This window comes from Uloborus diversus, chromosome 6 (assembly GCF_026930045.1).
Source record: "Uloborus diversus isolate 005 chromosome 6, Udiv.v.3.1, whole genome shotgun sequence".
NCBI classification, from domain to species: Eukaryota; Metazoa; Arthropoda; class Arachnida; order Araneae; family Uloboridae; genus Uloborus; species Uloborus diversus.
The window spans coordinates 108,628,290-108,772,468 of NC_072736.1; the positions used below are offsets into that span (position 1 = coordinate 108,628,290).

Sequence of the window (144,179 nt, forward strand, 5' to 3'; positions counted from 1 at the left end):
ATTACGAAAATACACCATTGAAACAAAAAGCGAGATAGAAACTGTAAGACTCGAAGTGCGGCTGAACACTTACTCAGAAATTGCATTAAAAAAAGAAAGAAAGAACAATGAAATCTTTTCCCAGACATTTAAAAGCTGTTGTTCATACTGCATAATATTCTACTAAATAATAATTTTGTAAAAAGTTAGATTATTTACTAATTTTTTGACATTTTTTAAAAGTGTGCGAAGACTTTTGTGAGATAAAATATCCGGCATTTTTTGGTTTTTGATTTTTAAAAAATTAAGTTTTAATGTTTAAATAAAAATTTTCGTGTCGTTTTGTTAAAAATAGATCATAAATCTTATAATTAAATACCTAGTCCGAAATATTAATTCCAAATAATGCCATAGTGGCCTATTTCATTGAAAGTCGTTGGTGTACGAACACATTTGGGAGTCACTGTGTATTTTACTCTTAATTTAAAGCAACTGCGAAATTTATAGCAACTTCACTTACCTACTCGAGCTACATTTAGATAAACAAATGTCTAACCAATAAATATCTTTTGGAACGCTTCGTCTGAACAAAAACAAAAAATAAATAAATAAATAAATAGAATTATTCCACTGATACATTTTTTATTTATCATTTGCCAAATTAAACTTTCTTTTTTTCAATCAATCTTATTTTCAAACTAATGTAATGGAAATAAATCCTTTTATTCTACGGGATGCATTACCAGTGCTTGAGAAATAATGCTAGGAGAGTGATTGTTTTAGGACAGGAGTATGACAAGTTCCATACAATTTGCCTGTTATGTAGGTCCAGGATTATATTTAAGGTAAAAATTGTTATTTTTCTATTCTAACGTCTTAATTCAACCACACACTCTGAGTAGAGTTAAAATATTTCGTTTATTTAAAACAGAAATATTGTCCAGGAGAATGACAGAGAAAATGTTTCATAACCTATTCTTGAACATCAAAACTTTAATGAGAACAGCAGACAAATCATATTAACAAAATACTCAAGGAATCCAACAAAATGGTGATAATAAACAATTTTATAGAACAGCAGTTTACAAATCCTTTTTTTTTTTTTTTTGTCTATAATAATTGAACTCATTCCTAGGACAGGAGAGTGACACGAAAACCTGGGGACAAAGTATAAAACGATGTGCCTTAATGATTTAAATAATTTAATTTATTTAAAGAATGCTATTTTACACCTTTAAGTATGCTTAATTCTGTACTACAAATTGAATTTGTGGAATGTAGATATAAAATTTTAAAATAATTTAAGTCTATTTGAAAAACGAATGGAGACACGTCAAAAGTGTGACTTTCTGGTTATTCAAAAATTTTTGTAGAATAACTAAATGAGTTATTGTTTTAATAAGAGTAGAATAACATCAGATAAGCTATTTCTAACTATAAAAAAAATGAAAATACTTTCTGGGTTAAACTGTTTTTGTGTTTGGCTACGGGGACATAATATTGTTAGGATTTTGGAGAATCACCTATCAGTTCATCTGTGTGTGTGTGTGTGTTATGATAGCTCATGCATGCTACCTGCCGAATAGCGGAGCGCGTGTATAACTTCCGCAAGCGACAGATTTTAGCCTTTGATATGGGTCGTTGGCAATAGAAATGAATGCAAATCAGGCGAGTTTTAAAACTGGGATGAGGAAATAGCAACAGAAGAGTCATAGCTGTAGCAATCAACTCTAATTTATCATTGCAAGCTTCTCAATGGGAAAATTCTTGAGCCCCATATTAGATTGACAAGAAATACACAAAACCTTTTAAATATAGAAATAAAAAGACAGCGTTTTTCCATGTTCGAAAGTTAAGGAATTGCGTTCAAATTGTTTTTCAAAAAGTAAGCAAACTCATTTTGAGAAGTTTTACTGTGAAAAAAAAAAGTAAATGAAATATTTTTTTTCTTATGACCTTAGACTTGTCCTTTAATAATACAAAATTACGTTAGTTTAATCAATTAATAACGCCAAATTAATTAATTAGTTCAATATTTAATTTTAATAAAATAGGCATTTTTAAAATATTCCAGTTAAAACGTTAATCTGGCTATGACGACACTTTAAGCAGTTTAAATCGGTTATAGTCAAAACTCTCAATCTTGTTTGTCTGTTATGATCTTGGTTAGGGGCGGGGGTACAGTATTCATATATAAATGGAAAAACACATATAGGGGAGTGTGGGGCAAAGTGAAATAGTTAAGATAACTTACATTTTTCGATATGAACAAGCTGGGCATTTTCTCTGAAAATTACGGGACGTAAAGAAAGAACAAAGTATTTCTTAATGCAACTTGCGTTGAAACATTATTTTTAATTTTCGGCACTAATTTGTATCTTCAAAAAAAAGGGGGGGGGGCAATTTTTCCCTCTTTTTTTATGGGGCAAAGTAATAAAATAAAATATTTTTCTAATAAAATATTTTCTATTCAAAATTTAAACATATTTTTAGCAAATGGATGAATAAACAAAATAATGAGTGAGGAAATGAATAGATAGCTAAACGAATATATGAATAAAATAATTGAACCGTTTATTTCAAAAAGCAGTATAGCGACTAACTCTAAAACTTCGAAAAAGCATTTTTACATTCGTATTAAAATTTATCTATAGAGATTTCAATGTTTTAAACTGAAAGGGATACATATTTTGGTATATTTCTTTCAATAAACAGTGTTGTAATCCTCATTGAATAATTTGATTGGTTGATATTAATGTTTTCCTAAAAGCACATTTGGCATTTGACTGGTTTTTGAAATAAATGATTCAATTAATATATAAGAAAAAATAAATTAATGAGTAAAATAGTGACAGAGCAAGAAAATAGCTGAATTATTAAATGAAGGAATGAAAATAAACTAATTAATAAATGAATTTTCAAATGATTTAATAAATGATTGAATAAATAAGCGAAATAAACTATTTAACTTTGCCCCATCCACTTTGCTCCGCATGCACTTAACTAATTGAAAAAAATATTTGAAATAAAAATAAGTTTAATATTAAATAAATAAATGCTGCACCGAATATTAGCGAGTTTCATTTAATGTTTAAATTGTTTAATGGCAAGAACTTTATAATTTTATAGTACCAAAATTAATTTTTGACGAACTGCAAAACATTACGAAATGCGTATCAATTATTAAAAATGGCTTGCATTATCATACGCTTTAATCTTTAGAGATAACTTTTTCTTGACTGTAATAGACTACATAATGGTTGAAATATTACCAGGTAGTGCCATTAAAAACAAATTAAAATTCTATCATTGCACTTTGCCCCGTTATTTCACTTTGCCTCACATTCCCCTACTAGCACTTTACATGTCACTCACATGAACAAAAAGTTAACAATTACAAGTTATTAATTGTTTTCAGCTTAAAAAGTGAAGCGAAAAAAAATTATCACTTTTTTAACTTTCAAAAAAAGTGCAGTTTTTATGAAATTGCATTAGAAACTTTAAAAAGTTACCAAATAGTTGTGTCAAGTTTGCTAAGATCGTAAAAATCTGCAGTAAAACTTCCCTTTCAAAAAAAAAGATGCATAAAATGAAGTATTTTGTATTTATTAAAAAGGTGCAGTTATTTTGAAACATATGCAAACATTTTTTTTCTTTCTGCAATTTTTTCAAAGTTGTTTTTAGCGGGGTTTTTAAGACTGTAAAATTAGAAAGAATTCCGGGGAGGGAGAGGCTCCTTGCACCTCTCCTGCCCGTAACATCGCCAAATTTTGTCTAAAACTCCGTTTTAAGTGCTGCAATTTCGAAAAACTTCCGGGGAACTTCTTCTATTCCTTTTAGTACCTAACATACTTGAATATAACACTTGCGTTTTTAACGTTTTACTTCAGAGAAATGAATGTTGGAGCTCTACCGAACCTCTTCTCCCATTAACTTTATTAAAGTTCATCTAAAATGCATTTTTAAGACCATAAATTTGAAGATTTTCCGGGGGGAGAATCCCCGGAACCTTTCCCTTACCGCTTCCCATCATCGAGTGAATATTATATACTTGAAATAAAATCATACTGCCAATACATAGACTTAGTAGTGATTTTCCTCTTTCACTAAAAAACTGAACCCCATTATCTTTCCCGGTATTTGAGATGCGATTAAAAAAAAATAAGGAACCATCAATTCTGTATACCCATATACTTTTTTGACCTCGCTAACAACCCTGCACATAGGCGTCTAGGGCAAGTTACATAAAAAGGGTTCATAGTTTTTATTTGTCTTTTGCACATTAGCCAACTTGAAGTTTCCGTAATAACAGAAATGTAGTTGTTTCTGTGTATTGTATGAATTTCATATTTTCAAGTTTACTTAGAACATTAAAACTGGAATTTAGGGTTAATCCAATCGAGTTAGGGTTACTATTTCAACTATCAAAATATCACCAAACAGGTAATAACTTCGTTCAAATGTAGAAGCAATTTTCATCCGTCATATCTTGACGGGCGATTTTCTAGTATATAATAGCGCCCACGGTATAACCAATTCCATGGTACACTGTAAAAACAGTTCAGAAACGTTCCTGGAAAATAATGGGCAGCTGAATGTGCCCAATTTCTGTCAGTAACATACAGTGGCTCCCAAAAATGTTCGTACACTTTGAACTTTTTTAGTAAAACCAAACTAACGCAAAACTGAATTCGAATATGAAGTCCAATATTTTTTCACATCATTCCTATGTCATTCTAAATAAAACACTAGTTTTTTCAAAATATTGACGGATCTTCTTTTTGAAATGGAGACAGAGAAATAATACGCCGCAAAAGTCATATCACACTGACCATATGATTAAAATTATCATATGTCGCTTTTTTATTATTTTTGCTTTGTGTTGACCCTTAAAAGTCATTTAGTTTTATTTTTTGTTTGTTTTTTCCTTAATATTGTGCTTATTACTTTAAAATGGCTGGTATTCGTAAAAACCAAAAACACAATTCGAAATTTGAATTTTTTCCTCGCAATAGCGGTAAATTGGTTTGAAATGTCTCTAAATTAGTTAATTTATTCCATTCTATAGTAAAGTGCTTGATAAAATGCTTTAAAGTAAAGAATCGGACCGAAAACAAGGTAAGAAAAGGTCAACCGGCGAAGTTGACAAAGCGTGATCGGAGATTTACAGTTAAAAAATTTATGAAAAATACACATTTGAGTGCTGTAAAAGTTTGTGCAGAGTTAAATGAAAAATTTTACATTTAATTTTCACCTAAAATTTTTCGCCAAGTTCTATGATTAGCTGGATTAAATGGGATCTCTTCCCGCAGAAATTTTCTTGGCCGTGCGAAAAACAGAAAGCTTACGCTTTTCGTCACAAAATCAATGATAAATAAGCTCAAAACGTTTTGGAATTACGTCTTACTTACAGATAAAAATGAATTCAACATTTTTTGGTTAAATTTTAGTGTAATTGTTAATAGAAGAAAAAATTAGGAACTTAATCTTCAGAACTTAGTTGGACCAGTTAGTTAATCAAGACGGTGAAGTATTCTTGTGTGAGGGTGCATATCAGCATCAGGACTTGGTAGTTTGGAATTTTTTGATGAAATAATGAATCATATTGTTCCTTAAAATATTTTGAAAACCAATTTTGAACTATTAGCCAAAAATTTGGTTATTGGAAACAACTTTGTTTTTTTATCAAAATAACGATAAGATGCACACGGGTTTCAATGTTTGCGTCTAGTGCCTGGAAATTGTCCTAAAGTTTAGAAAATACCTGCTCAATCTCCAGATTTGAACTTAATGTAACGTATTTAGGGATATCTGGAGGCTAGATTACAAAAGTACGGCTTTGAAACGAAAATAGAGCCCGAAACAGTAGGACTCGAAGTGTGGTTGTACTCATACTCAGAAATTACGCAAAAAAAAAATAAAGAAAAAAGAATGAAATCTATTCCCACAGACGTTTAAAAGGTGTTGTGGATGTTGAATAATATTCTACTAAATAATAACTTAATAAAAAGTTAGATTATTCAATAATATATAAACATTTTTTTTAACTGTACAAAAACTTTTGTGAGATAAAATTTCCGGCACTTTTTGGTTTTTGATTTTTGAAAAATTAAGGTTTTATATTTTTTTGAAAAATTTTCATGTAGTTTTGTTGAAAATTGATCATAGATCTTATAATTAAATACCTATTCCGAAATATTAATTCTAACTAATGGATAGGGTCTTATTTCATTGAAAGTCGTAGGTTTACGAAGATTTTTGGGAGCCACTGTATCTTGCAAAAACCTGGAACATTTTCCGCTAAAAGTCAGTAACACTCCTGAATTTATTCTTGAAACTTTCTGAAGAATTAAGAAATCGCCCCTGTTAATGGCTGTCGGGTATCAGGAGCCTTCAAGAAAAATTAAGTAGGCTTATTGTAAGTGATTAGAACCTTTCTTATTTACCAAGAAAGCTTCAGAAGCGTTAAAGAAACCTTAACAAAAGCTAGTACAAAATTGCAAGCTAGAACCAAGCATTTCCTTCGCTTGCAATTCTTGCCTCGCAAAGCTAGCCACTGATTTGTTCGCTCTCATTGAAAGCTTATTCAATCTGGTCGAGCCGTACACTGTTAAAACTACAGGTTGCGTTTGGCACCTTTCAGGGGTGAAACGCTTGTTCACCAGCGGTACCCGATAGAGAGCCGAAATTGCACCCTTAGCAAGGGTGAAAAACTGGCTCCCTTCACCCAACGTGCACCGTAGGTGAAAGATGGTACTCAAGGTGAGAAAAATGGCACCTTTATTGCTTCCTATAGAGATGCCCCCCCCCTCCCCGTGTTGTGTGAGATTTTGAATACAATTGTGTTTTATTTATTTTGATTTATATATACGAAGGCATTTGATCACATTTTAACTTTCGAACATAGTTTAGAAGTGTTCATGACTTTAATTTGTCTGTTCGTGCACTAACTTTCTTACATTCACATTTGGACTGCTCAGTAATTAGTATGTTGTTGACAACTTTTACTGCATGATCCGTACTGAAAATGAACAGAGAAGGTATTTATCGATCATTTGCCGGAACAACCAGAAATATTAGGTAACATTAGATTAGAATCATGGGAAAATAAAAGCATTTCATTAACGTTTAAAATTTTAATCGAGCGTAACATATCAATACTTATTATAAGATTCGATATTTGAGTATCCTTATGCGTACAAGATAAATACTAATTTAAAAGCCCTACTTTCCAATGTCAAGTTTTCCGTCAGATTAAAAATAAAAACGAGTAGATAACTACATTCGCTTCATACAATAATGCCTAAGAAAGATACGTTAACCAAAACACGATGTGAAACTCATAAGTCAAACACTGTGTGAGAGAGATTTCTTTTCACGCGGTTTTTTTTCTCCCCTCGCCTTTGCTGCTGTGCTCGTTTCCACTACGTAGTTATTTCATTGAGAAGAAATAAACATTGGTATATAGGCTGCTCACGTCGATGCATTTTTATTCCGGAATTAGCTATTCAGTTATCAGCTGATTTAAACGTTTTTATTTTTAATGTTGTTGTTCAAGATAGTACTGATAGATAGTTTTAGGTAACAGTTTTGCAGGATATAAATAGCAAGATATTAAACATTTAATAAGGTAAACGGAACAATAAGCAGTTGTCAACATACTTTAAACTCTTTAAATATGTTCGAAAGCTCTAAGAGCTACAATATGATCAAATGCCTTTACGTACTTGAGATTTCAAAGATTAATCCATGAAATTTTCAGTTTTGAACTTCATTCAATGTGAAAGTAAATTTCGTTGCAACTTCCTTCGTTCGCCATTTAAGCTGAAGTTGTCGTTGGAGTTGTTGTCAGGGCGCATGCGCAACGAGTCTCTCTCCTCTTGAATGGTCTTTTAGCACTTGAGTTAACGTCGTTCATCTACTGAGGAACCAAAAGCACCTAACGACACTTCCTAGCCTCCGTTGCACCCTGAGGCACCGTTTTTTCACCCTAGGGTGAAATTCTTTACCCCTGTGGCACTTCTGGTTTTAACAGTGTAATCTAACTAAAGCGATACACTTAATAAACACGCTCAGTAAATCTTTAAACTAATAACAAAAAATATTTTTAACAACAGTGAAAATTCTACATTTGTGCATGTTTAATCAATTCTGGAAACGTTTTGACAAAAATACTTGATTTTCTGAGGAAGTGGATGAAAACCTGGGAAATCCAGAAACTTTACACGGAAATAACCAGCAACGTTTCGGAATTTTTTCAGTGTATACCGAGTCGTATTATATAACGGAGCTCTATTTATTTTCGCTGTTTTATCTTAAAATCAAGCTTAACGTGCATATTTACAAGGCTCAATTCAAAAGTCATTTTTTGTGAAAACAATGTTTCTCTCTTAGGTAAAGCAGAGGATTTAATTTCCTCTTATCTAAATATATACTACAATGGACAGAGATCTTAACGACAAGGCGACATCCTTTCCAATGGCTATTATAAGTTGGAGAAAACATTTCAATGCAAGGAAATAAAAACGTAAAACCCCTTATTATGATTTTCAAGTAGAAAATGTCATTCCCCGTTTTTCTTAATCACACCATAACTCAATATTTGAAAGAGAAAAAGAAAATTGGGAACCGCGCTTTTAATAGGTTACTTGGAAAATTATTCCTGCTTTCCCTATTACCGCTTCATTGTGTTTGTCTGCTAACGAAGGTTAGACACATTATTTTCAAGAGACATAACACAGTTTATAATTTTTTTAATTTTATTTTTCCTTCTAATGCTGTTGGTCGAGGACAATTTTTTTTGCATGTGTACACTTTTATTGTTATTGATAGAAACGTCAGACTGTCATGCATCTTTCGTTTTAAACAGATAAAATAAAGTATAAAACAGTGTTTTCCAACCTGGGAGCAATTGTCCCCGAAGAGGCTATTTGGCTCCTCAAGAGGGCGGTGAGTTGCTGAGGGGCGATAGAGGACGATGAGTATTTAAAAGATAAAATAATAATAATACTAAGCCAGCGAATACTGAAATCAAAAACTAACTCCAAACCGTTTTTTAAGAGTACAGATAAGGAATCGCAAGTTGAAAAAGAAACAACAAAAAAAAAAAGTTTAGCTACTCCCTCCTCACACTTCGGTTAAAACTTACGTCATTCTTCGCCAAGTTTATGAATTTCTAAATTTTTTATTTTTTTTCTTTAAATCGTAAGTAATTTTTTTTATCTCTTCAGATTATAATTTAAAACAGAATGTAATTTCATAGAAAATGTTTTGGAAAAATATAAGTCAATGATCTTAGTTTTCTTAGTCTACTTCTCTTCAATACCTATCAGTCCGTTTTCAAAACGTAAAAAAAAAAGAAAAAAGAAACCGTAAAAAAGGGACTTTCATTTGTTTATTTTTTTTTATTTAATTGAACAAGTTTAAGAGTAATTGGATAAATTTGCTTCCTTTTATACATTTTCTCTAGATATTAAAAAAAAGTAACGTCAAAGAAACTGAAAGGATATCTGTGGTGGGTCTGCGTCCACCAACAGCCTTGAAATTTCGTAAAAAATTACCTCGAGCACAGGGGTTTTCACGTGTTTTTTGTTTTTTTCCTTAATTTTTTTAACTTTTCTTTAAATGTATAATTTCGATTTTTTTTTTTTTTTTTGGAAATACTTTTTTAAGCTAAAATTTCCCATAAACTGTCAACTAAAAGGGTGAAAGATTTTCCACACCCCTCAACATTTTAAGTCACACGAAAGAGATTTTGTTCGACATCAGATTGGGATTGCTCCAAAATTTTTAATTAATTAGAACAATAGATATAAGGGTTTCTAATTTAACGAAAGTCCTAGGCTCAACTTAATTCAAGCCCGGAGCTAATAAACAAAACATAATACGAATTTGAAAGCGTATTTTCAAAAGTGCAAAACTAACGTTGTGCAATGCTCATCAGGAGCCGCTTAGCACCTATAGCTGTGCAAGCTGTTACAAGTTAGTTTCGAACCCGGAAAGACTCTTTAAAGCACTTTTTTTTAATATCTCGGTTTGCATATTTCTATCTAGTTCTTTTTGCCTTCAGGTGAGAGCGGGATTGTGTTCTAATGATGAGTTCTTTACTTAAATTATATTTTCTACGGGAGGAAGAGGGGGGTTTTCATATTGCTCGAAACGGAACTCGTAACGCGCTTTTTAATTTGATCCGTTTCTAATAAGATTTCGAAGCTATCTTCGTTGGTGAGCGTCAGTGTTGGTGAGTCAGCTAGCAGGGGGTGAACCACACTCCTTCAAAATAAAATTAGGCATTTATGTTTTCAATGATATCGAAATCGATGTTGACTAGCACCGACTTATGGTTTTTTCAATTAAGAAAGAGAAGGGAAGGGAAATAGGTATCATTCAACCCCTAGATGGGAGCGATGAGCTCTAAAAGGTTAGAAACCACTAATATAACACGAACAGAATCCAGCCATTTCTTTATCAGCACGCTTCTGGGACAGTTCAGATTTTAACTTATGAAGTTGGAAACAAATGTGTTGAGATTCAGAGCGACCATTTCTGCGCTTTCCGATTCGGCACTGACCGATCAAGCACCAGATTTTTACATTCTGAACTTTTTGAGAGTGTCAGTAATATTAATTTTTAAAAAATAGTTGCTTAGGAAAATTGAGGGTATTGGCGCTCTAGAAGTTTGCTAAAAAATATTTTAAATTTGCACTGATGTGGAATATCATGATACGCATCGCTACGATAAATAAAAGGAAAAAAATCTTGAAACATTCTAGAGTAATTGAAGTTCCTGTCTCTTTGAGAAATTATCAGAACAAAGCTGACGAGCCTTTTTGTGCTTCTGTGGTGATAACTTATTTGTAGCAGCCGTTGTATATTATTTCCTCATTGCCTACTTGACCTCTGCTCTGCCGATGTGAAAACACTTTTTAAACTCACTAAAAAGCTTAAATGAATTATTGCAAACCATTGTATGAACCAGGGGTGCCCACAAAGGGGGATTATAGCGCAAGTTGCGCCATCAAAATTTTTGTGGGGGATTTTTTTTTCCATATTTTTTTTTTTCCTTTAGAACATGAAATTTTTGAATTTTGGAAAGAAAAAATATTTAAACTTATTCAACAAGAAATAGATGCATTAATAATACTTTTTTCACGTACTCTTCAGGGCCATCCTCAAAAGGGGGGGTGCTACACCCCCCAGTTTTTCAGAAGTGGGGCTGCCAATTTCATTTTGGCGATGAAAACGAACGAAGAGGAAGGAAAACTCTTCATTGTTTTAAAAAATCAAAATAGTCATTATAAATGAACAATTGAAATAATAGTGACAAAAAGTATTTTTTCTGTAAAATTTGAATAGAAAATGTAATTTTAAAATACAATTTAGGAACATCCATGATTCTCTTTTATTAAGAGTCGCGGAAATGTACGCTTCATTTTTATTAACGCAAAAAAAAAAAAAAAAAAAATAGTACAGTACACTTGTTACTAAGCCGCAGAATAGGTATGTCTGCCTACTCCTCGGAAACTATGGGCTCGGCTCAAATTAAGGTATTGTGCATAGCGTAAAATTAGCATAATGGGAGGGAGGAAAGGCGACAAAACTAACATGGTGCACGCCTTGTCTCTCGGTGGCCATGGTTATACAAGACTATGTTTCGTGGTACTTCAGTTAAAAAAAAAAAAAAAGGACAGCTTCATTAGAACAGCCCACAGGATAGGGTTCGCCGAAACATTCCCATGTGAATATACATATATATATATATATATATATATATATATATATATATATATATATATATATATACATTTCTGTGCTACCCGTGTATGTGAAACTACATACTTTACTATATATATATATATATATATATATATATATATATATATATATATATATATATATATATATATATATATATATATATATATATATATATATATATATATATATATATATATATATATATATATATATATATATATATATATATATATATATATATATATATATATATATATATATATATATATATATATATATATATATATATTTCTTTTTTGATGGAAAATATTGTCCTGAAAATCACTGCTAAGTGAAGAAAAATGTATGGGTCGCCGAAATAAATTTGAAATAGAGAGGAAAAAAAATAGTTAAATGCAAAGAGAGATTCAAAGTATTGTAATGAATACTCACACCAAAAGTTCTAAATTTTTGAATGTAAAAATCGTAAGTAAATCACAGCTTGATCAAGAGATGCAGGTGGCATATTTAAAATAAAATGAAGTGGAATCGAGATCTAAGGCATCGCAGAAAATACCACATCTGTTCGAAATGTTAAAAGTCCTTTTTCCAAGGCCGCAAACGCTTGTACTGCAAGAAAGCAAAAATATTAGGGGTCAAATTGAATGTTTTGTTATGGAAAATCCAAGCAAATAATCGTGTTTGGCAAAGGAAAATTGGAAGAAAATATTACCACAATATGTTTAGCAGTAATAAAAATTGAGAATGAAGATAGGAGGGACGTAGCCAAACTGAAAGGAAAAGTGGGGAACTCCAAACCCTTCTTTTTACGTCCCCAAAGCTGGCCTGGAAGTGAGTTTTTAAAATTTAGGTTTTGAAACAACTCTGGAAAAATGTTCTCAAACCCCACCATTTAGCCTAACGTCATTAAAGATGGCCTACACCTGAGTATTTAGGACTGCAATTTCGAAAAACCATGAGAGTGCTCTCAAAGTAACCTCCGAGAAACGCCCTCTTAATTAATCATTCACCCTTATTCAAGGTCGAATAAATTTCGTCTTTTGGACTTTAATAAAAAATTAAAAAAAACTCCCAGAGATGTCCCGAAACTGTCGTCCTCCAAATATTACCGAAGATCCTCAAAAATTTCATTGTTAAGGCTTCAATTTAGAGAATTTTTCGGGGGAGAGATCTCCAAAACCTTCTACCCCTCTAACAGTATTAATAAATCGTCTACGATTGCTTTAATTGAATTTCAATTTTGAAAATTTGCCAGGGGAGGACTTCGAATTTCTCCACCCATTAACATTAACAAAAATCGTCTAAAATTGTGATTACTACGGGACGAAATTTTTTTCGAGAGAATGCCTCTCTCTCGCCCACATCACCGAAAAATGTCTTAAATCTCGCTTTTAGTGCTTCAATTACGAAACATTTCTGGTCGCGGGTCCCTTAAAAACTCCCCCCCCCCCCCCCCGCTTTCTAGAAGGTTGGCGAAAATTACGTTTTCGGAGCTTTGATTTCAAGAAACTGGCGGTGCACTAAATTTTAACAAAAAAAGTCTACAATTGCATTTTTAAGACTTCAACATTTCGAAAAATTTCGGGGCGGGGGGCGCATCTCTCTTCCTCTTAATATCACCATAGATCGTCTAAAACTGCATTTTTCGAACTACAATTTTCAAATTTTTCCCGGGGCAGAGCCCCAACGTGTCACAATCACAACTAATTCACAATTGGGAATGCGTGCTTAAAGTTTGCATTTGAAAAATTATAGAACGATGACCCCGAGTCTCTTCCTCCCTTAACATCACCATAGAGCGTCTAAAACTGTTTGTTTCAAATAACAGTCTTGAAAATTCCCGAGGGAGAGCCCCCGGGCCCCCTCTTTTGAACATAATTAAATATAACGTACGATTGTGTTGAGAAATTAAATCTGGAAAAATTATCGGGAGAGGCTATCCTGGAACTCCTCTCCCCTCCCCCCCCCAAACTTAAAATGTAGTTTAAAACTGCGTTTTTATGTCTTCAAATTGCGAAATAATGCAAGAAGGTAGCCATGTGACACCCACTAATTCTGACTGAATAGTATCCTTACAATTATTTATATTGCTAGTACTAAGGTCTGACTATCCCTGCTAAACCAGAAGCCAAATCTTCTCTCTCTCTCTGCATATTCGAACATGAGTTTGAAAAAAATTAAGGGGCCGCCAAAAGCACCCCCCCCCCCTAGTTTTTTGAAATAGCGACGGCTCTGGTACTCTTTTCAAAATTTAATGACTTTGTCTCTTTTTCAATGAAAGAAGCATCACAGACGGCATGGAGTTGGATCAGACGATTTGATTTCTTTCCAATATCTTATAAATTTTCTGGGAGTAGCACATTTCTGCATGATGAATACGTGTGACAGTGATGAGAGGGAGGGAGGACAAAAATGTTTAATTGTTTGTAATATTTCTGACCGGTATGCTCTAGTCTTTCATTGATTCATTTGCACCTTGACAATCGATAAGAACTAGTTTCGAAGTTGTGAATTACATATTTTTTATCCAACCAATCGACAATTTATATATTTTCTCCATTAACTAACTCATGCTTATGAAGAATTTTTCATTTCATTTTACTCCCATCTTCTCTACCATTTTTAAACTGATTGTTTCTATTTATCATTAGATGATTTTTATTAAAACTTTCATTGATGTTGGTTTTCGCTGATGGAAGTAGAACAATCTGTTTTTAAGGTGTTTAAATTATTTTTCGTAAATCATATTTACTTTCTTCCATATCTGATATGTATAGAAGGATTCGTTCGTTAAAATTCTCGAGTTCTGATTTTCGATGTTTGCAGAATAGCTGAATCCATTTTTGAGGATTTCTGAAAAATATCTGTGATGGTGTGTGTGATCCATCTTTTTTAGCTATGCGACTTCAATTTTGGAAAACTCCCAGGAGAGCGCCCCCACTGTAACGCCAGAATGACACCCTCTTTATCACCAAAAGTCATCTAAAACCGCGTTTCTAGTAATGCAATTTTGAAAAATTTATAAGAGAAAGCCCCTGATTCCCCCCTCTTTCCTTAACACGATCAAAGACAAGCCCAGAATTGCGTTTTTGGATCATCAATTTCAAAAAATTGCCGGGGGAATGGCAGTTCGGAAATTTAAGAGAAGCGTCCTTCTCCCTCCTCCCCACTCTCATCAACATTATTAAAAAGTCGTCTTAAATTTGGTTTTTAGGGCTTCAATATCGAGAAAATTCCGGGAGAGCTTAAGAAAACTCTTTTTCTTAACGTCACAAAGGTCGGCTACAACTGCGATTTTAGAACTTCAGTTTCAGAAAACTGCTTGTCCCCCAACCATAGATAGCGTTTTTAAGACTTTAATTTTGAAAATTTTAAAGGGGCGAGCCCTAGGATTTCTTTTTCCCTTAAAATTACCACAGTAAGTCTAAAACTGCGTTTTTAGAACTATAATTTGAAAAACAAAGGAAAGCCCTCCTTAACGCAACGGTAGACTATTTACAATTGCGCTTTTAAAGTTTCAACATTGAAAAATTACCTGGAAGAGGTCACCAAACCTTTTATTCCCCTAACATCACCAGAGATCGTGTAAAATTGTGGCTTTAAAATTACAATTTCGAAAATTTTCGGGGGGAGAAACTCCCCGGACTATCTAAGTGACAATAAATTTCCGTTTCACGGTTCATATTGTATACATCTAGTAATGGCCCCATCCCAAGCCAGAAAGTTGTCCCTGTAATTATTCATACGTTTGAAGAAAAAAATAATAATGATAAGGTGTAGCAAAATTCAGGGGTACCCAAAACTTGTTCACTCAAGGTCCACGTTTTAAAATTAGGGAAGGCAAGGCAGATCAACAATCCAACAACATTTCAGTTCAAATGGTATTTGTTAGCGCTACCCCCCCCCCCCCTCTCGTGAATTTCAATGGAAATTATACGCTCTAAAAACTGTTATGTTTAACCCAATTCGAAAGCGAGAAACGTTTGGGGGAAGAATTTGCGCCATTGAGCTTGGGGGGGATGGGCACCCCTGCAGAACATTCAGGTTAATTTAGAGCAATGACTGATTTTTTTTTTTATTATTGAGTAAAGAATTATTTTTAAATTTTTTCTGAGCACTTATAGTTATTATTTTTCTCCAATCAAATAATGAATTTATTGTTGATTGTATTTTTTAAGAATTGCATATTTATTTTCATGGCTTACTTGACGTTTTTTTTTTTTTTTTTCTTTTTTTTTGTTCCTTCATTGTTTGTCAAAAATTCAGTATGATAAAACAGATTAAAAAAAAGCACAAAATATTACATTTTAATTAAAAATACAAGTTTGAAATCTTTTTCGAAACTTGCATTTTTCCCCTAGCTTGTCGCGAACCGCTGCAAAAAAGCATTTTACGGAGATTATTTTTCCTAATATCGACAATTTTAAAGTGATTCAATGGATAACTCTGAAAATATCTCCAATAACGCCGAATTTGAACCAAAAAATTTCAAAAAAAAAAAAAAAATTGCCAAATTTCTCACCAACTTGGCGGTATATCACCAAGCACGACAATACTTGGCAATCAAAAGCTTGGCGATATGTTGCCAAGTATTTACCAAATTATAACATCACTTGAGTTTGCATTAAAATTAATACTGATTTTCCCCAAAAAAGATGTAAAAGACAACTTTTAGAACACCCGAATACAACCAAAAGGGGAGGTGTGAAAATAGATCCCACTAGGAGTCTACATACCAAATTTCAACTTTCCACGGCATTTCATTTTTGAGTTATGCGAGATACGTACGCACATACTGACGTCACGAGCAAACTCGTGGTAATTAACTCGCTATGCACGCACGTGCAGTCTGGCCGAAAAAACAACTCAACATTCCATCGGGGTGAGGAAAATGGAAATAAAGACCGATATTAGAGTTAAATGTTTTTCGTAAATACAATAGTTCCTTAACTATGTAAAAGGCAGTAAAAATGGATGTCATGTTCGAAACCATGACTTAATGACTTAAATGCTTCACGCCTGTGTAATCAATGATTGTCGACTGTTGACATTCTTTAATTAAATAATAAGCAAAAAAAAATAGGTTTTGTACATTTATACCTTTTGAATTTTTTTCAAAATGCACTTATTTCATTGCACCCTTATTTCAAGAACAATGTTTATACGTTTTTGTTTAAATATACACTAATTTTTGAACCATCCCCTCTCCCTCTTTTACATCACTGTGGGGTACTAAATCAGGCTCTTTTAAATGTGTCACTAAATTACAATTAAACAATACAGCAAAACGAACTAGTCCTGTTTTATATTTAATCTGTATTAATCTGGACTATCATAAATCAAGCAGTTTTTAACTAAGTTCAACAATTCTTCCAAAACTTTTGCTAACTGGATTTTTTAGATTTTAATATTGACAATGACCGCTTATTTAGGCTTCGATGATAATAACTTTACATTCAAATCGCATTTATAAAATATGTACCCCCTCCCCCCTCATGAGGAGTATATTGGAAAGGAAAAATTCGCTTGCAATAGTATAAATATTTTCTTAATGTCATGGTCCATCCAGGATGTTTCTATTTAATAGCCCGGAAGAAAGTAATCATGTTTGACGTCGACGTTAACTTACCGCGCTTTCCTTTTTCGAATCCTGCATAACTAGGTTCACGATTAGGGCAGTCATTAAGAGGTCTCTGGCTTGACAGCAACTTTATTTTTTGCTTTTCCTTTCTTGCTTAAAAATCAATATAAGTTTAAATAATTCAAATTACTCATCACTAAGGATGCCCAGAACGTAAATTTTTCGGTGGCCTGAAATTCTCAATCTGCCAAATAGAACTCCAAATTTTGCCGAATTATGATAATTTTGCCGAACCGTTAGACAAAATTCACGGAATAAGGACAATTTTGGGAGGTCACGGTGACCTCTCGTGACTTCCCATCGGGGCAACCCTGCTCATCACCATTAAAACTTGTATTGAGCGTCAGTAAATCGAAGCAGCATTTAGCTTTTATACTCTTACTTCGAGCACTGTTACTACGCTCACTCTTAACGTTTTTTCAGTTCTTGGTAGGAATCTCTTCTAATTAATTTTTTTCTCAATTTAAAGATGAATATATTATTAAAGTTAATGACAAAAGTTGGAATTTGATGCATTCGCTCACACACGATCATACGAAATACTGCAATAGGTTATAAAACGCAATTGGTGTTTGTAAGAGGTTCAAAGTAAGCCCCGCACCTAACCCATGGTACAAAAGGGAGAAGAACTCGCAAAGGGTTGAAGCTATATTCTTCGTTATCTAAATAAAATTGGCACTAGATCGAACTTGATTCGCCAACAATCCGATGGAATCGGAAATAAAGAAAAATCCAAGGTCAATAAATTCATACCCAAATTATGTACTTTTATCGTTTTCCAATTTAAATCCTTTATCTTTAGAAAACCATTAGGGATCATAATGTTTGTAAACATTGCAACGTCTATTATGCTCTTCGAGTTTCAACCTTCAGCCAAAGCTTTGTAATCACCTTTTTCTAATAATAACCTATTAAATATCCTCATTTTTTTCCGAAGGCCTGAGCAATTTCATTGTTTTTCGCTGACGAATTTCCTTCTAAGTCTGAGGAGGTTTTGACATTATATGTATCGAAATCGGAATAGATCTGGCATTCTGCTTTCTTCTATCAGTTCATCACCAAGATTTGGCGACAAATTGTGCTACGGTTCTTGATACATTCGAATAATCAAATTCCATATTTGCATTGACGCTGTGAATTATGGCTGAGACGAAAATGATGAGTCCTGAAGAAGAAAAGGCTGTCAAAGAAGTAAGTTCTTATTTACTTATTTATTTATTTGTTCTTACATCTTAAAGCTTAAAAGCGATTTGTGTACAATAATTATAGATATTGGTGTTATGGGTGATGAAAATAAGAGAAGAATTTGGATTTCTCGAAGTTGTGCTTTATTTTATCCCAATACTACTGATAAGCTACCATACTTTAGTTACCTTTCCCTCAGAACAGCATTTCTTAAGCTTTTTTGACCCACGGACCGGCAATAACTTTTGCACAAAATTCGCGGATCGGTGATATTTCCCCCCCCCCCCTTTTTTTAATTTGTTTTTCCTATTTTTTTTTTCTTTCTTTTGTTCTTCACTTTTTTTTCCCGAAAAAATAAAAAGAAACTTTGCATTTGCTGACCGTTAAAAACAAGAACTTTTTACGGACTGGTGAGGTTTCCCCCCCCCCCCCTTTTTTTTTAACTTTTACTTTAGGTACCGTTAAACACTTGTGAAAATTTTTGCGAACGGCTGAGTGTTTTTTTTTTCCCTTTCTTTACAAACTAATACTAATAAAAATGAATTAATAAATTGATAAATAAAGCCTTACTTGGGTGTTAAAGATCTATTGTAAAAAAAAATATTTTTAAATGTTAAGAATGAGTTATGTATTTATTAGAATGATCAAATATAAAAAATAAGCATTGCTAAAAGGTCATAGAAACCAACAAAAATTAATCACTAACTCACTTAAAAGATGTATAGGATGTTACTTTTTGCTTTTAAACGAACAAAAATTCTTGTGAACCAATCATGTTATTCTGCGGACCACCGCACAATGGGGTGAAAACGCCAAAAAGCTCTTTAAAATGTTTTTAAACCTCTCTTGCTTGTTAGTTTACACAAGCATGTTATTATGGAGTTTTTTCTATTTGTTTGGCCTCGGGGTACAAAGTTCGCAGGTTTACGCAGCTAATTCCTTTTCAGGGTCCTTCTACATTACCATTAATTACTAATTAATATTAATTTCTAAGAGCACATAAAGGGACATTTTTTGCAGAGTGTTTTGAAAAAAAAATAACCTTGAATTCCCAAGTTTTCGGTGCTGATCAAAACAGATTTTCGGTTTGAGAATTCGATTGCTCATTTTTTTCGTCCCACTCTACTATCGTTGGACACAAGAGAAATTAAATATACCTGCCTTTAATAAGAAAAAAAATTATAGATTGCTTAAAAGCAATTTTTGTAAATTACCGCACTCATGGATATTCAACTTTCTAAAGGTTCCCTTCAGCTTTGTAGTGGACGATGGCTCTAAAATTCCAGTTCTGACTGCCTAAGAGGCAGGACTGTGCAAATTTATTAATCCTTAATTGGTTTAATATAGGGGAAAAACCTATTTATAAGCACTTTTTGACATTTTCATCCCACTGTGCACCGGCTCAAAATCGCTGCTTCAGAAAATAAACTTTCTTGCAAGACTTTAATGTTTTGCCCAACGTTCTTGTTTTCATCTCGTCTTTATTTTGTTAACTACGTTTTTCTGTTATTCAAATTTATTTTTCAGCTTAGTCTTTTAACCACTTATTCAGAATTTAATACTTCGTATACTCGTGCTTATTTCGATCAAACTTTTTCAAAATTTTAAAACTTTTGTATGCTTTATCTTCAAATTATTTTGCAGTTTCGTACCTTTTTTTTTTTTTTTCATTCTTTTTACTGCTATAAAACTACCGTTTGGCGCAGTGTAGCCGATATAAAAGCTCTTGCTCCAGAAAACGTATAGAAATAACCGATTATTAATCTTCATTTCTTTGGATGTAAGCTCATCTGTGAACTGCTTTAGTTATCCCTTCATGGAATATTGAGGTGTCTAGAACACGGTTTTTCAACATATGCCACAGAAAAAATCTATGTAGTGAGTGGAAACTTTTTAAAAATAATGGAGCCATTAAGGTCGAAAAAGTGACCAAGGCTGAGCTAGCTCAAATTGATAAGAACTTTTACTCAAGAAAAATTTTGAAATATTCCTCAAGATTTGGACCAAGTCTAAGTACTGTCTAAGAGCAAACAACAAAATAGTGTGCATCTTTAAAAATAAAAACAAACTTCTCAACACAAAGCTCGAAGCATAAAATTTTCTTTAGTAAAATACGCAGTTCCCTTCAAAAAGCCTGATTTTTAACGCATTTTGAAGCATGACATGTGTTTTGAAAACTCAGGTAACAAATTATGCTCGGGAAAGAACTTTTAATTAATGGATATGGGTTGTTCTCACGAAAGTAGTACAAATTATCTCCAACACTTTTGATTTTTTTGAGGGGATGGGGGGGGGCAGATGTCATCTACCTCGAGCAAGGTTATTGACGATTCCAGACTGAGTCCATAGCAAGGACGAAATTGCAGTCTTTGGATGCCATAACCGAGCTGTTGCATGTATGGTGTGTATCGTTGAGAAGAGATAAAATGGAGGGAGTGAGTATTTTTTGACGTGATCTAAAGACCCCAAGTCACGTGATAGATTTTAAAGCAAAGTATTGGCGTATCAACCATTCGTCGTTGTTGAGTCACTTGACTTGGAGTCGTAGCCTCAGCTTTTGCTAAGCCAATGATTAGACTTGTTCCCTCCATTTATATTCCTGCCCTAAGGTTTGTACTATTTTTCTGAGAATGGCTCATCTGAAATTTTAATTTCAAAAATTCTTCTCAGAAGCTAGATTTTTAAGAGAAAAAGTGCTTTGATTAGCCGCGTTTGATTCATAAATAAAGGATATCACTCCCCAACTCCCTTCCGATTTCCAATGTTAGAACGTTGCTCTTGTTTTGCTCTATAATTATTTTAGTTATTTATTTCTATGCATGGCTATCAATGGATGGAAGGTTTGAGTCATTTGATTCAATTTACAAATTATGAAACATAAAACTTACTACAAAAGAAAGAGCCGAAAACGGTTTGTTTATTGATGCAAATGGTTGAAATTATAGGATTAGGTGTTGTAATCTGAAAACAAAATCGACCTTTTTTTTTATCACGTAGAAAAAAGAAGCCATGCCATTAAAAAACATTGCTGAATTACATCCCCACAGATGAATATTGCACTAGTATTTCCAAACGAGCTGATGTGTGCATCGTATGAATTCCCTTTACTCCAATTTTAATGTCATTTTCCCATTATTGGCAATTTTAATGTGATTCAATAGTTTACTCTCTAAATATCACCACCTGTGGCCAAATTAAAACCAGATTTTTTTTAAAAAATCGCCAAATTTGTCGCCAAGTTGGCGACAAAACTTGACGACCAAAAAACTGGCGATATATCGCCAAGTGTCTGCCAAATTATAACATCACTTAAGTTTAAATTGAAATTAACAATGATTTCCCCCCCAAAAAAAGGGCAAAAGACCCCTTTAGAAACACCTGAATGCAACCAAAAGGGGAGGTGCACAACTAGACCCCACTAGGAGTCTACGTACCAAATTTCAACTTTCTAGGACATACCGTTCTTGAGTAATGCGACATACATACGCACATCCGCACACACGGACGTCACGAGAAAAGTCGTTGTAATTAACTCGGGGAATGTCACAATGGATATTTCGGGTGTTTATACGTTCTTAGGCACTTATCCGCGTGTGGTCGGGTCGAAAAAAAAAACTCAACATTAATTTGGGGGTGAGCAAAATGGAAATTAAGGCCGAATTTTGAGTGAAAATTTTTTCGCTAATACAATACTTCCTTTTTTTGTAAAAGGAAGTAAAAATACAATGAGTTAAATATTGTACTGAGTTAGTATTTTAATTATGTGCGGTAACATGGGTAGTTGCATTTAAGATTATGTTCATGACATTGAAATAAAACTTTATACACAATACAAACTTTTTTCCCCTTTTATGATTGAGTTGTGATAAAACCTATGCCAAAACTGCTGGATAAAACATTTCAGGTAAAACACCAGCAGTAGCCAGTGCTTCAATAGTGGCTATTTCAAGTTTACTTTTGTACTTTGAAGAAAGAAATGAACAATAACGATGTGATTTTTTGTTGGTATTTAATAATTTTATTCATCAGTTATTTTAATTTCAAGTAAGTAATGTAAATATTTCGGATGGGAGAATGTAGGATGGTCACTACTAAAATTTTCGGATTTTGGAGTAGCCACTGTTGAATCAAATTTGAGGTTTGAAAAAAAATTGATAAAAATTGAACAAATTGAAATTCGGGCATTTTTAGAAATTGGGAAGATTTAGAAAGCGTTGCGCTATAAAACGCTTATCGAGTTTCAAGAGAGGCAATTAATAATCTAGGAGTACAGTTTAAAAATATACTTCACTGTGGCTACTACTGGCGTTTTACCTTACAAGAAGAAAATTAAAATAAATATGAGGGTCTCTGTTATCAAGAAAATTATTAACTAATCTCTTCAAGTATTTTTACAGTGTCGTGAATAACAGTTATACCTGTGTCATCCAGTTATACTTTTTTTTTAATATAACTTTTAAATACTTTCTTTCCAACTCTTCTGTGACTAAACCAGTGACTTTCAGCACTTGCTCTTTTGTCTTGGTAGATCTTATCCAAGATGTCTCCTTCATTTCGTTTATAAGTACAGTGGAACCTGTGTAAAAGGATCACTTGCGGTGCAGTACTTTAGTGATCAACTTAGACAAGTGGTTAACTTTTAGAGTTGCTATTTATGTTGTAAGATTAATTCTACCTGACACAGCGCCAACTTATAATGGTGGCCAACTTTACAGGTTTTACTGTACTAGGTTTGGATCAATATTTGACTGATATGAGCTATAAAGTTCAAGTGTGGTTCCCTGAAATAAGGATAATGTTAATTGTTTTTCAAAGAAATAATTTTAATTTCAACTTGATTTTAGCATAAAGAAATGGCTATTAACCATTGCTATTTGCACTACTATAACCACTATTTAACTGTCACATTTATTTATATATATATGCTCATTTAATTTCTTAGTTATGTCTAGCAATGTACCCACTTTACCCGAGGCATTATACAAACATTGCATTTGTAGAGTAATTTAAATTTTTCTCTTCTAGCTATTGATATCTGTAGACGACAAAGCTTTAATCTCTCTCAGAAATCAAAAACAATTTTTAAAATGCTGAAAACTAAAAGAAGAAAAAAAGGTTTAACAGCTCCTACAAAGCAGACATTAGAATCAAAATGAACAAATAATTTATACTTCACAACAGTTGTCACTCTTTTTGTCTTTTTTTTTTTTTTTTTTTTTTTTTTTTTGAAAAATGTGATTTATGATCAAAAGGTTTCTTTATTTTACTTCCGTTCTTCTTTTATTACTGCCGAAAAAAAAAGCTGAAATGAAAACTATAAAGAGATTACTCCACCTAATCCTATAAATGTATATATTTAATGAATATAATTAAACGTATATAATTACATATTAACTTTTTTGATTAATAAGTTTTAATATTAATACTTTAATTTCGTCTTGTTTCTTCTTGGTTACGCATTACTTTGTTTAAATGTGCCACCTAATTACGTCCAATTTAATCATGTTATCATTTTAATTCAGTAGCTTGAGCGTCTTGTTATGTCCAACATCACTCCTAAAACTGAACGAGAAGACTTATAAAGTCGATGCAAACTTATTTTCAAGCTCAGACGTGAGTTTTGAAACTTATTTTCAAACACTTATGCTCAATATTGCCCTTGATCTTGCAGTTAAAAGAAAAACTATTGATACAAATTTACTTTCAAGCTCAGACGTGAGTTTTGAAACTTATTTCTAAACACCTATGCTCAATATCTCTCTAACTAACTCTTGATCTTACAGTTAAAAGAGAGACTCCAAGGAACTGTGGATGAAGATTATGGGGATGACCTATTATTCTACAGGTTCTTGAAAGGTGAAATATTTTAGCGTAATAATTTAAGCATTGAAATTGAAACTATGTAGTCCAGTTTTCATACTTTACCATATAATATGTTCTATTGGCTAAATAAAGCAACATTCCATCTTTAAAATACGTTATCTATTTCTTATCAAAACTATCTTATAAACGGTGACTTCAAGTATTTCTCAAAATGTAGTAATGCGGGTTAGCTCCTGAACCATTGATTCAGTAAACGTTAGTATATTAAATGTTTGATTATTGTTTGTAACGTTCTTCTTTCTCAGCCTCTTTCTAAAATAAATTCTAATAACAAGCTGTCCAGTGCTTGTCTCTAAAACATTTTAACAATTTTGCATTGAACGCACATTTAAGAAAAGTCTTATTCATCTTGAATCTTTGCAAATGTATTTTGATCATAAATTTGTTTTCTTTTTCCTACAAAAGTTCAAAGTTTTAAAAATATCTCACTTTTTGTGGGTAAATATCATTATAATATGTTTGTTGTTTATTTATTTTTCTATTTAAGGTTGAAAAAACATTCTTCTAAGTCTTTGTTAAAAATACTATTAAAATTCATTAGAGAACAATTCAGTCTTTAGTCAAATAAGCATTTTCGTTTCTTTTTATTTGTCGAATCACAATGAAGAGTTTAATCTCCTAGTTGTTTATATTAACATTAAAAAATGGAAATGAAATATTGTTGAGTTTAACACTAATCTTTGCTTCTCTTTTTTTTTCTTTTTTTGCACAGTTTGCAATAAGCGGCACTCTGATAATGAATTTTCCTCCTGAAAATGAGCAGGAGGGTCTTTATCTTTTAGTGCACAAGGCTCATTGATAATAAAATACGAGCCTTAGATGATTCTGTTTTTTACGTTATCATTTTTTCCCCTTTTATTTTCAGCGCGGAATGCCAAAGCCACCTTCATTTCTTCCCATTACACAACAATGTGTGGGTAGTCACACAATTTCAAACTAAAGCCAAAAATGTTACCTTCAAAAAATATTTAAAGCATTTTCATCTATTGTCTTTTTAATCATTCACTTTTTTTTCGGGAGGGGCTTTATCTGTGTATTTCTAACCAAGCATGTGTTCTGAAGAACAGATGGGTCTCATTGACACCGATTTTTCTAAAACAAAATTGTCCCCCAAAAAACTGACTTTTGGAGCGTTTTACATTTATAAATTAACTAATTTAATTAACTTTCAAGCAGTTTATCCTATACTGAAAATACACCGCCAGCTCAGTTATTCCATCCGAGGACTGCAGTTTCGTGCTTTTTAGCACTCATCAGCCCAGAATAAGAACCACATGAGCTTGAGGCGAAAAATCTCTTAAGGGAGCCAAGAGAGCCAAACAAACTGGTAGCTAATGCAGAATTAGCAAACCAGATGAGCGACCGCAGCAATGGTGCGGTTCAACTCAAAGATTGATGGCAAAGCTAAGGTATTTTGTAGTTAAGTCACACTTACTACAAAAGTGTGGCTAATTCTGCACAAGCTACCAGTTTGTTTGACTCTCTTGGCTCCCTTAAGAGATTTTTCGCCTCCAGCTCATGTGATTCCTATTCCGGGCTGATGAGTGCTAAAAAGCACGAAACTGCAGTCCTCGTATGGAATAACTGAGCTGGCGGTGTATTTTCAGTATTTCTGCCTTAGCCCTGGCTTTAGGGCGGTGACTTACTACAAAGTTTATCCTATGCCTTTAGAAGCATCTCCCTATATTCACTCATGAATGTGTGATGATAACTCTGTAAAAACTGTATACATCTTTCTCCCCTACGTTAAAAATCTTTGGATCCATCATGTCCCAATCCGCTATTCTGTTCTCTGCTTTACAAATGTTTTTCTCTCATTTTTCAAGAAATTTCCAAGTGTTCAGAACAAAAATTAGTCTTTTAATGGCATCCTAGTGTACAGATTGTGTTCCAAGGCCCCAGTACCCAGGAAAGGAGCTCAAAAGAACTCCAGATCACCACCACTTGATGATTGGCTCACTAGTTTTCAAAGATGGAGTAACACCATCCCTTGAAAGAATAGTGCAGTACTGAAAAGAACTTAAAATAAATTTCCTATTAAATCGAAGTATGTTGAAGTCATGTGTTTGCAGAATCGTTTAAATGTATCGTTTAATCTTAAAGTAAACGGTAAAAGCGTAGCCTACGAGGATGAAACAACCTATCAACAGTGTGGTGAAGCACAGTGGGACAAAGATATTTTTTGGATTTTTTAATTATAATCGGCAAATGGTGCTAGATACCCATGAACCTGCAGCAATTGGTCTTGTGGATGCTCGGATATGAAGTTGTTGCTTGACTCTTCAATCAAATGATCCTTATTTTTCTGATTTCAGACAAGCACTGTTTTCCATTTAATCCTCGCATGCATCGATTTATAACATTTTCTTTTATGCATAAAAATTTGCCAATTGATCACTTTTATTGTTCTACCTATGCAACTAATTATCATTCAAACATTTAGGCTAGGCTTTAAACGAACTCCTTGTGAATTAGAAGAAATAGGCAGAGTGGGATACAGTGAGACAGTCGTAGATGGAGCAGGCTGAGACTTTTACTGTGCTCCATCCTGAATTTTAATTTGAAAGGGATGATATTTTTTAAATTTATTTTATGGATTTAAGAGTTTTCAAGTTGCTGTATTTTTTTTACTTTACAGGTACAAAAATTCGAAATAAACTACGTGAAAATAGGGACAGATACAAAATAGCCCGATTACTCTAGTGTAAGCAGTGAGAGTTTTCTTTGGTTCTTAGAGTTTAAGAGGATATTCAATAACCTCTGAGAAAAGGTTGAGGAATGAAGAAAGAGAATCAAAAGGGTAAAAGTATCATTGGAACTGATGCTAATGGAAAACAAATGTTGGGAAAAAAACACAAAAACTGGAGAAATAAAAAAAAGGTCAAAAATATAGAAAAAATGTAGCCTTTTTGACACAACTGATGAGGTGGAAAAAATGTGTGGGATTTGGTATTTTATCAGATCATATTGGCATATGCTAAAACCCTCCTTCTGGGTTTGAAGAGCTAGATCGTGAGATACTTGAAGGAGACTTTGTTCTGATAGAATTTGCCATTAAGCAGAAACACTTTTATGCAAAAAATGCTCTAATTGTAGCTGATAACGATGGAGACTTGTACATTAGTTTTTTTGCACAAAAGTAAAACCATTTGACTGTTTTTATTTGAGCATATGAACCAGATGTTGCATCCGTTCCAAATAAAAATATTAAATTGTTAATAACAGTTCCTACGAAAAGAAATGATACAAAGCAAAATCAATCTTTTTTATGGCTTGAAAATTAAGTTTTTGTTTAGATGTATAGTGAAATTTGAATCTTTTTTTTTTCATTATGATTTAATTTTGATTTTAAAGGTTGAACATATTATGTTTCACTCAACCCTATATGCTGTCTCTCTGCGCCTTGTATGCTGTTTAATAACAAAATTTTACGTTTACTTTTTGAGCAATCACGATTGCTTATTGTCCTCACTTGACTGTTTTGATGTGCTATCATTTTATTTTCCCGCCAGTACCCTCTGCAGTATCACCGTCGACCGGCTCCTCACGATGCTGCTCCTATATCAAAAACCGTCTCCAGGTTGCATCCATATGCTACACACACGCGCATGCATACACAACTACACACACAAATACATACACCTACATACACAAACACATACACACACTCAAACACATACATACACACACACGCATACATACAGACACCTACACATACATACACATACCTACACATACACACACAACTACCCATACACTCATCACGCTCATGCCTACACACAACTACCCACACACTCATCACACACATGCCTGCACACAGACACAAACACATATGCCTACACACACATACACATTCCACACCACACTCAAACCCTCATACACACAACTACCCACACACTCATACGTGCTCACAGACACAAACACACATGCCTACACACACATACACATACCCGACTACACACAAACACACATACCCCCCACACACACATAAACACACACGCCTGCATACACACCCACACTCGTGATTGTGAAAAACATAATTTGAATTCAAAAGGTCAAAATTCAAATTATTTTTATATATATATATATATTTTCTCAAAAGCTTTATATGGTAATGAAATTTTTTACTTCTCAAAAGTTTGTACACTAAAGCTGCATTACAAATCCACCATACTTTTTTTTTTTCATAAAATCAAAGTTTCCAAATTTCATGAATTTAATATTTTTCGTCTCCCTGTGCCCCACCCTCCCCTACATATTTTGTTTGCATCCTCGTAGGCCACGTAAAAACTTGTTGAGCGCATGCACTAAGCCACGTGCCAATGCGATTTTCAGACGCTTGCTCGCTTTTTTAATTTGGTCTCAGTTGTTCATAGCCCCGGTTTTTCATTGTATATCTAAATAATGCTACATCTTCGAGACCACCAAAACTCGTCACGAACGCTGCACGCATCAATCACTTTCTTCACGTAGGGCACAACTGATAAAAATTTTATCAAAGAAGCTTTCAACCCAATTCACTTGAATCACCTGTATAATCTATTCACATAGTTCCTTTCCCAAGTATTATTGTATTGCGGTTAAAGTTTTTCCGTCACAGTGCGAAAAATTCCGTTAAGGTTTCCTTTAAAGTTGTGATGACGAAGTAAATTAAACTATTACATAATACAACACAATTTAAGCAACGATCGTAAACGATTCATTTTGAGTAAATAACGAAAAAGCCCCACTTGTAATAAGGGTCCGCTCCTCGAAACTTATTTTCGCGGAGAACAATGAAAACATTACAAAACGGCCTTGACTCGATACGGATAACAAGATATCAAAACTTTGGTTAAGAACTCATTTCGTAATTTTTAGATAAAACAAATTGGTGTTGTTCGATAAAATGCGAATTAAGTGTTTTATGAATTCTTCAACTTATATTAAATTGATATGACAGTTAGACATTTATCACAAATGTAGGAAGCTGTTTTATAACTATTGCTGTAAAAGCACTTACTTCCGCGAGCCATAATTTTCGCGAAAATGAAGGTATCAATAATTTTACAAGCGAACATTTCGCCCAAAATATATGTACAGCAAATTTTATAAATAAAAATGTTTCACGTTGCTTAAATTTACGTGATTACAACGAGATCGTGAAAATTAAAGACTCGCTAAAATAAGTGTTTTTACAGTATTGAATTAAGAATTTAATGCTTGAGCAACCAACTGCAATAAAACTCAAAAATCCGAACTAGTTGGAAGTTCAGACTTTTAAACTGCTTAGATTTTCTAAAGTATGCAAGAAAATAACGTTTAGAAAAAGTATCTACCATTAACTCAAATAAAAAATAATTTTTAAATAAAAACAAAAAACTCGATTGCGTAAAAACCAAAAAAAAAAACTAAAAAGAAAAAAAAAATAAGCTCAGTAGTTTAGAATGCTATTAAGTACTACTGAATAGCTACACCATTGAAATAGTTTTATAATCGATAAACACATAAGACAAATCATTAATTTTTGACCAATCAAGGAACCAAGTAAAATTTGAATGGGCCCCGATTATTGCTCCGTCTATTCAGCTTTTGACTTTGTGATTTGTCTTATGTGTGTATTGATTATAAAATTATTTCAATGGTGCTGTTATTCAGTAGTACTTAATAACATTCTACACTGCTGGGCTTATATTTATTTATTTATTTTTTATTTTTTTAAAGCAGTCGGGTTCTTTGTTTTTATGTAATAATTATTTATTTATTTTACACTTTTTAGTTAATTTTCATTGACTTAGCTATTGTGGTTATAAGACGGTACATTTCGCAATCTTGTCATTTTATTAAGAGAGTTTATATCGTAAGAAATATTAAGCAACTTGCGGTGGTCTAAACTATTAATCATTAGTCTCTCTAGTGACCTAACTCCGATTAAAGCTACATATGCTTGACCTTTAGCAAAAATGCGCGAACTTAAGTCAGCCACAGCACAGCTATATAAACAGCCTGTATAACGCATGATGAAGCGAGCTCAGAAGCGTCATCAGTCAAATCTTTCTCGCAAAACTAAAAAAGCCCGTCAAGAAAGTACACGTCGCAAAACTCAGATGCAACATGTTAGAGATGAAAATTGAATTAGTAGACTTAGTAAACAAAAAATTCAGGTAGTGCAAACGCTACCTGCATTTGTCGCGCGCTGTGTCCCGAACTGACAATTCGTTGATGGGGTAAGTTTTGATTACTGTCATGTGTTTAGTACCACTCTCAAGGTTAAGACAAATCGATTAAGAATCATCAAAATTGGATGAGGCGTTTAGTCTCTGCCACGCCACATAGGAACAAACATACATACATACATAGACTCATAAACACATTACCCTCCTTTGCGTCACGCACGCGCAGTCAGGTAAAAAGGGATTATACAAAAATCTAATTTGAATTTTTACATCTTGAATTCAAATTATGTTTTTCGCAATCACGAGTTGCGACAAGACCCTACTCATTAGAGTTATTGTTTCTAGAAATGGCTCCCCCCCCAAGCATGTCCCTCCTCCTGGGTGGTTATGTGTGTATAGTTGTGTGTGCGCAGGCTTAAGTGTGTGCACGTAGGCCTGTGTATGTGTGTAAAGGCGCTCACGCGTTGGCGAGTGTGTATGAGCATGCGTGTGAAGGACATGGACGCCACCACCCAGCAGAAGTGGATTCCGGGGGACAGTGGTCAGGAGCAGAGCAGCCGTGCCGCCGCCGCGCCGGTGGGCGGTGGTGCTGCTGGTTCAAGTTGAAAAATAATCCCAACGTCAAGGACTGTCAAATGAGAACAATAAGCAATCGTGATTGCTCAATAAATATACACATAACATACAATACAGTACATATCATATAATTTAAAATAACATTTTTTAACAAAAATGAACTCTCATTGTTTACTGAACAAAAAGAAAAATTAACTATTTGCAGTATTGTATGAACTTTTCGTGAAGAACAAAGAGAAAATTTTCCATGGTAGTGAATTAAATCAAGAATAATTAATGATGAATTATGAATAATGAATTATGAATTATTATCTAACACTAAATGTGTTTAAAAGACTACGTAAGATTAGAACAATGTTCCATGTTCCTAAAAATATCTTAATTACTAAGAACCATGCATATGTTGTACCTTGAAACGTGTCCTAAGGTACAAAATGTTTGGCTGTCCCAAGGTATACAATCACCACGTTGTTCAAGAAAAACCAAAATGATGGCCGATCAGGATGCACTATCATTATTTTCTCATAAGCAAAATATTTGAAGTACTACTCTTTTATAACAAAATAAAATTAAGTTGATCAAATTTACAAATACAAAAGCAAAAAATGAGTTAAAAAAGAAGAAAATATTTACTTTGGAAACATAAAATTTTCTTTCACTCACAGAAAGAAATCATCAATTTTGTTCATTTGATGCTGATTTTTATTATGGCACCATTTAGTGGTGAATGTTACTATTAGAGATTACAAAAACATGGCTGCTAAAAATAGATTCTTAGAAATTAGCAGTGTCCCAAGGTACAATACTCTTCCCTATTTATTCATTTCGCGAAATGTATCTGTTCCCTAGCAATAGCCATGCCGTTTATTAAAAATTTCTTGTAAGTGAGTTAGAGTTTTTGAAGATCTACTGTACCGTTAATTAATCAAGATTTGAGGCATAACAGCGTACATAAATAAGAACTTTTTTTCAGTTCTTAAGATGAAACTATGAAATTATGTATAAACAGTACGTGCTTGATTCATGCAGCAATACCAAAATTGTCTAAAATGAACCTTTTCTTAGGACAGGTGTTCTCAACTTCTTACAACACATCCAACCCTTTTTGTGTCTCATTGACGATGCGCAACCCCAACAACACACTTTCGTTTAATGAAAGTATAAGACCTACACCCAAAGCATTTAGTTGAATCAAATTTTCGGAAAAATTGCCTGTCAGCTAGCTGGCGTTTTTTGCTTTGTTCATACTAGGCAAATTAGCTGAATCAAATTTTCTCCTAATGAGCCGAATTTGTTCGAGCAGTTGCTTCACAACGCAGTCAAAACTGAACCAAGTTGCCTCTCAACCAGTTAACTCGTATGTAGAGCGAACGCTTGACAATGCCCTGAGGAGTTGCACCAACTAAAAAGTTGATTCAACTCATCGAAATGAGAATGTTAGCGGCACATGTGCCTACTATAGACACGTTTAGTGTGACGTCAGGGGTTGCCAGAAACACGGGGAAGTTTCCAATCATGCCGTTGCTATGCGCGTTGCTAAGGGAGAATCAGCATAGGATCTTCGTAGGAATAGGGTTAATTGATAGTTTTTTGGCAATTAAATGGTCTAAATAATTTTTTTAGTGGTTTCAAGTTACATATAAGCCACCTGTAGACATCATTTGACGAGTATCGATAATTTTTACATGTGAATCGGGTTAAAATTCGACAAAACATAGAATTATGTGGAATACAAGTGTGTTTTCTAGAGTTATACACTCTTCTTATTGTTATTTCTTTTTCGTTGGGGGAGAGGGGGACAGGTCCGACATTTGAGAGGGTCAGGAGAGGTATTGCCCCTTTCATGTCTTTTGGAAAATAACTGTATTTCTATAAATTTGGCGTAATTTTTGCTGTTTTTCGACGCAACATACTCGTACATTGACTTTTTCCTTTTTGCACGTACCCTTCTAGGAAATTTGAAATATCATGACTTGGGGGGGGGGGGTGAGATTTTTCTTTTAAAGTTTAGAGCGAAATTTAATTATTATTTTTTTTTTTAGGAAGAGGAGTAGTTTTAATTGAATTGTATGCATTCTTTTCTTTAGAAGACGAGAGACCATGTCAGCCTAGTCAGCGATACCTGGAGGGGGGGGAGAATTTTTCTGCATTTGTTCCAGTAATAATGCATATTTTAATGAAACTCCATTCTTTCGGGCTCTTTGGGGAAAAGGGAGAATTGCGTGTTTTCTTCAAATTGTCACGAGTATTTAAATCTTTTTTTTTTTTTTTTTGTATTCCGAGGCGGGGGATTTTTACTTTACTCTACTTGTTATACATATTTTTTGTATCAATATACATAAATATACATTGAAAATTTCAGTTTGTTCTACTATTTGCAATGCATAGTTCAATTAAATTCTTTTTTTCTTCGGGGAGAGGGGATATTTCTTCTTGCTGCGCATAATTTTAAGTAATTGCTCTTTGGGGGGGGGGGACAAGGATATACATATTAGTTTTTTTCTAGGTTCAATGGGAATTTTATCAATTTCTTCAAGCTAGTTTTTATTCCTATTCGGAATAGAGCTCAATTGGAGTTTAACTTAAATTACGTGTGTGTTCTCGCAGAAGAAAAACTTTTAAACTAAAATATCCCAATCAAACTCGCATTAGAATAAGGACAATGTAACCTAACATCCCCCCTCCCATTCGAAAAAAAAAATAATTTCCATGCAAACAAGCATCACAATCGAGAAAAGTGAAAAATTCTCCTTCCCCAAACAAAAAATTACTTATACCATTAAAAAAAAAATCCCGCCGGGAAGAAAATAATTATAATCAAATTCTTAGAAAACTTTGAACAGGATTCAAAAAAAAAAAAAGATATCGTCATTTCAAATTTTTCTGCAAAGGGGGGGGGGGATAAATCATATACAGTAAATGCATTATGCATCGAAAGACAAAAAATTGCGCAAAATTTATAGAAATACAGCAATTTTCCGAAAGCGGGGGAGGGGGGGCAATGTCTTTCCAGACCCTCTCAAATGGCGGAGCTGTTCCCCTCCACCCAAAGAAAAAGAAATAACAATAAGAAGAGTGTATAACTCTAGAAAACACACTTGTATTCCACATAAGTCTATGTTTTGCCGAATTTTAACCCGATTCACATGTAAAAACTATCGATATTCGTCAAATGATGTCTACAGGTGGCTTATATGTAACTTGAAACCACTAAAAAAAATTATTTAAGCATTTAATTGGCAAGAAACCATCAATTAAACATCGCTCTAACCCTATTCGTACGAAGATCCTATGTTGTTTCTTCCTTAGCAACGCGCATAGCAACGGCATGATTGGAAACTTCCCCGAGTTTCTGGCAACCCCTGACGTCACCACTAAACGTGTCTATTCAGCTTTTAGAAGTTCAGCTACGGCCTTGAGCAAGTCCATTTCTTTCAAGGGAGAGCAATCAGTAAGAAGAAGGATTATTTGGCGCAGAGAGTTGAGCTACCATTGGAACTCTTTTACTGACGAGAAAATCCTGTACCTCTTGTTACTTCTTATCTGAATCATTGTTCGCCAAATGGGCAATAAAACTGCCAACTAAATCTGCAAGTTCTTAAGCCGTTTTTCCTCACCCTTGTTTCAACAAATGGAATCGTTCAATCGATCTGACAGTGGAGCTCAACTTGCCAGAGCTGGACAGTAGTGTTCGCGGTACACCAAACACAATTGACTGTCTTGTGATGTATACCGGGTGATTCCTTCACTTTTCTACCTGGTTACATATCCTGATAACCGCTGTTCGAAAGTTATTTCAATAAAGTTGCCTCGAGTGAAGGAGGGATAACTGTTGGACTTTTAAAGTTTAATTACTAATACATATGTAGATTAAATTAAAAGTGTGAAATTCTACTGTAATGGACATTTTATTATAAAGCTTTTTTAAATTATGCATAAAATTTGAAACGTCTCGGAATTGTTTGTTGAAAACGCTGGGCTTGCTTTTGCTTTCAAAGTTCAACTGGTCCAAAGCTCGACTGATGCTCGAAAACTTGGGGCAGCATCAATCTGTTATGACAGTTGACTCTCCAGTTATCATTTGTTTTGAAAAAAGGGCACTGCGTAAAATCGCCCTATGCGTAAGAGCGCCCTATGCGTAGACGTGCCCCGGTCTAACCTACTAAGTAAGTTTTTTATCGTAAACCCCAGAAGATACTTCACATCAATGTCTGATGATTTTCCGTGTTCTTTTTCGATTCAGAAGTAAATCAGCAAGATATATCAATATTTTTGTTTCCGTGTAGGATCTCGTGTTATAACTCAAATTTATGACAGAATTAAATTCTAGAACTATCAAAAAAAAATATTTATACTTTTTTCAGTTAACCGCATACCCTTTGCAAATTTTAGCGTACCCCGAAAGATACGTATACCACCGGTAGAGAGCCATTGTTCCAGAAAACCCATTTCTCTGATATTTTCAAATGCTGCAGTAGGCTACGGGAATGCAAGTCCCTTTACCTCGTGTAATTTAATGAGATTATTTTTTAATGATTTAATCCGAACTGTGAGAGAAATACAGTCCGAAACGCATGAGAGCAAAGCGTTAAAGAAATGAACGAACATTAATCCTTTGCTGAAAAAATATAAAATATGAAATACATTTAAATTAGCTTTATATCAATTCTAATTCAACTCTTGGTCTTTTTTTTCCAGCAAGAGACTTTAATCTGAATGCAGCAGAGAGTATGCTTAGAAAGGTAAGAACAATGTATGGAAACGTACTTTTGGTTTTTCCTCATTTACTACTATACAGCTGCTTGAAAATCTTGTCTACTTTTTCTTCGTAGCTTTAAAAATACTTTTTTCCACTTTTTAAGTAACTTTTTTTTCTTTTTCTTCTTTTTCTATTTTACTATTATTATTATAAAGGAAAGGGGTGAATATATGTTTTTAGGTTTCATTACCTTCAACTATTTATCATCGAGTAAAGCGAATGAAAGGAAAAACTTAAAAACTAAACAGTGTCATTTTCGTTTCAGTTTAACTGTTATATTATTTTTGTTGGAATAAGTCCTTTAAGTTTTGATTCTTGAACCTTCTTTGTCGCCATTGACACTCAAAACACATCAGTGCCACTTCCTATCAGATCCAGAGTACATAAGTGCTCTACTTTTTGTTTGGGTACTTGCACTACTCTTTAATACATAGCAGTCATGCTGAACGGGGAAACTTTGATTCATTTTCCCCTATAGGACACTAAATGCGCAACACACTTGACTTACCATTAATTTGATATATCACTAACAAAAATGCACTACAAACTTGATGTACTATTTTACTTAATATATCGCTGACTAAAATGCACTACAAACTCGATACATCACTGAATAAAATGCAGTAGAAACTTAATGTATAACTGAAGAAAATTCACCACAAATTTGATATACCACTGAATAAAATGTACAAACTTGATATACCACTGACTTCACAAATTACTTAACAAAATACGCTACAAACTTAATATACTACTGACTTGATATACCACTGACTAAAATAGACTATGAACTTTATGTACCACTGAAAAAAATTGCACTACAAACTAGATATACCGTTAACTTGATACATCAGTAACTAAAATGCACAGAAAACTTGATATAACAATGAAGTCATTTGTGTGTTTCGTTCGATTCATTATATTACCTACTGGGTAAAAGTATTCATAAAAAAAGTGTTCACGCACAAACAGACAGATACGAACGCACTCAAAGACACATATCCAAACATGCATTTCAAAAAAAATAATCAAAATGTTTGTCCATTACCCCGAGTATATCCCTCAAAATTCTGAAATCTATCAATTTTGCTGAATATATTATGTATAGGGGAGCATTAAGATCAACATGTTTTTTTTTCGAGGGAGAATAGGAATGCTTCATGCACTTTAGTTTCAAGTTTACAATAAACAATTGGACACTAACTGTTTCCTGTAATGTTTAACTCAACTTTTATACAATGGTAACACCTTTGCACAAAATATCTGAGCTTTTTTTGCTTAAATATATTATGGCTTTATTATTATCTGCTGTACACAATACTTCGAAAATGTTCGCACTAGTTTTTCTACGATTATTAATCGTCTTGTGAATGAAAGAATGCTAGATTTCTAATAGTTTATTAAAAGCATTGTGAAAAAAATATTGTAATTTCTTTCAGAGCAGGGGATCTCAACTTTTCACACCCTAAGACCCCCCCCCCTGTAACACTGATATGAGGTGACCCCTTCCCTCCTCCATATGGGGTCAGTACAAATTGTACAATCGGCAACTCATAAAAATCCAGAGTTTCCCACACAAAATTTTATATTACTGCATAAAAATTTATTTTGAATACGTTCTATTAGGACATATTATTACTGGAATTTGTGAATGTACATGGATAAAAATGAACTTTTTGGAAGTAATCAATCTGGGATCGAGTGAGCATGGTGTGAAACATCAATTACTTTCACAATATTAATGCAACATTTATTCAATATTTACATGTGCCCACAAAATTGATTAGTTAATTTTACTTTTTACTTTATTTTTATCATACACTCACACCCCACTTGAAATTCTTCTACTCCCCCCAAGAGTGGGGCATTCCCAGGTTGAGAACTTCTGTTTTAGAGTACTAAAATAAAATACAATTCTATCTACTATTTTCTCCATTTTAGCACTTGGAATGGAGAAAAGAAAAGAATATTGATGAATTTATGAAGACATACACTCCCCCAGAGGTAAGTTCTAAACAATTGTATTTGTCGAATGATGTTTCATAGTGTGAAATAAACGGATTGCCTGACGATATAAAATATAATTGCTTTTTAAACTTATATATATACTAAACCTTTTTTCCACAAAAAATAGTAGATCAGTTTGGAAATTAAGAAATTTCATGGACAATATCATAAAGGTTTTCAAAATGCAGAATATTTAACCTTATTTCATTCAAAATGTTACCAATGAGAGTTTTGTGAAGTGCAGATGGTTTGCCAAATTAATGTAGAAAAAAATCACACATTTTCGTAATTTGACCTCTCAAATCATCTGACGCATTGATAAATGGAAATAAAATATTTGACCTCATGCAATAAATTACAAACATAATGACAACACTAAAATTTTCTAATAGTTATGTAGGAGTTTCGTACACGTGCTTCGAGGTTACAGAAAACCCTTTTTTCAAAGCAAGAAAAATAAGAAAAAGGATGACAAGACACCCCAAAAAAAAAACTTTATCACATATCTACAGTTCCCAAAGGTTTTTCTTTCTTTCTTTTTTTTTTTTGTAACATAGGAACAATTGTATACAATTCCTATTGCTATAAATATGTGCAAATTTAAAGCTGCTGCTTGTTTGTAAATGTTAAAAGATATTAATCATGCAAAACTATATTTTTAACGTCAATTAGTATTATATAATTTTAATATTTATTTTCAAAATGGGTGTCAATTGATCTGACAACAATTTATGTACATATTTATGCAATTCCTATTGCTGTATGTGCAATTTAAAGCTGCTGTTATGTTTGTAAATGTTAAAAGATATTAATTACGTAAGATAACATTTTAATGTCAATTAGCATTATTAAATTTTAATATAGTGTATTTTCAAAATAGGTGTCAATTGATCTGACAAATAATCTGTATGTCTTCAGAGTGAATCTAATATATCCACCCATAACTTTCAACAAGTATTAACACTAATTTAGCTACCCACTGTACGTTAAATAATCAGATTCTGATTTTAGATCCTAGCGAAATATTTCCTGCTTACTGATCTTGGATATGACAAAGATGGCTGCCTTGTTCGCTACTGGCCAATTGGAAACGTGGATTTCAAAGGTAAGGTTTTTCTATAGAAAACACAGATATTTATAAAATTGCTGTCATGGGCAGGTAAGCGGCAGCATCTACAGAAATAAGTTTTCAAGATACGTGAAGAAACTCATTTTGTATTCAATACTAATGATAGGGAAATTTTGAAAATAGACGTTTTTTCGCGCTTTTTTTCAGCGGAAACTAAATGAAAAAACCTGTACACTAAAGCTAACATACAATGGAGAACAAAAATTCAAAAATATGAAAAATAAAAAATTTGCAGTTACTGCCCTTAACCTGCCCACGGCAGATTACCCGAATGAATTAAACAAACCTTCTGGATCAAATATCTCGTCATGATATCATCTAGTACTAAAGCTAGGTCACAGTAAATTTGGAAAAAATGGAATGCTTTACTTTTATTGAAAGTTTTTATTCTAAAGAAGACATAAATACGGTGCCTGTGCATATTAGCTGCATTAGTTAAAAGGTGTTATCACTTCATTTATCCGTTTATTTATTTTTTACGTATCTATTTCATCGGACGGGAGAGACATATTTTCAAAATCAGCTTAAAATATTTAAAAGGCATGTTTGACATAATTTACACTTTTAGCTAATCAAGAAAATATTGACCAGATGCTAGAAAGTCGATGTTGATGTGCGGGAAAGTAGACGTGTTTAGTTCTGGGTGGAATTCTTGTTTTAAATTAAGTTTACCAATTGCAGAATTTCAAATTAGCTGGGGTTTTTTTTACAAAAACTACTTTTTCTTACACGGAAACAGTGTTTGTTCGTTCGTATTGCTACGTTCGTTCCGAATATCACTTAGGATCACCTAAAAATTCAATCAAGTGGTAAAATAAATAATAACCAACAGTAATAAATAATAACGAACGAGCGTAGTAATACGAACGAACAAACACTGCTTCTGTGTAAGAAAAAGAAGTTTTTGTCTTTAAAAAAAGAAAAAAGCTGAGAGCCGTAACATGCTTTTTGTTTCGGGGAGGGTTTTAACAAGCAGATTTGTTGAGAAATCTTCATTATCAACAAAAAGTATCATCTAGAATAGTTTTGAAAAATTTCGGAGGGGGTTTGAACCCTCTAAAACTCCCCCTTGTATACGTCGTTGGCGAAACTTTTCCCGTGCTGTCCCTGCCCCTAGAACTCACAAGACCGGAGGTCCAAAAGGTAGGGATGTGAGATACGTTCAGGTATTTAACTGTTTCTGTTTCAGTGGGAGGAAATACAAATATCCTAAGCCTTGAGCGTATGAACAGCCTCCTAGGTGCCGTTTTCCTGAATCTAACGTTATTCTTTAAAAACAATTAATGCAATGTACTGGCTTTTGAAACGGGATGTCTTTCACAGTTGTTTAATTTCAATTTAATTTTTAATCAATAGGTTTCTTTAAGTGTTTCAAGTTTTCCGACTTGGAGAAGTTTTTCATATACACTCACGAATCAGAATCGAAAAAATTGGAGGAGCAAAGCAAAAAGGTAATATTTATGACTTTGTTATTACGAATTTCCTTTGCAGAACTGATCTAAAACAATTTGCTGCAATTTAGGGAGCACATTTTGACGCAAAAAAAAAATTATAAAACCCAAGTTTTTGTCAAATGACATCTGACAAAAGTTTTTATCATCTGTCTTTAAATACCTAGCTTTTTTTTTTTTTTTGTATTGAAAAAGGGGCTCTGCAACATCGAAACACGTGTCTGCATTTTTTTTTTCAAATGTGTGAACAGCATACGCTGTGAAACTATCTTTTACATTTCAGCTCAAAGGTGACTTTCATTATGACTCTTTTAAAATATAAAGATTAGTTTTTGATACCTGTGTTATCACACAAGGTGCATCACAAGTTCTGTCATTCAATTCAAAATGAGATAAAATTTACGACCAAACATTTAAGATACTTTATCTACAGTTGAATAGGCAAATCTTTATGCAAATAGAAGATTATTAAAGATGCAAGTTTGAATTTACCAAGCCAAGTTGAGGTCCCGTTAACATCCATACTTGTCAAAGCCTTGCGCTGATAAAGAAAATTTATTTTTCAAGAAATATAAGATCTCTCTCTCCCCTCTCCCCCCTCTCTCTCCCCTCTCCCCCCTCTCTCTCCCCTCTCTCTCCCCTCTCTCCTCTCTCTCCCCTCTCTCCCCTCTCTCTCTCTCCCTTCTCTCCCCCCCTCTCCCCCCCCCCCCTCTCTCTCTCTCTCTCTCTCTCAAGAAAACACTCCCTGGAGTGCTATGAAGGTTTTAAGGGCCAATTCGACGGAACTTTTTTGTTTTAACACATATTTTCAATTCTAATGTGGGAGTTTATATACGAGGGCAAATCAAACTCCACATAGTCACCACACCGGTTCAGACCAGACACAAAGATCCCCCTGTGGTACAATTCGTCCAGCTGCCTGTGGAACCACAGTCGGACCACATTCTTGGTTTCTTCGTCACATGTGAATCTTTGTCCTGACAGACACTTATTCAGTGGAGTGAAAACCACTAGGGACAAGGTCTGGACTGTAGGGGGATTTCCCTGTGAATTGGTATGGGCTTTTGTCCCTTGCTCCATACAAAACCAATAACACTTCGCTGCTCATAAGCTGTGAACGTCTGAAGAACAACCGTCATCTTAAATGACTGATAGCAGCTCCGCTCTTCAGTGCAAAATGCAGATACGGCTGGTACGGTTAAGTAACGGTCACTACTGAGAATGTATATGTTTGCTTTGTATTAACAGCAGTATTTTGGCTGTAAAAAAATAGGCGCAAAGACTTTTTGATTTGCCCTCGTAAATACATACATATAGCAGGACCTGCAAGACCTCTATTTTCGTAACTGTTAGTCCTAGATGCATACTTCCAATTGCAAAAATGTTCAAAATCAGATGCGGAGTTAAGATATTGAAGTAACGTTTGAAGCAAAAATAAAAATGACTCAAAAAATACAAAGTTTAACTTTTAATACGGGCCCTAGGATCCCTAACTTGTATTCAGGGTAATAATCTACATTGAAAAATAATTCCAACTCAAAAAGTTCGACATTAGTACGACTAATATTAACCGAGTTATTAAACGCAGCGTTTTCTGACTTACACCACTTTATACTCGCAGTCAATAACATCTTTTGGGGGAAAATATAGCAGTAAACAAGGGTTTATAATTATATGTATGCATAGAGTGTGATTTTTCATATTGATTGATGTTTTGTAGTGTGTTTTTGTGTAACATGGCATAACATTTGCATAAGTTTCTGAATAGCGATGAAAAATATAAATACTTTGTTTTTTTTTTTTTTTTTTTTACTTCGACAATCTTCAATCAATTCTTATGAAAGGGCGCTAAGTTATAATCTCATCTTCTATATGGTCACTTAAAACTATGAACTCGAATATCTCCTTGAGTTTTGTCGCATCCCGAATGTCAAAAAAAAATTTTATAGTAATATCTTTCAATGGAGATTATTTCCCTAAATATAAGTTAGGGGACCTAGGGCTCGTTTAAAAAGTCACATTTTGTATTTTTTGAGTCATTTTTATTTTCGCTTCAAACTTTCAATATCTTAAACTGCATCTGATATTGAACATTTTTGCAATTGGAAGTATGGATCAAGGACTAACGATTGCTAAAATAGAGGTTTTGCAGGTTAAAAGGGAACACTAGGGTGGTTCAAAAATACATGTAAAAAAAAGTTTCTCCAAGATACCAGGACACCCCTCAATATTTTTTACACTTGCTGATAGCAATATACTGGAAAAATTTTAGCTTCCTATTTCAACTGAAAGAGGGTGCTCAACCCCTCCCCCAAACTTTCAACGTATGAGGAGGGAGGTTAATAAAATGCATTGAACTGAAAAAACAGTGCTACACATTATAATAATATACACTAATAATATGCATATATATTGCAATAAAATAATTATTTACCAAAAAACAGCTCGAAAAATTAAATTTTTTTAAATTTTTGGCATTTTCTATGCTACGGCTAATGTTAATTGAGGGATCATTCTTGACGGGAGTACCGTCTTAAAATTTGATTAAGAAGTTAAAATTTTTACAGCATAATACTATTAGTAAGTGTAAAAAAAAATAGGGGGTGTCCTGGGCTCTAGTTGAAAAAAAGTTTTTTTGAACCACCCTAGGGAACACCGTGTATATGATAGTGCTCGGTTTCTAGCGGAACATAGAAGGATTTTATAACCAAAGAGAAAGTGCGCATCTTTAAACCAAAAGAACCAAAATAAAAAACATACAAGGATACTGCTTGCCAAACTAATTCGGTGCGAATGCACAGAAAATTTTTAGACGGAAAATTCCGAGTTTAAAAATACCGAGTACCATCTATTAATTGGCTGGCTAGAAGAGATTCAAAACAGCAATATTTTTTCCTTCAAACGTTTTCCACACATCATAAAGAACATATTTAAGTTCATTACAGGTTTAAAGATGTGATCTCTTGTAATTGAAAATGTTTGTAGTTCTGCTAAATTTTGAAAAATACTGTTTTTAACCATCGATTCTGTTCGATTGCGGTGTCAAGTTCTTAAAACATTAGTAGCACAGATGGTTGGACAAACGTTGCGAAAGGCTCAGGATAGCTGGAAAATGGTTGGATAATTTGGCAAACAGTAAGCCAACAAAGTCCTGACCTTACTTATCATGGTTGACAACAGCTGTCAACAGCAACATTGACCCAGCATCGTTTTCACGTTGGGATAAATGACGATGAAAATTGAAAACGGCAGAAAGTTTGGTCAACAAAATCCCAACTTAAGCTTGTAAGATTTGCAATAGCAGTGGACCAACATCGTTTTTGGTTGGGATAAAAAATAAATAAATGAATAAAACTAAAAAACAATAAAAATGGAAACGGTAGGTAGTTTAACCGAAAAAATAGTTAGACAACAAAATACCAACCTTAGGTTCATGTAAGAAAATTTGGTTGAGCAATTGTTGGTTCATGGGAGAAAACTTAGTAGGCCAGACGGCCAGTTTTACCAGTTTTACGTTCATATGCGAAAACTTGGTAGGTCCATCGTAGGGAGGTCAATGTTAGATATGTCAGACATGGAACATAAAGGGAAAATGAAAATGCTTTTAAAAAAAGACAATTTGCGATAGCTTGGGCTTCCTTTGCATATAGTTTGGCACATCAAAGCACGTGTTGTCGATTTTCTTTGCAAACTTATGCTGTGTACAAAATATACCAAATATGAATTTTTATAATAGCACTTTTTTTCTCATTTTTAGCATGGGAAAAGAATTTATCAAGTGGCATACATATATAATATAGAGGGCATTACATTTGCAAAAGCAACTGATAAGAAAGGTGAGGCGTTATTTCTTTACTGATACTCTTCTGAAAATTGGAAAGTCAAATAAGAGCATTTAAGTTCAATGTGGAATTTCTATATATAATCAATAGATTTAATAATTGTTCTTCAGCAGTATTTTGAAATTTTTGATCAGTTAAAATGATTAAATTTTTAAAAAATGCTAATTCCATGTCTTTTTGCTTTTCCTATTCAAGTTATCGACACATTCATCACTATTAGCAACGCCTTCTATGCAAATTATCCAGAACGCATGAAATGTTCCGTTGTCATTAATAGTAAGTATGCTTTGGGATAATTATACCCGATTAGACAATGATAGCACTCTTTTGGAAAATGTATTAATGTGTAGAAGTGATGAGCTAATGCTAGATAAGAGGTTTTCCGCCTCCAGCTCAGTTACTTCCTATTCCGGGCTGAAGAGTGCTAAAAAGCACGAAACTGCAGTCCTCGGATGGAATGACTGAGCTTGACTGTGTATTTTATGTACCGATACAATTATTTTTTTACTACTGGTAAGTGTATTTTTTGCACGTTCAAGTTGATTAATCGAAAAGAAAAATGCGTACTAGTTTATGCAAAGTAATGGAGAGGCAATTAAAATTAAAATAAAATGTCTGCCAAAGTTGTGAAATTGATTAATTTAGAAGCCTTAATAGCTAATATATGGCCTTTAGCGATGTAATGACGGAAAGAAAATCATAATAACTATAAAAGAAATCATAATTTAAAAAAGTGTTAATTACCAAGGAATGATCTGGTAGAGATCGTAAATATCGTATTTATTGATTTAATAAAAATTACAGACGTAATATGTTCAAATTTTTTTTTAAACAATTGAATCCGTTTTTTGACACATAAACAGTTCGTAATTAAAAATTACTTTCTGGGAATTTCTATTAATATGTCCTACCTTTTATAAAGTCCACTGGCCTCCACGCGCTGGTGCTTCTCCTGGGCAGTGATGTTTGCATAGTCCCCAGCATTTTATACATCTGTACCTTGGCGGGATACAACACTATGTTATATGCGAGATACAACAAAATGACATCACAGAGTTAAAATCAGCTTTTCTTACATTTCTTAGAGGCATAGAGCTCTATGTCTAAAACCAGTTATTAATTAGTGGATATAGCGTATTCACAACTCCAGAGCTTGAATACGCTACCTTTCGGTTATTAACAGTAATAAAGAAAAAGGTAAAATATTCCATTCCACTTGTTTTCTTTCGTGTAAATTACATGCTTCAGACAGTTTATGGTGCAATGTAATTTCAGAAGAATAGAAAAGAAAGCTTCCCAAAAACACAATGAAAAATTACTGTCATTCACTAAGCGTCAAAGCACGTTATAAATTACGGCATTTGTTTGTTTTACCTTTTTCATCCGCCATTAGACAGTGGCTGCAGTGCTCCCTATAGCTTATTGGAGTTGCGAATTTTAAAAGAACACCAAGTCCACTTTCACTTAGAAAGATAGAGCACCCTGAGGTTAAAACTTCTCTCCTGTAAAGTTATGAAAATGGACATAATGTTGTATATCCCTCTGAGGTAAACTTGCTCCGCGGAATTGAATTTATATATACTCACCCCTCACAACTTTTCGTGATCCTTTTTAGACATCCAGTCCTTGGCATTCATTTGAATTTTGACGTCTTGAAATCAAACTATGTGTTTCGCAATTATGACTGGGGTAGGAGTCTTTTATAGAAATAGGAAACCGAACCGGTAGGGTAATATCGCAATTCGTGATTGCGAAAACATAATTTGAGTTCAAGGTATAAATATTCAAATTAATGCCAGGGGCTAGATATACAGGGTTAGTTTTTTTAAAGTTTCTTTTCTTCTTGTTTTTGTTTTTCATGCAAGGCCAGGGGCTAAATGCTTCGGATGGATGCTAGATGTTGTGCGCTGTATGTTTATTTTATTTGAATTAATTTTTAGTTTTAGTTAGTTACTTCGTTTAGCGAGGTCATTGCAACCATTTGTTAAGAGTTTCAAGATACGTTATTAAACGCATCATAAACCAAAACTTATAGTTTGAAAAATGATACTTGTAGTAAAGATTTGAGCTTTATTTGCTAAACAAATGCCCAGGACTCATAACGCTTACGTCATAAGGTTTTCAAAACACATTGTATATATACGTGTTTCGGAGAAACCCCTCAACACTTCACACAAATGGCTTACATTCACGTAACTCACATCTTTTTATTCATGAAGGGATTCTATATAACCATAAAACAAGTGTACTGACAAGTGTATTTTGTAAGTTTGTGCTTTATAATTTTGCCTCTCCCTCATTTCATTTGTGCACACAGGTAAGCATTCTACTTTCATATGTTCATCTGGGAGGGAGGACTGAAAAGAGATTATCATTTAAAGTATCTGGTTATAGAATCTAGCCCATTATTGCTCCGTGAAGCTTAAAATTTGTAATTAAAAATATTAATATATAGTTTCAAATATAAGATAGCTGTGAGAGAAATAATAGTCACAACTAGTCGACCCGTGCGGAACTCCGCACTGAGCTTCAAATCGTTTCAGAAGGCATTTCGCTCTTTAAAAATTTCAAAGAAAGAACATTATGAAGAAGAAGCGAAAAAAAGTAAGCGCAGAAGAGAAGGCATGTAATTTAAAGACATCAGTAACAAAACCTCGTTAAATACAACGTTGTGATAATTTGATCATCGCTCACCTTTTGGTCGTACATATTTTCAATGCAAACATAAATATCATTAAAAGTGGCTGAGTAATGACTCGTGAAAAAGCAATAATTGTGCATGTGAAAAAAACAGGTTGTGGCAAATACAGTCCTGCCCATGTGAGCATATTACAGAAAAAAAAAGAAACATTAAAGAGATATTTATTGGCACGGATTCGAATTGGCGCTATTCCGATTAACAGCCCGACACCCCAACAAACCTAGCAATTGCGCCTTCCTTTTCGAAAGCTATTCATTGAAGGAATGCGTAGTAAGAAACAGCAAAAAAGCTTTTTGCTAAAAAAAAATAATAAGATCATGCTTTTTTATTTTGTCATTGACCAGCATGATACGATTTAAAATCATGCGTAAAGTATGGAATTTGATTAAAGAATGACCAATATCTCACGTAGCGATGGAAATAAACATTCTAGATAAGTAATAAATTAGATTGAAAATAAGTGTTTTTATCTTTGAATATTGAACTATTTCACATAGAAGGTTGCTTTAACCGTTACGGCTTAAATGTACGCACATGTTTCTCTTTTAATCGAACACTTAAAATTCAAAACCAAAACCAGTTGAACTGAGTCCGTTTTTTAAGTGTAATTTTTCGAACGTAGACAAAATGTATTTTTTTTTTTGGGTGAAACTCGGAATTTTAATTTGGCGTAGAATTTTTTTCATTTGTATAAAAGGTCGAACACTGCTATTAGAAAAATCTACATTTCAGTGTACAAAGAAAATGTTTTTCTGCACAAAAAGGATTCCCTTGAAGTAAATCTAATACTTTTTTATGCTTACATTATGTTTAGTGTTCTGGACGGAGTCAAAGCTTAAAAAAAGGAAGAACACCCTTCGATTAACAGTCAACTTATCCGAATGATAACTGTAGCCTGCATAAATTAATCGAAACACCAAATAGCATTCCCACTGCATTTATTTTATTACCTGTGTATGTTATGAGTACATGTAATGCGTAATACTATTATAAATTTGATATTATGTCGGACAGCCCAAGCTTGTACGAAGTTCAAATAGTTTATAGCCGAACGCTCTACCGAAAAAAACTTATCAATTTAACCGAACAACTAAGTCCAGTGCTTTTAAGCTTTATTAAAATATAAACACACACACACACACACACACACACACACAGGCTTTTTTTTTTTTTTTTAGAACTTTGCTTTAAAAAAAAATGCATAAGAACTACAGGCTGCATCAAGATTTTGAAACAGCAAGGGGCGTTTTCGAAAACTTGATTTTTCGACCGTAAGTCTATTTTTCGTCGTTAGCCAGCCTGATAAATTTTAAAATGAGAGGGGAATAATATATAAGGTAAGATATTGAAGAGAAATGTTTGAAAATTTTTACAATTTGTTACCGCAGGCTGCTTGAACCGTTATAACTTAGATGGCAGCACGTGTTCATCATTTAACAGCACGGTTAAAATACAAAATAAATTGAACTATGCTCTTTTTTAAGAGTAGCTTTTCGAATGTAGTAAAAATGTAATAAGCTTTTTTTTTTCTTTTTTTTTGCAAAAAGCAACAGCAAAGTGCATTTCCTACTCATTTATTCTATTCCCTCATATTTGTTATTCACTTAATTATGTATTCATGTAATGCAGGATATTTCTCTCATTTTTTGATGCAGATAGTCCGGACGTGGGTCCGAACACGCATTCTCCTGGTTACGAGGAGAACGCTCTGCCGATCAAGCTATTAAACTCTGTCGGTCATAGTGCAAGTTAAAGTTATAAGTTTAACCGAAAGTCTCATTCTGGTTCTTTAAAACAGGTTTTTCGGCTCAAAAAACAATTTTTAGACCGTTGGTCTATTTTTCGTCAGTAGCCAGCACCATAAGCTTTAAAATAAGGTGTAAATCAAAGAAATCGATCAAGAATTGAGGAAAATCTGGCGTAGAAACCAAAAACAGGCTACAGAAATAATATAAAAGGATATTCGCATTTGACGTATGCAGTTTTCATGTATACCTACTATTTAATATTTCTTTTTTCACAACTTCTAAACAATAAATGATTAAATTGATTGAAATACATATTTATTGTTTCATATGACGAAAATTGCCGGCTACATCATCTTCGCATCTGAAAAAGTTGAATTCCTGAATACTAGGTCAATTTTTTTGCCAAATGCAACTAGCGAATATAATCTTATGTATTAAACATTTATAGGATTATTCAAAGTTAAACATTTTTTTTTCTTTTTAGCCTCTCCGTATTTCGCTCTGTTTTTTTCCGTGATCAAAAAGTTCATACCATCTACAACCCTAAGTAAAATAAATGTTTTTAGCTCAGGTAAGAATTTTTTGTTTATTAATTTTTTTAATAATATATCTATTTCAAGAATACAATTGTCTTATATTTCCGCTCATTTGAAAAGTTCATTTGAAAAATGCGGCATCAGCTGTGGATAGCTCATCTAGAACAGCTATTCTCTATGCTTTTGGGGGCACTAGCGTAACGAAATGTTACTTCCGAAAATTACTTCGCTTACTGGAAGGGAAGAAAAGCAAAATGGCATAAAAAGATATAAAGCACACATTTATTAGTTAGCGTTTCCTTAGTATTATCATCTGAAATTCAGTTGATTCTTAATAGCATTATTATATCTTTAGCTTATAATTTGTTTTTTTCCCTTGAATATTTCAGACAATAGCGTTGTTAGTTTCATAAGTGAAATTCAATGATTTGTGAATGGAATTTAAGTTATGATGAACATGACAGTTATAAAACTGAGCTGGAATAACTAGTATAACTAAGAAAGAACAACTATTTTATGACTAGCATAATAAGGAAATAAGGTTTTTGTGGGCCGTGGTGGCCTGATCGGTAAGGCATCGGACTAGTGACCGGAGGATCTCGGGTTCGATCCTCGCTGGTCGAAGATCCACCGTCGTAATTAACAGTGACTGGGCGACGTTAAATATGCTCGTGGTCACAATGTCCTCCAGGGGAAACGATACCTCTGGGTGTGCTAGACCAGAAAGTTATTCGGTTCTGGTCTGGTTCTAAATTATCGAACTGTCCGTAGATGGTGCTGCCATCCATTGTGTTGTCTGAGCCAAATCGGAATTCCCCCTAGAAACAGGCGCTCGATTAAAACGGAAGCCGTTACCCCTCTGCCTTAAAATCGAGTAGCATCGCTACTCGGGCTTGGGTTCCCGAGTGGCATAAGTAACAACAACAAACAGGCTTTTGTTAATAAACATATGAATATTTAAATAGTTATTTACATAAAGAACTGAGTAAAAACATGTTAAACTAAAATTTGGATTGAAAAAAGTGGTAAATTGTCGTAGTTTTTTAGCAGCTTAGTGTAGGTTTTTGCGTCAACATACATAAAATGAATTAGTATTTTATGAAGAGGAGGAAGAGACACCAATGAAAATTATGGTGTGTAACTGAGTCGCGAATGCTAAAAAGTTGAAAAACGCTGGTCCAAAAAATTTTTCAATATTCATTGTTTTTTCATGAAAAAGAATGATAAATGAATTACCTCAAAGTAAGAAGTGAGAAAAATACAGATAGTGCTCACTATGAAAGCACACTGCAAAAACGATTCAGAAACGTTACTGGAAAATAATAGGCAGCTGATGTGTCCAATTTCTGCCAGTAAAGACTTTGGAAAAAAAACCAGGAAAGTTTTCCGTTAAAAGTCAGTAATCTTTTTGTAATTATCCCTGAAACTTTTTAAAGAATTGGGAATTTCCCTTGTTAACGCCAGCCATGTCTCGGGAAATTTCTAGAAAACATAAGCAGGTTTAATATAATTGACTAGAAACTTTCTGATTTACCAAGAAAGTTCCAGAAGCATAAGAGCAACCCCGGTCAAAGCTAAGACAGAATTGCAAGCAAGAATAAAAAAATTACTTGCCTATAATCCCTTCCTTGAAAAGCTGCAGTTATCCAGTGACTTATTCGCTCTCCCTGGGAGCTTTGTCAATCTGGACGGGAAGTAATCGAACGTAAGCCGATAGACTTAATAAACACGCTCATTCAATGTTTATACAGGTCGCTTAAAATATTTTTCGCAACAGTGAATAGTTTGCATTCGTGCAACTTGTAGCAATTCAGGAAACATTTTTGCGAAAATATTTGATTTTACGAGAAATAGGTGGAAACCTGTAAAATCCCACGGAAAAGTCCCACGGAAATAACCGTTAAGTTTCGGATTTTTTTTACAGTGCAATATTAAAAACCAAAAGTAGACCTTGGCGCTTAAAATTAGTCTCGTGCAGAAAAGAATTTCAACCATTGGTACGTGTACCAAAACGAATGCACGAGAATCTGTATGAGATACGAGGTAAAATACCAACAATGCACAAAATAATATCAATAACTCAAGAAATTCTGACAAAAGTTTAAGTGATATCGTGTGATTCTTCGTTACAAAAGTATTGCAAAACTTTTAATTTCTCGACTGGTATTGAAAAAAGAAGGAAAAGAACAAGCAGATATGTCTGGGGAGTACCTTCTGAGTTTTATAACGACAGCGAAGGGTAAGACAAAAACGTATTTTGCTTCTGCCGCGGATGCTAATAAACAGCAAAATAACTTTGAATATAAAATAACATGTTTTGAACTGACATCAATTCAACACTATTGGCATTATATTGGCATGACAACCATAAGGTTCTCTAGTTTTATATTAACAGCAATGTGGCAACCAAGGTGGAAAATTTCAATATTTATGTTTTTTCTATCTGATGGGTAGTAAACGCTGTAAGAAAGAATTTTGAAGAGATACAGGGTGTCCTGAAGAAGACTGACTGTTTTTAAAAATTTATAACGGGAAAATGGTTAATGATAAAAAAATAATTTTTGTAGAAAATTCATGTGGTGGGCCGCAAGTTTTGTCCCCCAGATTTTCAAATTTTAGTTCAAATTTTTTCCATAGATAGCGCTGCAGACAGTAAGTCTCTAAGTCAAAAAATAATTATTGGAATTCACCGATTTTTCCTCCGATTGCGACATGTGGTTGCAGCCGACGCAACGGCAGGCATTTTGAAAATATTGTTGTGTAGTTTTGTTCATTAGAAACATTTTTCGAAAAACTATGATGTGATTTTCTGTCTTTGTTTGATTTACGGTCTTACAATCTGAAGCGCCATCTACTGGAAAATTTTTGAACTAAAATTTGGAACTTTGGGGGACGAAACTTACGGCCCATCACATGAATTTTCTGCAAAAATTAATTTTTTATCATTAACCATTCTCCTGTTATAAATTTTTGAAAACAGTCAGTCTTTTTCAGGACACCCTGTAGCAGTTACACACACACAAGTACACATACACACACATTGAACTTTATTATTAACAGAGAAAATACTTTTGTACGTCTGATTATCTTTTAGGAATTTTAACTAAACACCACATTGTGCCACGTGTCCTTTTACAAATAAACTAAAGTTATTTCTACATATGGTATTCTTCAACCATCTGAAAAAGCAGTCTTATGTTGCAAAATATGATAAAGCAAAAAAAGAATGATGGCGCATGCTGATATGAACAACATTTTTAACTATTAAGAATATTGAAAGCGAAAATATCAATATTACTTCACTTTATGAGTTATGTAAAGAAAAATACGTTTTTCTATTTGTAGATGAGTTCAAAGAATTTCTCTTAAAAGAAATTGATGCAGATCAGCTGCCAGCCTTTCTAGGGGGAACCAGAACAGACCCGGATGGAAACCCACGTTGCAACTCATTTGTAAGTTTTAATTAAACCATCTTGCGATTTTACGAGTTAAAGTAATGCCACAGTGTCACATTGAGTTAGAGCAGAATTGAGTTGTTATGATGACTCCTGCAATGGGGTTGTTTCTTTCAGTCAAAAGTACTACTTTTAGTCACTGAAATTGATAGTAAGCAAAAAAAAAAAAAAAAAAAACATGAAGCAAGAAAAACTTTCAGTTTTCCAACGCTTACTTTTTAATTCATTTTTTAAAATGTCCGCTTTTGAAAATAAGGCGTGGTCTTTATGACGTCACAAATGATATACTTTGGCACATCTGTCTACCGCGTTTCCACGTTATGATAATCAAGAAACGAATTAAATATTGCGCTCTACGCTTGCTATCAACCATATCGTTGCCAGTACACATGAGTAAAGATGCGAATTAAATATCGCGCTCTGTGAATAGCAACAGTAACTGGCATTTCATCATTTGTGATGTCATCGGCAGAAGAGTCAACAATGAAAGCGCACCGATTAAAAAAAAAATTTGAAATATTAAACTTACTCTTTTTTTTTTAATGATCAGATCTAATGTTTTTAAGCATGCTCTCTCAGAAAAAAACTTTTAAAATTTCGGAAACGACCCCGTTAAACTATTTAAGAATTTTTAAGAAGTCCGAGAAACGAGAGCGCAAAGCAATGCTATTGTTTTGCACGCCATCTTCTGCGTGAATAATTGTTCTAATATATACATGTTTTTGTCCTTTTAATTTAAAAATCGAAAAGAGGAAGGCCAATCATTTTTTATTTATCTGTGACATCTTTTCACCGGTAAGTAAAAAGAAATTTTAGAGCATATTTTTTAGTTTTTAAGGCATAATTTTAGATATTTTTAGTACATATTCGCAAGGATATTTTTATTACTTTTAATGCATATAGCCGGACTCTAGTTATATCATTTAACAATTCAGCATCAAAAACTGTTATATTACGACTGTTATTAAGAATAATGCATCCATAACTGTTAAAACCGGAAAAAAAAGGTAAATTTTAGTTTCTCTCTCACTGTACAGAAAACTCAAAAGCGTTTCTAGAAAACAATGGTCGGTTGGTGTTCCTAATTTCTGTCTTTAATGTATCTTCTAAAATGCAGAAGAGTTTCCCGCTAAAAGTGTGCAACCTTCCTGAAATTAATCTGGATTTTTTCTGAAGAATTCAAAAAAAAATTTCCAGTAAAAGCCAGTCACGTTTCTAGAATAAACCAGGAATCTTCCAAAGAAATTCTGATTTGTATCTAGAAGCATCCTGGTACATGCTAAGTTACCAGAGGGGTTCTTAAAGCATTTAGAAACCCGTAGCCGGAGCGAGGGCAGGATTGCAAGCAAGTGCTGAACAGCTTATTTACCTGCAATTCTTGCAAAGCTACAGCATCCAGACACTGCAATTTTGCCCTTGTTTTGGGCTGGTCAAAAAAAGGGGGGGGGGGTTGAAGCAAGCGTTGAACAGAGACGTTGTTAAACGAAATTTCAAAAAACACAAAAAACCTAATCAGTGAATTCGGGAAAAAATTTCGTAAAGATACATCGCTCGTTTGGAAGAAGAGTACCACAATATTAAATTTTTTATTTCCTTTATTTTTCGCTTTAAGGCCTTCAAATGACGTTATCTTATTTTGAAAATATTGACAGATTTTTTGTTCGAATATTAACCACTGGAGAGCACAGCGAACTTACTTTCGTAATGCAAATTTCCTGAAGAGTTCAACTTAAAACGCTTCTCCTGTAAAATTTCGTTTTTTAGTATTGTGACACTCTTCTTACAAATGAGCGACATTTCTTTCTCAGAAAGTTGTTAGAAGCCTCTTAAATCGTGGAAAAAACTTACAGTTCTTACAGTGTTTAGGGATTATCATAACTCAATCTTCTTTTTTAATTGCACATAGATATGTAAAACGATAAGTTTTTAACCAACTTAAATTTGCTTTTGCGGGGAAATGGAGGTGGAATAGCAACGTTAGTATCCACAATAGCGCAAAATAGTTGCGGAAAATGTTTTCTTTATTTACAGATCACGGTTTATGTCAACTTATCCGTCACCTTTTAAACCAGACAAGTATTGCTTTCAGGTGGTGCATGGGGGTCTAATTCCCGAGAAGCACTACATTCATAAGAGCAAACGATCTTTAGCCAATATGCCTGGCGTGAAGGAGATCACGTTATCCAGAGCTTCTTTCCACGAAGAACCAGTTGAAGTGAGGGAAGGCCAGTCCCTCCTCGAGTGGGAATTCGAAACGAAGAGCAGAGACATCGGATTTGGTCTCTTCTACCAAGACATATCCTCTGGGGAGGAGAAAATGGTCGAACTTGTTCCGATTCAGCGGATAGACACTGATGAATATTCGGAAAGTGGAGTTTTCAAGTGCGAAAAGGAAGGAAAATGTAAGGATTTAACTTCTTGATCTTTCCTAACATTTCAGTGGACGATTCTGGAAAAAATGTCCCGTGCGTAACGCTTAGTTTCTTATTTTATTCAAGCAACTATTAATTAAATATGAGATTATATGTTATGCTTTGATAGTATATTAAAGCATGTATTATTCTCCAACAGCTTTTTATATATATATATATATATATATATATATATATATATATATATATTTTAATTTTTAACTTTTTATTTATTTATTTATTTATTTATTTACTTTGGTCAGCTGGAAAAAATAAAATACTTATCGTTACGCACAGGACATTTTTTCGAGAATCGACCTAATACGTTATTTTGGTTTTTTTCCGTTAAATGTACTATTATAGTTTAATTAGCTCTTGGTAAAGCTTGACCACGGAGGGATGACGGATGACCTAGAAGTGGAAACATTTGTATCATTTGTAGTATGTAGAATCAGCTAGAAAGCATCGAGTAGAAAGAGGCGCGTTCTCGGGTTCTCGCTGATACTATCTATCACAAAATAATACCAAACAATTTATTACAACTGATATAAATGCTTTCGCTTTAAGGTCATCCACCAACTCTCCATGGTCAAGCTTTAACCTACTTACTCTCAAACTTAGCGAAAACATCAAAATAGCGGTTTCATCGCCACCATGTTAACTCCTCATGTTTAAATTTTTGTTGGAGGATTAAATGAAATTTTAGAATTATATTTGAGTTTAGCTTGATTTTTTTTTTAAATCTTGACGCACTATTTTACTTTTTAATGGCCTAATTTATTTATTTGCGGGTTTTTTTTTTTTTTTTTTTCAATTTTAAGCTGTCGTGTTTAATAGCTTATTTTGCTTAAAAGTCCTTTGAAAAGAGAATATATGGCTTGCCAAACACGAATTTTCTGTGTAACTTTACAAAACATGGCGGCAATCAAGAAAATCATAAAAATCACAATGATTTAGTTTGCGCTAAGTGTAGTAGCTTATAACGGAGTAAGGTAGGGCGAGGCTAGTTGAGTAATGTTTCACTTGAGCAGATATAGCTCGTAAATCGTAAGTCTCAGTCGATTGTAATGCAACCTGATAGATTAGCCATGTATCCCTTTTCAAAAGTGTTCATATTAACTTGTTTCTAATAGCACACGTTTAAGAGCTACACCTGTCGGAATGCAAAAAGTCAAACTTGCTCAACGTACCTCATATACGGGGTAAGTTGAGCAAGGATATGGGTTAAGTTGAGCACTTATAATGTCTAGCCAAACCATAGGATAAATGATAACTATACATGAAATAAAATTTTTGTTTGACAATCAACTCCTTATTTATAGTCTTTTAGTGACAAATCAACTGTACTTAGAGGTTTTTTTTTCCCCCAATTAACTGAAATGGTTCTGGTTTTCGGGTGGATAGTTCCAGATTTCGTTTTAGAAACTTTGTAAGCCAACCAATCTTTTCCGGCAATCTTATTTGGAGTCGAGGCGAATAGAATTTTAATGCTAAATTTAACAGCACACTCGTAGGCAAGGCGACGAACGTCTTTTGGGGAATATCCATGGTAGATTGATGCCATACGCAGCAAGTGTTTTTTTTTTCTTTTTTTATTTTAATAGAGTCCTCTTGTTGGGAGGAAAAAAAATTGCCTTGGTTTTGCATAACCCATGGATGAAACACCACCTTTTAATTTTTTCAAAAATCTTGTCAAAGTCATCCGTTTGATACCGAATTATTTTTCGACGGTATTCACACTTTTTCCCTCATTGACAGCCTTTGCAGCATTATTCAAGTCGTCAGTAGTGTAAGAACATCGTGTAGTTTTTCTTTTATAAGTCCGCATCCTAACAAAGGCAAAAAATATATTGCTAATTTCGTTTTAAGACGCGGGGGTCACTTGAGCAATACTTGTTCAACTAACTTCAAGCCAAATTCTTAAAATAAAAGTGACATTGCGAAAAAATCGTACGAATTATACCCAGAATCTCTATACATATCAAAAGTACAATTAATTTAGAAGGAATGAAACTTGCCTGACAGAAAACAGATAACATTGGATTAATACAGACAAAACCTTGCGGCAAATGAATTTTTTACTTTTTTCTTACAAAATAAATAAAGTGCACGCACACTTCACTCATTTGTCGAGCTGCAATTGAAGATCTCGCGATGAGTTCCCCTCCCATAACCTTTTCTTTCCGCCGTTTGATGCCGACAAGTGTGGTGAATACTTTTCGAGATGTTACGATTGAACGTGCCTCTATGCTCAACTAGACCTGCCCTACCCTATAGATATTTTTTAGCAAGTTGTATTACACTCACTCAGTCGTTGTTAGATGAGCAACGCTTTTAAATCGTTCCCAAAAAACATAAATGAATAATAGCAACTGTAAGTAAATGTAACATTTGATATAATTGCATTCAATTAATACAAAAACAAACACCAAACCATTAACTGTAAAAACTCTGAACAATAGAAAAAATAAATATTTCTTGCTGAAATTAACTTAAATTAAAAATGCTTTCATTATTTGAAAGATTGTCAGTTGGTTTATTCATTTAGAGAGCGATATTAAAAGTAGGAGCCAAACATGTACAAAACAACACAATACATTTATTTAAAACCAACTAATAATTTAAACATTTGGAAAACGACTGTACGTGCATCACTATTGCGTGCGGTTCACAGTTACATCTAACATCCCCCTTTTAAGATAATAAGTTATTTAAACTTTAACTTCAAAAGCTAAACAAGATTAAGTTACATAATCTTTTAAACAGGCAGGACGCCTTGATATCCGTCCACTTCTGATTCGAGTAAAGTTAGCATTGTTCACAGTTGTTCTATTGCTGACATCAGTGTGAGTATCTCCATCATCATTAAGGCTACTGTTATTATCAGGAATTTCATTGATATTGTCATTTGATTTGAAATATTTTGATATGTTTGTTCTTTAAACTGCAAATTTATTTTCCTGATGTCTCTACGGTTTCTTCTTAACGTTTTACCATAACTATTTTTAACTATATAGGATCTTGGAACAGATTTTAACTTATGTGCTATTTGAGCTGGTTCCCAAGTAGTGATGTGGATCGGGTAAATACCCAGAGGGCTGGTAAATATTGTTTGGGTATTTACCCGAATATTTACCCAAGGCCTGGGTAAATACCCAAAAACTGGGTATTTAATAAAAAAATGTATTACACAGTTTATAATATTTTTTATTGGAAGACTTGATGAAATCATGAAAGAAACATATCGTTAACCAAAGAACCTTTCTTTTCAATGTCATAATTGGAGAAGTATAAGCAATTCATTATGAACTTCAGGATTTCAAAATCACAATCTAGGTTAGTCATATCCAAAATGAAAAAAAAGGAAGCATGAGGGATGTTTGGAAGAATAAACTGAGAAGTTATTAAGAAACTATGGTGTTATTTATTTTATTGATATTTAAGTGATATCATGGAAAATATAGAAACAGTTTTCACATTAATAAACAAAAAAAAAAAAAAAATTTCTTTTCTGTTGCCTTGCTCATTAGCATTTGCTCCCCTGTAGGGTAGGAAGGTAAATATTTTTTTGGGTATTTATCCGAAGGCAGGGTAAATCCCCTAGTAATTGCGCATTTTGCAAAAAAATTTTAGGTAGTATTAAAAGGTGATTATTATCTTTTTTAAACGTAAACCCTAAAATAAAAGATTAAAATTTTTAAATGAATTTTAAATGTTTATGTATATTATGTGTGTGCGTGTGTGTATATGTGTGTGTGATACAGAATACACCTGAACAATTGAACTAAGTTTGGAGGAAATTTCTGCATAAGATATAGGTAAATAAATTGTAATAATAAATTGAGCGACATTTCGTTACATTTTGATGTCATGCAGGGACATATTACTGGGTTATAAAAGACTAGGACCTTAAAAAATTGATGTTTGCTTTTTTTTTGTAACCAGTTAAGCTTTTTTCTTTTTGTAGAATGGCTTTTTATATCTGAAATTTGGCTATCAACATTGATTAGGCATATCCAACACATTTAATGTGAATATCATATTAGATTGCTAAGCTGTTTCACACAATAATTCTTTAAATATGTGATCAAAATACAATTTTTGGGCAAAAATTTATTGTTTTGTATATGGTTGGTTGTATATATACATAATGGAATACATACAGAAAAGTATTTTAGATGAATATAAATTTTTGAAATAAATACCCGGGTATTTACCCATTTTGGGTATTTACCCGGGTATATACCCTGGGTATTTACCCCTAAAAATAAATACCCGGGTATTTTACATCACTATTCCCAAGTCTTATTTGCGTAATTTCTTATTGTCACATTATCTCCTGCTTTGAGATCTTGTAGCGAATGAGCATTTTTGTCGTAATAAAACTTCTGCTTATTCTGTCTGTGAACTAATTTTTCTCTTATATTACTGAAAAGCTTTGCGTTTAATAATTTACTGGTTATGGGTAACTTAGTTTTGAGCCTTCGGTTAAACATCATTTGAGCAGGAGAGAGATCTATACCTGCAATGGGGGTATTTCGGTACTCCATTAAACCTACATGATAATCTTTGTTATCCTCCCTTGCTTTTCTGAATAAAGATTTGACTATTCCTACTCCTCTTTCCACCATACCATTACTAGGTGAATAGTGTGAATTTATGAAGATGTATTCAAAATCCCAGTCTTTGGAAAATTGCTTGTATAAGTAGCTATTAAATGGAATGTTATCTGAGACTACTTTATCTGGAACACCGAATTTTGCGAAAATAGACTTCAGCTTGTCAATAACTTCATTTGCAGACTTATCATTAAGTTCACAAATTTCCAACCACTTTGAATAATAGTCAATCAAAACTAAGAAAGACTTGTTTCCAAAACTCATCAAATCAGCACCAACTTTTTCAAATGGTCTGTAAGGAATATCGTGAGGATGAAGTAGCTCTTTACTATTGACTTTATTCAAATCTCTTGGATCAAGGCAAAGTCGTAAACTTCCATTTGGCTTCTCGACTATTACCAGACTTTGGACACAATCAGTCGGCTTGCTGACTTTTGAAACAATTCCATCAGGTTCCAATTTTTCTAAAGTCTCTTTTAGTCTACCCTGTAGCTCTTGTGGTACCCGTCTAGGAGGATGAACAACTGGAACAGCATCACCTTTTAAAACAATCTCGTATGGTTCATCAGGGAATTTACCAGTTCCGCTGAATACACTCTTAAATTGGTCAGTAACCTGTTGTTTACTCTCAATTTTCAGTACGTCAATTCTTTCAATTAACATTAACTTGCTACATGCATCTAATCCCAAAATAGGTTTTGACTCAAAATTCACAATGTAAAATTCTAGTTCAATGTCTCTAAGCTTATCTGTAGAGCATTTAAATAAAGCAATTCCTTCTGGAATAATTTTATGATTCCCATATGACAGTAGAGTAACGCCCGTTGGCTTAAGATCTTGTTTCCTTACTAGGCTTTTAATTTCCTTATAAGAAATTATATTGACTTCAGATCCAATATAAAGCTTAAAATTCATACTTAAACATTGCTTATCATTTGACAAAATTACATTCTTATTCCATGAATTTGTCTCTTTTACCTTTGCGGAGTGTACTGAATCAATAAAAACACAAAGTTCGCTTTGTTCTTTAACCTCGTGAACTTTTCTTCCATGTGATTGGCAACCAATAGCAAAGTGATTTTCTTTTTTACATTTGGCGCATTTCTTTCCATATGCCGGACACTGTCTCGCTTTATGACGTCTTCCGCATTTCTTGCAGTCAAACTCAGCATTTTGTGACGATTTAACAGGCACATTTTTCTTAGTAAACTTTTTCCGCTGGACGACATCTACTCTAGTTTCACCAAATGTCGGTACTTCAGCGCCTTTCATTAACCTTAAATGCTCTTGGCTAGTTTCTGCTGCGTGGACAAATTTAGCTGCTTTGATTAGAGTTAGGCTTGGCTCCCTTAACAATCTTTCTTTAAGTCCTTGGTCATGTATTCCAAGTGCAATCCTGTCACGGATTAGTCCATCTGTTTGTTCTTCAAATTCACAAGTCGCGCTAAGGTTTTCAACTGAATTAAATAGTCATCGAATAACTGTCCCTCTTTTTGGCTGCAAGAAAAAAACTTGTAGCGTTCAAAAACTACGTTCTGCTTTGGCGAGCAATAGTCCTCAAATTTTGCAATAACATCTTCGTAATTATCACTTTTTGAAGGATCACCGTCAAAATTGAACGTGTTAAATATTTCTAAGCCTTGATTTCCCAATAAATTCAACAAAATGGCGATTTTCGTTTTGTCGGATTTGGCGTCTTTTTCTGTCGCTATCAAGTAATTTTCTAACTGTTGTTTCCACTTTTTCCATGATTCTTTTAAATTTCCTGATGAGAAATTAAGTTCTCCAGGAGCACGGAACGAATCCATTTTTAATCGTAGTTGCTTAATACTTCTTAACAAAATTTATCCACTGTAGGATCTTCAGCGTTGAATAATTTCCTTCGTGAAAATTAAACGTTCATTTAAAGAAAACCAAAACGTCTCTAATGATTTTGCAATCCACTTACAATATTGGTTTCAACTCCCGACACCATGTCAGTTGGTTTATTCATTTAGAGAGCGATATTAAAAGTAGGAGCCAAACATGTACAAAACAACACAATACATTTATTTAAAACCAACGGGAAGATTTCGATAATTGGGAATCTGGCGATCTTTCTCAATTGGCGTCAATTTTGGTTTCAGCGCCTACGCGAGAGATATTTTTCGTTGCAAATCTAAAGAAAGAGAACGGAAACATCTATTCACATAGGGTTACTATAAATCAGCAGGGTTACCAAAATAAAATTATTTACGCCAAAAATACGACGACCGCGCCAGATTCCCAATTATCGAAGTATCCCCAACAGAAACGTTAGCATTTTAAATCAGAACTAGCTGCGTCGCCCGGCTTTTCACGGTCTACCTCGAAAATTAAACTTACGTCAAGTGGCGCGTGTTCAACAATCAGGCTTGAACCAAAAAAAAAAAAAAAAAAAACAGTAAAATTTTGAGGCAGATTACGGAAGATAACCAAAGAGGAAACATTTTAAATCCCCCGAATCCAGAAAGAGCCACAAAACAAAAGTCAGAATTTTATTTGCTCATATTCGTGAAAAAAAAATGGCAACAAAGCTTTCTTCTCAATGATTTTCTTCACGCTACAAATTTTAATAAAGGCATTGTTACGGAAAGTTGAGTTGAAGCACTGAATAATAATTTGGATGGGGGAAAGCCTTCTACAAATAGCGACTTTAAGTCGAAATCTAAGCATCGTAAATAATATTCTTTAATTGATCTCTCCGCTAATTATTATCGGAGGATTATGTTAAATAGCCAAGCATAAAGATGAGAAAATTACGAATCTATCAACACCTGGTTTGATGGTCAGTTCACTTGCGTTCGGGAGAAGTAACTTGGACATAGATACATACATAGATACGCTCAGTTTTTAATAATATAAGATGATTACTAATAAACACACTACTCATTCTGATAATAGATATCCCACCAAAAACATTTTGTAAAAAACTAGCTAAGTCTCGATGGAGCTGCTTGTTTATCTCTAAAATGTAGTGAAATCTAGACAAAGTCATGACAAGTGTAAGGTTCCTTACTGCGATTTCTTTATTATTATAGTTAATGTTGTGTGACTTGACCGTTAGACATTCTTTATACCTTAGTGGGTACAGGTCAATTTTGTTTACACGTTTTCCAAGTGGCAATTTTCCATCGTCAATGGGTAGTGGTTCTGGCGAAAGATTGGTGCAATGGTGTCATGGAGCACCTGGTTTTGTACCCTTGTGTACCCTTTAACGGCCAAGTCACACAACATTAACTATAATAATAAAGAAATCGCAGTAAGGAACCTTACACTTGTCATGACTTTGTCTAGATTTCACTACTTTTTAGAGATAAACAAGCAGCTCCATAGAGACTTGGCTAGTTTTTTACAAAATGTTTTTGGTGGGATTTCACTTCTTTTTGTAGAAACATTTAATTTGTGTAATGTTCGAGTAGATTAAAGTTAGGCTAGATTAAATTAGAAGATGGTGTTCCACTACGCTGGACTTTTGCAATGACAGTCGATTTTTTTATGTACCAATAGTAGAAGAGGGCATTACCATATCTCTAATACACCTGAGGGTTCTTCATTAGATACTTCAGCTTTCGATTTTTGACATCAAATGAAGCGGCCCGCCAAGTTGAATATTTTTTGTAAAGGTTGTATGTCGATGTCTAATAGTTTGGTTGGGCTCTTGTGTTTTCTAATCAGGGTCACTCCAGATCTTCAATTAGCCTAGTTTTTACAATTTCCCTTTATGTGGCCATCAAACCCTAACTCTGTACCAAATTTCACCTCTCTGAGTTTATGGGAAGTACTAGTTCTATTTTGATGATCATGAGTGAGTGAGTGAGTGTCATAAATGCGAAACTTTGCTTTCGCTTAACTTCGGAACTAAATGACCTACAGACTTGAAATTTCGGATTTTAAGTATGTGATTATAGCTTACTGGATGACAAAAATTTCTGCGTTCTAGTCTCATCAGAAGGTTCTCAAATAGGGGCCTGAAAATGCGGCGAAATGGTTCCAGTAAAGGATGGTACGGCAGTGTTTGCTTCGCGCTCGACTTGGCGGGGGCACTGCCGTGCCCCCAAATCACACAATTAAAGAATTTTCAATTTTAGCTGTACTTCAACAATTGTTCATTAAAAGTACAAAAGTAAGACAAAAAAAATTGTTGCTTACAGAAACCAGCAGACACCTTGGAAAAATTCTTTAAAGCAATGAAGTTTTCCTTTCAAGTTTAAAAAAATAAAATCATTAATTTTTCCGAAATTAACATTTTAGAAAGAACGTTACAATAGCGCTGATTAGGTACAGGATATTTTAATAACTTACTGAACATAATTCCTTAAAAACTGGGAAGCAGACGACTTGTATTTAACAGTAAAAATATTTGAAATGAATACATTTTTAATAAGACTTGGGAGTATTCGCAACTCCAACGAACTATAGGGGCACTGCAGCCACCGTCTAATGGCGGATGAAAAAGGTAAAACAAACGCACGCCGTAGCGTAGAAAATGCTAATAAGAATAGTAATTTTTGTTTGTATGCATGACTTTTTTGTTTTATTCTTTTTAAATTAATTTTTAAAGTCTTGTGGATATTCTGGCCCACGTGAAAAGAAATGAGAGTTCAAGAAGCATCCTTAAAGTTAGAAATTAATGCAAATTTCGTAGTTCGTAGTTGTAAGCAGACATTTCCCCGATGTTGAATTCGATATTCATTCCTGATGAAACTACATTTTCATTGTAGCAGTAAGAACACTATAAATATTTCATGTGTAACAAAACCTTTGTTTACCAGTGTTATCGAAAGAGGAAAATGATACTTCCTTGTTTTATTTGGCTAGCGCTAATTGTTTTACATTCGTAGTTGAGTTATTTCTCAAATTGCCGAATCGGTTAATTTTATTTTTTTCTGTTGCGTGTGTTTCTAATAATTTCTGAATTATGATTTGATTATGTCATGCATCATCAATAACATTCTCGTGGATACGTGGTGGTAGTTTTCTTTTTAATTGATCTTCCATTACTTCTTTAAACTTATCGATTTCTGTAATCTTTCTACCATTTTAATCCACACATGATAAAAAATAAAAATGGTTTACAACTGAAATGCGAAATCTCGCCAAGGTTTCTTTGCTCGCACAATACTAAAAGTATAACCTTAACTATAATCGCACTATTTTGGCGATGAAAATTCTCAGCGTTAAACATTTTTCATTTCGCAACTCCAACGAACTAGGGAGCACTGCAGCCACCGTCTAATGGCGAATGAAAAAGGTAAAGCAAACGCACGCCGTAGCGTAGAAAATGCTCATGAGCCTAGTAAATTTTGTTCGTATGCATGATTTTTTCGCTTTATTCTTTTCAAATTAACTGTCAAAGTCTTGTGGATATTTTGGTCCACGTAGAAAGAAATGAGAATTCAAGAAGCATTACTAAGCGTCAAAAATTAATGCAAATTACGCAGTTCGTAGTTCTAAGCAGCCATTTCCACGATGTTGAATTCGATATTTATCAATTCTTGATAAAACTAAATAATAATAGTAACCTGACAAAAATAACAATTAATGCTAGATAATTTGATTATATGACATAACGAATTATTATCAAAAGAAGATGATACTTCTTTGTCTTGCTTGGCTAGCGCAAATTGTTTCGCATTTGTAGCTGAGTTATTTTTCTCAAATTGCCGAATCGGTTAATTTGAAATTTTTCTGTTTCGTATTTTTCTAATTTCTGCGTTATGATTTAATTATGCAGATAAATCATCAACAACATTCTCCCGGATATATGGTGGTAGTTTTCTTTTCGATGTATCTAACGTTATTTCTTTAAACTTATCGAATTCTGTAATCTTTCTAGCATTTTATTCCACTCATGATAAAAAATAAATATGGTTTAACTGACATGCGAATTGCCAAATGTTCTTTGCTCGCACAATACTAAAACTATAACACTAAACTATAATCCCACTATTTTGGCGAGGAAAATTCTCAGCGTTAAACATTTTTCATTTCGTTCTACGATAATATATTCAAAAAAATATTTTGCATACTGCCCAATCCAACTAAATGCTGCAGTAAAATTAGGTTGGTTAAATCAATTATTTTTAAACTAGGCGGAGATGAAAGCTCTAATTCTTCTGCTAATGTTATCAAATCCCTCTTTCGAACTTAAAATATAAAAAAAAACCCATATTCTTACAAATTCACACAAAACAATTAAAAAAAAAAAATTACCTGGTGTACCGTTATCCTCTTTCAAAAAAAAAAAAAAAAAAGAAAGAAAAATGCATCGAACAGAGCAAATGCAAAGTTTGTTAACCCAGAGTCTTCTTGTGTTTACGCTTTCGCCATTTACGACAATCATCACACTTTTTAGATGGAAATAATGTAAACTAACATTATTTTGAGAAGATCAAGAATACCATTAAGGGACGAAACAATTTCTGTTGCTGAAAGTAATCTAAGACACATTGAATGCATTAATAAATACTCCTAACAAACTGCCTGTGTTTACGTCAACATACACACATGGAACTCAATGTGGCAATGTTTTAGTTTTTTCTGCATAGTTTTGTAAATCACCGCAAGGTAGCGTATTCGAGCGCTGGAGTTGCGATTTTGTTCTACGATAATATTTTCAAGAAAATATTTTGCATATTGTCCATCTTTATATATTATTTCTGTAGCCTGTTTTTGGTTTCTACGCCAGATTTTCCTCAATTCTTGATCGATTTCTTTGATTTTCACCTTATTTTAAAGCTTATGGTGCTGGCTACTGACGAAAAATAGACCCACGGTCTAAAATTTTTTTTTTGAGCCGAAAAACCTGTTTTAAAGAACCAGAATGAGACTTTCGGTTAAACTTATAACTTTAACTTGCACTATGACCGACAGAGCTGAATAGCTTGATCGGCAGAGCGTTCTCCGCGTAACCAGGAGAATGCGTGTTCGGACCCACGTCCGGACAATCTGCGTCAAAAGATTAGAGAAATATCCTGCATTACATGAATACATAATTAAGTGCATAACAAATATGAGGGAATAGAATAAATGAGTAGGAAATGCACTTTGCTGTTGATGTGGCTTTGTGCTAGAGTACTTCTGAATTGTACGCTTTTTTTTTTTTTTTTTAAAGCTTTGGCTCTGGTAAGATAATTAAAGCATAATGTAAGTGAAAATATAAGTAACAGGTTTAAGATTTCAGACTACAATAGAATTGTTTTTTGTTCAGAAAAAAATAATAAATCGTATATTGAAATATATAGTTTTCTAATGAGTTTTTTGATGGGTAAAATAGTATTTTTTCTTTTTCTTTTTTTTTTCTTTTTTTTTTGCAAAAAAAAATAGCTTATCACATTTTTACTACATTCGAAAAGCTACTCTTAAAAAAGAGCATAGTTCAATTTATTTTGTATTTTAACCGTGCTGTTAAATGATGAACACGTGCTGCCATCTAAGTTATAACGGTTCAAGCAGCCTGAGGTAACAAATTGCAAAAATTTTCAAAAATAAAAACATTTCTCTTCAATATCTTACCTTATATATTATTCCCCTCTCATTTTAAAATTTATCAGGCTGGCTAACGACGAAAAATAGACTTACGGTCGAATAATCAAGTTTTCGAAAACGCCCCTTGCTGTTTCAAAACCTTGATGCAGCCTGTAGTTCTTATGCATTTTTTTAAAGCAAAGTTCTAATGCAGTTTTCTAATTTTTTACGTCGCTTTCGGCAAAAAAAAAAGCCCGTGTGTGTGTGTGTGTGTGTGTGTGTGTGTGTGTGTGTGTGTGTGTGTGTTTATATTTTAATAAAGCTTAAAAGCACTGGACTTAGTTGTTCGGTTAAATTGATAAGTTTTTTTCGGTAGAGCGTTCGGCTATAAACTATCTGAACTTCGAGCAAGCTTGGGCTGTCCGACATAATATCAAATTTATAATAGTATTACGCATTACATGTACTCATAACATACACACGCAATAAAATAAATGCAGTGGGAATGCTACTTGGTGTTTCGATTCCTTTATGCAGGCTACAGTTATCATTCGGATAAGTTGACTGTTAATCGAAGGGTGTTCTTCCTTTTTTTAAGCTTTGACTCCGTCCAGAACACTAAACATAATGTAAGCATAAAAAAGTATTAGATTTACTTCAAGGGAATCCTTTTTGTGCAGAAAAACATTTTCTTTGTACACTGAAATGTAGATTTTTCTAATAGCAGTGTTCGACCTTTTATACAAATGAAAAAAATTCTACGCCAAATTAAAATTCCGAGTTTCACCCAAAAAAATACATTTTGTCTACGTTCGAAAAATTACACTTAAAAAACGGACTCAGTGCAACTGGTTTTGGTTTTGAATTTTAAGTGTTCGATTAAAAGAGAAACATGTGCGTACATTTAAGCCGTAACGGTTAAAGCAACCTTCTATGTGAAATAGTTCAATATTCAAAGATAAAAACACTTATTTTCAATCTAATTTATTACTTATCTAGAATGTTTGTTTCTATCGCTACGTGAGATATTCGTCATTCTTTAATGAAATTCCATACTTTACGAATGATTTTAAATCGTATCATGCTGGTCAATGACAAAATAAAGAAGCATGATCTTATTATTATTTTTTTTTTTTAGCAAAAAGCTTTTTTGCTGTTTCTTACTACGCATTCCTTCAATGAATAGCTTTCGAAAAGGAAGGCGCAATTGCTAGGTTTGTTGGGGTGTCGGGCTGTTAATCGGAATAGTGCCAATTCGAATCCGTGCCAATAAATATCTCTTTAATGTTTCTTTTTTTTTCTGTAAGATGCTCACATGGGCAGGACTGTATTTGCCACAACCTGTTTTTTTCACATGCACAATTATTGCTTTTTCACGAGTCATTACTCAGCCACTTTTAATGATATTTATGTTTGCATTGAAAATATGTACGACCAAAAGATGAGCGATGATCAAATTTTCACAACGTTGTATTTAACGAGGTTTTGTTACTGATGTCTTTAAATTACATGCCTTCTCTTCTGCGCTTACTTTTTTTCGCTTCTTCTTCATAATGTTCTTTCTTTGAAATTTTAAAGAGCGAAATGCCTTCTGAAACGATTCGAAGCTCAGTGCGGAGTTCCGCACGGTTCGACTAGTTCTAACTAAATGCTGCAGTAAAATAAGAGGTTAGTTAAATTAATTATTTTTAAACTAGGCGGAGATAAAAGCTTAAATTTTTCTGCTAATGTTAGCAAATCCTTCTTTCCAGCTTACGATTTAAAAAAAAAAAAACATATTATTACAAATTCACACAAAATAATAAAAAGAAAATTTACCTGGTAAAAGATTTCCTTTTTCAAAAAAAAAAAAATGCATCGAATAGACGAGTACCAGCATATTCGTTGATAAATTCATGCAAATGCGAAGTTAATTAATCCAGAGTTTTCTTGTGTTTACTCTTTCGCCATTTACCACAGTCAACTCACTTTTTAGAGGGAAATAATGAAAACTAACATTATTTTGAGAAGCTCGAGAATACCATTGAGGGAAGAAACAATTTATGTTGCTGAGTTGCTGAAAGCAATCTAAGACACATCGAATGCGTGAATAAATACTCATAATAAACTGCCTATGTTTACCAACAGACACACGTGGAACGCAATGTTTTACCTTTTTCTTTAATTTTGTAAATTACCGCAAGGTAGTGTATTCGAGAGCTGGAGTTGCGAATTAAGATCGCTATAAAATATGATACATATTTTAAAATGTTAACTAAATTGTGGGTAGGGGGGACTAAAAGACGTAATCATGGCAACAAAACAAAATGGTAATCTTGGTTGCAAAAATTAATCCCATTCATCTTTGAGTTTTAATTTTATTCTTGAGCTTAACCATCTAGAATCGCTCAGATTGCTTAAGGTAAGCCTCGGGTTCTGGTTTTCTTAAAACAATTCTTACAGCCATCCTAAGGCTTGTAGGAAGTTTGGAGAAATTCTTTCTTATGCAAAAAATTACAAGTTTTCAAATGACCAAAAATTTTAAAATGTGCAGGAAATATTTTTCTCTCAAATATTTTCAAACTTGTGTGGAAAATGAACTTAAATTTCGGGGTATATAAAAAAAGAACAAAATCGAATTTTCGAAACATTCGCTTCGAGGTTGTTCAACCCCCAGACTACCAGCTAATTTTGTGCCAAATTTCATGAAAATTGGCAGAATGGTCTAGGGTTTGCACTGGTCGGTGGGTCTCCCCTCACCCCTGAAACTTGTCAAATTTATACTACTCTGATTCTCAGCCGGTCCCCTAGTTTCCAACTAGGCTGACATGAACTCTCGTCGGCCCTGTCTATGCGCGTCACAGACATATATCCGGAGACACATCCAGACATCCAAACTTTCTACTTGATTATTAGTAGAGAAAAATTAAGAAATGGTGAAATAATCAAATTGCAGTGGCTGTTTTTCTTGCTATAGGAGTTATGTGACAAAGAAACAACTTTTCCAGAAATATTTTTCGGGAATTGTCTTGCAATAGGCTTAGCGTCAAAATTTATATAAATTCTAAATTATTGTGATGATGGTAACTAAGTTCCTCGCCTAGTAAAGCTTTGTCGTGCTATTTAACAGAGTGTCACCTCACAATTAGGTAGTGTATTTGTTGCTTTTATTTCATTCCCTTCATTCATTTTGTGAGAAAAATGTTATGAAGTAGTTTCTCAACACAACAAGTTTACTGAATGTTTTCATTTTTATTTATAAGTTTTAAATAAGTTAAGATAATTTTTGATCGTCCAAGAAAAAAAATCGTAGTTAAGATTAAACTAAATGAATGCATATATTTTACTGTGTTGCGAAGAGTAATTAAATTGCATAGGATGCTCAAAGTCTCATCAACTGTCCATTAAATAATAACAGACTATATAGAGGAAATGTTTCATTTTGGCTCTGAATTACTGTAAAAGCACTTCTTTTGCGAGGATTTAACTTCGACCTTTCGCAAACTTGTCGCAATAGCGAAAATATAAGCCTCACGTTTTTTTTTCCTCCCAACTTCTGATTATCTTCATAAAATTTGCGACATTTTCAACTCGCGAATTCATCGATATCTTTATTTTCGCGAAAATTATAGCTTGAAAAAATTAGTGCTTATACAGCAAACAATGAACTTTTTGTAAAAGTAAGTAAGTAGTAAGTACTCGAAAAAAATAGTAGTAAAAGTAGTTTGCCCAAAAAATTTTTCTGCTTACGATTCAGTTTGCAATAGCTTTCGAACTAATGAAGAAGAAAGAAATTAACTTTCCTTTTTCTGTTCGGTTTTATGCATTTTCTTTATGCTATGAAACTCGAAGTTGAGGCTAAGCATATATTTTTCTTTGTTACAAGTGATTTTTACTATTTACGGTTTTATTCATGCTGTCTTAGAGATTACGTGTGACATTTAAAATAAACGTTAAACAGGCCACGTTTGTTATACCTATGATTTCACACAGGACGCAACTTAAACGTTAATGAGAACTAATTTGTGTTCTACGTACACTGTAAAAAAAAATCTGAAATTACTGAGTATTTCCGTGCAACGTTTCGGGAATTCAATGGTTTTTATCCACTTCCTGGAAATATCAAGAATCATTGTCAAAAGGTTTCCTGAATTGCTACAAGTTGTCCGATTGCGGACTTCTCTCTATCGAAAAAAAAAATATTTTTAGCTCCCAGTATAAAGATTAACTGAGAGTATTTATAAGGTTCAGTTCGATTACGGCCCGTCCATGCTGATTTAACTCCCAAAGGGAGCAAATAAGTATGTAGCTTTGCAAGAATTGCAATCAAGTGACATGCTTGATACTTATTTGCAATTCTGGCTTAATTTTGGTGATGTTTGCAATACTACCCTTTCGAACTGTATTGATTAATCAGAAAGGTGCCAAGCTGTTCTATTATCCCTAACTAACATTACTCTGAAGTTCCAGAGACACGACTGGCTTTGAACGGGAAGATATCTGGATTTTTAAGGAAGATTACTGAATTTTAGCGAAAACTTTCCTGGATTTTGCGAGATATGTTACTGGCAGAAATTGGGCACATTAGCTGCCTGTATTTTTCAGAAACGTTTCTGAATCGTTTTTACAATGTACAACTTTTAAAGATTATTATTATTATTATCACTGGAAAATCGCCCGTCTCACACACACACACACACACAAAGTATGAAGGGAGGAGAAATTGCTTCTACATTTGTACGAAGCAAGAGCCTGTTTGGGGATATTTTGATAGTTGAAATTTTTACCCTAAGTCCCGTGGATTAACCCTAAACTCCAGTAGATAGCATTCATTGTTGACCACTTTCGTCTCTTCATTCTTCTAAAATGAGTCTTACCAGTAAAACAGTTAAGTGATTGGATCCAGTTTAGCCTTGTCACAATAAAGCCTTTCCCTCCATGTTAAACATTACCAAAATATATTATCAAGTTATCATGGCGTGGCGCGAGTTTCATTGTTGATGACGTCAAGAGCGTTACTCGATCATTGGTTATTATATATCATTAAATTAAGACCGTTTTCCCTTCTTGAAAAATAATGGTCCCCAACCTAGCGTGCCTTCAGGTAGAGCTTTATGGGCTTACTGTTAAATCAGGCTCTGGATCCACAATATAGTTCTTTTCATAATCATTAAGATTACAAGTGAACGAAAAAATAACTTTGATGGTTTTTTATAACAACTGTAATCAATGTCAATTGATAAAAATCCAAACAATTACGATTTTTTGAATTCTAATATCCAGTGTAAGATCATATTGGGTCCTTTTAGCAGATCTTGTGATTTTAATGAACATAAAATAAACATAAATGTCTAAGTTTTATCTTTAACATTAAAAGATTTTGAAACATTGGTTCTATATGTAGATGCTAATTCTTTTATTCTTTCCAACATTTAGATGTCATTTTATTTGACAACACATACAGCTGGCTGCGACCAAAAGAAATTTTCTTCAAAATATCAGTAATAAGCCCTGAAGACCATGCAAAAAATTTCAATTGTGACATTTCTGAAAATGGACATTAACAAAAGTGCTTCGTTTTCTTCACTTTGTGAAAAGAAGTGGAAAAGAGTTTTGCATTTTTCTACTTGGTATTGTTAAACAACTATTTTGTAAATTCATTTTATGCATTAAATTCGTTCATGTTGTCATTAATAATAATAAAACCTCTCGTATCGTTTCTTCCTCTCTCTCTCTCTCTCTCTTTAGATGAAAAGATTCAGAAATGGATGTAGCGTGAACATATGGGTGTGACTTGTACTTTCTTCAAATTTTTAGAAAAACTTACCAATGGGGTCGTTTCCAAAATTTTTAAAATGTTTTTTTCTGAAAGAACATGCTTAAAAACATATAATCTAACCATTTTTCAAAATAATTTGTTTAAGTTTGATATTTTTAAAAAATAACTTAAATCGCTGCACTTTCATTGTTTACATTGCTTGCCGATGACATCACAAATAATGAAATGCCATTCTGTGCCGCCATTCACAGAGCAAAATATTTAATTCACATCTTTACTCACGTGTATTGGCAACGATATGGTTGATAGCAAGCGTAGAGCGCAACTTTAATTCGCTTTATGATTATCATAACGTACAAACGCGGTACAAAATGCGCCAAAGAGCATCATTTGTGACGTCATCAAGACCACACCTTGTTTGCAAAATCGGACATTTTAAAAAATTAATTAAAAAATAACTGTTGGGAAAATGAAAAATATTCTGGGTCCATGGGTTTTTTTTTTTTTTTTTTTGCTTATTCTATCAATTTCAGTGACTAGAAGTACTACTTTTGACTGAAGGAAACAACCCCATTGCTGCAGATTTTTTTTTAAGGAAAAAGGATGGAATTTTTGCTTCAAAGATAGATAGTTTTTTTTTTATTATTGTTTCTTTTAACCATTTTTAAAAACATTTATTATTCAAAAAAAAGTCAGAATTTTCATGTGGGGGGTGGGAATCTAGCAGACCTTGCATGTATTTTTTAGTGCAGTTGAGCTTGGTGAGTATGATATGCCAAAAATTTATGAATTTGTCAGTTATTCATAGTTGAAAGTAAAATTGCGTAAAAAGTGAAGAAATCCATATTTAAAATGGAATTTCTACTATTTAGCATTACTAATGCAGACTTTGTTAATTGCATTGAAAAAAAATTACTTCTTAAAATTTAACATTTCTGGGGGAAAAAAAAAGTCTTTTTCATTTATTGATTTCGGCCTGTTAATTTTACCGTTCACATATCTCAGCGTAAGACGCCTAGTGCTATTTGTATATCGACATCTCTTCTGGATGCACCTCACACAATTGTACTAAAGTGTACACTAATCCACAGTGAAGGATATGCAGTTTTATATCTAAGAAAATTGAAATGCTTCCAGTAAGGTATGAGGACTTTATTCCACATGCAAAACACTTGAATATAAACATCTCGTACCATATAAAATTCCGAAAATTTTCCTTTAAAAAAGTTTTGATATTTAAGTATGAAAATTTTTAGTGGTGAGCTTGAAGTTTTTGTACTTGGTAGAAACTTGCATTTTAATTCTTGTATCATGAGTGAGATTTTTAACGTAACTAAATAACCAATCGAAATGTATCAACAAACTGTACATCTTAGTCGTGAATTCGTATTAACCGAGGTCGTATTGAGAGAGTTCAAATGTATTATCATATTAGGATAAGTTTAATTGCTTTTAAAAATTAGGACGATCAGGGCATGACCCTCAGTACTGTGATTCGGATTAGGAAGTTATACAGTAGCGTAAAAAAGAAAAAAATTCCAAATAAATAGCAATTCAAGGAGCGTATTACAACATGTTCTTAGAAGCATAACTTGTTTGCTCTCACGTCCCCGTTTTCGGAATATGAGGTCTTAAAGTTTGCCATAATTTAAAGACAAAGCGCCAAATTCAACGAGATTTTAGCTGACTAGTGGAAGACATCTTTCACACGCTTTGCTGATGGATGTCCTGCTACGTGCAGACGGTGAAGTCACGGCGTACCTTCCATTTCTCGCCCATCCTTTAATTTTGGCGCTTTTTTTTTAACATTTCGACAGACTTGAAGATCTTATATCTTGATAACGAGGGTGCGAGGGCAAATTATTTTTACGTCAAAAAATCTCTCAGTGTACTCTTTCAATTGCTACTTTTTTTAATTAATTTATTTTTTAATTATTTTTTTTAATTATTACATAATTCGTGTGATTCCCTGGTGAGTGTAAATAAAAATGGTTCGAAATAAAAGTCTGAAGTCAGTTCTCTTCTCTATACAGTGGAAACATGTTTAGTGCTCAAGTACCACTTATTGATTGAAACTTTCAAATCTTTATTGATCTATTGCATTAATCTCCTCTTTAAATCGTGACTTTATGCTATCAATTTCTTTTAGATTGATGAAATCTGTTATCGTTTTACCTGTTCACTTACAGGACAAAAATAAAAATATATTTATCATAACCCTTTGTGTTCTTATTATTGATAAGTGTGGAGTGATGTGATCAAAATAAGTGACTTCATTGACCTTTTTATCACAATCGATCGATGTCATATCTTTCCCTTTAAATCCTTTGTTTCTAAGTTATTAGTTGAAATAAATAGTTTTTGATTTGTATTCGAAATTGAAATATATTTTACATTTGACATCATCATGCACGTCAAAATTACTTTGCGATGATACATTCTCAATGATGTAAAGGACATGTTATGACTCAAATACGCAAAAGAATTTAGCACTATTATGCTAAAGGTTCTAAAATATAAATTTTCGAGCAATTGATCTGAAATAAGATTTATATTTAAAAAAAATTAATAAAAAAAAGTTGTAAACAGAAAAAAAAAGACAAATTTCAACTTACAAAAGTTTAAAAATAATGCAGTGTACGACATGCTCAAGCTAAGAATTAGCCTACAACAAAAAAAAAGTGGGAGGGGAGGGGACAGTTCCGTTTTTATATGTTTTAATATGTAACGGATCTATGAAAGTTTATGGCATGAAGCTTCAATTCATCTTATGTCAAGTCCTTTTCCTCTTTTTGACGAAAAGATATAAGAGTAAACAACGGCTCACCGACGGGAAGGGACAAAGAATCTATCCATAGGCGGATTTACGGAGGTGCCAGGGGGTGCACCGCACCCCCAAAATTTTTGGTTGGGTTTTGAAAAAAATTAGTTTAGTATATTTCACTCAGAAACGCAGTTGGGAGAAAAAAATTCATAGCTGCTATACTAGTAAATTTACTTGAATCCAGAGTATCACCACACGTTGCTTGTGCAAGAAAAACATAACTGTGCTCATATTAAGTATTAAAGTAATTTTTATCCATTTGGGAAAAAAAACTTAATAAATAATTTCATGCAAATAAAGAAACTTCTCAAACAATTTCTTGTTCAGTGCTGTGTTATTGCATAGAATATTTGCATGTTCTGTAATTGGGTATTTATTCGTATATCAATACCAATTCTTCTAATTTGAAACACCAATGGCTAATCAAGTCCAAAAAAACAAGCCTATTGCAAGAAACTCTATCAATAAAATCTACACCGAAATCAACCGAAAACCAACATTTTTAAGGTAAATTTTCAAAATTTTTTGAAGGAAGACTCCCGGACATTTTGCTGCAGTGGTGCATCCAGGGGAGAAGAAGCAAAGACTGGTGGCTCTCCCCACGAAATGTTGAGTAGGTGTTTGAAACAAATATTCTCTATCATTGAAGAGAAGAAAAGATCTCATCTTGGAAAAACGCAGTTATTTTACGAAAAAAAAAAGAATGTTGGGCAAAAATCTTAATTTCTTTCAAAACGAAATGTTGACATTTTAATTTTTTAACAGCTTCAGATTATTGGCGGCGAATTGTGTGCCTCCTCCCCCCCCCCCTCCCTTTTTTTTTTTTTCATTTTTTTCTATTTCGTTTTCATTTTTTCTATTAGTCCTCAAAATTTTTCTTCTCCAAAACCCTTTCTCCAGCCAAAGTTATTACAGAGTACCTCAAATTTCGTTTCTTGGGCGATCACCTAAATGCATCGAAAATCGTTTAAAATTGCGTTTTTATAGCTTCAGTTTCGAAAAACTACAGTTTCCCTAACGTTACCAAATATGGTCTTACAGTCATGTGTTTAAGACTTTAATTTTGAAAAATATTCGAACAAGAGCCTCCGACCCCCCTTTCTGTAATATCATCAAAGAGTTAATATTTTGGTTTTGAAAACTGCTATTTCGAAATATTTAAGTGAGAGAATCCTTTTTTTTTTAATACCATGGAGTATTGCAGAAGAACTTCATTTTTAGGACTTCAATTCCGAAAATTTTCCGGGGGGGGGGAGCTCCAGAGCACCCCGTCCGGTAACAGCATCAAAAATTGTCCTTCGTAGTATTTTTGGAACCTCAATTATGAAAAGTTAAAGAGGTAGCGTGGGGGAGGAGAGAGAGTACGTATTTCTATCTGCTTTTCAAAAAATCGATTGGAGAGTCTATGAGTCTCATTCCTAACCCAAACTATAAATATGGATTATAATCGCATTTATAAGACTAAAATTTCTAAAAATAGCCTTGGAGCCACACGTATCTTTCTTGCCCCTAAAATATCGCCAAGAACTGTAAAACTGTATGAATCAATCGCCCGCCTCCTCTCAGAAGGACTTGCTAATAATTTTCATATTATTCCAGACAACTATTAAGTTTAAGCAAACTTTCTTTATAAAATAATAATACACAATAAAATACCACCGACCCCTTGGTTCTATTAGGTTTAAGTTTTTATAGCGCAAAAGCCTCAAGAGACTGTGCAGTGCCAGGTACACAATTGCATTGGACATAAGAACAATTATTATTCGGTGAACACGATATTTGAGGCGAATCGTCTGTTGTCAGGACCAGGTCAAGTCCTTAAAGGCCCAACGGCCAACGAAATTGAAAAAAAAAAAAAAAATAAACTGCATTAAAAACTAACTAACTAACCTCTGGGGAGAGCCCCTAACAGATTTTGTTGCAGGGGGCTCAAAATTTATAGATCCGGGACTAGTTTTCTGTCATACGCATCAGCCAAAAATACAATTATTTGTGCTACCCTACTACTTCAATCGAAATTCCTTCCGCGAGAAATAATCCTTATTTGAGAAATTATTTCAAAAATTCCAGGAGCTTTAGGAATGAAAGTTTTCATTCTCAAATTCCACAAATTTATTTACTTTGCTCCGTTTTTGTATGGAAAACATGTTTAAAATGCAAAGAAACTTTTTCGAACTTTAAATGAAGATTAAAAGAGAAACATAAATGAAATGATTTTTACAGCCCAAGAGACTTATGATGAAATTATTTACGCACAAGAGTATTGTGGACAGCAAATAAACGAAGTTTTGAAACACTAAAGGCAAACGCAATAGGACATGCAATAATGCTTGCAATGTACCGACAAACCAGTTATGCCATCCAGAGACTGCAGTTTCGTCCTTACTATGAACTCATCAGTTTGGAATACGCAAACCTAGCTGGTGGCAATGTCATCTCATCATTAAAGCTGAGAGTACCAACAAACTGGAAGCTAAAACAATTTTAACACAAAACATACCAGCGAGAGTCCGCAACAATGGTACGGTTCAACTCGTCGATGTTGAAGACAAAGCTCTGGGTTGAACACTAAGTTACCCCCCTTACGCTAGGGCTAAAGTAGAACTGCACGCAATATAACAAGAGTCCAGTTGGTCGTGCCATCCAGAGACTGAAGTTTCGTCCTTCTTATGAACTCATCATTCTGGAAAGACAATAATCGAGCAGGAGGCAGATGTCATCTCATTAAAGCTGAGAGTGCCAGCAAACTGGTAGCTTAGGTAATTTCAGCACATCAGCGAGGGTCCGCAACAATGGTACAGTAAGCCTCGGGTGCAGTAAATTACCGCCTTTTGTACTATAGGATTTTTCTAATAGTTTGCATGAATTCAGTGTTTTGTTCTCTTTTTTTTCCGGATGTTTGAATGCGGATGAAGTTCATTAAAAGATTTAAGGACTTAACCTGCTATTTTTAAGTTTCACAAAATTTTCTTTTGATTGCAATGACTTAAAAATTTATTAACCACACTTACTAAATGAAAAACTAAGTAAACATCAAAAAGAAAAAATGGTTCGAAAACCAATTTACATTATTTTTACATTAAAAAGCAAATATTTCGGGAAACTGCGTCTCCCATGTGTTTTATTGGGCATGTATGCTTCATCATTAAAAATAAAATAAATTAATGAAAAAAGAAGCATTTTTAAATTAATTAAAGGCGAGACTACTGAAAAACCACTTATTTTCGGGACTTTCACGAGCCTGTCTTAGTGATGAAAATTTGAACTTAGCGAAATATTATTTCACGGCGAATTTTTCAACTTTTGGTCCTTTTCTGATAAAATTCCCGAAATAAATCAGCGATACTTTTATTTTCGCAAAAATGCAGTAATTTCAGAATTAATTTATTAAAATAATGTTTTTGTGTTCTAATAGATGGCGCTCTGTACCATTTGTGTTATCTGCGGTTTTACTTTGTATATAAACAAAAGAAAGTAAGCAAATGTGCGTTGTAGTTAAAAAAGCTTCATAAGTCCTTAAAATTCGAGCTTTTTACACAAATATGAGGTGCCTTATTTTCGTGGCACTATTTGCCATTGCATTTGCTGTTGGGGGTTGGAAAGAAGTGTCTGTAGAAGATGAAAGAGTTGTAAATGCTGCAAAATTTGCAACAAAATCCCTTTCCCAGCGAATGAACTCCCCATATCATGCAAAATTGTCTAGTTTAAACAAGGCTAAAAGACAGGTATGAAGCAAGTTCTTTAAGTTCAAATTTAGTTACAAAAGCTGCTGTTGTTTTAACTCATATTAAAATTAGGTTAATATAATTCAATATATAAACTGACAGATACCTATGTTTTTTTGGTATGTGGGGGGGGGGGGGGGGGGGGGGGGGGGGGGGGGGGGCTTGTCAAAATGTGATATATGTTTTGTAATTTGTTCTTTGATGATGATTAAATGCTAGAATGTCTCGTATTTTTGACTGATGAAATTTTTTTCAATATTTTCCGATTTTCCATCTTATAAACCATCCTAATACATAAATGTGTAAAAAAAATTATCTTAAATTAGAGAAAGAGAAATCGATCTGTTGTGCTTAAGTATTTAACTCCTAAGCTTTATTTTCAGTAATACTGTAAGCGAAACAGTTGTGTGTGAATGAATTAAACACAAGCTGTAGCATGTGACCATGAATTACGGAAAAAAAGGGAACAAGACTGAAAGCTCTGAATTTTAAGCACAAGGGTTCTAAGGATCATGGAAATCCTAGAAAGTCATGGGGAAAAATAAAATAAGCAAATATTTCAGACCTGGAAAAGTCTTGAAAAATTGAAATGTTTATTGAAACTTCGTAATGACTCATTCAACCTCTGTCCCATTCATTATCATTCTGCCTGTTTATGAAAAAAATATTAGATATTTAAGCATCATTATATTTCATTTATTTTATTTACATATGATGAAGACAAATAAGGAAATAAGAATAGTTTAGTTTTTTAGGAGTCAAAAAAAAATCACACGTTTGATATTAAATGGTACTATTCTCTTCATGTAACAAGGTCATGAAAGTTTTTATGAAGTTATGAAAAAGTCATGGAATTTTTTCATCCAGAAAGAGTATAAACCCTGTAAGCAGTGATGTACAAGTTTTGAAGTATCTCCAACTCCTGCACTTTTCTTTTAGTTAGAATTGATCTCTGCTTTGAACATTGGGCAATTCCATTGTAACGGGTGTGACATTCAGACACTTTTTTTATTGGTTAAACTAACATTTTGAGCACCAAATAAGTTGAAAAATACTAACAAAGTATTTTAATCATGTTTGCTTGAATAATTGAGTTGAAGCCAAACTGCAGGACTTTTCAATTTTTTGAAAGAAATTTTTAAAATTTTGTGACAGGCATGATGTTTGCAAGACTTGGGTTTTCACCTGCGCTCATATTTCTAGAAATTCCTGTGAATATTTTAATGTTTCATGATTATAGCATTTTTTTTCTATGGAAAGACATTCAAATGAAACTTAATGCATGATATTTATAATGAATTTAAATTTTTGTACTTAACAGGAATTTGTTTTGTGTTGTGATAGGTGTGGGGGACACTGTGAAAACCGCTTCTTGGTTGAGCAATTTCTAAAAGAATACTGCCGTGCTAAGCACAGATGTGATATCTGCAGTAGAGCTAAAAATGAGAAATTGATGATTTACGTTTTACAACTCGTTTCTTTGATTCATGACTTAATTAAATGCTCAACTTGCGGTAGTTGTTTCATAAATAACTAATCTAAAAACCGTAATTTTGTATTTTTGTAAAAATCTTAATTTAAAATTAATAAATGTATTTAGTTACTACAAATTTTTTTTTCAAAAACTTTTCATATACTAAGCTATTTTCACCGTAAGTGACAATTACTAGGCATTTTTAGGGGTATCTGCACAGATATGACAAAAATAGCTTAGTAAAACGTGCTCAATGTATCATTAAATAATACTGAAAACATCCGCTTTCTTTAGACTTAGCTGTTTCGCTTTATTTTGTTAATACAAATCTAACAGAATTGACCTTCTGAAAGATACCATTTTCAAAACTCCGGACAGTTAAAACTATAATCCATAACAATTTTCTGTTTTTTATATTCAAAAAATGTGTTTTTTATAATGGTTTATTTTCTAGATTCATTTTTACCGAATGAAGATAATTTTGACAGAAGACGATATACTTAAATATTACTGGCCGTAGTATGAAATGCGTTTTTTTTTTTGCATGAAAGAATTAGATGTGAATATTTTACATGCATTTTATTTTTAGAATTTGCATTTTAAATGAACATTTAAATAGAAAAAGCTGAATATTTACTTTAACAATTATGTAAAGTTGTATTAGTTTTTATTACCAACCTGTATCAACTAGTATTCAACGGTAAACTTATTTTAATATTCTGTGTTACAATAAACTGCTACATTATTAAATATGCTGCTTTACTAAGATATAAAAGTCGTATCTACAAATTACTAAGGAAAAAAGTGGTAACTGCGCAAATACCACTTTAAAGGCTTAGTATTTGTCACTTACGTTCAAATTGCCTTAACAAACTCCGCAAACTGTGCAGTTACGACTTTTTTCTTAAAGCTTTTTTTAATATTTCGCGTTCACAAATCGCCAAAAAAACATGACATTTAAGTAAATTAAATTACTAACGACCACCTGGTGACAATAACTCAAATTTGATAAAATGTGCAAATACCACATTTGTGCTTAGCACGGCAGAATAGTGATCAGTACAGATGACAAACTTGACAGGAGTGAATATAAATTAGTTTAGCACTTCTTTCTAAGCACTTCTTTACCTCTTTACTTTCTTTTAGCACTTCTTTCTTAGAATGCTAAAAATGGTACAGTCTTGAGCAAAGAAGAAACTGAGGGGACATGATTCAGTTGTTTAAATTTATTAAAACGAAAGATGTTACAGGGCTAAAGTTTAGCACTGAAAACAGAACAAGGGGTCACTGTTTTAAGCTATTTCAATCTCAGGCTAACATGGATATTAGGAAAAATTATTATTTTAGGGGGTAGTGGAACCTTGGAACATCATACCAGAAGAGGTGGTAATGAGCAAGAGAGTAGATAGTTTTAAGAGGGCCATTGATCTTCATTGAAGACTAATTAATTGACTAGGACCAGACTAGCTGGGCCCAGAGCCTGTTGCTGGACGTCACTTTTGTATTTGTATTTAATGGCCGCTTACAAAATTAGGTCAAGTGTAGCTTTTTTTGGTAATTACAAACAATTTCTTTTTTTAAATATCATCTTTTATGGGGGAGAATCAACAGGGTCATCCATTAGTTTGCATATATTTACTTATTTTTTCTTTTTAAAAGTTAATATGTAAAACAGTAACAATACTAATAATATAGTTCTTTGTAGTACTACATTCTTGCCTTGTGTCGTTAGTGAAAAGAAAAATAAAAGCTACATTGGGTGTTAATGTAATCTGACTGGAAGTAAGATATACCTAGCATTTGGGTTTCAGTGATGACTATACAGTAGAGTCTCAAAATTCCAAGGTAGTTGGGGCTGACGCCACCTTGGATTACTGAAAACTTGGACTATCTGGAAAACTCTTAGCACTTACAATTTTACACTATATTTGGATGACAAAAAGGCTTACATATATTTCAGTTCTTTGTGTAAAATAGAGGAAATATTGTAGGGACAAAAAAAATTCCATTTTAATCACTGATGAATCAATTTTCAAACGTGGTCTGAGATGTCTACTAAATGTGTAAGCGACTAAAAAATCCAATTTGTCAACCCCATTTCATTTCGATTACTTCCAAGTTCATTTTGATTACTTTCGTTACATTATTTTGGCTCTGGTCAAGTTAAAATTTCACGTATTTTGAAGAGTGCTGGCTGGCAACACAGGCGTTGCAATCGTTCTTCATTACTTTACTGTAAGCAGTTAAAGAAGTTTCATAATTAGTAAAAGCCTTTGATTTGTAGGTAACAGAAATCATCTTTAGTTATTGAAAGTGTTTCTTAATTAAAAGGCGTACAGTGAAGGACCTGACGTAATTTGCACATTAGATCATTTCTCTAATACCTATTGTAATATATTGGAATCTCATAGTTACTAATTTTTTTTGCTGCATTTCTCTTTTAAGACTAAAGGGAATATACGAAAATATATGTGTGGTTCCAAAATGTAATTTTGCTTCAAGAAAAAAAACGGAGGAAAAAAATCATTCCTACTACCAAGGGAAAAAAATCAAACTTTTTGACACCTCGAATTAAGCAGAACCTCGGACTTTTGAGACTCGGATTTTCGAGACTCTACTGTATTTTTATTTACAATGTAAACTTTGCAGTCTGTTCAACTTAAAGATTATCAGAGCTGCTTTCCCAAAAGCAGGGGTGCCCATCCCGCCCCTCCCTTCAAGCTCGATGGCGCAAAATACCCCTCAAACATTTTCCTAACTCTCTTGTTTTTAAATTAGATTAAACATAACACTTTTTAGATGCACAAATTTCCAGTTAAATTCATATAGTTTTCTGAATTAATCAAAATAATATCTGAAAGAAATTCAAGAATTAGAGTTGCTTATGGAAAATAAAGTTTTAACGAATGCGAAAACGAACTGCTTACATTTACTACTGCAAATACAAGTACAAGCGATCAATAAATTTAGGATCTCCTGAAGTTTTGCCATTTGCTCGGAACTTTTTTGAGTGTTGTGGATACCAGATTCGTTCTATTTGCTGCCTGTCAGAAAAAATTTTAAGTTATGTAAAAATCCCAGTTAAGATAATAATAATATTAAATTTCTCAGGGCCGTCATGAGAGCAAACAACTAAGAGGGAAGGTATGTGTTTTAGCAAGTGCTCATCCCACTTCCCACCTTTTCTCCTAATATATTTTTTAATTGAGATATAGAGTGGATTCAGCGTTTGCTTTGGGAGAGAGTCTTTACTAGATCTAAGTGATAAGAACCCTGTTGATAAGTTTTGAAACTCAGAAACAAAAGTTTCTTGGGGTTTTCGCTCCCAGAAAATTTTTGAATCTTTAGTTTCAAATGATATTTGATAATATTTAGGGTAAGAAGAGGCTTGGTGGCTCTCCTGCGGAAATTTTTCGAAATTGAAGCTCTGCAAATGCAGTTGTAGATCGCTTCGATTATGTCAGGAATTTTTTCAAAATTGTAGTTCTAAAACTGCATTTTTAGACCATTTTTAGTAATGTTAGAAAGAGAAAATTTTTCGTGTCCTTCTCGCGGCAACTTTTCGAAATTGAAACACCAAAAACAGTTTTAGACAATGTTTGGTAATGTTAGTGAGGGGGGTGGCGGGCGGAACTTTTTTGAAATGGAGAAAAATCTTGATCTTTTTTCTTTTGTGTGTAAAGTTAAACAGTAAAAATAAAAACAAGGTACATTTTTTACCTGGATGAATAATGTAAGAAATAAGCTTTGTATGATTAGATTGATTGAACATCAAATTTGATAGCAAAATCATCACCTAATTACCAACAACCAGTTATACTGTATTGTTTCTCTCTTTCTCTCTCTTACAAAAGTGAATTCTAAATAAATTTGTTCTTCAGTTCATAAGTGATAATATTTTGTAAATGATATGAGTGATTATTTTTTTCAACAGATATAATTCATTTTTATTGGTTGAATTTTTCAGATAGTTGCTGGAGTAAATTATGAACTTCATATAACTATTGGTTATACTACCTGTAAGAAATCAGAACTAGATTATAATGAAGTTGAAAAATGTGACTTCCAAAAGGTAAGTTTGTTTTCAAATTAAATTCTAAATTTTAAACTGTAACATTGTCAAATATTGTCTAACCAACATTGTCAAATACTTAAATTATTAAAAATGGTAAATCAGAATGGAGATCAAACTTTGAATTTTACAGTCAGTTAAATGCAGTTGTTGAATGTGCTACCGGTCCACAGAATCAGCATAGTCGGTCTATTCATAAAAGTGCATTTTGCGTACTCGTTCACTAGTTTCAAACTCTGGGCAGTGCTGAACTGAAGTTTGAATTTAATTGGTAAAATCATATGCTATCTTAATTTGCTCAGTAGCTTAGGGGATATGGCAGATGAACTGAAAGTGAAAACGGAACACTTCATTTTATAGCAGGTGTGATCAGTGAGATTGCATAAGTGGTGAAACTCAATTCCTTGCCCATTTTCACTGATCCTGCCCTATTACAAAATAAAGACTTCTCTTTCCTTTTCCAGTTTATCCACTGTCTCTTCTTGGTCAAGCTGTACAGAATGTTTAGTACTGGATAGTGGACAGCTTATTATAATTTTGCAACAAAGACATTTTTTTTTATTTTGATGGCTTGTCATGCGACGCCCGCCCGCATGTGTTTAAAAATGCTTCCAAACTACCATTAAAATTCAGAAATCCACCTTTTTTTGACCTATATGTGAAGTTAAATATGTTATTGAACATAAACAATAAGCTTATTTCAGGTAGGATGTGTTCTGAACAATTACTTATGGTCAACAATCTGTAGCTTTTTTATAATAAACATATTTTTCATCTTTTTCTCATCAACTTTTCTATTAATTCATTTAGATTATCTATGATTGCATTATATTTTCCTATAATTTGCAGACATCACAATTTTCACTTGCAACGTTTTCATTATTAATCTCTAAAGTTCAAATGAATATTTTTTGGAATTAACTTTAATCAAAACTTTTTTCCTGCAAGTTTTCAATTATTAATTTTGAAACAAATTTTTGGAAACATTACTTATTTTTGTTTTTTCCTTTAATACCATTTGCTATATAGAGGACTTATACTTGTTTAACTTTAAAATTTTTATTAAACTTCAGTTAATTTGTGTGCACTTTATGTAGGTAAAGCAAGAATCTGAGCGATGCTTCTGGACATTTTACAATGGACGTATACAAAAATCTGAAATAGTGAAATGATAACTCTTTCCCTCTCTCTCAAAAAGTTAGAAATCTCTCCTGTAACAAACATTTTCCCATTCCATTCAAAAATGAATTGAAAAAAATGTGATTTTTTTTTTCTAAACCTAAATTTTTTAGGGGTTTAATTACTTTTGTAAACATAGCTTCCAAAGTGTAATTGCATATCTTCAATGCCACAATTGAAAAAGTCACATTTTTATCAAAATAAGTTCGATATTGTTCTGAATTGTTTAAATATAGACACTTCATTTGTGTCAAAAGGAAGTTTCTAACTGTAAACATAACAACACAATAAACTAGCAAACATCATGGTTTCAATTAAAACGGTATAAAAATGTCATGAATGTGAAATTCTTTTATTTCTTAAAAAAACTGTAATTTTCAACTTACCTCCATGCACCAATTCAGTTGTAGCTTTTACCCTTGCAACTTTGGAGTTCAGCTTTTCTACATTTGGAAAACTGAGCTGAAGGTTATTTCTCTTTTTGCTTTTAAACCTCTTTGTTCTGAAGTATAGTTACATTCATATGAACAAAAGCAAAGCTTAGTTGGGTGCTGCGGTTATGAATTTTTTTTTAAGTTGGAAAAACGTTTACATATTCCACGAAAAGTTTTCCTTATACAGTGAAATTCCGTTACAACGCACTTCATGGGACCAGATATTTTGTTCGCTGTAACGAGAATTTTGTTGTAACAGAATTCAATCACTGTAACAGCAATTACATTGGGACTAAAGATTCAATTCGTTGAAACGGAAATTTCGTTGTATTGGTATTCGTTCTAACAGGATTTCACTGTATTAATTTTAATTATGAAAATTATTTGTGAATAACTGTTCTTTATGAATTACAAAGTTGTACCTTAATTATTAAGCAATTATTCTTTAAAATGTATAGATTTATTGTTAGCATTTTGATTCAAACATTGACATTTTTATATCAGTTTTAAGTAAAATGTGCTTGAATTTCTGGCCAAATTTTTCAATGATAAAATATATAAGCTATGTAATCTGTAAAACATAATTATGCTATCTTTATCATTTAATCCCATAATTTACCCTATATATCAAATTGTTCTTGCTTCTTGAATCTGCTCTTAACTGCTGATAGCAGCTTCTATTCAGTTTGGCATTTCTTTCTGTATGTACTTTAATTAAATTCCGAAAATCTGTTTCCTGTGTGACACATTAAAAATTGTTTGTTTCAGAATTCATTCAAAGATTGCAAAGTTAAACTGTTTCATAATCTTCAAGGAAAATATGAAGTTAAACATTTCGATTGTTCCCCTACCACGAGTGATGAAGTATGTATTTAACTTTATATCATATGGTTTGTCATTTCCGTTTTAAATATTTAAATGTTAATTTAAAATCAGTGCTTCTATTTACATGTTAAAAAGGCCACAATTATATGCATTGTTTATAGAAAAATATTATTTTGCTTACTAAACACAATTATTTAAATTTTTAGTTTTCTACGTCTTGATGTAATAAGCTTATTTGCAGTGTTAGAAATAAGAATTTAAATTTTGGCATCATGATGGCGATGGCTACTAAGATAAGTTTCTAGATGTCAAAAGGAACAATCTAGATGCCATTGTTAATGAGTCAAACATTAAAAAAAAAAATCTTCATTCTATAAAATTGTTATATATTTAAAATAGCAAATTAAAAAAGAAAACAAAATTAAGCATACAGAAAATATTTTCAAAGACATAATTGATTGTATTTAAAATTACTTTTACAAATTAATTTTTCACTTCAACCCGGGTTTCAATCATGACTCAGAAAAGAAAAGCTTCAATTTGATCAAAAACCAGGGTTTGTACGCTCCTTCAAAACTCTTCCGATACTCCTTCATTCAGCAAATTTTTTTGAAGGGCCCTTCAAACTCCTTCATTTTGGTTTTATTCCTTCAAAACTCATTTTTTAGTTTTACACTACATACTTTTCCTCTGTGACAGTAACTTAAAATATTTCGATCGACAAATTAACATCGTTACAAGGACAAAGGTATAAGAACGATTTTGATGTAGTAATTTTCTATATTTATTTTTTTCATATCGTGATTTACAAATTGATCATAGAAGTCAAAATGTTGAAGGGGTAAATATAAAATTAGATGATGAAGATATTTTATAAGTGAAGTAAAACATGCTTAAATGGTGCTTGGCTATTTTTTTTTTTTTTTTTTCAAGTTTTAGGATTATTGCTTTTTCCTCCACCGCACTCTCAGCAGCCAGCAGCTAAAGTCGGTTTGACTAATTATTATTTAAGTATTTAAAAATATAGAAGTAGATGAACTAAATTAAAACAATATTTAAAAAAAAACAATTGTTTAGTAAATCACAGTGTAAAAAGGGTCATCTACATCCACAAGTGATGTCGTGCCTTGAGGGGGAGACGGGTTCATGAAATTGTGACACGAGGACAAAGAGGGTGACAAAAAGTGCCAGCATATAGTTATTATAACAATTTGTTAATAAAAAGTATGATGTGACAAGAGGAGTAGTAAGGTGAAGTGTGACACTTTGTGACAAAGGGGAAGGGGGTTAAATATTTCGAAAAAAAATGTGACACCATTTAAGGACAGAACATTAGTACTGTCTGACCATCAGTTACATGGAAAGGCTAATATCCGGCTTATAGGTGAAAATGGACGTATCTATAACTTTATAGGGGTGTTGTTTTGTTACAGATATGCACTTTTGCCTCTCTATTATTTAGCCTCAGTTTTGTAAAAATGAAAATTGCTCTCAGCAACATTTTTTTAATCTAAAGTATATTCGCTCTATATTCTCAAGGCAAAAATTAATTGATTTATTTATTCACAACAAAGTTTTGAGCTTACCATTTTGCTTTCACGTTCCTGAAAGAAATGAAAATATTATCTTTGCTTTTTGTTGTTTCCATGGTAACTATTTTTGTTTTCCCTTATTTTATTTTAGAGAATGCAATAAATGAATAAGGCACTAGTGACATTATAAAACGTGTGCATCAAAATCCCATCGTTATTTTCCCTTCTCCCCCGCTTGATGCATTCAGATGGAATAGTCTTTACTTGGCAGATTGCCAAACTGCATACAATTTGCCGTCAAACAGTACTCCTTCTAAATCTCGTTTTACTCCTCCAAAACTCCTTCATTTTATTTCTGAAATTGAGTACGAACCCTGGAAAACTTTAGGGGTCAATTTTGACCCCCTAAGTTCTAAATCTAGGCATCGAATAATAATTTTTGGTCTAAACATGTGACTAACCACTGCTTATTTCTAACACTACCGATCATTGACTATACTGCTGTGCTAAGCACAAAAGTTGTATCTACAGCTGAGTTAAAAATGAAAAACTGCTTTTTAAAGTTTTATGTCTTTATATATTTGATTCAGATTCCACTTTTTCATTTTTTTTTTTTTTTAAATATTTCCCCATTCGCAAATAATCATAAAACATAGTATTTAAGTAAAATTTCTTATAAAGAACCACCTCGGGACAATTACTCAATTTTTATAAACTAAGTGCAGATTTGACTTTTTTGCTTAGCATGGAATTATAGGTAATATTTTCATCACCAAGTTCAGCTGTAAGGCACTACAAAACAAATCTGCTATGTGTTTAAATAATTTAACTTCTTTTAGGGTGTACAAAATTCATATCATGAATATGCTGAGGAATTGTTGTTTGAAGATTTTATTGCAAGACACAATAAGTTGTATCTAGATGACAAAGGTAGGAATAGTTTTAAAAAATCAATTTCTTTTGGATCACATTGAGTGCACTTGATCCAATTTCTTATTTCTTTTTTATTCCTACCAGAAAAACTTGCAAGATTTAAAATTTTCCAAAAGAATTTGGACAAGATCAAATTCCTTAATGATCATGAACGTGGAACTGCTAGATATGGAGTCACTAAATTTGCAGACTTGACAGGTACAAGTATAAACTTTTTTTCTTTCTTTTTTTTCCATTTTATTTATGTATATTTGGGATTGTTTTATTGTCCAAAGACTTGAAACATGCTGAAACTTATTTTGAGAATGTTACGTTATCATTAGACTTTGTCTTGAAACACACAAAACATGCATATGCTTTCATTTATTTGGCTTGATTTTTTTGCTATATTTTTTTTAATGATTTAATTTGTTGACTTTATTGCCTAAACTTTGAAACATAATATTTGCATTTCAAGGAAAACGTTTTTTCTCTTTGTTATATAGTCTCATAAAAAGAATATTCCGAAAATAAAAAGTTGAACATTTTTTACCAGGAGTTTTTCATCACTTACTAAGCCATTTCATAAGTTTTCAAATGTTGTGAACAGGATGATCATTGTAATCACAGTGACCTCTCACTTAGGGGTCATTTCAGGACCCGGCTCAGTATTTCGGCCGCCCTAGGCAATATTGACAGGGGGTTCCCCCCCCCCCCATTGAATAATAGTAATAAAAAGAATATAAAATAATGATATTTTAATAAAATAAAAATTATAGTAAAGTGTTTACAATTAAAGAGAGTTTCTAGTTAACTTCCAAACTCGGTTTTGCATATCCAAGCACTGGTACACACTTTGTTTTTGTTTTTTTTTCCTATTAACATTAAAGTAGTGCATCTTATGGTGCTAAAACACAAACAAATATTTTCAAATGATTTTTAAATCATGCAATTTGCCTCTTCTCAAAGTAAATTGAATTTCTAGTATAATTCCGAACTATGTTTTGCATAGGATCAAGTGGGGTGGAATGGGTATAAAAACAGGCATTTTCGAAATGATTATTAAACTATTCAAATTTGATATCCAACAATTAAAAAACCTTAACTGAGTTTTTACATTTCAACAATATACTTCACATATCCATAGTTATTATTACTAAAATAATTTTATTATTTAGTTATAAAGCTATTATTTCAAAGTCTGTTTTTATACCCGTTCCACCCCATGGGGTGGGGTGAAATGGGTAGTATTGTTTTATATTAAATTTCAGAGTGAAAACATGAATTTAGTTTTTTTCCCCCCCCCAAAAACATATTAATACAAGGGTAAAAATCTATTAGTCTTTAATTTCACTGCCATTAAAAGTATAATGTCCGTAACTATTGAGGATTGGCCGACTTAGGTTTTGATGATCTGTTCTTCTTCAATCTCCATTTTCACTTCATTGGGGAAGGTGAAAAAACTTCCCATCAAAGACTTCTAAAGAATTTTTACAACATAAGAACAAGTATATAAAGGTTCTAGAACTTGAGCAATAAAATACTTTTTAAATTTCTTAACAATGCATTTAACTAGCACCCAATCTCCTGTAGATATTGTACTTCAACATAAGCTTAGTGGAATGGGAGTTTGATCAGACTGGTTTTCAATTTATTTAGTCAGCTCTGGCGTTGTCTAGTGGTTGCATGGTATGACTCATATTAGGTGGTAGGCAAATGATAATTTTATTATCGATAGCATGCTTTACAGTTTCATAGGCCATCTGGCTTACATGTCTTTTCAGATGCTTTGCGAAAAATTTGAACCATTCGTTAAAGAAGTGTCTTTCATCCAACCAGACTTAGTGCAACTATAAGCAACTCCATATCATAAGGATTTCAGAATGTAAAACTTTTACATTCTGAAACTGAACAAATTACTTCAGAAAATAACTTTTAATGAGAAAACATGTTAATTTGATAGCTTAAGTCATTGAGCCTAATATTATACCCATTCCACCCCACTTAAAAAATTTTAACATATTTCTTAAAATCTATTGAATTTTTCTTTTCTGATTTTTCAGTTAACAAGGGAGACTTTCTTTAATGAAAATAACAGCAATAGAACTCTATCTAAATACAAACAAAATCCGGAAAACAAAGTTTCAATGATATCAGTTAGTTTTGATTTTTACAGTATAACTTACTAGAAGGCTGCCACTAAACTGACTGAATCCATTCAGTTCTTTCTTGAACTAAAATAAAGTCAAACCATTGTAAATAACATAAGTGTTTTTATATATATTTTTTAATTATTTTTCTTTTCTGTAACTGGAAAGATAAAAAAAACTACCCATTTCACCTCACATACCCATTCCACCCCACCTGACCCTATCCAAGCACTGGTACACACTTTAAATTATTATTAATAATATTTTATTTAGCATTGAAGCAGTGAATCTTATGGCGCTGAAACAGATATTCATACTCTTAAAAAAATTTCAATTTCGAAATTGCCGCCCATAAAATCTGCTGCCCTAGGTGGCGGCCTAGGTTGCTTACCCCTAAAGCATTATACCCTCACTTTAGCATCATTTCCTCTATAGTGAGGGGATTATTCAGTTTTTATGCATTAATTTATTTTATTTAACTGTGAAAACAGATGTGAAGGACAAATGCAAAAAAACTTACCTGGTTTTATGCTGTCATATAGATTCCAAGTACAAATTTGCAGCAAATTAAAGATAAAAATATGCTGCAATAATTTTTAAGTTGCCAGCTGTAAGTTACAAGACTTTTTTGTTAAAAAAAAATATTTTAGTGCGATTCTCGGAATGACACTACCTGCTGGGGTCAAACTTAAAAAGAACTGCATGAACAAATTTTTAATAAAAATTTAATTTTAAATGTTTCTTTTTTTTTGCTTAAACTATTTAATACTTAGAAATAATGTTATTTTTTTATTAACCATGGGGACAAGTGAGGGAATGTCATATAAGTACTTTAGACTTGCATTAAAGATGATTAAAGTTTTACAAAAAATCTTGATCTTATGAAGTATTATGCAGCAAACTGCTATTCATACGACAATCTGATGCTTTTCTATGAATTTTTCAAATGCATCAAGAATTTTGATTATCTTGATTTATTGATTGTAGAGTTATTTGCATTTTATGTAGAATATCATTTCTAATCATTTGATGTTCATACTCATAATTTAAAAACTTTGACTTTTTAGAGGAAGAATTTAAAAAACATGCTCTAGGGCTAAGACCAGACCTCCAGACCAATGAAGAAATGAAAAAGGCAGCTATCCCCAAAATTTCTATCCCAGATTCTTATGACTGGAGAGATCAAAAAGTAGTCAGTGAAGTGAAAGATCAAGGTCAATGTGGATCATGCTGGGCTTTCTCAACCACTGGAAACATTGAAGGACAGTGGGCAATCAAAAAGAAGAGTTTAGTTTCTCTGTCTGAGCAAGGTGAGTTATTTATGTGGTTTGCAAATAACTGGGTACATGATATGTTTCTTTAATATCTGTTATTCTACAATGCAAAGTTATATTTTATGTTTTGCCAATCAGGGACATTATTTTGCTTAACACATTCAATAATGATTTATTTTCTCCTTTTTTTGCCCTTAAAGATTTTTCCCGAAGGAGAAATTCATGCAGGGCAATGGTAGATATTTTTAATGAGCATATGGTTTTCAGTTCAATATTTTGTTATAGATTCATGTTTTTTTATTTCATTCTTAAGATTTTTTTTTCTTTTTATTTTTGATTTCACAGTAAAATCTTTTGCAAATTGATTTGGCATAGGGATCAAATCAATAGTTTATGTGTGATAGTTTTTTATGTGAAATTTACTGTTTAAGAACCCATTTGCAAATTACCGATTGATATATGCTTACCAAATCAGGCATACCATTTCTTTAACATGTGTATGAAAATATAAAAAATTAGGTTGTATGTAAAATGTTAAGCATTTTGTTTCATTTTTTGAAGATGTTTTTATTTATCAGAATAAATCTTGTTACAAATAAAATTAATTGGAACTGAAGTGTTTCCATTTTAGACAATCTGTGGCTGAAATAGAGTTCAGGGAATGATTTGAAAATTGCTGGAAGATTAAAGATCTTCCTCATATGATAATTTCTGCTTTATGCGCAACTCACCATAGCAATAATTTATTCGAATTCTTTGTTACAAAACTACAGCTTGAATAATTGTCTGTAATAGTTTTAAATATTAACTGTAATATGTTTGCTTTCTATTACAGAACTTGTTGACTGTGATAAACTTGATCAAGGTTGCAATGGTGGGCTGCCTAGCAATGCTTACAAAGAAATTATGAGATTAGGTCAGTATGATGGTTAATAATATTTCAATCATACTTTAAACACCTTTACTACCAAATATGATTTTATGTTCCAGTTGGGGTATGATTAAAATGTAAGTATTTTTCATTGAAATAAAGATGTTGGTTCTTATGGATGCACCAAAAAGCGAATTGGCTGATTAGAATAATAATTATAAAAATGTTTCGATAATTATTATAAAAGTGATTTTCAATATTTTTCCATCTTTTTTTTTTTTTTTTTTCAATTACAAGTTACTCTTTAAAATTAATCAACTAGTGAACGATGATTTATTTTGAAATGTTTAAGATGAATCTTCCAAGTCCAAACACACATTGTTAAGAAATAGAAACTGACAGCAGATAGCAACTCAAATCATTTAACTTTTTCTCCGTATCTTCCAACAATGAAATCACTATGTTCGCTTGTATAAAATCTTAGAATTGTATTTAAAATTTACCGAACAACATTATAACAACTTCTGTATATAACTTGGAAGTTCCAAACATATATTAAATTAAGAAAAATTTGTTCTCCCAACTAATGCCAATATTTTTAACTTAAGAGGTCAGTTTTTGCTCCCAAAATAGCGATAAGCACTAAATCAGTTTTTAATTAATATCTCCGTTAATTAGTTTTACAAAGGTGACCAAGCTAAGAAAACTTTCGACCAACTCACCTCCAAAACCGGCTTATCTGTTAGGAGCTAGGATCAGGCCCGGAACTGCGTGCTCGCAGACCCCGCAGTGGGGGGGAGTCCTTAAAGAGCCCAACGGTCCAAGAAAATGAAAAGAAAACTAGCAGTATGACTTATTAATGTTGCAAATATACACTGCTGGCCTCTGGGCAGGGGCCCTACAGAATTTTTACAGGGGGGCCCAAAATTTATAAATCCGGGCCTAACTATAATGCCACAGATACACATCAAATTTATTAACCTCTTCCTTGATCTGTGGGGGATTGAAAATTGACTTTGGAAATGATACCGTTTAATTAAAATAAAACCTAATTAAAATGGAATCTGAGAGTGTTTTTTCATCCTATATTTAGAGAACTCAAATGTGTGTTAAAATTTCAGAATATAAAAGATCCGTTTAAAATTTGTAAAAAACATTACGAATACAGTTACATTTTTTCGTTTTCCCTCGGATATCTGCGGATACAGATATCCGGTGCATTTCTAATCTGTATGGATTGGTTTGAACCAGCATGAACTAACCCGACTATGAAGACAAAATTCTTTTTACAACTATGTTTTTAGCAGGTCTCTTTCATTTGACTTTCCTCTTTACCTCAATTTCTCCTTAGGTGGTTTGGAAAAGGAAACTGATTATCCTTATGAAGCTGAAGGTGAAAAGTGTGCATTTAAAAAAGGAGAGGTGAAAGTTTACATCAATGACTCTGTCACAATTTCCAAAAATGAGACAGGTAAGTTTGTACATAAGATTTGATTTCAGAAAAAAGTACCATTACTTTTTGGTAAATTTGTAGTCCTTAGATTTGATGTGATGAGTTTTGTACCAAATAGAACATATTCTTCTGTAATGTCATTTTATTATTTTGTTTTATCAGAAATGGCTCAGTGGTTGGTGAAAAATGGACCTATTTCCATCGGAATAAACGCCAATGCCATGCAAGTAAGAGACATTTTGTTCTGTCTATCTTTTTTTCAAAAACTAAAAAGTAGTTTTATATCACTGTCTTTAAGGGTTATTCATAGCTAGGCTATGCACTGGACATTTCAAGGACATGAAGATATTACCAACTAATACATGAACCTAGGTTCATGAATCTTATCCCGATTTTCATGAAAATTGTTAGTTTGTAGCATGGGGGTGTGCACCTCAAAGCGACTTTTCAAAAATTCGATTTTATTCATTTTCTATTTCAATTTTAAGAACATTTTCTGGAAAAAAATTATCATAAGATGGGCAAGTAAATAACGAAATTATCATGAGGTGGAATGGGAGAACGAATAAATTTAGCCAATTGGCAAGAAATTCGTCATCCATTATTTGTAAATATACAGGCAAACCGAATGACCTTTTAATTTTCAACTACGGGCAAAGCCGTGGGGTACCACTAGTATTACATAAACACAAATACAAAAGTGACAACCAGTAACAGTCTAGGTTCATGTAAACTGATCCTAGTAAGTTTATTAAAAAGATCATGAGCCTTCTTAAAACTATTCACCCCAGCAAGAACCCTGTTTTTGTTCACATTTTGCAAGTACCCTATTTTTGCCCATTTTGAATAGTGCATGAAGTAGGCTTGTTTTGCAGTTCAAGTTAGAAGCAATTTTCGGTCCGATTTTCTTGAAAAACTTGTGCTCGAATTTTGATTATTAGGGTTATTATTAGATCGAAATTTTATTATAGGGATATTTATTCTATAATGCATTTGATATAATTTTTTTTATTCAAAATGCACATTTTAGCAGCCCCTGAAAAGATGTTCTTATTCAAGAAATGCTAATTCTTCTAAGTAATTTGATTGTTTTATTTTTATTTATTTATTTTTTTTTCATTAATATTTTTTGTGTCAAACACATTATGTTCATGGTTGTCAAAAATGTATGTAAAAGGAATTTAAGTCAGTCAACTAAACTATAGTTTTGAAAAAAAGTTTCAAATTTTCCATATTTTGGGCCCCTTGTAGTATGCCTTCCTCCATCTGATCCATAACTTCTTCAGGTATGCAGGCTCAGACATAGCATATTTTATCATAGTGTTTGTTATTCAAATAAACTTAACCAATTAGCAAAAGAGAGAGCTGATTCATTAAATGAAGTATATTTTTGTAATAACTGTCAGCTGCACTTAATTGGGTAACAGATAAATAAATACCCCAATTATAGAAATAAAACTTCCCAGAATAGAATATTTCCCTGTAGACACAATGTTAAAGATCCCCGCTTAATCGAATAATTTCCCCCAGGTAATCAAATAATATTAATCACCCTTCACGAAAATTTTTGTTGAGAGAAATTTTGAATGAATTTTAAAAAAAATAAAGCAGTAACAATTATTGACATCACTGACAATGGGCAAGAAAAACAACATTCATATTTCATCAAAACCTTCCCACTATTGCATGAAATTTCTTTTGTCTTTGTCATTACAAAAAAAAAAAAAAAATAGTGCAGTTGATAATTAAATTAAATAACACAGATAAATATACACATTTAAGATGATGATAAATTGATAAGTATTAAAGGAAAGATATGGTAAACAAGGAGGGCGAAAAGGGAGTCAGAAAAGTGTTTCCAAAAGACTTTGAACAAGCAATTCCCTATTATGGAATTTTCCAAAAAATAATGTACTGAAAAAAGGTGCTAAAACAAAGATTTCGTAACTCAAGTTGTAAATTACTTTTCATAACTTTCATACATGCTTGTAATATACTTGTATATACTAATTATTGAACTATTTTGTTGTTTATTTAGCTTATTTCAAAAAAATTTTAACAATAACATTATTTCCTTTATATAGCTATTGATATATTATTGTTATGTTTTAAGAGATGTTGCCAATTTAGAAAGGTAAAAAAAAATTCTCAGCTTAATCGAATAATATTTCTTGTAACTGATGATATTCGATTAAGCGGGGCTGACATTATTATGAAATCCAGTGCAATGACTGCTAAAAGATAACAAATATTGTAACACTTATCTATTTGAGCTTCATTTATGTTGAAAATGTAAGGATATTTTCGTTGTGAAGTACTTTTACAAGATAACGTCTAATGAGCCATTTAAATATTTGCCCAAAATATTTTAGTTTAAAGCTTTCTGTTTTGCATGCAAAACACTTTGTTTTTTATGTATGAATATCTCATTTGCTTCTTATTTCAGTTTTATTATGGTGGTATTTCTCATCCATGGAAATTTCTCTGTGATCCTGGTAACTTAGATCATGGAGTCTTGATTGTTGGATATGGTGTTCATAGTAAGTTCTTCAAAGTTTATACTTTTCCTCTTAACTTGGTTTTGTATTTGCAGCAAACAATATCAATCCATTGAATAAGACTGAAAGTAAATTTTCATAACATTTTCTTTATGCAACACTCAAATGGATTAGTCTAGTATGATTCCTGTCCTGTCATATGTTTTATACTTTTTTTTTTTTTTTTGATTGAATGGACTTTTCTTCAAATTCTATGTTTATGGAAACTTGTACTTAGACGTAAAAGTGAATTCAAAACTATGCCCATATTAAGAATTCGATGTTGAATCGCCAATTGAATCCCCTGCTTTGTGCAATTCACAAAAGTAAATTGTGTTTTTTTTTTTTTTTTTTTTTTTTTTTTTTTTTTTTTTTTTGGTTAAAGTATTATGAAATCTAAAATATGCTAAATTTATGCTACTAGGATTTATATTTAAAAGATTTATGTGTGTTTTGATCAATTGATTTTTCCTCACATTTTGCATTTATTTCTATGAAAAACTTGCTTGCAAAAATTTTTGGTAGTTCTTCAAAATTGTTTTTACATTTTCCATTCAGTAGAAATGAGCACATATTTCTTATAATGGAAACATTTTTTAAGTTCTTAAATTTGCGTTAGTATTGCCAAAAGTTTTACACCAAGATGTTAAAGCTTTATGTTTAAAAAAATGTTTATCAGGTAGAATTTTACTTGATGTTTTGCAGAATGTACAGAATGGCTTTAGTTGAAGCTCATTTCATATATTTTCCACATTATCATTATTGTTTCATTCAAAATTGCTCATTTTCACAATTTTTTCTACTATGCATTTTTTTTTTTTTTTTTTTTTTTTTTTCTGTGGGGAAATAATGCTAGTTGAATTTAATTGGAAGAATGAGATGATTTTGATGTTATGATGTATATTTCTATACAGTTTACCTTTTCTACCTGGTTGATACAGTACCAGATAAATTTTATTTTCAAAGGTGAAGATTTCAAACTGCAGTAGTAGAACCCCACTAATCCAAACTAATTGAGATTCATGCCTGTTCAGATTACAAAATATTTGGATTATCCAAAATTCTGATCAATATAGAAAAGAAAAAGATGAATGCTAAAAGAAATGTAAGAGAAGAAACTGAAAGAGACTAAGGTATAAAAATATAATTTGAACAAGTTTCTTTCCCATTTTTTAACTGAGTTGACATCAACTATGTTCACAAACTCAGACCAAGTTGAAATTGGTCCCTATGCAAGCCAGTCGATGCTTGTTCTATGTCTCATACAGATTTTTCTCTAAATATAGTGACTGTAAAATTTTAATTGAAATGATTTACTTGCTATGCACAATTCATTTGACTGCTCAACTGTTTATTGCTTATAAGTTATGCACTTAAATAACTATATGGTGAATATATTTGATTCTTTTTTTCCTTTTTAGCTTACCCCATTTTCAAAAAGACTTTGCCTTTCTGGATTATTAAGAACAGCTGGGGAGCAAGTTGGGGAGAACAAGTAAGTAGCTGATACTTGTGTTACCAGGGGTCTGTCCAGGATTTTTCACAGGGTCCGTTTTTTGTGAAAAATCAAATAATTTTGTGAAAAGTGAATTAATTTTGTGAAAAATCAAATAATTTCGCAAAAAAAAAAGTGTTTTATTTTTTTTTTTTTTTGTTAAAACGAATTTTTAGAATTTAGAGAGGGCACAAACTGCATCATTTAAACTTAAAGTTGAATGTTTTCCTCTTTTATGTTAAGAATATCATTCTGGGGGTGTTTTTCTAGTATTTGGCGGGGGGGGGGGGCATCGCTCTCTCAAGTAGCAATATTTATCTACCATTCTACATTATGTTAAATTATACTAGAAACATTTCTGTACAGCATTTAAAATAATTGTAAAAAAAAAAACACAAGGGTTCAGCATTTAATTTTTTGACCCAAGACACTCTTAAAAAGCACAGAATTTCGTTTAAAACTTATGAATTCCGTGATTTTAACAAAAATAAAAAGAGATTTTATTTGTTTACCACTTAACAAAGTGTACTAAACATCAAAAATTCAAAAAATCGGATTTCCATAGCAGATGCAAAGAGATCGCTATTCTCAAAGTGAAGGTATCAACAGTATTAAAACTGCTTGTAAAAGAAAAATTTTTGGTAAAATTATTTCAAAACTGCATTTTAGAGTGCTATGATAAACATATCATTAATATCTGTGGACACAGTTGAAGCAAAAAAAAAGTTAAACTTATCTATTTGAGTTAAACTTATCGATTCAGCATTTTAATTTTTGACACATAAAAGAAAATGGAAGCATCACAAGAGTGCCGATTTTTTTTTTCTTTGTAAAATTAGCAGATTTTGTATAAGCTGATCCCTCTAATTTGACTTTAAAAAAGGTTCCAAAAATTATCGGTTTGGGTTTAATAAGCGTTATTTTGCTTTCAGATTTGCTCTTTCACTAAACAATTTGAAAAATTTGTTCTTGTTTATCAGCATTTTGTGAAGGGTCCGTTTTGGTTGATCAGGATTTTGTGAAAGGTCCGTTTTGGTTGATCGGATTTTTCTGAAGGGTCCGTTAACGGACCCAAATATCCTCTGGCCAGACCCCTGGTTACATATGTAGAAAGTCCAAAATCTGGTAAATGTTTGTACTAGCTGATAAGTATATTGCAGGTGCGGATCCATGGGAGGGTAACTGGGGGAACGTTCCCCCCCCCCCCCCAAATCCTAAGTGAACCTAAAAAATTTCAGAACAGAATACTGTACAATTCTTCAATTTTTTAAAACTTGAACTTCAAGAAAGGCGCCAGGAAAAGCGAGGAGAGAATTGCAAAAGCAGATTCAAATAGGAGAACTGTAGGAATATCCCCCCCCCCCTCAAAAAAAATCCCAAGTGTCCCTAAAACAGTTCAGAAAACAGGAGTACAGAAATTTGTTTCCGTTTTTTAGAACGTGAACTAAGGCATCAGGAAAAGCAATTAGACAACGGCAGGAGCAGATCTACAGAGAAGAATTGAGGGAATGCCCCCTGCCCCCCAAATCCCATATATACCTAAAAATTTTCATAACAGTGTGCAGGATAATTTTTCTATTTGAGAGAACTTGAACTTTAAGAAAAGCTCCAGGAAAAGCGATTAGAAAATAGCAGAAGCGGATCCAAGGAGGGGAACTGGAGGAATGTTCCCTTCCCCCCAACATATCATTTGTACCTAAAATGTTTTAGAACAGAGAGCAGTAAGATATTGTTTTATAGAACTTGAACTTGAAAATAGGCTCCAGGATAAACGACCAGACAATAGCAGAGGCGGATGGCGGATCCGTGGGGAACTGGAGGAATGTTCCCCTCCGCCCAAAATCTCACTTATACCTAAACATTTTCACAACAGAGTACAGCAAAATTCTTCTGTTTTATAGAATTTGAACTTGAAGAAAAGTGCAAGGAAAAGCAGAGAGAGAATTGCAAAAGTGGATCCAATCAGGGGAACTGGGGAATATTCTCCTCTCCCCTCAAAAAAAATCTCTAGTAATCCTGAAACTGTTTAGAAAACAATGTACAGGATTTCTCGAAAGGCTCCAGGAAAAGCGATTAGACAATAGCAGAAGCAGATCCATGGAGCGGAACTGGAGGAATGATCCCCTTGCCCCAAAATCTTATGTGTACCTAAAAACTTTTAGAACAGAGTGCAGGAAAATTCTTCTATTTTATAGAAATTGAACTTGGAGAAAGGCGCGGTGAAAAGGGAGGACAGAATTGCAAAGCGGATCCAAAGATGGGACTGGGAAATGTCCTTTTCCAAAACACAAAATCCCAAGTAAACAAAAAACAGTTCAGAAAACAGGGTAAGGTAAAACCACCAATAGTTGACACTTTAAAGATTATTTTTTTCTGTTTGTTAACATAGCTTGGAGGGAATTCATCCTAGGAGAAACTTTTAGTGAGTGATAACTGTACCAACTAATCCCCTATTATAATGCAACAAAATTAGATTAATAAAACGAATGCACTTTTTTTTTAATAAAAAAAGACATTGGGTTGGAGTTGACACTAAACTAAAATGACAACATCTAATTGTTGACACACTTTGTTTTCAGTAGTTGATACATGCTTTGATACAGAAAAATAGACATTGCTTAATAAATGAATTCATGCCTACTTGTGTGAATACAGGAATCTCACTGCCGAATTAAGGCAGCAGCAAGCCAATAAACTTGGCTTATCTTTTGTACATAGTCAATACCCTTTGCCAACCCTCCCCCCCCCCCCAATTGCCGGGTAGCAACTTCTAGAAGAATGAAAATTTACAGTATTTCTGTTGTTTTTTCGTTGAACCTCGATATAAAATTTCAACCTAGTAAAGGGTGGCAGGATTTAGGTTTTGCTCCAGTTCTGAAAAATCCAAGATCCGGCCATGCATGAATGTTTAGACAATTGTAGAAAAATATTAAAATTAAATGCTTCCGTCATAGGTTATAAGACTATGAGTTTACATAAAAATTCGAGTTTGGGGACTGAATAAATATTTTTCATTGTACTAAAAGGTTCATTGATATGGCACAATACACCTTCCCAGTAGTAGTTCAATTTATCCACTTTAGGGTCATTTCCAATCTCCTAAATTTTTGTACTTGCTTTTTGCATCTGTTTTCCAGTAATCTTTCAAAATAAGTCTTTTTGAACACAAACCTGTTTAAACCGTCTGAATAATAGAACGGATCTTGGAAAAACAAAGTTATTTTAATAAGTTGAAAAAAAGAATGTTGCAAAAAAATCTAAATTTCTTTTGAAAAGAACCTTGAAATAAAAATTTCCAATCGTGGTGGTTTATTGATCAGTCAATTACATCCCCTCCATTTTTCTTTCTTTAACCTAGTCTGCCTAAAAATAAGAAATTCTTCATAATTGGGAAGCTTGCTTTTCCTCTCCGAAACCTTTAAAGAGTGTCTCAAATCTCGTTTTCAGAGCTTGAATTTCGAAACTATTCCAGGGGAGAACTACCTAACACCTTGCCGTCTAAAAACATCCAGAATCATTTAATGTTGCTTTTTTGTAGCTTCAAATTTGAAAAATTGCCAAAACCCTAATGTTACCAAATATAGTCTACAGTTATGTTTTTAGGACGCCAATTATGAAAAATTTCCGAACAAGGGTCCGAATTCTCTCATAGGAAATCTAAAAATGAAAAAATTACAATTTCGAAAAATTTTAAGGGAGAGCATTTAAATCCTTCGTCGCTGAATATCATTTAAAAACTTTGTTTCCTAGGACTTCAATTTCGAAACATTTTTTGATAAGAGCCCCAGAATCCCACTGCTCGTAACATCATCAAAGTTAGTCTGTACCTGCATTTTAGGAACTTCAATTTTGAAAGATTGGGTGGAGGGGTGATCGATTTAGATCTGTTCCGCAAAAAAATTGATCTGAGACAGCCCCCAAAAGTTCCGTCTCTTACCTTACCGTCAACAAATATCGCCTATAATAGCTTTTTTAAAACTTCAATTTCTAAACATTTCCACAGAGAGCCCCTGGAACCTTTCTTCCCCATAACATCATCAGAGGCCGCCTAAAACTATGTTCTTAGGGCCATAATTTCAAAATTTTTCATAGGGATGATCCCCGAACCCCCCTTACCAGTTGGCTAAAATTTTAGGATTAAAAAATATAAGTATAACAATGAAAATAACGGTTTTTAAAATTATTTTCTGAAAATTATACTTACAATATTTATAAAGCAAAAAATTTTTTATAAGAAACCTTAAGATGCAGAGGATGGGTTGTAAAATTCTATTTTTACGGTTATTTTTTTAATGTGTAATTTCATATACCCCCCCCTCCTCCCCAAAAACATAAACTGCTAAAAAAGTTCCCCCTCCCAAATCCATAGTCTGGATCCACCCCTGGTATATCGTACATCATGCAAGATATGTTTTTAAATAATTCATTAATAGTAATTATCTATTTCTTGTAAAAAATAAATAAGGTTTTGTAATCACAGACATTTCTGTACATAGGTTGATATTACCAAACATTTCAAAAATAACACCTATTAAAAAATAAATGCCCGCTATTATTTCAATATGGAGTGTAATTGAGTTTTGTGAGTCGTTCTGAATTTTTTCTGAAAATTGGAGGATCAAACCCTTGGGAAATTTATTTTCTGAAAATTATACTTACAAAATTTATAAAGCAAAAAATTTTTTATAAGAAACCTTAAGATGCAGAGGATAGGTTGTAAAACTCTATTTTTACGGTTATTTTTTTAATGAGTAATTTCATATACCCCCCCCCCTCCTCAAAAACATAAACTGCTAAAAAAGTTCCCCTCCCAAATCCATTGTCTGGATCCACCCCTGGTATATCGTACATCATGCAAAATATGTTTTCAAATAATTCATTAATAGTAATTATCTATTTCTTGTAAAAAATAAATAAGGTTTTGTAATCACAGACATTTCTGTACATAGGTTGATATTATCAAACATTTCAAAAATAACACCTATTAAAAAATAAATGCCCGCTATTATTTCAATATGGAGTGTAATTGAGTTTTGTGAGTCGTTCTGAATTTTTTCTGAAAATTGGAGGATCAAACCCTTGGGAAATTTAGGAACAATGCAACGTTTTTTCGCATTCTTCAACTTATTATGAAAAGGGAAATTATGGAAGGGGTACTGTGTCTTTTTCGTAAAAAAGCAGATTTCTTTTGCATCAAAAAAATTGGATGTGTGTTTCAGAATAACATCTAATTCATTTTGAATTCAAAAAAAAAAACATTATTTTCTGTACATCTACTTAGCATTTTCTGATTCAGAGACCTTTCACAACTTCAATCTTAATAAAAATCAACAAAAATTCCTTATGCAGAGCAGGCACATGTAATTCTTTATGTAGTGTCTCACTGAGATAAGTGTGTGTTTGGTGAATCTCAAAACCAAAACTTAATGAAGAAAGACCACAAAAACTTGCTTACTTTTATTCCAATGCCTTGCGGTTTTATTTATTTTATGCAATGCCATCATTGGCAAAATAAGCCTGTGTTTGTGGCGGTGTAAGATTATTGATAATAATGTGTGCCATGATGACAATGAAATGCTGCAGGTCTTTTGAATTAAAAACTGTACATATGAATAATTAAATATTAAACTATCCAGAAAGGAGAAACCCATATGTTAAGAAACTAAATCTATAGAAAGGCGATTGGCAAAAGTGTTTACAAGTTTAAAAATCCTGCAAGGGCATTGATTTGAAAATAAACTAAAAATTACATTGTAAGAGTATGAGTGCTATAAAAATACTAATTTGAAGTTCAAAGTTTACGAAAGAAACTAGATTATCACCATGCTTTTCCTGCGTTTATCCCATTTTGTACTTATATATTCTTGTCTTGTATTTTATAGGGATATTACAGAGTCTACAGAGGTGATGGAACATGTGGTGTGAACCAGATGGCCACCTCTGCTGTGGTAGATTAGATGACAGCCAAAAATCTTTTCAGCAAACTTTGATTGAAGTATTGACTTGATTCAAAAATCTTGACAGCAGGCTGTGAAGTTTTGGCTAGGTTGAAAAGTGTTATCTGCTGATTAAATATGTCTTTGAATATTTTAATTGCAGTCATTGCAACTACTCAATCACCAAACATTAATCCTTTGCTGCTAATCATATACTTTGATTACTGAGTTTTTAACTGTTATAAGATTATAGATTATAGATTTAAAAAAAAAAAATTTTTAACTCTTGTGCTTTCAGAAAGCATTGCTCAACGCTGTGTAACTTATAAATGAAAGTCCTGTGCTGAACTACCTTCCTACTTTATTTATTGATTATTCATTTATCTGTGGCAACTTTTTTATACAATGCAGTCCTTTGAGGATTTTTTAAGCTTATTTATGGTAGTAAATGCTTAACTACATACCCAATTTATATAATAAATTGGGCTTGTTGTTTTTCCTGTGTATTGTTAAAAAGTTAACCTAGCGTCTAAACTTTCAGGTATAAATCATGAAGTTTTGTCCTTTTTGAGCCTAAGAAGAAAACTACCATCTCCTAAACTTTGTTCAATTTTTTTATAATACAGTGCTTTCACATGATTTAATGATCACTGTAAGTATCAATTTTATGTGCAATAAAATTTAGATTATATCTTCAAAAGTGTACTCCGTCAACTTTAATGCTTCAGTTGTATTTAATAAATGATGTTTTGTTAACATTTTGATTCTTTATTTAAAAATATTACATAACTTACAATGCATAATACCCAAGATGGTAGCCCAAAATCCCTTTCCGAAATAAATTCTTTAATTTCTGGGGGAGAGGGGTTTCCCCCTGAAGAAAATGCTTACAAACTTTTATTTGTAATCTCATAAAATACCATAATCTTCATTTCATGATAATACAGCAATCCATTAATTAAACATTCAATTAGTTTCAATTTTCTACCAGTCTTAATTATTCACACATCAAAATGCAAAAATAAAAATTAATGATGATATTTGCAACATGCAGACAATTATTAATGAAGACTTTTTAGCCTACTTTCCCAGAAAAAGAAGAAGAAAGCATGAAAGAAGGCTTAATGCATCTTAAAAATATCGCGAAAAACAAAAAAAGTCGAAAATAAAAGAAATAATTAAGTAAATATTGAAAAATTAAAAATTGGAAAGTAGGGTATTGAGATGGAGAAAAATAGCTGTTGGTCTGTCTGTCTGTCCCCCCCCCCCCCCTAATAACTTTTGAATGAATAGTCCGATTCAAAAAAACTTTTTTTGTTCGAAAGATCTCGCAAGGATACTTCATTCCCATATTTCACTTTTTGATTTGAACTATTTTTTGTTCAATTTTGAACAGTTCAAAAAAACTTAACATTACTGCCTACGGGGAAATTCAAGGCAATTCAAACTGTGAGGCGAATTTGCCTCGAACAAACTTTGTAGGAAAAAGCTTTTGATGAAAAACTTGTATATAAAATATCTTTTTGATTTGAACAATTTTCCGTTCAATTTTGAACAGTTCAAATCCTTTAACATTACTGTCTGCGGGGAAACTGAAAGTTAATGTAGATTCTATACTTGAAGGCGGATTTACTTCCAACAAATTTTGTTGGAAATAGCTCTTGAGGCCAAACTCCAGACATCGACTCCAAGAATTTAGAGGCACTTGACTCCGACTGCTGTACCCGACAATTAATGGGACTCCGACTCCCCGACTTCAACTCTGACTTCATAGCTTTGGCAAAAATTTATACACGGAGGACAAATGACTGACTCTGATTCTTACGATATTCGACTCCGACTCCTTTCCCACAAAATGAGATTGACTCCCACTCCGACTCTGCAGCTATGGTTTTGACTGTGAAATTATTGTTGTTGATCTGACTTGTTTTCATTTTTATGCTAAAGTTTTAATTTAGATATTTAGTTTTTGGCAAATAAACTCGAAGTCATTTATGTTTCTACATAAAGATATGCGCAGACGATTTTTTTTTTTTTTTTTTGACAATGAAAATTATTTCTTTAAGTTGACATTTTATTTTTTTTATTTATTTTGTTAAGTGCATTAATTCATTTAAAAAAATTCTTTTTGGCAACAGGGGAAAAAGAAACTATTTTTTTTTTTTTTTTTTGGATATGATGTATTTATTTTAATGAGCTTATTAATTTTAATTATTGTTTTTTCGTTTTGAAAGCTGTTAAAGATTTTTTTAATGGAAAAAAGTGTATTAGCTGCTTTGTTTAAAAGTTACTGCTATTTTTTCTTTAACACGTCTAATTTTTTTTAGATGAGTGAGGAATATTTTATTCCTAGAAATCAGCTTAAAGTATTTTGAAAATATGTTTGAAAACATTTGCGATTTTAGCTATTTTTGAGAATATTGATCAGGTACTAGAAAGTAGTATGGGTATACAGGAAAGTAGGCTCGTTTAGTTCTAGACAAAACTTCTTGTTATTTTGAATCTTGGTAAAAATGCACGAAAATTAATTAAACTCGCTCTTTTAAAAACAGTATCACTTTTTTGCTTTATAAAAATCTCAGTCGCTCATACTGACTAAGGTGTCTCAGTTGAAGTATCTATTTTTTTCCAAAGTGAAATATATCTAGATGCAATTGAGAAAAAGTAATCAGCATTTATTTTTAAAAAATGCTGTTTTTATGTATTTCTAAGCACTCACATCAAACGCCAAACTATGCAATTGCATATAATACGTGCTGTAGTCATAACAATCCTTACATGCAAGTAATATACATAAGCATACTAAAAAATACTGTTACAAATATCAAATCATTTTATTGCACAGATATAAAATAGACAAATATAAATGCACCAATATGATGAACACTAAAATAAAAGTTAATCTTGAAATAATTTTATTCGATTGCCATCCATCTTTATTGATGCTCTGAATTTCCTGTACAGCTAAAAATAAAACCAGCTTCAATGAATAAATTATAATTAATGATTTGGACTTAAAAGAAAGGGAGCGCGTAAGGCAAACTCTGACATCTAACAGTTAAGTTCAAATTAATGACAAGACAAATGGGTCAAACGAGTATTGATTTAAGAAAATTAGTTATTTAAGTTGCTGAAATGGGAAATCTTTGCAAGAAATACCAGGTATTGTTGAAAAAAGTTATTCAACAGTTCATGACATCATAAAACATTTCAAAACCAATAATCAGGTGAAAAATAAGCATAGACCATTATTAGATTTTCACCGAACCAGATGAGAGGTATTTAATCAGAAATGTGAAAGTTTTGTGTTCCAAAGCTAGCTATTATTGCTGAAAAGAAATTCAGAGAGAGGGAGGGACATATCTGCAGGGCTGCAGAGAGCCAAGGCAGTCCCCTTCTACCCCCAAAAAAGAAAAAAAAATGGGGGAAAGAAGGAAAAAAAGGGGGGGAGAGAAAAAAAATCAAAACTGCTTTCTAGGAAACAACTAAATTTTAAGTGCCACAATAGTAAATACCAACAGATTAAGTAACAGAGTAAGTTTTACTTAATCTTTACGTTTTCTGTTAATCAAAGTCTCCCTCTTCCCCCCTTTTCTTTCGTTGGTTTTTTTTTTTTGTGTGTGTGTGTGTCAGGGTTGTCGGACCCGTCCAAGGCCCGGGCCCCTAGTTTCCAACTAGGCTGACCTGGCCTCTCGTTGGGCCTGCATGTCTGCAACAATACAAAATGCTCCTTAAGGCAGATATCAATGTGGAAGAAAACCCTTTCACTTGCGAAATCTGATAGGAAGACTTAAATTCTCAAAGGAGCATGAACACAAAGATTTTACAATTTGAAAAAGCGTCTTATTTGCTGATGAGAACAAAGTCGGCATTTTTGAATCGGATGACAATCCTTACATTTGGAGAAAATCGAACAAGGAGTTGCACAAAAGAAAATTTGAAAGCAACTGCTGAAACATGATAGCGGATCAGTAATGGTCTGGGGCTCATTTTCAGCTGCTGGTCCTAGAGTCCTACATTTAATTAATGGAAAAATGAATCGGAAAGTATACCTCGATATTTTTTTAAGAAAAATGTGTGCAAAACTTTTCTCTTGACAACTGCCGGTGATTTTATCTGGATAGTGTTCCGAATCATAAAGCTTATTAAACTTCTTTCTAACTCCTATATAATTGTCCTCACTCAAGCTATGGACACTCCATTCCTTAGTCTGGATACAAATTCCATTGAAAATTTTACGGAAACGTCTCAAGAAAGTCCAGGAACAAGTGGTTTCCAGTAAAGATGAATTTAAAAAAGTATTGTTGCAGGAATGGAAAACGATTGTATTAGCGTTTGCAATCTATGCCAAAACTTCTTAAAATGGCCATTAAAAAAATAAAGGCTTACATAAAAAGTGCTAACGCCAATTGAAATATTTACCAGTATTTAAACTTTTCTTAGCTGTTCAAGTTTGAATAGTGGATCATCCTTCAAAAAGTAACTTTTCTGTCACACGCCTTTCACAGTAAAAACGTTAAGGAATTTTTAACTTTGTCAAAAATATATCAATTTAAACCTGCCAAAAAATTTTTAATAATAATTTTTATTTTAGTATATTTTTGGTTCACAACATGTGAATTCTCACCTCCGTGGCGTGTCACACACCTTGTGTGACTGTTTATGTTGCTTAATAACTTTTTTAATTAAAAGTATATACTAATTTATTTATTATTCCTTTCACAAGTGCCCCAAATACTAATTGTTTAAGTATATTTAATTTTTTAATAGTGTGTTTTAGTTGGACAATGAGTCATGTCACACAATAAATTCTCACCTCCATTACATAAACACAAAATGCCATTCATCATTAACACGTGGCAGTAATGACATTAAATTTTATTTTCCATGATACAAGGGATTTATTTTCAGCCATAGTTGAAGTTGTGAGATTTTTGTCGAAAAACAAGAAGATAGATTTTGCTTTAAAAATTTAGTACGGTTATTCCGACTTCTCACCTCCGTGAACTTGAATTTCAGGGATGTAAATTAATGTAAAAAAAAAGTGAATTTGTTTTCATATGCTTAACATGTGCAGATAGTAGCGACGAAGAAAAAAAAATATTTCCCTGAAAAATGTATCCATTACGTCTATATTAATGGAAAATTCCTCACCTTCGTGACAGACCTTATCAATGTCATTATTTATGAGGTGAAAATAAATAATGGAGGGGAAGTACATCATTCTTAGGCATTCTACCAAAATTATAAATTGCCAGTATGTCCTCAAATTTACTAAATACTATTTTTTAACATATATTTGTAACTACTTATTAAGCCATACTTTAATTAAGAGAGCTTAATATTATATTCCCACTAATTTTTAAAACAACTAATTGTTTGCACAGTTGCGAAATTACTACTTCGATATTAAATTAGCCTTGATTTTTAGATATTTTTTTAATTTCCATGAACAAGACTTTTACTTCGAGTAGGTAACACTTTCATCATGTAAGAATGAAAAAAAAAAGAAAACAAAAGGTTTCGATATTGAAAAATATTTGTGTTCAAAAGTTACGTTTTCTGGAGAATGACCCATATATATATATATATATATATATATATATATATATATATATATATATATATATATATATATATATATATATATATATATATATATATATATATATATACTTTTTTCAAAACGAACAAATTGGAGATTTTCTTTGAAAGTTACAATACATAAAGAAAGAAGAACAATGTATTGTATCATAAGACTTGCATTGAAACATTATTTTTTACTTATGGCAGTAAATATGTACCTTCAAAAAAAGATGGAAATTTTTCACTTTATTTTCATGGGGCAAAGTGAAAAATATAAAATATTTTTCTAATGAAATATTTTTCATCTGATAAATGAAAATATTTTTGATCAAAGGAATGAGTAATTAATACTATGAATGAATGATTGCATAGATAATGATAAAATAAAGAAGAAATAAGTTAATTGATTAATATATGAGAATATATAGTAATAAAAAATTAAATAAAATATTGAATGAGTGAGAAAATAGATAAATTTTTAATTGAAGAAATCAAAATGAATTAATTAGTAAATGATTTTATAAATAATTTAATAAGTAAACAAAATTAACTATTTCACGTTGCCACATCCTCTTTGCCTCGCATGCACTTGGCTAGTTTTACAAAACATATAAAATTAAAATATCTGAATCAGAAGAGGGGGGGGGAGGTTCTAAAAAGGGGGGCGTGAGGGGGAAAGGTGGTCGTATTTGGAAACAAAGGGTCATTTTATATAAGAATCAGCCAGAAGAGTGTCTTTTTAAATGAAGACCTGCGATTCAACTGGTATGTAACGTGCGACATTCACATGATAATTTTTTTTTTTTACATCGCGAAAATTTTTTAGGGGGTGGAGTCATAGAAGCGAGACTTATACTCTCCTTCTACACCGAAATTTTAATTAAAAACATCTTTTTTAAAAACGCAGAACAAAAAGATCGTTTTTCGCGATTTTTCTAATATATTCGGGGGGTATACCTCCCAAATCCCCTCTCTTGCTATCGGTGTCCATGACATTAAACTATGTTAGCAATTAATATAAAGCTCCTTTAACCTCCGAAAAAAAAATAATAATAATTGCTCTGAAACTAAGGAAAATTGAAAAAAAACTTGGAGGGCCTTTTAAAAAAAATTGGTACGTACAGGTGGGAAACGGAGGTCATTTTCGGATTCAGGGGGGTCATTTTACGTAAGAATCAGCCGACGAACTGTCAGAAGCATTTTGAATGTCTTTTTTTTTTTTTTTTTTTTTTGCCGCACAGTGAAATTTAATTCTTCAAAAAATAAAAAAATTATTATTTTTTATATATTTTTATAACGCAACAGACATAAATTGTCAGTATATAACGTAGTTTGAGTCAAAAAAAAAATTTTATACCTTTTACTTAAGATTTTTCGTTACCGCATACGCCTTAAGTTGGGCTAAAATCTCCTGCCCAATCTAAAGGTGTATGAACAAACTAAAGGTCTTACGTAAAAGTTATAAAATATTTTTTGGGTTCAAACTATGCTTGTACTGACCATTTATGGCTGTTGCAGTATGAAACACACACACACACACACACAAACTAGTTTTATTATTTTCTGAAAATTTCAATTTTTAGCATATTTTTTCAAACGTTTAGCCTGGTGCGCGAACTGAAGATGTTAACTTGGATTTTTTTGTTATTATTTTTCGCCAATAGAGTATTCCAAAAACCAAACTACAACTTTTGAGAGGTAACGCGATTTCGAAATAAAGAAATCGATTTTTTCCACCCACCCTACTGTGGACGCTTTGAGACAGTCCAACTTCTGTACTACTTAACATTTACTTTATTCCCCCAAGTGCGATAATCTAATCTACGAGTATTTACTTCAGATCGTTGCAATGGTGCAGAATCTGGAGAAAATATTCAGCTTTCATTGGGATGCAGTCTGTCAGTTTTTTTTTTTTTTTTTTTTTTTTTTTTTTTTGTGGCAATAAATGTGTAGCCAATATTTCTTTGTTTCAGCATTGGTTTTTACCCTTTTAACGATGATTTTCAAAGGTAGTTTTCCATTGTTTGCTACTTCAGTCCAAGCCATAACAGAATTCTTGTTTTGAAAGCGTTTAACAGTTGGATGCTTTTCAGGTAATATGATTTTTAACACTATAATTTAGTTCTGAAAAAAATAACTTGTCAGATCATTATTCTGTTGACACTTCTGCTACCATGCGTAAAGTAACGTGACAATTTATTTTTTCTCCCTTCAAAACGGAACAATTTTAGGCTTTAAACACATGCATTAAAAATAGTCGTATACTTTTATAGTTAGTGTTTATTAAAAAAAAGAGCACAGGTACGAGGGCGCGAAAGGGAAAAAAAACGAGAGCGCACAAGCGGGAAGGTCTACCTGCCCGGCAGCTGGCTGGCTAGTCCACCCCTGATCAGAGGTTGTTTTATTTTCTTTCTAGCTAAATTCCAACTAATTTGTCTGAGAAAAAAATAACCAGTATTGTACTTAAAGATCATAATGTTTTTTTTTTCGAAAAATTCTTGCCCGATTACCGCCTCTCTTTGTTGCGCCACTATAGCGGGAGACAATTCCGTGAATCCATAGATATCCCAATGGTTGTAGATATAGCGCATTTTCTAGTGTTATAGTTAATTGGTTAATTTTACAATACCATTGAAGTTCTTCATAGAATATAATTTTTTAATGCGAGAAAACCGGGTTGATTTCCGATGGAATCAAACATAAAAATTTCGGTCACTCGTCTGGTCTGCTAATTCTATATTATCTACCAGTTTGTTTCGCACTCTTGGCTTCCTTAAGAGGTTTTCCATCTCCAGCTCAGTCATTTTCTTATGCCGGGCTAATGAGTGCCAATAAGCACGAAACTGCAGTCCTCGGCTGGAAATGACTGAGCTGGCGGGGTATTTCACGTATAAAAATCAAGGTTGTGGGATCATTTTCGGATGCGTTAATCAACGAAATTTAAGAGTCGTGTGGCTTTTTCTGACTAATCACAAAGACAGTAGAATTCGACACGGTATGAAGTATAAAAGTCAGATTGTGGTCGGAGTGAGATCAATACGCAGCCTTCTTGATCGCTCCAAAGGAGGAAAAAAAAAAGAGTTAAAAAATCCTCCCCAAAACGGAATATGCACATAAAAAGTTAAAAATCTATTCATGTTTTGTGCAAGTGAAAAATCGTATTTCATTTTCCTGGAAAACTGCAAATACCATTGCTTTAACTGCTTTATGACAAGTGTCTTTTATTTTGTGACTCGGGAGAAGAAGCAAATAGTAGAGGATGACCGTAGTAACAAAGGCTAAAACTCAAGGACGATTTAATTCTGCTCTATTTTCCAAAGCTCGTCAAAATACGCTGTATTTTCCGTCATGAGCTGTCGTCATGTTCTTTTAATGCTGTCATCGCTTTCGTTTGGTACAGAGGTAAGTGTTAGTTAATAAATCTAGCTGGGTCGTCATTTCAAATTTTTCCTGCCTCCATTTCAAATGGTTGCATATTCTTCGGAAAACAACAAAAACCACACCCATATGTATGAAATTACATTAGTGCTTAAAGCCAGGGAGCAGTTGTCCCCTTCTGAACCCCCCCCCCCCCCAAAAAAAAAAAAGTGAATCGTATCTTTGACTTATACGAGGTACGAGTTAAAATCCTAATACCAGACTTGGAGTTTTCGATTAATATAGCTGTTTGCATGATTTTAATAGAAAACAAAATTGTTTTACTTCTAATGGGACTGCGTGTTGCGTCCTCATCATTTGCAGACCCAGACCTCCAGGAGCTGGCACCAATTTTTTCATGCGGCAAAACTATCGGCGGATGACCATTACCATTCAAGGATTGAAATGATCACCATATGAAAGCTGAGCTGTCATAGCGGAGCTAGAGGCAGGTGTCCTAGCATTAAAGCTGAGAATGACAAACTGATAGCTAAAATTAATTTAGCACACCAGTGAAACCGCAAGCATGGTGCATATCATCTTATAAACTAAAGGAAAGCTATGAACAAACGAAAAGGAAGCTTATTAACTAAATAAGCTCACAGTTTCCGCCCCAAGCCGGAGCCAAGTGAGAACGACAAATATATACCGACAATCCGATTACAAAATAAAAATACAATTCCTCCTTATTAAGGAGCATCAACTTGGAACAGCCATAATCAAGCTGGATGTAAATGTTCTCTCAATGAAGTTGATATTACCTTCACTCACTTACAGGCTGAGATTGTTATATTGTTTTCGCACTTGGCTGAATTTACCTCTACCCTCACTGCAGGGCCATCGGAAAGAATGGGGGGGGGGGGGGGAACGAAGCAATCGCTCCGGGCGCCACGAAATGAGGGAGCGCTGCAAGACACCCCTCATTTCATGCATCATGGATGCACAGTCATAGAGACAAAATAGAGAATCATTGCGATAATTCTCTATTTTTTTCCCAGTGCACTTGTATCATTGAAGCAGGGCCGTGGTGACCTGATCGGTAAGGCGTCAGACTTGTGACCGGAGGGTCCCGGGTTTGATCCTCGCCGGATCAAAGATCCACCGTCTTCATTAATGGTGACTGGGGGGACGTTAAATATGCTCTTGGTCACATAGTCCTCCAAGTGAAACGATACCTCTGTGGGTGCTGGACCAGGGATTGCTCGGTTTCTGATCTGGTTCAAAAAATCAGAGCTATCTTCATGGTTCCATCCAACTGGTTAAGCCACAAATAGTGGTAGATACGGGGGACCCTGGAGTGAAAAGTGTATCATTGAAGCAGATACAAATTCTGATAATATAACTGTTAACTGTTTAAAATCAAACAAAAGGCATTTCTCCTTTGTCTAGTTCCCACCAAACTTGGAATTCTGCCACTGCGTGCGGTGACGTAGTCAGAAAAAATTTTTAAAGGGCACATTGAAAAAAAAAAGTAATAATAATAATATAATAACAAAGGGGGTTCGGTCAAAATTTTGAAACTTTTAGTTTTAAAAAAGCAATTTTAGACTTTCTTTGCAGATGCTTACGGGGGAAAAAGGTATTGGTGCCTCAGCGGAAACGCGATTATAGGCCATGTTTATTGACATTAAGGCTCAGGGCTCATTGGAGCTCAGGAACTGTCTCTGATCAATTTAAAAAAAAATAGATTGAAATCAAATCCTCCTACCCCTGCAAGGTTTTGAAATTAAAGTTTCAAAAACGCAATTTTTTCGACAAACTTTGAAGATTTAAGAGAAGGAGGATTCTTTTCCTGGAATGACATTTTTTTTCTTTTGGATTTCCACTGGATTTTCCACTTTTCTGGAAATTTTTTAAATAATGGTCCAAAAAACTTAAACAATGTTTTATATTTAGAGGCTATTCCACTTAAATGTTTTGTAAGTGTCGTTTGAAAAACCCATTGCTTGTGATATTAAAGAAAGGCGGTATGGGGACCCTTGCCCGAATATTTTCTGAAACTCAAGTCTTAAAAATGAAATTATATTTTGTAATATTAGGGCTAGTAATTTTTCAAAATTAAAGCTCCAAAAACGCAGTTTTGAGCGATTTTCGATGTTGTTCAGTATTCGGGGGCTTTCTCCTGAAACTAACAAAAATGTGATGCAAAAAAATGACATCTTTTGTTTTCAACGTATGGAAGATGGTATTAAGTTTATAAAAGTAAAGACAAAAAACTCTTGAAAAGAATAATTGGATGAGTCCGAATCTAAATTAAATTTTGATGTAACAAAACTTTGATAAATACGTTTCCTATTTATGACCAACAAATTATTTATTCGTGTTCTTAGTTTGATGAGTAAGTAATTCAGTTTTAATTGTTTATCTTGTGGGGTAGCATTTTAAAAGATGAATATTTGGATTTTTAATATTTCCATTTTTCGAAACAATTTTGGGACATTAATGTATATTAAGTATAGGGGTACCTGCCCCCCTAAGAGCAAGGGTACACCTTTATATATTGTGAAGACCTCCCAAAAGCAAGAACCTCCCCACCCACCCCCCCAAAAAAAGTGAAAAATACCCCTCAAAACAACCCCTCCCCCTAAACACTTCAAAGGCGCAGTCTGTGCGATGCCCCCCCCCCCTTTGGTGGGCACCCCTGATAAATATTAGAAACAGATTCATTGCTTGTGTTTTAACTTGTATTTCCCATATCACTCTGATCGTTTTGTTCATTAATAATTTAAAAATGCAAGTATGACGCGCGTTCACGCGTATGATGCAGTGATTTTATAACTTACATGATTTTTCCGTATGAATGGGGCGCCAGGAAACTCCCCCCCCCCCGGGGCTTGTTGTATGTAATATTTATCTTCATGCTTGCTGATCGTATTCACTGCGAAAACCCGATTTTATGTCCCTCGAATCTACGTTTTCCCCGCATTTTACGCTTTTTATTATCAGGTCCCAGTTTTTCCGTATACTAATAATATTAATTTAACCTGGATGGAAAGTTTGTTATTTATGAATTTCCCGCATTTTATGTTTTCCCTTGACAGTTTAAAAAAAAAGAGGAAAAATGTTTTAAAATTAAGTGGGGGTTTCCTTCTGTGCATTTTAAAACATAATCCACTCTGAAGTTAATCCATGAAAACAGAAACGCTACTGCTCCATCCGTAGCTGACCTTATGGACTTTTCGACTGCCAATGAAGATGAAGAAGAAGAAAAGGAAACACATCTCGTCTCTTCTTTAATACGGCATTTAAGAGCTTATAAATATTCAAAGACTATTTTCTTTATCATAAAGATCAGGAAAAAACCTTGCAAAGTACTATAACCCTGGAAGATGCTGCATTTACTTTGAATTCAATGACCCATTATTACTGACTATTTTCAACCTAACCGCCCGGATTCGTAACTTAATGTGATAGAAGAATCTAAACTGGTATGTGCAATAATGTTCTTTTCGTAAAATATCGCGTGTTTACATTTATAAGCGTCACCGTAGCAACCTTTATTTATTTTTTTTTCTTATTTGATTTTTTCTTTCTATATATACATTTCCCGTATTTTATTTTTTCCCATATTTTATGTTTTTTTATTTGAATTGACTTTTCCCATATTTTATATATTTTATGTTTGATTCAGCCCACTGAGAAACGTGAAATTGGGGTTTCTCTATAGTTCAAATTCATTTCTATTTTTAGAGAAAAATATAAGTTAAATCTGCTGTATGCCACACGCAAGGTTTATTTATTGTAATCCATACCCTCAAACAGTATTTTCTGGCGATGTTGACAAACGTGAGAACAACTTTATACTTGAATGATTTCGAAAAGGAAATCAAAAATTTGAAACGTTTGATGATTTTCTAATTTCATTGTTTTATGAACAGATTGGTTATTTAACTTTTTATGTAGAGTTAAATGCATGAGTTTTAAAAATGTCTTTTTCATACGCATCTTCATTAAAGTCATACTAAACGGGTCCAAAAATTGTTATTTTCAGGTTACTACTGCATTACATGTAGAATAATGCTCCGCATTAAGCCATAACAACGTAAATCTGTTTTTAAAAAAACCTCTATATTTATTGATGAATGTTTCGAGAGCCCCAATTTTAGGAAACAGTAAACAAATGTTTTTAGGCTCTCCTGCAAAGTAGTGAAACTGTGACATACGTTAGTCTGGAGCATGTCAAATTTGATGACTAATCTCTTTGATAAAAAAGCAATTAACCCCCATCATACCGTTACGGGTTATTTTCTAGTTTTCTATATTGGTGTTTGTAAATAGCGAAAACAAAAACATCTGCCACGATTGCAGTCGCAGGTGGTCGCAGCTAAAATGTTGTTTATTTTTAGGAAGGATTAAACTATTGATATATGTAAATTTTAGCCCTCCGGAAGCCGTCGATAAAAGTATATTCAACAATATTTTTCATTATATTTTTTAGAAAATAATGTTTTTTTTATTTCAGGTAGTTTTCAATTTTGATGAATTTTAAATTTTTAACTAGGATGTAATATGCATCCTATTAGTGTGAAAAACCAATCAGAAGTGACTTTTATTAAATTTTAGTCCTCCTTATTGAACGAATGAATTAAAACTGAAGTATAAGGCGTACGTCCGAAAAAGTAAAAAAATAATTGTTCAACAATCTTGGCTTATCTTTGTGAAAACGAATTTTTTTTTTCAAAGAATTCTTATGGAATAAGTTACTACAACTCAAGGGCTAAGTAATTACAGCATGAAATATTTTTTATCTTACAACTTAAAAATGGCTATTTTTTCCGCCCTTGAACCACTGTGCGTCGTCACCTCTTTGAACGGCCCTCTCTGCACTCCCTCACACACTGAGAATATTTCCACACTTACAAGTACCCCTACCCACAAGTGTGAATCACAGATTGGAATAAAACTTTGCTCATCGATAAAACACTAAAACTTTTGAGCCCGTGTTTTTTTTTTTTTTTTTAATCGGCAAAAGACACCTTTAACGGGGTGAAATTTACCCATAAATATTGGATAATTGAAATATTGGAGGCTACAATATATTCTTTTATTTTAAATTTTAATCACAAAAATTCAAATTATGATTGAAAATTTGAAAAAACAAAACAAATTAAAGTTGACGTGTTTCAGGATTTTTCTGAAAATGTTATCTATAAGGGCTAAATGCTATCTATCTATCTCCACCCCTCGCAATCTTACCCCGTAGCGCGACTAGTTGCCTGTGCGCAACTTTATGTCAGATAAATCACTTTCTTGATCTCACCATTTCCGACTTCAACAAAATTTAGCATGAAGGACACATATGGCAAGAGAAGTAATCCTGCGAATTTTTAGATTTCTGTTTTGAAAATTGTTCGAAACATAAGCTTGTAAAAAATTCAAAATGTGCAAAAAAAAAAGAAAAGTGCGTTTCTCCTAAATGAAAATTCAAAAAATATTGTAGAGCTGAAAAATAGAGCTTTCTATTTATACGTAATATGACTTTCTTACGATAGAATTAAATTTTAGGGCCATTCACCTTGACAGGGTAATATCAGGAATGTTTTACCCCTATTAAGAGTATTTTCAGAAAAATCCTGAAGCAACTTTGGTTTGTTTAGTTTTTTCAAATTTTCAATCATCATTTGAATTTTTATAGTTAAAATCTAAAGTAAAAGAATTCATTGTACCCTCTTTTTTCCCAATTATCCGATAGATAGGAATAAATTTCACCCTTTTAAAGATATCTGTTGCCGATAATTAAAAAAAAAAAAAAAAACGCGGGTTTAAGTGTTCTATCGATGTGCAAAGTTTTATTCCAATCGGTGATTCACACTTGGATAGGATTACTTGTAAATCGTACTCTAATTTTTCTCAAACGAATTAATTAATAAATGAACGTGTAAGTGAACTAATAAATGATTGAATAAGTAAACCAAATGAATTATTTTACTCTGCTCCATCCACTTTGTCCCGCATGCACTTAACTCATTGTACAAAACATTTAAAACAAAAATAAGCTTAATATTGAATAAATAAACACTGTACCGAATACTAGTAAGTCTCAATTTGTGTTTAAATGTTAATAACAAGAACTTTATCATATTATAAAAAAAAAAATAATTTTTGACTTAAACAAAATATTTCAACATGAGTATCAATTTTTGAAACTTGCTTGTATTACCATACGCTTTGATCTTCAGAGATAACTTTTTCCTGACTGGAATAGACTACATGGGTTACTACATAGTTAAAATATTACCAGACAGGTGGCACTAAAAGCAGAGTAAATATTTCACTATTTAACTTTGCCCCGCTATTTCACTTTTTGCCCCACATTCCCCTACATTTTGAGTTCTTAGAAGGTTATTAAAGAACCATTTGTTGCTTCTGATGGAAGAAAAATTTTACTAATGGAGAATTAAATTTAGTTTTAGGAACAGATAAATTTTTATTATGACGAATGTTTACAAAATTTGCATACTACCTTGATTTAACCCGTACCGACCGATTGTCTTATCAAACGCAATTGCAACTGATTATCAGGTTGCATTGACTTTGACATCAGATCTTATCGAGGGAAAGACTTTTTCTGTTTTATTTTTGTTATTTTTTAGTCTTTTAATGTTTAATCTAACTTCAGTGTATTCTGGGAAGAGCTGTATCATGCCAACAATTGCTCATTGAGAGAGCTTTTAAAACCAAATTACCTTGTGTAATTCTTTTGTGCTTTTTAATGATTAAATTTTTTTTTATTGCTGAAAAACATACAGGAATTTTATAATAACAGGTATGTATTATTTCTTTAAAAACTTAATCTTTAACTCAATTATTCCCTTTCACAGAAAAATGCATTATGGCGATTTATTATTCTTATTCCATGGAATTCCTTGTTTAACTCATTTATTAGTTGTATCTCTATTTGAAAATGCAATATTTACATTTTTTCATTCAATTAAATTGTTAGTTGATTTATTTATAAATTTTTCTTTAAAATTAAATTTTTCCACCTTGAAAAAAGTCGAATAATAATTTTGAACAAAATATACATATGTGATTTTTAATGTATTTTAAGGAATGCACCCAACGTTTTCTGAGTAAGCTTTGTTTACTAGTATAAAAACTGTTATTTTTCTAGCAAGCCAAGTTTATATGGTTGACGAATTCAAAAAGAAAAATGTCGCTGGGTACCGTCATTTTTTCCCGTTATTTGATAAGCCTGGATTAATCTTTCTCCTTTCCATTGCAGTAAATTTGAAAATTTTGATAATGTTTTTGAATTTATCAAATGTGGTTCAATGTGTATTTATATTTACAGTAAAGAATTTTTAAATTTTTACAGTTCGATAGTACTTTTTGGAGATTTTTCAGAGATGGACTTGCTGGAGAATCGTTTATAAAGCAAAATCGTCTTTCTTTGTTAAATTGCTCAAAAACGTAATTTAAACTTTAGTTTTCTCGTGGAATAACTCTTTGCTGATCTTCATATATATATAATAGCGAATGATGGAGTAACGCTCCTGACGTCATCAACAATGAAACTCTCTCCACGGCATGATAATTTGACAATATGTTTGGGTAATGTTTGACAAGCAGGGAAAGGCTTTATTTGGACGAGGCTGAACTGAATCCGGTAACTTAACCGTTTTACTGGTAAAATTCTTATTTTAAGAGGATGAAGAAACGAAAAAGTTGTCAACAATGAACGCTATTAACTGAAGTTTAGGGTTAATCCACTGGAGTTGGGGTTGAAATTTCAACTATCAAAATATCATCAAACAGGCAATTACTTCGTTCAAATGTTGAAGCAATTTTCACCCGTACATACCTTGACGGGCGATTTTCTAGTTTTTAATTAATCATGAGATGAATGAGCAAAATTAGGAGTCAGTTGAATCAGGTAAGAAGGATTTAGGCTATGAGCCTTAGGTTGGCTTTATTTGGTGCACTTAACTTATTAAGTGAAATAATGTGCGTAAATTTTATTTACATACTAATGCCGGGCAAATTTTGTAATTATTTTAGGCATCTGCGATAGTCATCTATGATGAGCGAAGGACATCCGTATGCAAATGAAGAATTTTTACCTTTTGATTTTGCAATTATCACAAACGAAATTCGAGAGAGAGCAGCATTAGAATTAAACGAAACAAATGAAAATCGTTCAAAATGTTTGAAAGAGTTGAAGAAACTCATACAAAGTAAGATTTTATGTTGTTCTTTTTGCAGTGAGTTTAAAATTTAAAAAAAGCTTGAAGCATAACATTTGAAACAAAATATAAAATAAATTTGAGAGATCTTGCGCATGCTTTTTCGCTGTTTTGAGCTTGTACTTTACTTTACAAAAAAAAGTTTATGTCATGTATTGCAATAAATTTTAGATTTTGAAACATGTTATCACATTTAATCTGTAGCGAGCGATAAGCTTAGTTTGGGAAAGATAGGGAAAAATAAAGCTAAATAACTTATCATGGATGTTGCTCGTTGTACACGTGGTTCGGCAAGTTAGCTTACGAATAAATGCGACTTTTGTCACATATAAAAGAAATTACAGCATTTTTTTTTTTTTTTTAATGACTAGCGAAATGGAGGAATGGGACTGAAAAGCATTAATTTTCATCCTGTTTTTCTTAGTTTCCGTTGAAAATAAGTCACGAAAAATATGTCAGATTCCAACATTTACCTATTGTTAGTATACATATAACACAAAATGTTTCCTCAAAGATCTCAAAAACTGCTTGCTGCAGATACTTCGCTTTACCTTCCCACATTAGTATGCCATAGTGTAATGGAGGGTCCAGGCAGAGCCGTGCACGGGAAAGGGGGAGAGGGACACCTGTTGGTCCGGACCAAAGCATAAAGGAGGCCCGAAATTTTTAGAATGAGGGTGAAATATATTTAGGGACGTAAGTGTAAACCACATGGAGGGAGGGGGCAAAAAAGTCATTTGTGACAGGCCCCAAAATGTCTTTGAACGCCCCTGGGACAACGGACTCGGATCAGGGCCCGATTAGAACAGCATGGGGCCCGGGGTAGACGTTTCATCGGGGTCTCCCCATAACATTATTTTGATGATCAGAAAAAAATGAAATTAACACAAAATTAAATTATGAAGATGTTCTGCAAATATCTGAGCAGATATATGCTTGTGTACTAACTATGAAATAGTAATGCAACATAGCATTTGTCTTTTGTGTAGGGCGAGAATGAATGAATGAATGTTCGTAATCTGAATCCTATGAATGTTATATCTATGAATGCAATTAATCGTTTATCTAAAAAATAGAGCATCAGGGATGCGAAGCGGTTTTGATCAACTCAATCGTTTATTTCAGAAACCAATTAAACGACAAGTTTTCTTATTCCACAGAAAACATTTATGTCATCATATTTAGTTTTTTAATAGAATTACAACACTTTTTACTGAAAAAATTACTGTATACCAAAATGTAACCTTCTCAGTTTAAAATGTTGTAACCTTTATCGGAAATTTTTAATAGGATGCTAAAAATGCTTTTTTGAAATTTTAGAACTTACAGCCTGACTGGCTTCTGATTCCGTTCAATTCAGGAACAAGAAATAAAATTAAAGTACGTAGTTACCAAGTGTTTTAAAAGAAATTATTTTTACGATAGTATAATCATTGCACATACCAGGATTGAAGGTTGATGTAGCGTTAAACGTCGAATTAGCTACACGTATAGATTTAAACTTAAATTTTCAAGGTTCTTTTATATCAAGTGACGCTATCTACATGTGACACTTTAAAGTATCCGTATTGTACAGTCTGCCCACGTATTATATGGAATTGGCAAACGTCCAGTTAAGACGAGTCTGTCTAAATGAGGGGAGAAAGTAAGAATTTGATGCGCGTGTTCCGCTCATTTGAATGTGGCTCTGCTTAATTTAGAGGTTAACATACATCTGTAAAAGCTGACATCCCTGAAAACTAATAGATGCGTCCATTTCCATCTAATCATTGGTCAGACAGTATTTTACTCATTTTAATCATTATTTAAATTTCAGGAAAAAAGAATTTCAAAGGAGATACTAGAGATGAGTTTTTGGTTCGATTTTTACGGGCCAGGAAGTTCAGAACGAAGGATGCCTTTGCTCTCTTGTGCAACTACTACGAACATCGTGTGCGTTATCCTGATGTATATCAAAACTACAACGCAAAATCTTGCACGGACGCGATGCAAGCGAATATGTGCAATTTTTTGCCAACCCGAGCTCCTGATGGAAGTTCTATATGGGTTATCAGAGTAGGTAAGTCCTAGACCTCGGTAATATTTTACTGAGACATGATAATATTTTACTTTGACTTGATGGGCGTAGCTAGGATTCTCATTAGGCGTACGCGCAACAAGATACAGTCGAATCTCGACTTACGCGAGGGATGCATTCCAAGACTCCTCGCGTAGGTCGAAATTTCGCGTACAAGAAAAGGGTATGTATACTTTCTTTTTTTTGAAGCATACCAAATTCTTTTAGACACTTATAAACACTCCTGAAACTGCTTTAAAGCATTCCTTAACTATACATGAAAGTTTCTTATATTAAGAACTGTACTTTTACTGTACTTAAAAAATAAAAAAGCTGCTTTATTTAACATAAAAAACTGTTAAGATACACAAAATAAATGATCAGTGGCAGGGAAAGACGTAAAACTACATGATACATTCATCACTTATACTTATTGTCGTACTACCGTTGACGTACTTTTTAGTTGTTCCAGCATAACGAATATCTTTAATTTTTTTTTTCTTCTTTTTGCCAGAAACTTCCTTTTTCTTCCCATCTTAACAAACTTTGGATGAAACAGTGCACAAAGGTGCCATTTTATTTCATCAACTTTAATATTTAGAAAGAAAAAAGAAAGAAAGAAAGACGCCGATTGGTTACCTGATGCACTAACAAAGCAATGCGTGGACCAGTACGGTGAAGGGAACTTTCGCTATCAATGACGCTATAGGGATAAAATATATTCACGAAATCAATATTTAGCCAATAACGAAACTCAGCGCACTTCCTTCCAAAAAAAAAATCGTATTGCGGATGAGGGATTCGCGTTAGCCCTAAAATTTGTTCCTCGGGAAAAACTCGCGTTATAGCCATTTCGCGTAAGTCGAACCTCGTTGTAGCGGGAGTCGACTGTAGTGGCTTTTAGTACACCCTCCCCCACCCACCCACCCCTTTACGGACCTCGGAATTACTTGAAATTATAATCTTCCTCATCTCTTCCTAAAAAAATTCAAAAATAAACACTTAATGCTATTTTTGGTTAGATGAGGATAGAAAAAGCGATTCTATTGCTCTCCCCCGGAAATTTTCTTGTTACTATGAACTATGTTCTTTGGTTTTAAACTTCTGTTCAAATCATGAGAAAAATACTTTAAAAAATGAGTTTAATTTAAACATGATATGGTTAAACAACAATTTGACAACAATGGGCTTTAACTGATAAAAATTGTAAAAAAAGCCTTAATGTTTAAGTAAAACTTTATTCGTCATAGAATTAAAAGTAGGTATTTTTACGCACAAGTTAAAGCAAATTTGTCAAAAAAAAAAAGAAAAAAGAGAAAAAAGTACCCTAAAAATATTCCTATTGCCAGTAAAGGAAGCATATTCTAGAAAAGTTGCTATAAACCATATTAAAATCGCAGACATTAAGAAAGTGTTAAAATACATACCAGGTGTAAAATAAGAAGAAAAAAACTATATGTTAATTGCACAAAATTGCAGATTACTGCTTACACGTGTTTCAAGGTTTCTAGGAACCCCTTTTTCAATGCAATATAAGTGAGCTTATCTGATATCTTCTAATCCATAATATTACTTATTTTGCAATGAAAAAGGGTAATCTGCTTATTAGTGCTAAACAGCGTTGGATATTACCTGTTATACAAAGGTATTATTCAACTTTACATACCAAGCGACTTTTTGACTTTTTGTGGAGAAATTTGTGATCTAGTACAGGTTTTAATGATCCAAAAGAGGATTTCTGAGTGTATGGATTTAATTTAAATTTTAAAATTTCTTCGCTAACTATTAATACTACTACCGTGGCATAAATATCAATATTCATTTGATTTGTAGTGCATTTAACACATTTTATTTCAAATTTTTGATGAAGAATCCTTAATACATTCCTTTGTTTATATTATGAAAAATATGTATTAATGCGCTTGTCCGAAAACAAGTCATCTTCATCACTTATAAATGAAACACTAGGGTAACGGTACCAGTCACAGACATGCTTAAGACATAGCTCTCAGGTTTACTTAATTTTCTGAGTCTTTTAATGTATTCAGACTTTTTAAACTATGCAACAACATCTCATCTAACGTTTGGCTGCTTCTAGATCCTCTGAATTAGTTAATTCTATTTTTATATGCTCAGTTTCGAAAAGAATATGCAACCCCCAGTAACAGACACCGAAAACTCAGATAGAGATCACACGCCGATCTAATGATACACAGCAACAGACAGGATGAGGAAAGGATGAATAATATACAAAATTTAAATTTCTCTTCAAAATGTGCAAAAGTTCCTTATTTTAGAACTAAACCCTTATTATACTCAAAAGAACATGAAACACCAGCTGTCACGTGGTGGCTGTTCATAATCTTCCACCGCTGCCTTGTAAATTCCAACTGGCTCGTAAAATTCACTCTGATAACACTATATGTTTGCACCGTATTCATGGGCCGCAGCAACATTAGTTTAACCCGCCTAAAAGGCTTTTTATTTAATCCCAAACTTATGAATGTCTGTTACTGACCCTTGTCCTTGACTGGTGACCTTACCCTAATTGTTAAAATCCCATTAAGTAAAAAAATTACGTAAGCAACCATATTGTACTCTAAAAAACATGTAAAATTAGTTTCCATGGAGATGACTGGTTCTCGAACTCATCGATTCAATTTAATAAAAGCATACTGAAATAACTCGCCCAAAAACGTTTTTGAGTGCTTCAATAATGAAATTGTTGCATGATTTTCAGGTGCTTGGGATCCTGAAATCTTTCCGTTTGAAGAATGTTTGAAGTTGGGTTTGCTATGCCAAGAAAAATCACTTCAAAATCAAGTGACGCAGATATGTGGCTTAATCTCTATAGTTGACTTAAAGGGACTCTCGTGGTCACATGTGCGACACCTGCATCTTCAAAACATTCGTTGTTTAATAAGTTCAATACAGGTAAAACAATTAAATATTTCTGAAAATGATTCGTATAAAGCTTAATCTAAGCTGAAACTACATAACTATTTTGCCGGAAAGAAAGAAGACATATATGTAAATTTCTAGTACTGCTTTGATTGTAAAAGATGATGCTGAACAATACATATTATCGTTCAGCTGACGCATCAGCTATCAGCTTTTTAAATCGTTTTTTTTTTTTTTTTTTTTTTTAATGATAGCGAGGAGTAGGTTGCTTTCTCTGCAATGACACTGTGGTGACAGTAAAACTACTTTTACGTAAATTTATTTTTACCAATAATTTGCTAATAATTTTCCTAGCCTGGAGTCAAAACAGACGATTTAGAATTTATATGCTTCTTTCACCATATTCAAAGATATGTAAAGGGATCAGTGGCGCCATTGTTTTGAAAATACTGCTAATTCAAATATAAGAGTTAATACATATGAAAGGGCTGCTGTGACCAAAAAAACCCCTCGAGAAGGAATTTCTGGCTGCGCTAGGGAAAGAGACTAACCTGAATTTGAGACCAAACCATCACCGACGTTCTTTATACAACCCTTGTCGTCAAGACAAAATCGGTTGTTGTGTATATGGTCTAACAGAAGGATCGCAGTAACAAATGCGGGGGGAGCGGGGTCTCTGTGTATATGATGTAAAGTATGATTCGCTGTAGCAAGGGTCAGTCTAAAGAGTGTTGACTAGTGGTGAAAAGATTCACTGTAAAAAAATTCCGAAACGTTACTGATTATTTCCGTGGAACGTTTCCGGATTTCACAGGTTTTCACCTATTTCCCCGTCAAATCAAGTATCTTCGAAAAAAGTTTCCTGATTTGCTACAAGTTGCACAAATGCAGACTTTTCACTGTTGTGAAAAATATTTTTAGCTACTAATTTAAAGTTTGAATGAGCGTGTTTATTAAGTGTATCGGCTTTCATTCGCTTATTGCCCGTCCAGATTGACTAAGCTCTCAATGAGAGCGAATAACATTACCCGTCCAGATTGACTAAGCTCTCAATGAGAGCGAATAATATTACCCGTCCAGATTGACTAAGCTCTCAATGACAGCGAATAAGTCACTGGTTAGCTGCAGCTTTGCAAGGCAGGAATTGCAGGCAAGAGATTTGCTTGGTTCTTACTTGCAATTCTCGTATAGCTTTGGCCGTGTTTGCTCTAGTGCTTCTGGAGCTTTTTTGGTATTTCAGGAAGATGCTAATCAATTACAATAAACCTATTGATTTTTTCTAGAAGGGTTCCCTAGACATGACTGTTTTTAACAAGGGAGGTTTCCCAATTCTTCAGAAAGTTTCAAGGTTAATTTCAGAAAGGTTACTGACTTTTAGCGGAAAACGTTTCTGATTTTTCCAAGATATGTTACTGGTAGAAATTGTTCACATAATTAACTGCCTATTATTTTCCAGGAACGTTTCTGAATCGTTTTTACAGTGTTCAAATGTTTGAAACAAGCTGTAGTCCTTCTAATAACTAGTAGAAACGTCAATAGGAGAGTATCTACTGTACTGGTATTCTCATCTCGTGTCGTTGGTGCCTCAGAAAGTCAAGATGACAAACTGGAATATTCCGCTGGCGAAAATTGATAATTAAAAATAGCCATTAGTAGCGTTCGGAAAAAGCTGAAGAAGACATTCTAAAATTAACGAAATATTTCTTCAAACTAATGAATATAGCGAATATATATATATATATATATATTTTTTTTTTTTTTGGAAAATATATAATTATGAATATAATTAAAATCAGTACTAATACAGAAATATTTCAGAAACTAACGCATATCGGGAAATTTATAGCACAGTTTAACTAATTGAATTTTTTTCTGATTAAACCTGTAAAAAAATTGGATGAAATTTGCTCTATATGGTGATAAGTTTAATGGACAATTTTGATTTGTTCTCATTGTAAAGGTTTTTCTTCTTTAAATTTTATTCTAATAATATTCATTTTATTTATTTATTTTGTTTTTCACATAATAGTAAAAATGTCCAAGTTGTAGAAAATTATAACTGAAATAACACAAAATATACATCACACTTTTTTGAAATTTCATTAAAATGCCAGTTAATATCAACACTTAATGTTTATTCTTTCTTTTTTCCCCCCTAAGGAATCCTTTCCGCTCAGGCATAAGGCAATACATGTGATAAACAACCCAGCATTTTTCGCACTTGTGTTTGCTATACTTTCTCCTCTACTGAAGCATAAAATCAAGAACCGGGTAAGTCAAATTTAACAACCAGAACAACTTTCTACCAGGTGGACGATACCTTGTTTCACTGTTGAAAATTTTGAAGCAATTAAGTTTTCAGATAAAACTTAAAAAATCTACGGGCTTGCAAGTACATCTTCCTAGTTAATATCACAGAAATCAATATTCTAGAATGACGCCTACCTTGTACTAAAGGTTAGTGCAAGTAGTTCAGCCTACTTGTAGTAACCTTTTTGACAGATCTGAACTGCGAAAGCAAAGATTATGAAAAAAGGAATAAGCACATCTTTAAAAAAAAAAAATAATAATAATTTGAATTTTGACCTCTTGAATTCAAATTATGTTTTTCGCAATCACGAGTGTGTGTGTGTATGTAAGCGTGTGTGTTTATGTGTGGGGGGTATGTGTGTTTGTGTGTAGGGGGCATGTGTATGTGTGTGTAGGCATGTATGTTTGTGTCTGTGTGCAGGTATGATTGTGTGGGTAGTTGTGTGTAAGTGTGTGTGTATGTGTTTGTGTATGTGGGTAAGTGTATGTATGTGTGTGTATGTATTATGTGTGTGTGTACGTGCGTATATGTATGCGTGTAAGTGTAGGATATTGACGGCAACCTCGAGACGGTTTTCGCTAGAGGAGCAGCATCGTGAAGAGCCGGTCGACGGTGATGCTGCAGAGGGTGCTGGCGGGAAAATAAAATCATAGGACATCAAAACAGTCAAATAAAAGCAATAAGCAATCGTGATTGCTCAAAAAAAAAAAAACAATAGGTAACTTTTATTATCTTTGGTAGAATACACTGAACTGAATTTTAGAACTATCAAACAACGCTATCCGCTCAGGGACATCCGGATGGGAGGTCATTGGAGGTCACTGTGACCTTCCAAAAAACTCCTCACTCGGCAAACTTTATTCTGACGATTCGGCAAATTTGGAGACATAATTGCAATTTTGCAATTTTTAAATGCCCGAATGTCCTTTTTTCATTAGATGTACTTATGTGCTGTGCATGCTAATATTTTCTTACTCTGCAAAATTTGGAGTTCCATTCGGCAAATTGAGAAATTCCGCCATCCCAGTTGGGGGCCCCCCTGTATCCGCTTTGAGGGATTCCCGCCAAAATCGAAACAGCAGTAGTCTTGATTCGGTAACCATTTGTAGCGTTACTTCTTGAAATATATAGGGTGGTCCGAAAGTAACTTCCGCTACTCACACGTTTCTCTAGCGGTCTATTCACTAATCGAACCAGAATTTTAGATGCGGTTATTTAAAGGTAGGCTTGCCAGTTTTCTGAAATGTTCAACCGGGACATCAGAAGTGGGACCCCCCCCCCCCCCCCCCCCCATTGTCGCAGGTATTCAGAAGGCTGCATTTTCTTGGTTGGTTTTTAGATTATTATTTTAGTGTGAAGTTTCCTCTCAATGCTATGAATAAATGGTTATTAACTATGAACCAAAACCAGAGGTGAGCCAAAACCCCATGAAACAAGCAAAATAAGTTTAAACACTTTATTTCTTACTTAAGTAAGTAGAAACTCTTCAAATGAGGAATAATAATTTTAAATACATTTTCATGTAATTTCTATTGGCCAGAATTTTTTTCTTTTTTAATCTTGTTGTAAAAATCTTAACAAGCTAATCCAATATTATTTTTTATGTAAATGTTACAAATAACAAATTAACTATCCTAAATAATCCTTCAGTTTCTTATTTTTAGAATTTTTTGGTCATATTTTATCAAATTTATCATTTTCCGGGACATGAAATAGACCGGCCGGGACACCGAAGTTTTGTCTGAAATCCGGGACTGTCCCGGTCAAACCGGGACTCCTGTTAAGCCTATATTAAGGTATGCACTCGAAATTGTGATGGCTTTAAACAACGCAGTTTTCCCGATTACGGCTACAGTGAACAAGCTTCCAAATTTTTGAATGGCAACACCAATTTTTTCTATTTTGGGGAAATTGATCAGTGTATTGTACAATCATAGTGGCGTTGAAACGAATGGCGTGTGACGAAACTTGAAGGCCAAAAGCATTTATTTGCAAACGTGATATTTTTTTAGACTAATTAAAAGTTCATTCTTTGACAGTGACTCTCCGGTTTCTCTTACTCGTCCATGCCTCTCGGAACCGAATTTACTTATATCCGACCCTTTCGACTTTACAAAATTCTCTTTTGACGAAAACCGCATCCAGCTCACAACATCAAGCATCAAACCCCTGGCATTCGTTTGAATTCAAATTATGTTTTTCGAAATTATGACAGCGATAGTAGTCATTTGTAGAAGAAACAAGAAACCCAACTAGTAGAGTCCTACCACAATTCGTGATTTATACGAAAAACATAAGTTGAATTCAAGATGTCAAAATTCAAATTAATGGCAGGGGATGGATGCTTACTGCTGGATGCTAAATATTTTTCTCTTTTCTTCTTTCTTTTTTTGTTCCTGTTTATTTCTTCTTATTTTCAATTGCTAGAACTGTTATAATAATGAGCGAGAAAAAATTTAATCGCGAAAAAAAAAAAGAAGCTTTTAATAATATTGAACTTGTTTCCTAAAAAAAAAAAAAAAATACAATTTAGCAGAAGCAGGATTTTTTTCCTCTGAACCAGATGTATGAACTGTTTTGAAGCCGAAACTGGGGGGTGTGGCAAAGGGGCTACATATATTCTTACACGAACTGCCGACTCCAGTACTTACTGAAGATGGATCTCCTAATAGCTACATCTCTGAATGACTGAATTATGTACAACGATTTAAGTTAAAACTTTAAATTGTTTCTGTAAGTTTTCATGAAATATCAGATGTACTAATTGATACTTTGTCTATTTAGATATTCTTCCATGGTGACAACTTAGAAACTCTGCATCAAATCTTACCACCATCTATTTTGCCAGAAGAACTTGGTGGTTCTAATGGACCTTTTGGGAATGAAAAGTTCTTTTCTTCACTGTTGCAGAGTGAGGACGAATTTCAAGAGCAGTTAAAATATGGTTACAGCACAAAGAACACAGCTCCCGTGAAATAAACTGATCCAAATCTTCGTGAATCTCCAGGAAATAAATCTGCAAAATTACAGCGAACTATGACTCAACTCTGCAAATGTCACGAGACCAATTCTTATCTGACGTCATATTTGGGATATAATTGGTTGAAGGTCAGCACTGTCACTGGCAGAGCCTTGAGAACGTAAAAAAACTGCCGGCTAGATAAATAGGAACTTCATAATTTACTTCTGATACTCGCATGCCATTCTGTTCCAAGAGACTAAAATATTTAGCTAATGACAACGCTCTTTTGTGCTGCTGGATCAACAGAAAGTCGTTAGTCTGGAGTTTTTTAGTATTATTTATTTTGGTTTGAAGCCTTTTCTGCGTAATGTGTATTTCCGTTGCTTTTCTATTTTGTTCAACAGTAATGCCAACCTGGGGGACGGGGGTCATGGCGCAGACGGCACCATTGAAATCGTTAGAGGGAAGGGGTGTTTTAAGGGGTAATTTTCACTTTTTTAGGGAGGCTCTTGTTTTGGGGGAGGGTTTCGTAATATTTAGGATGGTGCGCTCTTGTTCTTAGGGAATTGGCACCCCTGTGTTCAAGACAATGGGGGATGTAGGGCAAAGTGAAAAAGCGGGGCAAAGTGAAATGGTGGAATACTTACTCTGATTTCATCGTCAAATATCTGGTAATATTTTAATTATGTAGTTACACATGTAGTTTATTCTAGGTAGGAAAAGTTGTCTTTGAAGATCAAAGCATATGATAATACAAGCAATTTTTAAATATTGATACTCATGTTGTAATATTTTGTTGAAAGTAAAAAATAAAAAAAAAATTACTGTGAAATGATGAAGTTCTTGTTATTAACATTTTAAACATTAATTGAGACCTACTAATATTCGGTGCAGTATCTATTCATTTAATATTTAGCTGATTTGTACTTTATATGTTTTGTACAATTATTCAAACGAATGCGGGGTAAAGTGAAACGCAGTTTATTTCTTTTACTTAATCAATCATTTATTAAATCACTATCTTCACTGTGTATCAATTAATGAATGTACACTCCTTCATTTAATAATTCGATTGTTTATTTTTTCATTCATTTATTTTCTTATTCATTCATTATTTTATTCACTGATTTATTTTCCTTCATATAATGATAAATTAATTTTTTTTTCGTTTACTATTTCATTATCTTTTGAGAGAAACGATGGGAGAAAAGTTCTAGCAACTTAAAGAAAAACAATAAAAGTAACATAGAATAAGAAATATGTCCAGAACTAAAAGAGCATAACGGATGTCAACATCAGGTTTCAAACGTCAGCCATATTTCTCAGTCGATTATGTTCGGCTCCAACGTACTTTTAAAAAAAATAAATAAAATAACAGGTGCAACAATTTTTCGAAAACAAAATGTGTCATTTATGCAAAAAAAAAAATCGTTTGCAGGAAATCAAGATTGAATTTCTCTCTCTCCCTCTCTCAAAAAAAAATAAGAAGAAGAAGAATATTAATAGTAATAATAATAATAATAAATAAATAAATAACTTAAAACAATCCAGCATTCATTTGAATTTCGTCATCTTGAACTCAAATTCTGTTTTTCGCAACCACGAATTGCGATAGGATCCTACTCGTTGAATTTCTTTTTTTACAAAAGGAATGGAAATGACCCAGAAATTTGCACTCGTCGTATTATAGCTAGTGGTTTTCTAGAATAGGTAATCCGAGACATATCCATAAAAATAGAAATGGTGATTAGGATGCGGTAACAAAGATAAAGATTTTAAGGCCAATATCCGCCAGTACAATTATCATAAAGATTATTTACAGCGTATAACGTTATGTATTTTTATTTCTCATCAATATTAAACGATGGGAATTAGTTATGGAAAAATTTTGTATTTAGATGAAGTTTTGCTGTTTATCATCAATGGTGTTTTTTCCTGAGAAAGTAATTTTACACCAAAAAAAAAAAAAAAAAATTAATGTCAACTTCATTTGAGTCAAGCCCTGATAGAAATATGTATAAAATCGAACTGCGGACGATTTGTAATTTTGACGACGAAAAATTCGCAGTATAAATAAAAATTTAAAAAAAAAGCCGACAACAATCTACAAACAGAGACAATAAGACAATGAAAGCAAATAAACCAACTTCTTTAGAACTTCAAAGAAGTAAAAGCTAAAAAAGCAAGTGAATAAAAATTTCTTTACTTTTCTCAAGAACCCATTTTTTACGAGTACTCGGCTGGAATGAGCAAATATCGTAGTCTCCGCGCACTATTCGATTGATTTCCAATACGTTAATTGCTATAATTTCTCGAAAAAAAGGAGAAAAAGAAGGAATTCAAAATGCAATTCTTTAAATAAATAAATATATTGTTTTGGCTGACATAATGATAAAATCCATATGGATAAGTTTGGGACATGAGCAAGAAAGAAAACCTCGCAAAGAAAAATTTAGAAAACGTATCCACACAAACTTCAATTTAGTATAAAAAAATGCTAAGTACAAACAATATAATCAAGGCAGCTTCATGGAATATCTATTGAACGAATATCCCGCTTAAAGCAATAACTTTTCAATGTACCAAACCGTAGTACTTGTAATCAGTTCCTGTGATCTCAGATAATGGGAAATTCCGCTTATTAGAATTATTTTGTGTGAATAATTGATTATTCGATTGAGTGGGTTCTACTGTAATACTAGAAAACAGCAAACATGTTACAAAATTGACACGAAATTTGCGAAAACGTAGAAATTTTCGTCGCACGAAAAATTGCTCGTGTGACAAGCTTATGGCTGGTTTCCCTTACATTACACATTGCTGGCGGAGAAACAACTTTTACAGAAGTCAGTTATCGTTGAAAATTTGCGTACAAGGAGCTCGACAGCAAAATTAATTGCTGATTTGGCTGTTTGGTGACAAAATTTTAACAGTTCATAAGGAGGGCTCTTGAATTTTTCTAGCTTACGATATGTAGAGTTATTCAGAAACTTCCAGGTTGGTTGGCGTCAGGTACAAAAGTGAGCTGCATAAAACTGACAAATGAAATAATATTGATTTACGATTAGTCTACTTTCGACAGTGCAGTATAGCTATGGTGTGGGTTAGAGATATTCAATATGTTACTTATATATTTTTTATAGGGAAAGCGATTCTCAACCGGCGGACCGGCACCGGTCCGTATAAAAATTTAACCGATCTCCGAGATTTTTGCTAGTCCACGTTTAAAAAAAAATCTCTCAAAAGAAGGAAACACCAGGGTAATAGTAAACAAATATCCTATTCGACATCTTTTACTTGAATTTTGTGATTAATTTTTGTATTTTTCAATGATTTTTCAGCAATGTTTACTATTTCTGTATAATTATTACAATAATTACTTATCTTATTCTTGACGTTCAAATATCTTTGTAACTGTTCTTTAACACAAAGTAATTTCTTTTGCATAATTATTTTATTATTATTATTACGTTCTGTGAAGAAGAAAAAAAAAACTCTAGTCGTTCGCAATTTTTTCACGGATTATGAATCAAAGGTTTTTTCTTCTTTTTTTTTAAGCAAAAAAAAGAGAGAGAGAGAGAAAACACTTGTTGGACCATAAAACAATTCACAGGGTTTTAAGAAAAGTGCAGGGTTTTTTTTTTACAAAGAAAAAGAAAAGTAGATAAGAAAAGATGAAAAGAAAAAATCTCCTGTCCGCGATTTTATAAAATTTTTATGATTTAACATATTGTCTCCTCAGATAGGTAGTTACTCCACAGAGTAAGACATCTAATCCTAGGAATAACTGTAAGATATCCAGCTGTTGCTATAAGGTGACGATATGGTGCTAAAATTCAGTGACATTTTTTAAAGATTCAGCTTTTAATTTTCAAACATAACTAAGTAGCAGTCCTAATCTTTGATTTTTCTTTTAAGTTTATAAAGTGTTGGATATTATAACAAATATTCAAACGTTGTTTCCTTATTGAAAATAATTTTTACCTATATTAATCCTTGCTGTTTTAAGTTTATTTAAATCTTCCCAACTTTTATTTTTCTATAAAAATTAGTTAATAGCTATTAAAAGTACGCGTAGTTTTTTTAAAAAATAGGGGCACTAAAAACGACATTTTATCAACTTAATGAAGGCAATATTTTTTGTTGTTGTTCTTTCAGCAAAGTCTAATATCAGAGAAGCTGAAATTGCTGAGAGGATGTCTGTTGTCACTGAAAGCAGCATACATGGTTACAAAAAAGAAAAAAAAAAAATATGAATTGTAGACCACTTCAGATCAGTTCAAAGGGGGATAAAGCATTTTTTCACTACAACGGCAATCTTATCCAGATTTTATTTACCAAAACTTCATTTTCAAACTTAGCATAGATAAATAAGTAGATAATAACTCAATGTGTTTTCAGATTGTTTAAATATGTCAAGGGAAGATTTCATTTACATACTTCCAACCACTCTTCAAACGTTAAAGAACAAAAACATTTTTCTAATGTTTTCCTTGAATTTGACTCTTAAGATAATTTGACCTCTATCATCGGGAGATAATTGAGTTTGATTCCTTATAGAGGTTATTGACGCTTAAGCAATAAGCATATCACACAGATGAAATTCGTTTTTGCATCGATAGAAAATGCTAATAGGGTGCTGTATCAGATTTCACAGACATCAAATAACTAAATGAAAAATGAACAAATAAGCTGTATGTGCTACAATATGATAAAGTGAAAAACCAACATAAATAAAGCACCTATTTATCATCAAACAGTTGTTTGATTAACAGTCGGAATATTTTTTATTGAGATATCATATACACAGAAAATATTCTATCAGTGTAATACAAAGTATCTTTTTAAATATTTATCTTTCACTGCTTGCTTCAAAAAGAAAGGTTTATTTTACTAGCACGTGTACAATCTTTATTATAGAGCATAGGGGAAACTAGGGAGGTTTGAATATCGGGAGACTGGACCGATGAGGATTTTTTCTATGAAAAGGATAGTAAGGGGAAATGTAACTCATATTATAGGTTGACCAATCATACAACAATATTTGGCTGGGCGAAGCCATTTCAGAATTTTCAGTAGTTTTTTTTTAATTAATATTATTATTATTATTATTATTGTTATTATTATTATTATTATTATTATTATTATTATTATCATCATCATCATCATCATCATCATCATTATCATCATCATCATCGTCGTCGTCGTCATCGTCATCATCATCATTATTATTATTATTATTATTCAGTGGAAAATGATAAAGCATTTTTAAAGTAAAATTTGACGATTTTGGAATTTGTTAAATTTTAACCCCCAGTTTTGAGGGAAATGAATTTTAAAAGCATACATGTTTTAGTCACTTTTCTAGCTATATATTGATACGCAGTAGTTTTTCATAACTTAAATCTGAGTTGCTAAAAATTTAAAGTAAATAAAAGAAAGCTACCTAGGGAAACTTGACCCAACGACTAATTTGGTGTTTTGGTTTAATTTGAGGTTTTATCAATGAACTTTTACATATGAATAGCTAAAATATTTTGATTTGGGCCTAATGATTTTATTTTATTTAAGCAACAACTCTAGTATTCTAAATATAAAAACCTGTTTTTTTTTTGTTTGTTTTTTTGTTTTTTTTTTTCCCAACTTAATAAATAACTGAAATATATAATATTTTGGTCTAACATTTTTTTTTTTTTTTTTTTTTTGACGAATAACTAAAATACTAATAATCTTCAAGCCTAATTATTTGTTACTTGATAAAATAACTGAAATATTGTTTAGGTCTGAGCCGACAAAGTTTTGAATTCGATTTCTGCTTTTCTACTGATAAGGAGTAAGATTAATTAAAAAATATATGCAGCACTTCACCAAAGAGTGAACATTTTGTGCATTAACTTCAAGTATCACTTATTAAAACAAAAAACACCATCAAAGCTGCGTTTTTGATTTCAATATCTATGAGTCTTCGGACATTCATAAAGAGGGTCCTGCTCCCTTTAGTGTTGAGTCAAGCCTCCCTAGATCTAGGGACACTTTGACTTGACTCATATGCAAACTTGAGGAACATAACTTTTTGTACCATTTCTACTTAGACTTATGCTATTATTTTTTTAACCATAATAATGTGCAAAATAACAACGTATTTATGTTTTTTTTTTTTTTTTTTAATTTCGTTCTAACTATTCTACAAAGAAATGGAAGATAAAAAACTAAAATTTGGGGCAAATCTCCTAAAGTAGAAGCATGAAATGAAAAAAAGTAACGTTTCAAAGAAAAAAGAAAATAAACCAAAACTGCAATCCTTTATGGCAGAAACAAATTCCATTTAAAATTTATTTAATAATTTTCTCCTCAGCTAAAAATGATCTGAAGGCTGACGTCTCCGACGAATTCCTGCTCCGGTTCTTACGAGCCAGAAAGTTCAGAACAAAAGACGCTTTTAAACTCTTGAAGAACTACTACAAACATCGCACGAACCATCCGTCCGTTTATAAAAACTACAATGCACAATCCTGCCAAAATGTGGTGCAAGCGAATATGTGCAATTACTCTCCAATTAGAGCAGCTGATGGAAGTGCTGTTTAGATTATAAGAGTAGGTAAGTGCAGATTCATCTCTACATAGTCTAAAATTAAGTCTCCGAAAACCGCCCGTTTGTTTGAACGCGCAAAACTCGAGAACTACCCGGCCGATTTCGCTGAAACTTTCACAGTATCTTTATTTTATCCCTGGAAAGGTTTGCAGACCAGTTCGAAAAAAAAAATCGACGAGTAACTCTATTTTTTAATTCTAGTTTTGGCCCAATTTTCACATAAATTCCCAAATATGGGGATGAAAAATTACTTGCACATATTAATATTACATATCGTTAAAAAGGGTAGTACGGACGCCCTTGTTGTGACCGCCTGCGTGTAGGGCACACGCTGCACACCTGCTGAGATCAACCCTGGCTATTAGCATTATTGTATTTGCTCTAAAAAAAACAAAGAATTAAAATAGCATAACTTTAATTTTTGCTGTTATAGTTTGAAATGATAAAATTTTATTCATTTTTGATTCCATCAGAAAAATTAGTAATTAAACTTTTACCTTTCCAGATCTTCTTCCACGGCGATAAGTTTGAAAGACTTCATCGATTCTTACCACCATCCATTTCATCAGAAGAATTTGATGGCACGAACGGTCCTTTTGGAAACGAAAACTTCTTTAGTTCACTGTTGGAAAGTTCAGATGAATTAGAAAAGCAACTAACTGCTGCATAATGAACTTGCTCTGGAGCGCTTTGAATTCCTGCCCAACCAATCCTACAACCGAGTTCTAGAATCAAAGGTGCAAACTCACTGTATATCACTGCGAAAATATAATGCACGTTTCTTGAAAATAATGGACAGCTAATGAGCCTAAATTCTGCCTGTAACATATGTTGCAAAAAACGGGAAAGTTTCCAGCTGAGAATTAGTAACCTTCCTAGAATTGACCTGAAATTTTTCTGAAGAATTCAGAAACCTTCCCAATAAAAGCCAGTCACATTTTTTGGAATAAATTAGGAACCATCCAAGAAAACTGATATGTTTATATAGCATCAGCGTGACACCTTCCTGGATTAACCAGGAAAGCTCCTACAGCGTTACAGCAAATATGGCCGTAGCTAAGGCAGAACTGCCTGCAATTCTTGCAAAGCTACAGTATACAGGGACAGAATTTCGCTCTCATTTGGAACTCAGTCAAGCTGGACAGGCCGTAACTGAATTAAAAGCAAAGTGCTTAATGAAGACGCTGGCTATATCATTGCATTGGTGGATAGATAAAAATATTTTTTATAAGTGTTGCTACTTGTTGCAATTCAGGGAATGTTTTCACAATACTTGATTTTTATAGGAAGCTGGAAAAAACGTTGTTTGGGAATTTTCTTAGAGTGATGTTTGGTGGTAATTTAGAAGAAGACCAACGCAGCTTTGAACCATCGCCTATTTTCACTAAACTTATATAGGCGTCAAACGTAAAAGGCTTGTTTTGGAAATTTTTGTTCTGTAGTTAAAATGAACTAGAAACACAATCTCTTTTGCTTTGCAAATTTACCATGCTTGATATTTATTTCCAATCAGCCTCCATCCCATGCGAGAATATTCTGCCCCTGACAACTTATATTTTAGGGGGGAACTTTTTTTTTTTTTTTTTTTTTGCTTTTACGCGGTAAGAAATTAGTATCTTGAAGAAAATTAACTTTGACTAGCCCTTTATTTATTTACTAGTGGCACCCGCACGGCTTCGCCCGTAATAGAAAAATTAAAGGTCTTTTGGTTCGCTTGTATATTTACAAATAATGTATGGTGAATTTTCTCGCCAATTGGCTTGTGCCCATGTTACGGTTCCTCGTTATGATAATTTCGTAATTTATGATAGTTTTTTTTTTTTCTTAAAATTGGAATAGAAAAAGAACCACATCGAATTTTCGAAAAACCGCTTCGTTATGCACACCCCCATGCTACAAACTCACTTTGTGCCAAATTTCATGAAAATCGGCCGAACGGTTTAGGCGCTATGCGCGTCACAGACATCCTACACACATCCTACAGACATCCAGACATCCTCCGGACAGAGAGACTTTCTGCTTTATTATTAGTAAAAGATTCAACATTACGGAGTTTACGTCGCTTTAGTTGAAGCATTTTGTTATAGCAACTGAGACGCTGCTACGGCACCAAAAAGTCAAGCTTCACATTAAGCGATAAAATAATGTGTTACTAGAATGATGTTAATAGATTAATCTTTACTAATAATAAAGCTGAAAGTCTCTCTGTCCGGAGGATGTCTGGATGTCTGGATGTCTGTAGGATATCTGTAGGATGTCTGTGACGCGCATAGCGCCTAGACCGTTCGACCGATTTTCATGAAATTTGGCACAAAGTGAGTTTGTAGCATGGGGGTGTGCACCTCGAAGCGATTTTTCGAAAATTCGATGTGGTTCTTTTTTTATTCCAATTTTAAGAAAAAAACTATCATAAATTACGAAATTATCATAACGTGGAACGGTAACATGGGCACAAGCCGATTGGCGAGATACGAAATTATCATAACGTGGAACTGTAACGTCGGTAGAAGCCAATTGGCGAGAAAATTCACCATACTTTTGTAAATATACAGGCAAACCAAAATACCTTTAATTTTTCTATTACGGGCGAAGCCGTGCGGGTGCCACTAGTGGTAAAATATAATTCCAATTACTCCAAATCATGGGCAGCATTTTTATGAAGTATAATAACAAGTTGTGTCTCAATCTACACATTGCTTTCTAATTAATCTAATCTCTTAAAACATGAAATTCATCTGACCAACGTTTAGTGTTGTATTTATGTAAATCATCAAAATTAGAGTAAAAATAATACTCATTATCTTTTAACTTTTTGCATTAACAACACAAGAATGATTAGAATACTTCCTAGAAAATAACCACTTAAATTGCCATTAAATATATCAAAATACAGGATGCTTGAAAAGTCCTTGACGAATTTGAAAAAAATCATTAAAAAAAACAATAAATTGTCGTAAGAACATGTGGTTTGCGCCATACTATTTCACAGGTTCAAGAATTTTTTATGACACGGTAAAAAAAATGGAAAAGGAAATAAAGAAAAAGAAAAAAGTGTAATTATATAGGTAATAGCTGTATCGTCACAGTAAGAAAACCAAACGCCGTGTGAGTTGTTTAAGCACTTTATTCAATAGAAAGCAATGGCTTTCATTGCCAGAGTTCAATGTGTAAACCGTATGTTGCTCGAGTAACATCTGAACGTTACTCAAGTAACATCTTTCCGTATCCATAAACGGTACTCACATTGAACTCTGGTAATCCTTGTGCGATCCCAGCGAGCGGAACGGTCATGCGAAACAATCTCCCTGCTCACCGGATCTCACGCCATGTGATTTCTTCCTGAAGGGGTTTATAAAAGATTGTGTGTATGATCCTTCACTGACGTACCCGACCTAAGAAACAGAATTAAGATAATTACATCACAATCACTAATTAACGATCGGGAAGCTCTGGGCTGGGTCCGAGTGATCTAAACGATTGCTTTTCACATACTTGAGGTGGTAGGTTCGACTCCCACTCTCGCTCCGGACGTACTTTCCTTTCTTTGGGCTGTAAATTCTTTCATGTGTTGTTTATATGCATTCTGTACTATATGGAAGAAAATATATCATATATGAGGAAAGCGAAACACTTAGATTGTAGTCTTTATCAAACAAAACTGTGCAACAAGCACGAAGAAGAAGGGGAAAGAACTGGACTATATCGACTTAGGGGATGTGGGCCATGGGACGATAGGTGCTCAAACTGAACACTTGTAAACTTGTACGTATAACTGCCTGAGATGCTCTTTCATGTCATGTATTAGTTATTTTTTAAGTTTGTTTAAGTTTTACGTAATAAGCACTGCAAAGTGTTAAAACCCCGGTATTCATTTGGAAACACCCTGTATGATGTAATATAAAAATATATGCTGTAGTATAAGGTGGCGCTAAGTTACCCGGACTAGTTCAATGATACCCTGAACTACTGCATGTATTGCGGCTTCAGGCAAAAAACGGTTTCATGAACTTAACGTTGCTTTCTTTCAAACCATTCGGACATTGTAGAAAGTTTTGCCAGTAAATCAAAGCGACCTTTACATCTAATCTCAATTATCCAAGAATTATAAGCAAACTTTGATTCTTCAATAAAAGTGATCAGATACATGGAAACCATGACATCACCGCGAGATTATCAAAGCGTCGAAGCAAAATAATTTAATAAATAAACTTCCCGATAGTGTCAAAATTTCCGTCAGTATTATTTTCATAATGATATCAAACTGATTAATTCACAAATAATGCTGTTCTACGACTTCCGCTTATTTGTTATTCAACAAGTAGTTTCCTTAAACTCAGCAAAAGTCCGTGAGCGGCAATCGTTTTAGGAAAACTGACTAGTTATGACACTGTTTAA

At 33.0% G+C, this 144,179-nt stretch overlaps 3 protein-coding genes across 6 annotated transcripts; all 3 read left to right on the forward strand.

Moving 5' to 3' along the window:
• Nucleotides 1-17,418: 17,418 nt before the first annotated feature.
• On the forward strand, nucleotides 17,419-73,004 carry LOC129224430 (SEC14-like protein 2). Its single transcript, XM_054858884.1, has 12 exons — nucleotides 17,419-18,568; nucleotides 24,346-24,418; nucleotides 35,875-35,918; nucleotides 37,877-37,939; nucleotides 38,954-39,047; nucleotides 40,428-40,522; nucleotides 44,280-44,358; nucleotides 44,560-44,640; nucleotides 49,298-49,384; nucleotides 52,695-52,801; nucleotides 54,894-55,206; nucleotides 72,738-73,004. The coding sequence occupies exons 1-12, from the start codon at nucleotides 18,518-18,520 to the stop codon at nucleotides 72,863-72,865; spliced, it is 1,215 nt and encodes a 404-aa protein (XP_054714859.1). The 5' UTR covers nucleotides 17,419-18,517; the 3' UTR covers nucleotides 72,866-73,004.
• A 6,369-nt stretch (nucleotides 73,005-79,373) lies between these two features.
• On the forward strand, nucleotides 79,374-106,529 carry LOC129223888 (cathepsin L-like). Its single transcript, XM_054858263.1, has 12 exons — nucleotides 79,374-79,629; nucleotides 85,071-85,175; nucleotides 87,557-87,652; nucleotides 89,985-90,075; nucleotides 90,163-90,276; nucleotides 93,275-93,517; nucleotides 94,317-94,397; nucleotides 95,704-95,823; nucleotides 95,968-96,032; nucleotides 98,252-98,345; nucleotides 99,764-99,837; nucleotides 105,720-106,529. The coding sequence occupies exons 1-12, from the start codon at nucleotides 79,447-79,449 to the stop codon at nucleotides 105,792-105,794; spliced, it is 1,341 nt and encodes a 446-aa protein (XP_054714238.1). The 5' UTR covers nucleotides 79,374-79,446; the 3' UTR covers nucleotides 105,795-106,529.
• An 8,108-nt stretch (nucleotides 106,530-114,637) lies between these two features.
• On the forward strand, nucleotides 114,638-134,007 carry LOC129224486 (alpha-tocopherol transfer protein-like). Of its 4 annotated transcripts, none has more exons than XM_054858943.1 (6): nucleotides 114,638-114,761; nucleotides 122,778-122,953; nucleotides 124,779-125,021; nucleotides 127,759-127,952; nucleotides 130,080-130,190; nucleotides 133,015-134,007. In XM_054858943.1, the coding sequence occupies exons 2-6, from the start codon at nucleotides 122,797-122,799 to the stop codon at nucleotides 133,207-133,209; spliced, it is 900 nt and encodes a 299-aa protein (XP_054714918.1). In that variant the 5' UTR covers nucleotides 114,638-114,761; nucleotides 122,778-122,796; the 3' UTR covers nucleotides 133,210-134,007. The 4 variants fall into 4 exon arrangements, with proteins under 4 accessions (XP_054714918.1, XP_054714919.1, XP_054714917.1 ...); XM_054858944.1 differs by lacking the exon at nucleotides 114,638-114,761 and adding an exon at nucleotides 118,073-118,204; XM_054858942.1 differs by lacking the exon at nucleotides 114,638-114,761 and adding an exon at nucleotides 121,404-121,542.
• The last annotated feature ends 10,172 nt before the right edge of the window (nucleotides 134,008-144,179 follow it).

Excerpts from the sequence above, each read along its gene's own strand:
- LOC129224430 (XM_054858884.1), top strand. The coding sequence starts at position 18,518 with ATGGCTGAGACGAAAATGATGAGTCCTGAAGAAGAAAAGGCTGTCAAA. Across the intron at positions 35,919-37,876 it reads CAGAGAGTATGCTTAGAAAG|CACTTGGAATGGAGAAAAGA; the intron begins GTAAGAACAATG and ends TCTCCATTTTAG. Across the intron at positions 44,359-44,559 it reads AAAAGCAACTGATAAGAAAG|TTATCGACACATTCATCACT; the intron begins GTGAGGCGTTAT and ends TTCCTATTCAAG.
- LOC129223888 (XM_054858263.1), top strand. The coding sequence starts at position 79,447 with ATGAGGTGCCTTATTTTCGTGGCACTATTTGCCATTGCATTTGCTGTT. Across the intron at positions 79,630-85,070 it reads TAAACAAGGCTAAAAGACAG|ATAGTTGCTGGAGTAAATTA; the intron begins GTATGAAGCAAG and ends TGAATTTTTCAG. Across the intron at positions 93,518-94,316 it reads AGTTTCTCTGTCTGAGCAAG|AACTTGTTGACTGTGATAAA; the intron begins GTGAGTTATTTA and ends TTTCTATTACAG.
- LOC129224486 (XM_054858943.1), top strand. The coding sequence starts at position 122,797 with ATGATGAGCGAAGGACATCCGTATGCAAATGAAGAATTTTTACCTTTT. Across the intron at positions 122,954-124,778 it reads GTTGAAGAAACTCATACAAA|GAAAAAAGAATTTCAAAGGA; the intron begins GTAAGATTTTAT and ends TTTAAATTTCAG. Across the intron at positions 127,953-130,079 it reads GTTTAATAAGTTCAATACAG|GAATCCTTTCCGCTCAGGCA; the intron begins GTAAAACAATTA and ends TTCCCCCCTAAG.